Source organism: Manduca sexta, chromosome 28, assembly GCF_014839805.1.
Source record: "Manduca sexta isolate Smith_Timp_Sample1 chromosome 28, JHU_Msex_v1.0, whole genome shotgun sequence".
Taxonomy (NCBI): Eukaryota; Metazoa; Arthropoda; class Insecta; order Lepidoptera; family Sphingidae; genus Manduca; species Manduca sexta.
The window spans coordinates 6836314-6980492 of NC_051142.1; the positions used below are offsets into that span (position 1 = coordinate 6836314).

Here is a 144179-nt window from a genome sequence, read left to right on the forward strand (position 1 = left end):
GTCTTTTTTCATTCGTGTTTTAAAGTTTTTAACACAAATACAGAATACTACGTCACCTTAATTAAACAGTAACGCTAATTCGCACATGGGTCGTAATTTTTTTTTACTGAGTAGTATTTAAAATAAATACAGTTTCACTACCTATGTAATGGTTCATAAAAAAAGTATGATGTGAAATATTAAAATTAAAGAAAAAATGTTGTACAATACTACTTCAAAACCAGACGCAGATATACATAGGGACTATTTGGGCTATAGCCTGGGGCTCCGCGGATTTATAGAGCCCCCAGCCTCTATTAAAGTTTGCAAACAATAAATAAACTTTTAAAAAAACTTTGTAAGAATGAAGTGTAAGTAATTAACACATAAGTATAGCTATTGAACTATTTTACGAATTTTATCGCGGTTTTAATATTTTACTTTTTTCCCGACGTTTCGAAGACTTTGCAGGCAGGAAGGCTGTAAAATAATTTAATTCAAATGTCTAACATTCGCGTAAACTTAAAAAATCATTATAGCTATTGATTTCTTTTGTAATATAGTTGTTTGTGTGTCTTTGTCATATTAAATAATATATTTTACTCTCCTCTTTTTCCTCCTATGTCGTGTACTTACATCGTTTTTTTGATAAGACAGCCATTATTTGACTAAGTAGCCAAGTCCCCCAGATAAGGATTAGCCCAGGGACCATCGCTCCGCCGCGCCCCTGGTTAAAACCATTGTTTTGAAAGTCTAAGGATGGTTAAGTCTAAGGTTAATGCGGCTACATTTAATAAAGTTTAATCTCTACGCACTCAACTTAGCGAAATGGGTAAAGGAGGGCAATACGAAAACGAACCAAAATTCCTCAAGCCTACTAATTCATCGATGTTCCGCTCTCATAGCTCGACGCTTAGTGCCGATGACAACAGTGGTCCATAGATTCACTAAATACAATTTTCACCATATTGTCCTTAATAAACCAAGAAATTAGGCGAAAATACATCTCATCGGCGAAACAGGGCTTATTCGGTTGCATGCGCATACGAAACCCGAATTAACAAACTACCCTCCACTGGATTACATTCGCGATACAAACAAAAAATATAATAAAATAAATTGTGAAACTGTAACTGCATGAATATATGAGTGTTAAATTATTAATTTAATTAGTAAAATAAAACTAAACAAGCGGCTGCATAAGAGCGCTATGGAAATATGAAAGAGCTTTTATTGATAAGTTACGCCGATATATCGGGTATCTAGTCGATTAATTTTGCTAGTTAAGGTGCGAGGGATTGTACAAATTAGATTATCTTTTGTGCGATTACAGACGTCGACACAAACTAATCAGGTCGAACCATTGTGTGGGAGGGACTCTTGGTCCTTTGTGAGGCAAGTTAAACAAATTCGTAGCTAGTCGAGCTTGTTCCGTCAAAGTGTTTGACTTTACCTACCGCTAATAGTTTATTGATTTATACCTATATCATATTGTTAGCAATTGTATCGGGTTATGCTTTACACATGGGAACATTCGTATCGGAACCAGGAAATAGATTGAATGGGGTATTAATAATTAAAACGCTTTAGAATTGTATTGTGGATTGGAAAAGGTTATCTTCTATATGGCAATTATGTTTGTTTATAGCGTATTGTGCGATGGGTGTGTTAGCGGTCTTTGAGCATGTGAAAGGGAAAGGTATAGTTTCCCACCAACAATCTCTTTCAAAACATGAAGCAAAGCTGTTAATACCGAGCTATTTTTCGTGTGATAGTGAGAACTATCGCTGTGTTCGTGCTACCCTGGTTATATTATACTATGAAATGCCTACAGAACGAATTTCGAGAAAATCAGAAATTAGACGTGAATTTGAAACATCCGGAGCAAAATAATTTAATTAAATCGTATTTACTAACAACTATATATAGTATAATTGTATGTAGAAAATAACACATTACGGCATGTTAATGGAAAAGTTATAATAAATGTACAAAGTTGGAACTAGTTCAGGGTCCCTGTAAACACGTACGAGCGGCGCGGTTCCGCGGTTCGGAGAGTGCCGGCCGACCACTTTCCTATATTAAAACATTTTACGAGCTCCGTGCACTTCGCCCGTTAAGTTTTGCGAAACAGGTGCAACACCTGCGCAAGCCGTGCCTCAAAATGTGCCCATACTCCGCCGGCGTGAGAATCTTCCAATTTATGAAAATCTGAAAGTTACACGTCGGAGATTTTGAGTCGATCGTTATATTAAAAATGGCAGTGTTTTTAAACAACTGTTTTGTGATAGAACTGAGGTCATAGCCAAGATACCTTTCTACAATCGTAAATGTTAATGGAAAACAAAAAAATGTACGGGAATGACAAATCTAACGATGAGTCTAACTGATTTACTAATCTATGACTGATATGATAGTCAGAATAGAAATAAAATAAAAAACACGTTTACGTTGAATGAAAATAGATACTTTTAAACACACAAATTATTATTATTTTTTTATTAACTCATAGCCACCAAAACATGATAAAATAAAAATGAAAATAATATTGCATTAGTATGGATGTCTAAATACGTGATGCCAAATATTTAGTGGCCAATGTCAAATATTTGATATATATTTGTTGGCCATCTCCATACATTATTTATATTATATAATCCTTGATGCAAGCAAACCTTTGAGTCAAAGGCAAGCTCTGTGTTACGCGCTGCATATAACGAATAAAGACTTGAACACACAAACATTATTCGTGATCAGAAGGTAGTGTCTTCCCGTATAGGGCAGAATTTACGTCAAAATAAAATACAGATAGAATATGTATCGCCAGAATGGATTTGAATTTGTTGGAAGATATAGACCTTATACAAGCTTATGGGTAGTTTGGAAAATAATTCAGAAAATATAAATAGATATACTCTCCTTATATTAAATTGATTAACGATTCCAAATTAGATTATTTTATTTTTAAAATAAATATGCATATTTTATTTAATATATGTTTTAAGATTAAAATACCCTACCTCCATATTTCTTCTCAGCTTCTTCAGCTTCTTACTACTTTCCACAACTTCCTAAAAATGTTTTTTACCATACTATGATATCTTAGTATTTTTCAACAAACTAAGCATCAGTTTTTCATTAAACAATACAAAAATATTATTATAAAAAAACTCACACCTATATTTAAGTAAATCTATATTGAATTTATAGTGCGTACGGTAACGTTGCGATTTCATTTTAAATTATATTTTGAATATAATTACCTCTATTTATAACATAAATACTATTTTTGTCAAATATATAATAATATCAGCCCTGTATTATATACTTGCCCACTGCTGAGCACGGGCCTCCTCTACTACTGAGAGGGAATAGGCCTTAGTCCACCACGCTGGCCTAGTGCGGATTGGTAGACTTCACACACCTTCGAAATTCCTATAGAGAACTTCTCGGATGTGCAGGTTTCCTCACGATGTTTTCCTTCACCGTTTAAGCGAACGATAAATTCACAAAGAATACACACATGATTTTTTAGAAAAGTCAGAGGTGTGTGCCCTTGGGATTTGAACTTGCGGACATTCGTCGTGGCAGACCGTTCCACACCCAACTAGGCTATCGCCGAAAGATGATTTCAACATAATTTGACGAGCAGTGGTATTATTTTTTCCACAGTGACTCATAACTTCAGTAACGACAAAACACAAGACGTTTTCATTTGGCTCGAACGTCGTACGTATGAGGCCGCCATACAAACCCTCGCATTATGTAAATAACGCACATAAAGACAGCTATTCAATTAGGGAAGATTTCACGCATGCTTCCCGTCCCCGCATGTCAAACTCAAGATTTTCATTAATTAACTCAATAATAAACCATTATCAAAATACAAAACTTAAACAGATGTATGTAGCGTAGAGATAGAATTGTTTAATGTCTGCATAGTTTCAAACATTAAGGGTGTAATAAAATCATATTTCATGTTGTGCGCAAGTCATAACTTTCTTATTCGTGATGAGTTTATTGGGTAAGTAGTTTAATTAGTTGTTTAAATATTTCTGTTCACATAATCTTGATATTAATTAGTTACGTACTTTATGAATTTAATGCTTTCCATCTTTGTAGGTTTTGATTGCAATAGGTACTGAAACATAAACTGTGGAATATGCACGTTGAATCCAATTTACGGAATGTACGTTACTTTTATTGAATGGAAATAAACAAATATGAATGTTGCTTAAATTTTAAATTCTTGCATTAAACAAGTCATTGGCTTATAATTACAATTCGCTGTAGCTTCAGTTATTGCATCTATCATGCATGAGTAAAACGATAAGTTTTTTTGCAGTTTTTCTATAGGGACAAATCAGAAGCATTAAATATGGGTCAATAAAGCTAAAGCTGTTGGTAACATAAATGATTGCAAAATTAAGTTCTGTGAATAAATGTACAGCGTGTATTGCTTTTTATTTCGCCATGACTGATTACGATTATCACCAGGTGCGGTGTTAACCAACTAAGCAATTGGTTGCAGTGTGCACAATCTGGTGACCATTATTAGGTCACAATAAGACTAATGTTTGCAAACGTTATCTGTAAAATAGACTGAACATTAATCCTGTGCACCGGAGCCCCGAGGCAAGTCGGTCATCTTCCTCTCTTGTCGGGGGCCGCCTGGTGCCAAGGGTCCCATTGTATTTTGGCGACATATTACCCTATTGTTCCGCCCCCGAGGTTAGCTGTTCGGTTAACTTCCCTATAAATAAGTCTGGGTGATCGCTAGATGGTAGATTGCGCGGATCCACCCGGATGCCCAGGGAGTCCGCCGTCGCCTGGTCTATCGCCATCAGTGGGCAAGCATTGTTGTGTTCCGGTTGTTTAGAATTGTGAAAGTAATGGATATTGTGAGATTTAGCATCTAATTTATCAAGTCTTTAAAATGTAATAGTTTCTAATGCCTACCTACTTATGTTAGATTTGTAATCTAATTTAATTCAATCATTGTATGGCGGTAAATATCAACAAGTCTTTTATCGAATTTTTATTCGTAGCTTGCTCATAACATTGTATAATCATGTTTAGCACAGTCTATACAAATAATGTAAAGAAACAATTTATGTAGTACCTTGACAATAATAACAAGGGAAGTCTTGGTTAAAACGAACGATTTTCTGTGATAAATATCCTTCGCCGTAAATTCTATACACAAACATTTCTCCCATGTATATTTTGTTTGAAACACGGATCGAATGCAATCTCGAGTTGATAGCTTTTTCAAATATAAGCGACTGTGAGCTAGAGCCAAGACTTCATGCTGGATAAAACTGTCTTTAAAGAAATATCCAGGTACGAATACTTCTTTATATTAAATGGTTAAGTATTATAAATCAGCGTGAGCCCTTATTTATGTAGATAATATGTGTACCTTTTGGTAGTAAATATTTAATCATAGTATTAAATATAAATTGATGCATTGTGCAATATAACATGCATGGTTTTGACAGCAAAATAAGGTGAAGGCATCCGCTTTGAGCATCAAAAATGTAGAAAAAATCTCGATCCTATCTCATCACAATAAACTTTATCTTACCATATAAATGCTATTTTTTTAATTATTAATCTTTAAGCATTTTAATTAATTCTAAAAATTTATTTTATTTATGTCATTTATTAGCCATAATTTTATCGTACAAAACATTAATTTATTAAAATGAATATAATTTTTATTACAGAAACGGGACCAGCGTGATTAATTTTTCAAACGTAATAAGATTAATTATTTTGTAATTAGAAACTACTGTCCCTCGTTTTTATGTAAACACTCACTTAATTATACAAGGACCTTCATTTTAATTTTGTAAGGACTCACTTGAAGAATAAAAGATAACGAAATTAAGACGCCCTAGTCACTCGTAATTATTTACCAAGACAAGCGTGTGTTAATAGAATATTTTTTGGGAAACTGGGAATATAAAAAATTTAACTAAGTATACTATTTTCAAACGCAGTTACTGTGGCAAATTATAAACAAAATGCGCCAATTTAACTACACTTTGTTTATCATGATAAAATTTTTATGGATAAAATAAAATTCACGTATAATAGTTACAAATAAGCTAGCATTATATTATTCATAATAATATATACATATATGGTAGGAAGATCCCGAGTATGTGTGTCGCTATAATATGATTGATGTGCGTTAACTTCGCTTAACGTCTGAAGCGATTCGTTTCGTATTGTACATTGTAAAGACACCACTTGATCAGAAAGGCTTTGTTAAGCCTATAAGAGCGCAATCAGGCAAATCTAATTTCCAAGAAGCTTTTGTTCATCTCGCACAAATTAATAACCACGACGTTGACAAATTATGTATATTTATAATAAAATGCAATATCTATTGGCTATTATAGTCATAATATAAAAATAACTGAAATTCTTCATAGACATGAACCATTGTTCCTGACCTTAAATGATTAATTGTATTCTGGTTTCTAAAAAAAAATTATATTCATGTAAGAACCTGCTTAAGCTGTACAAAAATACCTTTCGTAACGAAGCAAACCCGTCCGAGTATGCCTGATCGATATCACTGCTACTTTTTGTAAAAAGTCCTCTTTAAATATTTGAACAAAAAGTAACTTTAAATAGGAATAAATATTATATCAACTTTCCGTACAATTCCACTGAGTCAACATAAAATAAACCATTATTGTATTTATAATAAAAAAAGTTCTCGAGAATAATAAATATTATTCTTTTAAATATTTCTCTTACTTTCTGTTTTTCTTTTAAATGTTCTTTGATAAATTATTCCGTCATAGGTACTGTACTACACAGATGGAAAAGGGAATTAAAACGCTTTTTATGCTTATACAAATTTCTTGAGTGCTATTTTCTTTGGGATCCATTAAAAGCATTTCGGTGAAATGTCACATTTTTTACCAACTACATTTTGTTTTGTCTATCTGTATTTTGAACATATTGCTGATAACACATTTCATCATTCTTCTATATTTATTAAAGCAGTGTCAAAAAATATAGAATAATATCACTGAATACTATGACACTAATATATTATCACACATAGTTTTTTGTTTAAGTATGTATGGAGTAATATTAATCTATCAAAGAATATTACATTGTCTATTTTATCAAGATTGGAATAAACGGTACACACAAACGTAATGAAATAATTTAATCTTATTAAATCTGCTCACCAATTGATTCTTTTGCTCGAATAAATATCTAGTAGATTAACTTTCAAATATTTACCCATTCAGCATTTTTATCGTGGATATCCTGACTGTTCCGGAAGCAATCGCATGAAAGGCTACGGGATTACAATATCGGCAGGTGAGATGAATACCTTGGGAAGCAATAAGGAACTTTCCCGCATTACAGAGGGTCGCCGGCGCGTGAATTTATCCCGCAGAGTAAACTCACAACTTGATTGTACCTCGAGATCCCGTAGTGTAGGGTTGTTTCGTTTCCACAGATAAACTGTTATTGGTTTCGAGTAAAACTGAGAAAAGTTGGATGTTTTATAGGCCTGAGGCTGTGGCGTGGTGCGGGGAGTGTCGACACGAGCGAGTATTTTTGTACATTCCAATTCTTTAGTTCCAATAAGTTGCGGCTTTATGAGAACTGTAGCAAACATTTACATTGCATGCTAATGAAGTATTGGTTGGGGTTAAATATATTTGAATTTAGGTTGGCTGTAATGTGCCATTCACATTTAAGTAATATAGTAAACAGCTATATAGAAATGTTTGTTTTGCATATAACAACTGATTGATGCGCTTTGCTAGATTAATCGGTTTTTGTTTATAAATAGATGATAATAAATGGGGTGTAGTTTAATCAATGACTAATGAAAAAATTTTAACGTCATGTCCAAGGGTAGAAATTAAATTATGCAATTCAAATAGAAATTTAATTTTTATTTAATTAATTCTTCATGAATATCACAGGTGATCTAAAATTTTTATAGCTTAAAACAAATCTAGAAACACCGAACAACAAAAAATCTTTAAAGCTTTGAAGTGTTTAGGCTGTCCGAGATTAAAATATCCTTCTAATATATGCGTATTATATAATATGTAGGTGTAGGTACTTCTTATCATGTTTATATAAGAAGGTTACTAAAACTCCTTCGCGACTTCGTCCGGGTGATTTTCTATCCGAGAATAAGGGTACTGTCGGGCACTTTTCCAAAAGTAGGCGGTGCCTCCAGGAAAACCATGCACTAACCGTATTTTAAGAAGCTATTTATCCGAAATTTATAATAGATACATACAGAAATAATAATTGAACTTCATATTTCTACAAATCGTTATCTTTATTTATCAATAAACGTTATCGTTACCTTTATTAAGCGGCGATAGCCTAGTTGGGTGTGGAACGGACTGCCAAGTCCGCAGGTTCAAATCCCAAGGCACACACCTCTGACTTTTCTAAAAAAAAACATGTGTGTATTCTTTGTGAATTTATCGTTCGCTCTAACGGTGAAGGAAAACATCGTGAGGAAACCTGCACATCTGAGAAGTTGTACCAATCCGCTCTAGGCCAGCGTGGTGGACTAAGGCCTAATCCCTCTCAGTAGTAGAGGAGGCCCGTGATCAGCAGTGGGCAAGTAATAAATATAAATAATACAGGGCTGATATTATTTATATTTATTATTTTATCTTTATTTTGGTGGTAAATTTTTTTTTATAATGTGAATATTATTTAATAATAATAATAAATCAGTTTATTGTCTTATTACACAAATTATAACATACATATTCTTATACTATAATAAAGACAAAAGGAAGCGGCTCAGCTTGTGCTGACTGGGACAGTAGTTCCGAGCAGCGCTGGTTTTCAGCCTCTCCTAACTTCCTAGGATGTTATGCGGAAAGTGTATAGCGTTGGCCTTCCAAGTGACAATTAACATTTTATGTTTGAGTAAATTAAACTATGTGAAAAAAAAAAACAATATCAAATGACTAAAACTTAAATAAAAAGCAATAATGACTTTAATAAGAACGGATCTCTAGTTTGTGCGTGTGTGTTTGTGTCTGTGTGTATTTCACTAATTTTATACAGAAAATGCAATTAAAAATGTTGATTCCATCTTCTCATAAATTCAACATAAAGGTACTCTTACACATAATTGAACTGAATTAAATCAACATTACTGGATAGTCAATTCAATAAGGAAGATTTAGCTTTAAAATTTTCAAATAGATTTTAAATTTATTTTTAAGGAAATTATTCGTAAATCTTTGCATATTCCCGCCCTTACCTCATGCGGCATAAATGTATTAAACGAATGATCATGGCTGTTGGCTGGTGGGAGGGCTCTAACATTAATTCTACAACTTGGTCTACCACATATTTTGTGTACCAAATTTTATTATATATTAATTTACTTGTAATAAATATAGACATATCTTCACAAACTTTAATATTTATAATATTATTACCCAATAAATATCAGAATAGGTGAAAAATAATTCATAAAATTTAACTAACAAATTCTGCAAGCCGTACGAAACCTTAGAAATATCTGACTGAAAATATCAAATAAGGAAAGTTTGTGATGTTTCCTTTGACTTCCGTTCAATAATGTGGTTATTTCCTATACTTCCTATCCGAAATTTGGGCACAAACATATAACATTTTGATTGATCGCATTTGTTTTTAGATGGACTAACAAACATCTCCTTCTACCTTTAACACAATGTTACTTAATATTTACTGTAAATAAACACGTTTACGATTTAACAGGTCATGGGAGATAATACCAATTAGTGTTGATAACACACAAACACCCAAACTATAACAAACTAATTATTAAATCATAAGCACGAGCAATTTCCAATTGCCAGCAATAACAAACCCGCATCGTAGTCTAGTCCCAGACTAGCTAATTAAGATTGTCAAATGAGCCTAAACAGCGTAATGACAATTGATGATACATTTACAAAATCAATACGAACTAATCTAACGGAGCAGTAATGGTTGCGGATTAGTGTTCGTGTACAAATCCCCAATTTCATGACAATATCGCTCGCTATGTGCCTCGTTTGTCCATAATTTAGGATTGTATCTGCTATACTAAACCGACTAAGGCCCGATTCGTCTGTATAAGCGGAGCGGATCACTTCATGTGTCATGTCTGCAGTGCTTCTAAATCTAGTCGGAAAGATAAATATATTATTATACATCTTAGACCGTATATGAATTGATTGTTAGGAATTTTCGTAAGTCATAAGTTACTTATATGGCAAAAAAACGTTTAAGTTCATTGAAAAAAAAACTGTGTAACTTAAATTAAACGGTACTTAAAGCCGCAATCCATGTTATATTTATGCGTTACGAAACTCCAAAACTCTATTTACTAGTTAATTCATAAATAAACATCAAAAACCGTTTTTGTTATCTCTACATCGAGAGACCAGTGACATCACCCAGATTATTTTATTTCATTTGTCCGAACCCTTAGAGAACAAACAGCAAGCACTGAGCGTGGGTAGCTGTCACACTTCATTATTCAATTTGAATATATCTCGATGGCGACCAAACTAATAGAGGACTGCTCGTCCCAACAACGGGTTGGCAATAGCACGATGCAATATTTTATTGACACTGGACACGACTAGACGTATAATTTAAACCCTGCCCACTTATTTGCGATACGTAAAAGAATGCAGAGCTCGTAGAATTCCCGCATTGATTTACGAAAAGCTTTTGCGGTTTAAATTGTGGGGGTGCGCGTTATTTTAAGGCGTGTAGTTTGTTATTGAATAGGGTTTTGTGTTGTGGAGTAATATATTATATTTATAGAATTAAATTCTTGAATGAACTCAATAGTTCGCTATATTCTTTATATTTATTTAGGTCAGAATATGGAAATCTTTAAATCGGACAGATACACGTTGTGAGTAATAGGGACCATTACTATGTATATAGCATTCGCACATAAAATTTATATTACATTGTAACTGGATCAAATAAACCAGCTATTTAAAATAGGTTTTGTTAGCCCTTACCCAGTTGCAAATTGCCGATGAATTGTTAAAGGAAATTGTTAGACAAATACTAATGGGTCTAGCCACTGTCACAAAGTTTATTTATTTAAATCATCGAAAACTTTGGTTACAATTTACGTTGTGACCCAGATAAAATTGAGCTACATTGTTCTAGTATTTTGTATCGAGAGTTTACTTTTCAGCCTTGAGGGTGCGCGCTTTGTTTAACTATACTAGATTCGGGGAAGGAAAAGTTGAATGTAAATAGTTCTCCCTTAAAACAACGCTTTTGTTAGGGGCTGTCAATCATATTAATAAAATGGGGATACTTGAGAAGCGGTTGGATATTTAGTTACATTTAGATATTTTCCTTACCAGAATACAAAAGGCGTACAAAAGGCTTCGCAGGTACTACCGTAATGTCTATTGCTGTACGAAGTAACATTATAAGCACTATTGTGTACTGATTTGCAGGACTTTGTAACCATTATACTAGACATTAAGAAATTTAACAGTACCCATGTCTCAGTTCGACGTAATTCACACATTTCGCTACAGTTCTTAAACAGTCTTATATGATCCGAACGATATGGTCGTCTCAACTTTCTCGTGTTTATAAAAAAAAAATACTACTCTTTGACTGACTGTGCCCAAGTCGAATTAAATCAATCATACTATGTTTAAGAGAAAGAAAGTAAACACAACACCAGCCCAATGAAATGTTACATTTTGCAATTTGTTACGTCGTAACAGGGCCAACAGTAATTGAGTGTAGCGGTGCACGTCGGCAGCTTGCAATGATATGGCTGGCTAATAACTTGCGGTATCGGTAAGACATGGCAGTAGTGGCTATTGGCCGCGCTAAGTGCTGGTTATCGACTGGCAAATGTCAACTGTGCAGCGCCGGCATCAAGGTAGCTTTCATATAGTGTATAGAGAAGTCACAAGAATCACCATTATTATGCCTATAGTTTTTTTTTAATATTTAATACGGACTATTAATATTCATGTGGATTTACCTTATGGAACACACACATCGTTTACATCATACATTCATCGTTTCACCCCCGAATGTGACTTTTCGGAGTGATGATCTAAAAATGCTCTCAATACTTGTACAATAGACTTTGATATTTTTAGTTTCATTTTCTATTCTTCCCTCTTCGTTTGTATCCTGTTCGAACCGGCCCTGCCTTGGTACTTAATGCTAGATTATACGCCATATAAAGTTATGTTCCAAGATGATGTTGTAGTTCAATACTTTACAATAAGGCCGCTGGTAATAGAGTTTTCACGGTGTAGTCAATAATTGAATAGGCGATATTGGGTTAAAAAGATATTCATTAATATATCTTAGAACTATAACAATGAAACTTTGTTTCAGGCAATTTAGAAGAGAGGGTCACAGTCAAGATACTACACAAAGTGCAATATTGTAAAGCAAACCATTTTAATGAGGGATAAAATGAAAAATAAATGAGACAGTCACACAATGCATACTTCAATTTTTGTTGTACAGGTCAAATGTGGACTCTACAAGGAATGCGGGTGCCTATGGGAAATATGTTTAAATCGAGCTACATCCACGTAACTGCAATCGCATGGCCACTGTCTTGCAGTTAAGCGTGTCTACCGGGGCTGCACTGCCTTTCCGCAATGGACGCATCACTAGCGAGATGGAATTACTAACTAGAGTTATTTGCATAGAAATGTCCTGTAGTTCTGTATTACAAGCTAAAACTTTATTCGTAATTGTCTCTCAGTCTGTTTATTCGTCCGCATGTTGCTTTATTATTAGCAAGTGGATCTATCGTTAATCTCACCTGCCTTTAACTCACCCTAATGTGCAATCAGCGCAACCTAATTTTCAAGCATATAGAAGGGAATTGGCCTAGGTTTTAAGACTGGTCGCCTGATTGACGTCAACCTGACGTTGGTAGTGTTACGCGACCTGGAGTTTGAATCTAGGACCTACTTTATAGAATTTGGCGAGTAACTAAATCAAACTACATCTTTTTAATTTCAACTTTATAGTCCTTAAAGTTCCTTTTACGTGTATCAAGTTGTTTTTATGACGCCTTATTGTTGCGAGTAATATAGTATTAGCATGTCGTTAGGGTCCCTCTATTCTAAACTTTGTTGAGTTTATTTCTACCCTTCATCGAAGTATTTTAGTGACGATAGCCTAGTGGCTATCGCCGCTAAAATACTTCGTTGCACAACCAACTATGGTTGTGGAACGGACTGTCGAGACGAATGTCCGCAGATTCAAATCCCAAGGGCACACACCTCTGACTTTTCTAAAAAAATATGTTTATTCTTTGTGAATTATCGCTTGCTTTAACGGTGAATGAAAACATCGTGAGGAAACCTGCATACCTGAAAAATTCTCTATAGGAATTTTCAAGGGTGTGTGAAGTCTACCAATCCGCACTGGGCCAGCGTGGTGGACTAAGGCCTAATCCTTCTCAGTAGTAGAGGAAGCCCGTGCCCAACAGTGTGACAGTATGTAATACAGGGCTGATATTATATTATGTATATATATATCGAAGTATTTTAGAGAATTGAAAAGTGCTCTAATGCTTTAAAATGTGTATTTATTATGCTGCGCAACAATATGCCACCACTCAAGGAATACACATTAGATATTCAACATAGTAAATGGGCGTAGATTTTCTCTTTGTACGAATGTTTGCCGAAAGATCAATACAGAGTATCAAAGGATTTGTGGAATGTTTATGAATATCATAATTTATGTACGTTCTACGCTGATTCCAGTTGTGTATGAACATTTGAATACGTTGTAACTTCCATGCGAAATATTTTAATGGTTATTTTCAAAAGGCCCTTTTACTTTGGGACGGGTACGGATTCTTAATTTGAAGGCATTTTATGAATATTTGCATTTATAAATAGTCTTGAGTAATAATAATTTATTAAAAGGTACCTCCTTTAACTAATAACAGCGGGCTTGTGCTGAAAGTCGTCCAGGCTTTGTGATGATTGTCGTCCGGTCGACGTTTGTAATAGATTTTCGATTTTATGTATTAGTTAAGGGAATAAATTCTGTCGAACCTCTGTTATTTGAATATCTGCCTGGGATATCCGAGGATATAAGGGAAAATTTAGGTTTTTGGTTTCGTAAAAATAATAGTCAAAACATTTATTCATAATTTGACTTTATTAGATATTGGAAAAACAACAGCTTACAATCTATAAAACAACAATATATATAAGTACTAGAAATAATTAATAAAACTAATTGGCCTACAGTTTATTTGAAATAAAATATTTTCATTTTTGAGTTACAATATAACTACTAAAGTTTAATTGTTATAAAATGAATAATAGAACTGAGCAAATGGAAAATAAATTAAAATTGATAGTTGAGTTTTTTGAATACGCAATTATCGCGGAAAACAAGTAATAATTCTGCGAAGATTTTGAACAAAGATTTGTATAAAACGTAGCAAGTTAATGGAAAGTGCGAGGGACACAATAGATTCTATATGCGTACCGTATAGACACAGGTAAGTGGTAACCCTATTGTCCGGTCTGTTATTATGAAACCATTGTTTAAAACTCGCACAATTGGGAAACATCCACGTCCTGACAGAGGTATTTTAATTAAATTTTATTGGAATAAATTACATAGTTTTAAAACTCGTTCTGCACGCGCCGGACGGTTCCAATCGAAGCTTTGTTTATCTTCTCTTTTGCCAAGATAAATGTCTACTGGCAATTGCATAAACTTCAGCCAAGATTATTTTTGACTGATTGCTTTTTTTTGTATTACGTAGGGCAAGTTGTGTAAAATTGATCTGGATTTTTTCGTAATATTCTTTTCGGCATAAAATTTGTAACAACAACTTGTAGGGATTGTAGAATATTTTCTCTGAGTTTTTTTTAGTAAATCACTATATTAAGGACCTACATATATACTCAGTATCAATGTAATACTCACCGTACATGTGATGCTAACGTTACAATGTATTAAAAAATACAAATTCTATAAAGGTCAAAACTAGATAATATTGTAATAGATAATATTGACTGAGCCATTTATCGTAACTTTACCGCCAGAACTCGATTAAATTTACCAAGTCTAGCTTTATAGGTACTAAATATAGATATTTCATAAGGCAAAAGTTTAATTCATCGCTGGGTGATTCGACATTGCGTTAAAAATGAAACCACGTATTCTTCTTTGTCTCTGCTAACACTGTGCAATTATTTAATAATTTCAGCTATAACCATATTCGTATATTAAATTTATCGAATTGTTAGATTTAGGTTATTGTTTTTTATACGATTAGCATTAATCTCTGTGTTTAATTATAATTTAAAGTTGTGAATACACTGTAAATAAAATTACCGTGATTTTAACATCAAAGAAGATAAACACATATTAAAATTAATATGATAAAACTGTAACAGGCCGATACATATACATTATAGACATTGAAGAAAAACTAATTATGGGGTCTTTATTTGAACAATATAAGTCAAAACTTTTTTTTTTACTTGTCTGTCTGTATGTACACGCATAATGCAAAAACTACTGCAATTGTATACAGTGTTCACCGATGTATTGCTAGACAACTAACTTAAAATAAAGGCTCCATTTTATCCCGTGAAAATATAAAGCGGGACTTTTATCTCGGAAAAACTTTTTCGAGCCGCGAACAAAAGCTAGTATTGTATAAGAACTAAGAAAAATAATAATGTAAAAAGATACAATTGGGTAGGTATCGTTTATCCAGTGCAGTGTTTATTTATAATGTTATATTGTCCATTTTGTCTTTATAATGCATACTTTGTGTATTAACTTATTACGTGTAAATAATTTGTTAAGATTTTTCAAATGTTTCTAAATTCGGACACAAAATGTATTATTACAATACATTACTCGGTATCGTTTTTAATATTCCACGTTCTCGTTACGAAACCTACTCGCGTAATTTTGTTCTTCCAGAAACAATAATTCAATTACAAAAAATGCATATAATATTTTGAAACTTCGTATCATGACTTTCATGCATGCTTCTCAAATAAGCACGAATCACAACGCATTCAGTAAATTCATTGATGTGAACTAGAGTGACGGGCCGTGACACTAACATTAGCTTACAGCCGATAATAAATGCGTATGTAGATGAGAGCACCGCAATGCAGAACAATCGTGGGCAGTGGTGTGGGCGTCAGTCTGATACCGTGTTAACTAAACGTGTAAGTACGGGATTTACGACGTCGCATGCACCGACTGTTAGTTTTATGGCATTTGAACGTGGTGGTCACATTCTTTACAGCTGGGATTATGTGTTTTGAAGTTTACATAAGTATCGAATTCTATTATAATGGGAAAATGCTGCACCCTGTTCACCTTCATGCGAATGGTTCCACGTAGAACCCGATATCTCCATATTGTTTTTCCGAACGCCTTGCTCAGAAATAGATCACTCCAAGAAGTGACGTCAAAAAACTTTAGTAGCGAATTTTGTTAGTGTTTATGATTTGGATTCTTCGAATCCGTTTGGCTTCACGTGCATAATTGTGCAAGAGTTTCGTATAATATGGAATATTATTCACAAGTCACAGGGTGCTGCGGAGAAATGGCTGCATCAAAACGTGGGAAGCACTTTAGTACTTACGGACGAGTTTAGTTCGCATCACATAAACTCACGCCTGTATCTACGAGGTATTAAGCAGAGGCGTAACTAGTACGTCGACACTTCATAGGGCTTTAGCCTGATTTTTTATCAACTAACGAGATATGTATCTTGTTAACTAAGTGCATACTACACTTGGTCAATAATTACAATTGAGTAGAACGCGGCTCAGCCTTTTTGACCTTGTATATACCTTTCTCGGAGTTTAAGTTCTATTGTTCACTTTTCCCCATAAATAGGTTCAGTGACGTGGTCGATTCATGTACCAAATTTCATCCAAATTAACGAATTTACTTCTACAAGTTCCCAAAAGAATTCACAAGTTACGAATTTATAATATTAGTAACAAGTTTAGGAATATTGTGATAAGATGCACAAAACTGTATATACCTAGTAACTATTTATGAACTTGAGTGTGTGGTCTCATACAAAATTCGTAGTTAAGACTTAAGTACTGCAAATTTGCGACCTAAGCTTTAGAAATGCGGGCACCGAGAGTAAGCAAAGTACTTAACCAAGATTATTGTTATTGGACTGCCAATGAACTTTAAACTCTAAGTTCACTATAAATTCTGACATTCCATACTTACTTAATGAAATTAAACTTTGTCCATTCGCGGGTATTCCAGTAAACAAGGACATGTTATCGCGTATTTTGAACACTAAATTCGCATGCAGGTTTTCATCTATATTTCTATGCTTAGAGATGTGAAGAAACTCTGTCTGTTACTTTTTTATGGCTGAAACACTAACCAATATCGGTGAAATTCGGTACGGAGATATTTTAAAACCGTGGGAAGGATATAGGTTCTCTTAACTTGGGAAAATTTATAGTGGGACTTTAACGCGGAAAATTTTTCGCGCGGACAGAGTCGCGAGCAAAAGCTTTTTATATATAATTATGATATCAAATATATGCAACAATGTATTTATTTTGTATTCACTACTTGTGGCTTAAACTAATGCGCAACGCGTGACCATTTTGATTTATTTTTATGGCCAGCATCTAACCTAATCTACATAATTGTTATGACTATGTTACTAATAATTTCGTCATAGTCATTGTGACATCATCATCATGAAGCCACGAGGCGGGAACTCCTTCATCAAGTCAAGATTATTGGCACTGTATACATGAATGATTGAATGCCAACAGCAGCGTCTAAATTAACATATACCGGGAAATAAAGAACTGATTTTTTGTCCGATCAAAAATTGAAATATAGCCAATGACATTTTACAAATAGACGCGTCATACACTAACAAAATTGCACATAAAAACAGCGGAGTATTTACTATAGTCACAGCCCTAGCGGCTCGCATCGATACGGCCCGAGCGAGCCCGAGTGGTTCCGAATGGGCCCGAGCGTCGGCCGCCCCGTCGCCATGACAGTCGAATAAAATGGATTTATTAGTTTAAAAAATAAGTTAAAGAGTGTATACTTATTACTAACGTATAAAATGAAACGTTTTTCATTCACAGTTGGAGTATAATGTGTACATCGTCTAAAAACACAGGAAGGCATTTTATTTATAAAAATACAAAAAGTTAGTAAGCCGACTAGTCGCGACAGTGGTTGGAGGTTGACTAAGTGAATGTCGGGCAGTTACCTTACTTTCGTCTTGCCAGTATTGAGCTCGGATAACGTATCTATGTAATAAAAACATCTTAGAATATAGCAACATTTATTTGCTCATTTATAGAAATATGTGCGAGTGGTTTCTAGGAATACGTATTGACCCGATATGAAACGGAAATGTACTCGTGCCATCAACCCATACTGGATGGGGTGAGTCCAACTAATCCCTCCTTTAATAACACAACGAAGAGGCTGCGCGTCGTTGCTGCCATGCACTTGGACAGCATACGCTAATTAAAATCGCGTCTCTATTCTTGCTTTATAATCACGTCTTAACAAATTAACATATTCGTCACGGAATTACTGTTTGGATTAGCGCAGATGTTTAGCATCGCATAAAATGGCGTTGTTTAATTGTTAAATTATTAATCTCGGGAGCCATTTACGTTATTAGAATTGTAAATCGTCTACTAACTTTTGATTTAACTTACGATTGTTACGTAGAATAAAAATTTGTTACGAAATGTCTATTGCAAATAATAGTGTAACAAAAATGTCAACAATATAATTGCTGATATATAAAATGAAATTTCAATTTACGAGAAAATTACTTAGCTACAAAATATTTGTTTCGTTTCGATTGCTATAAACATAAGGGTATCGTAACATATACTGTAAGCTTCTTATCGTCTATCAAAAAAGTTTATAGCCATCTAAAACTATCGTCCTAAAATAACTACATCATTTTCTCCCCGGAGGGCAGTCACATTATTGAGAAATCTAGGGATAGTAAAGTTTAATAGAGTGGCGATAATAGAATAAAATGTAATCAAAAAGGGCCAGTGAACCTTTTACGGCGCGCTGAGCATTCTTTAAATTTATACGAAATTTGTGAATTAATACAATTTTATCAAATACAATACGTAGAGCATGTGAAATTCAGTGAAGCTTATTGCATGGCAGTACTGAGGTAAACCGGTTCAAAGGAATTAAATATTATATTATAATGTGAGCTGTAGCGTGAATTTCCCAGTTGTTAACCGAGACCACTGTTCATGCGAAACGAAAGGTAAGCTTAAAATTAATTTGTTCGTTTTGGCAGCGCGTGTTTTTTTATTTTTCATTCCTGTTGTTTGCGATTCGTGTATTGGTAAATATTTTAGACTAAATTGGAATTTCCATCCGAAAAACAATTAGCACTCTTTTAAACGGAAACAATTTTTTATTCTATATGGCTTGCAATATAAAAGGATGGATGAATGAATGATGAATTTAATATTTTTTACAGTCGATAAACGTTAAGTTTTTTTTTGCCTTACCGAGTAATAAACACAGATTTATGAGTATCTTATGTTTGAAATTCTTTCGGTATGTGTAGCGTTCATTCCACAAATTTTCATAAAATAACATATTTTTATATTGACTTAGTTTGTTTGTGCAATCTTAAAGTTAATTCTCTCCTGTAAGACAATAAAAATATTTGCCTTCAGTGTCGATACTTCATCAATTGTATCTATGCATAGGATGGGGTTAACGGGTAGGTACATAATTTTCTATTAAAAAATTAACTCCTTTCCATTACAATTTATAATGCGGTACATATATATTTCTAGGTAATAATAATGTTGTATCTACTCTGTGCGGGAATCAGTTCGGAAAATTATTACATTTGGAGTTGACTCTTACGAGTAAGTTTACCTCGTTCAATTGGGTACACTTATTATTAAAACAATTATTGCTGATTATTGGAATCCAGTCGCCGAATTATAAACTATTTGCAATTAGAAATAACCACACACTAAGAGTAAAACACTGCAATGATCAGCTATGGATTGTAGTATTTAAAACGTGTCTCCATGTCATAGGTATTACCCAAAAAACATCAAAATTTTGTGTCGCTTCGTAATAAATATAGCGACGTAGAGCGAGAAACCCAAAACAACAATATTGACCATAATTAATACTAGACATAGAAACTATATTTATTGTTCGTGCATTGCGCAGATTACAGACGCGATTTTTCATTAGTGTCGTTAGCAGACAACCCTCTGTTAATTATCTAATATGCTTTCCACGCGACGTCGCGCCATTGATGGCCTATTTTTGTGTTACGACGTCCCGCTGTTTTAATGTGGCAGCGATTAATTCCACAGATGTAGATTAGGAGTTAATTCCAACTATAATACTCCTCTAATCTCCTATAGCGGTTCATTTAGACAAAGATAATTGACAAATTTGCTTTTTATATCACAAATAAATACATTAATCAAAAACGCAACTCCATACCTATAAATCTAACAAAACGTTAACAACTAAAGCCTTCACAAAAGTATTATCACAAAATATTTAGCGAAGTCCTTTAGGATACGTTTAACCCAAAATACTTTATAGCTGGCATCAGACGCTCCATCACTATAAAGACGTTGATTGGAAACCGAATTATCCGGAAACTGTGACCCGGAAACAATAAAAATTTTATGGGCCTGCGGAAACTGAGAGCGAACGCGGCGCGCTGCAGCCCTCCAGATTATTTAAATTAAAAACCTAGTATGGCTGGTGATCCACAATTGTGCAAGTTTTAAATATTACATTTACGACTGTGTACTTTTAAAAAAATCTATTAATATATTTTTGATGTTCTTTTATGTTTTTATTTATGTTGCCCTAAAACGTCGTGATAAAAGTTAGTATGAAATTCGTATTTAAAAAAACGATACTAAAACGTTTACAGTATTGCTCAAACATGCTAGTAGTGCAAACAACAAAATACCAAAAAGTTATTTCTATTTACTAAATTTAAAAGCTCGCAGAATTCTATGGAAAAGTCTAACCAATGATCACTATTTCTGTTAGTTTTTGTTTATATATCGCAAAGAAAAATAAACACAAAGCAAACTTCAAATACACAAAACAAAACGTACAAAACCGAACAAAAATATTTTATTAGTCTTGTCAATTTCTGTACTTTTATTATATTTTTTGAAGAGTAAGGTCCCTTCACTATATTTTAGATTCATGTCACGCACAAACCCTTAGAGAATACGTGACTTTAAGCAGATATATTTTTCCGAAGTCGTATACTATTTAGATGATCACAAAAAATGGCTCAGAACCTTGGCGTGCCCTCGATTCACTTTCGCTCGGACGGCGCACGGCGGCATGCGACACCTGTCAATGGAACCATTTGATTGAAATCAATATTTGTACGCTATATTGTGACATGAAACAAATTTAATGAAGATGATACATTATTCTTTATTTTTCTTTTATTATTTATTGTATAGTAATCCCAAGTCGGGTCTTTACTATTACTTTACTGAGGTATCTTCTAAATTTATTATGTAATAAAAGATTCAATTGTTTATTAATAAATTGAAATATGCGTTAGGTAGTTAGCTATTTGCTTTGTGTATTACCTTGTTCCATACACTAATATAAACTTATACTATTAATAATAAATCTTTGAAAACAGATATTTGCTATAATAAATCTTTGCATGTTATTTGATATTAATTAGAGGGTTGTATGTATGTTTTAAAACAATTACTTTTTTTCCTGTAAAAAAATAAATGGATTTATAGCGTTTCTTAATGCATTGAGTCCTACAAGAACATTTACGGCTATAGGTCTATATAGAATCCATATGGATACCAAGTCTATTTCAATACACTGAATCACTGATCACGAGAATCGCGGAATAGTACCTATACTAGATATAAGCTAGACTTGTATTGTTGCGTTTTTATCCAAGAATGGTTGCCCTCAAATGTTTTTATTACGATTTAGTAAGTGTTGCGCAGTCGCGTCGGTCTGTTTCGCGAACGTGGTTACGCCTATTGCGCATTATACTTACAATAGGTAATTTTTTCACTTGCATGGTGGTCACATTGCAAGGTTACGTGTGAGTTCCGCGTAAAATATTTTTATTCTGTTAAATTAATGCGCGACCTTAATGTTATCTGTGTAATTACGAACTATGGATGCCGCTACGATATTATAAATGTTTACACACATACATCCATAATAAGTATTTGCTATTCAATATTCTATCTGCACGGATCGCGTTCACCATCAGGTATATTGCAGTTAATTTGTCGTGGTCGTTTAAAAAAACAATTTTAATCCGTTAACACCATAAGCACTAACTAATTATATTTAAAAATAGCTCTGCTGCTGGTACCATTATAATTATCTAATATTTTAATTTTAGCCAACGTTTTTAGCGTTCCGTGCTGATAAAAATATGTAATACAGTATATAAATAAGCATAACATGATGATAGCTAAAAAGTATTTGTTAGGTAAAACGTCGATTTCCGTAAAGGAACTAGCATCGAAATTTGAGACTTCTCTCCGTAGAGCACCAATTGAGTGGCGGAGAGAAGCTGGAGCTCGGAAGTCGAGTACGATTACATTTTAATGAAGCACAACATACAAATAATATCACAAACGTTATTTCATTTTTGTTTATCGTTTTCATCCTATATTCTCGTGTATTGGAGTAAAAATATATAGTAAGTATACCTTACATGTCTTTTAGAAAATTAAGCCAATAATGCAAAATTTTAATATGGAATATGATAAATTATTACAACCAAAAAACATCTAGTTGAATTGAGAACGAAGTCCTTTTTTGAAGTCGGTTAAAAATCACAATGATACAGATATGAACAATGGATATGAAGAAATTATAGTAAAAAAATACGTCACAAAATATATAAAATGTAGCTTTAGATTGTTCACAAACAAGGCAATAAGACAGTAGAGACTTCCAGTCTGGAAGTCTGATAAATAAATCACTCTTATAAACAAAGTATAATCTTGACACTATAAACAAAGTAGTAGGTATCAACGTAAAAGGAAATAGATTTCTTAAATGATATCTATGAGGATGTGGCCCATACAAAACAATCGTGTGACTTTAAACACAATAGCTTTATTACTATACAAAAACATAACAGCCAAATATTCATTATTGCGGTGCATTTTGTGCATAATACAACTGAAGGGTAAAGTTTAAACATTACCTTTTAATTCATAAAATATTGAGCTTTGTTTAAATTAATATAGAGATCACGTTCAAAAAATTAAGTTACTGCTCATATTTCGGCACTATACTTCAAGTAGTTCCGAAGCATGCTTACCTTTGGGAAATGTTGCAATTAGTTGGATATAATTTGGAAAACGAAATCGATATTCGACTTAACTACATTTTATTCTATTAAATTATTAAAGAATTTGTTAGTATGTATGTAGGTATGTATATAATATCTGTACTATATGCTACGTAATATTAAGTAGGTTTAATATTTACAAATTACATTAGTCTTTTTTTTGTTAACGTTTTGTCCGCTATCTTCTTTTGTTGTGTATAACCTATTCATTTTAGTCTCTGCACCACATAAACGTTGACTGGTAGAAAATACCTTCGGCATTAACTCCGCCTTTATACTCGTATATAAAGTGTAATAAATGAAATAAATAAATTTCCAGTAGCTTATAAAAAGTCAGGTTAGTTCATTAGGTTTTCTCTTACTTGCATTACAATGCGATCGAGAGGATTTTAATCAAGGTTACTAGCAATAAGATAGTGTATTGGAATAACGCTGTGGCCAAAATATTGTCTGCCGTAATGTTTTTTGCGTCTTTAAGGACGACATTACCTATTTAAGTTTAAGCTGATTGCAACTTTAACAATGACGTAGGCAGCTGTGATTGTAAAAAAAATGTGTCGAAGTAAAAATAGCCGTCAAAAGTACGAGACTAGTAATTTTTTATACTGCGCTTTATATAGCGTTAAATAACGTTCAGATTATAAATATTGAAAAATGTACTGGTGGTAGGTGTTTCATATGTGAGAGTCCGCTTGGGTAGATACCACCGCAATGTCTAGTTCTATCACCAAGCAGCAGTGTGTCACTGTTGTGTTCCGGTTTGAAGGGCATTGTGGCCAGTGTAACTACTGGACATAATAAGACTTAACATCTCATGTCTCAGGATGGCGAGCGCAGAGGAATACCAAACAATATTTTGTAATTCTAGGTATTTCTACAAATTATGGGCGATCGTATCGCTTACCATCAGGCGATCGGCAACCTTGTATTACCATTTAAAGCAATAAAAAAAAAGTGAAAGAATTTTATAACTAGTGAATCTTCTATTTCAATTATTCATAATATATCAGTTTAAAGGATAGCATTATTTTTACTCGTAAATTAGTAGTCATATTTTTAAACAGGATTGCGTACCTGTAGGATATTAAAGAACAGGGCTCCACTCGGGCAATAAATAGTAAGGATAATACACCGTAAGAAATAACTCTTGCTTATGCCATAATTGTAGAGTTAGATATTGTGGGAAGTAGATATGTATTAATACAGTTTATAGTTTTTATTTTAATGTGTTCCTCTTCGAAATCAACTAATCTATATCTTCTATCTATACTTATAATAAATCTGTAGAGAGGTCAATTCTGTACATGAAATATATTTCCATAATAACTCTCAGGGGGTGATTAGGGATCGATACTGATGCCAAAAATGCAATTAGTAAAATTTTTGTCTGTCTGTCTGTCTGTCTGTCTGTCTGTCTGTATAACCGTTATAGAAACAAAAACTACTCGACGGATTTTAACGAAACTTGGTACAATTATTTGTCATACTCCTGTGCTGGTTATAGTATACTTTTCATCACGCTACAATTAATAGGAGCAGAGCAGTGAAGGGAAATGTTGGGAGAAGTTACTCCATTTTTTAAGCTTCCGTCGCGTGTGCAACCTTAATGGTTACAGTTACACAGAAATCATGTATGACAGAAATGTTCTCCTTAAAGTTATGTAAAAAATATCCCACGACAGCATATGTCTATCTTTTATGGTTGACTCACAATAACACGTGTAACTCCCGATAGCTTAGCAGTTCGAAGCTTTCTCATTATATTTGTCTACTCTTGCGTTTATAACACTCCCAGTCATCCCTAATTAAAAAAGTTAACATTATTAAATATTCCATAAAAAAGAATCATAGAAATCGGTATAGAAACACCAAAGTTATACATGAAATACGCTAATAATAAGCCATCATGCGTGAATACTGAATCATGCTATAAGGATTATTTTTGTATATATATATAAGGTCGCGAACGCACAGGCAGGCGACTTGCTTGGCACCTAGAGGCTAGCGAATCACCTAGCGAGTAGCTTCGTAAAACGAACATTCTCGAACGTTCACGATCGGCTCCATTTTTGAAGTCCAAAATCCACGCGGGCGAAGCTGCGGGCGGAAGCTAGTTCTTGAATAAATGTGTCTTTTAGGGTAGGTATATAAAAAAGGTTACGCAAATTATTTATCCACAATGATTTAACGCGTTTCGGAATACCATATACAAAAAAATTACACACAAATGTAATTGTAAACTTTAACAGAAATACAATAGCTAAATTGCAAAATAAATAGTTTTTAAATATAATTGAAATTAATTCACAAATTAGTAGTTGATGTCACGGCTTAATGACGATAAATTGGCGGGCACTGGACCTACTAGTTTTGCTAATGATTTGTTGTAATAATTGTTCATTATACAACTTCTGCCACTGTTTAACAAACAGGTACGGTGGCTTGTAATAATGACGTTACTTAATATTCGCATATTTGTTTGAAGAGGCGATAATTTTACATTCTCGCCTATATAGTACTTAAAATTGTACTATTTATGTTACCACGTAGAGCTATGCTGAAAAGCGTAGAATTCTCAACTAGTTTCAACTATGAAAACGCGTTCAAATTAAAAAAGAGTTTTTACGGAAACGTACACATAAAATAAAAACATTTTTTAGCGAGACAGTGGTACTAAACCAGTCAAGCGCGCCCATTCATGCTGCAGCGTAGATCTACCACTCCACAACCACTATGGAATGGGTGAATAAGAATTAGCAAAAATAACAGGAGCTTTAGAGTTTGAATGCATGAGAGCTGATTTTTCAGTTGTCAGATAAAAGTTATAATATAAAAGTAAGACAAATTTAGAACTTTATAAATGTATATCTTTTTTAAATTGTTTTACTTTATCTTACGAATAAATTTTATCTGATTGAAAATTGAACTCTAAATGAAACAAAAGTATTTGAATTAAGACTAAAAAATATATATATTCCAAGTACAATTTAGTTATTTCAAGTAGATAAATTTTATGCAGATAAGTTTCTATGGAATGAGGAGATATTTATTATACCTTTAATACGAAATAACTTTTACCTGTAAGTAAAAATCCTAGAAAAAAATAACTTTATCTGTAACTCCATAATAAAGTTCATAAATATTCTATTTTATCTGAACTGAACGCGTTTATATCGTATTTCGAGAATTCATAGTTGTGGTTCAAGGATTATAACATCACAGCCTGCGCTAGTCGAAATTAATGATTTGGGAACTTCTGTTTACCTTAAATATTAAATCGGGAAATTGTATATGTGAGCAAATTATTCGGCAGCCTGGAATATAATAAATCTTTAATTAGAGCATACACCAGTGTCTAGTTACTCAGACAACATTTGAACACGATACACTTGGCAAGTTTAACGTGTATTAATCTATATGAATTTTGAGTAATTTAATTATAATTTATTATGTCAATCGAATGAGGGGAAAACAAATAGTCCATATTGTTAATGAAGAAACTATATATAGTAAAAAATTGTTGAAATTTAAAGCAATGTCGGAAGTGCTGCAAAAATTCGAAAACAATTTACAGTAAAATGAAGGTGTGAATTGAAACGCCAACCGTTGCACTTCCACGAATCTCATTTGCCATCGCTAAGCGTGGCATAGCACGGCGCTTAAGTCATACCTCACATATAGTTCGTATAAACACATTTTGAAGGTCGAGCAGCTTATGAACTTTATCATGCGAACATGTTTTAATAAATATTGCGCTTTACTGTACACTTTAACTTCAAGGAGCCAACTTCCCACTTTGTACTTTTATAGGTATTCCCAGCATTGAAACTACGGAATGCAACAAAAGAAATATCAACCATACACTTTATCTCCGACATGGCCTACCCATTCATAGAGCAATTAGTGTTTTTGTTATTTCCGTTAACACATAACAAATGCTTGTGCAACGAGCTATACCTTTCAAATAATTCACAAAGGCAAAGCACTGTCTTAACTTAGAACTATCAAGTCTTGAGTTCGGGTTTTCCTGTGAGGCTGTATTATTGTCATCTCTGTCACACCAATGCGTGCGTGGAGCTTCAGATGTTCCGTTTCTGTCTAACTTGAGAAGGCTTGCGCGGAAAGAGAATGTGGGTAACGAACGACCTTTTGCCGTTATGGGCAAGCAGTGCGGCCCGTGCGTTCACCGGGAGCGGTTCACTCGGCTGCTGACACACTACATCGCGCCAATCGGCTGAAAAAAAATTACGTAAATATTACAACACTCACGCATTGATTATGAAACGTCTGTAAGAGTCGCTGCAGCACTGTGTCCGACACACGAGTCCAGAACACATGAACACGTAACCCCAGTGTGTATGGTGTGCCAATCGCGTTTTGTTTGAATTGTGCGATCCTGTTGACCCTGGTGATTTTATTTTATTATATTGTTTTGTAACCCTCACCCGTGGTGGTTCACTCTAAGCTTCGTTTCTGTGTTTTGTTGTGATTTATTTGACTGTTTTATTGGATTGTCACTATTGTTGTTGGTAAGTGTCTGTTTTCTTATAATATTATGGCAGAGTATTAGTATAATTTTTGTTTGTCTCTTAATATATTAGGTGGTGATGCCTCATTTTCCCCTCACATTTCATGCAGACGTATGTTATTTGGTTACTAATGCTATTATTTATTATAAATAAGTATATATGCCAATATTTTCAACTACTTTCTTAATGGTAATTAGATGCATGTTATTTGTAAAGGATCGTATTATAAAGCAGTTCAAAATATTTTTGAATGAATCAAAATGTATATTAAACAGTAAATCTTCTTACAAAATTTAGCAGTCTCAGTTATATTTGACACCAAAATACCCAAGTTTTAGCACGTGGGTATTATAGTACCCACCTTCAAAAACTCCCCGTTTTCCATTAGCCATTACTATGTGTCTAGGACATTATTCGCAACTTTAAGCTCTATTACATTAACTTAGCAACTATTAAGATCCAATTATCTCTAACCAAAACTAGGTTCGTCTATACTCTATTGCATGAAACCCTTATTAGATATTAAACGGTTGGCATGACTACACCATATTTAATTTATTAATTAGCTGACCAAATATTTTATGTATTAAGTTGTTTTTCTGTTTGTTTACTTATAGTGTATTTATGATAATCCAAGCATGATTTCGTGGTCTTCATTCGATGAGATCAGCACGTTCTAAAACAATGTTACTTGTTTGTTTCATAACGTTGTTTTTCACTGGAATCTTTTTGTTTTATCGCTTGTAGACCCGTTTTTGTAGTTACATTATACACTCAAAATAATAGTGAATACTTATCATTATATACTGTAAAACAAATACCCCGTTACAACTGTCTGAATATGATAAGCTCAAAAAGTACCGAACCGATTTCTATGAAATTTGGTATGAAGATAATTTGAGACCCTGGGACTTGACTGTTATCAAAATATGTAGCGGGACTTTCTTCCCGGAAAAATACCTTCACGCGGGGCAGTCGTGGTCTAAAGCAAGTAATTTTTAATAATAATAAACTTCAAAATATACATAACATAACATCACGCATTTTATCCCCGAAGGGGTATGCAGAGGCGCAACTAGGGCACCCACTTTTCGCCAAGTATGTTCCGTCCCATGATGTGATAGGGGGCGAGCCTATCGCCATATCGGGCACAAATTCCAGACTCCGGGCTGATACTGAGCAGAAAAACCCAAATATCACTTTGCCCGACCCGGGATTCGAACCCAGGACCTCAGAGCGCTATTGTACCGGACATGCAATACAACTACGCCACCGAGGCAGTCAACTTCAAAATATGTAATGTAATAATTCGTGTTCGTGGTTGTTGATTTAGGAAAATCAGTTTTTTGTCCAAACTATGTACACGCGGAAGGGAACGTGACATTAACTTGTTTATTACACGATAATCAATTATAATCTACAGTCGTTGGGAATAAAAGTTCAAGATAAGTGGCCACGATTATTCGTGAATGTAGAAAGCGACAATTATTTGATGAGGCAAGAGTCGAGCCGACTAACAGCCTCATGGCGATCTGATGTACCAGCCACACCTTAGTTACAATAACCTTCGTTCCGCAACTCTCTGTATAATGGAAACCGCCTAAAAGAAACTCAAGGCTAACTCCTTTACCTTGTTATTAAGGAATTTGATGGACTAGCTCCGTATTTAAATGAATTTACGCCTGCGCCCGTTTTTGCAAAAACGGATAAGTTCGAGTCGAAATTGCTTACCAAGTGTTCTGTAGCCCGACGCTTTTACCGTTTAGGTTTTTGTTACATTTAATATAACAGCAAGATTTTTGTTAAAATTTTAATGGGTTCACTATTACAGTTCAGGAGATAAAGTGTAAGGGCCGGACGAACAGACGTACGCCGCGCTCAGGACTGATTGTCTTCCTTTGAACAGAACCTTAAAAACCAATTACATAGCATATTTAAAGGCGCAAATATACCAAATTAAAATTAATATCGTGTAATACATTTACGCCGGTACGTTGCCCCAGGGTTCGTGGTTTTGCGTGGGTTTAATCTTGAAATGAGCTTAAAAAGCAATATTCAATGTATTCCGGATTAATTAAAACTTTTTACTACATGTCCGCTTGTTATTTTACGTCGCTACGTTACGCCACGGCTATAAATTAAGCTTGTTTTTCCAAATGTTCCGATAAATAAATGTTGTTTGTTCGCCAAGGCCCTTGGATGCAAACATATTAAAAGTGTCTTTTGCTACTTGAAGGTTTTCCTAAAGTTAACTCCTTTTATAAGATTACTATGAAAACATTTTGTCAAACATTTATTTTAATATTAATTAATAACATAAAATTTCTTTAAGATAATATCCTCGAAGCGAAGGCAGGCGTGTAGAATGCAAGCAATGTATCCAGGCATCTAATGTTGCGGACTTATAAGAAAAGGTTACATGCGTTTTCTCACTAATTATACAAAATGCAATATCACTGTTTTCCTTGAGGTGTGTTATAGCCCCAGTTAAGGTAGCCAATGCACATGCATAGCCAGTTTTATGTATGACAAGGACATCCTTGTCATACATAAAACTGGCTATGGAGTGGCATAGACCGACTCTCTCACATAGTAAAGAATATGCGTCAATAAATATGCGTAGACTAGTTTTAATAAATATAAATTTATTTTTCATTAATTAAAAATTATCTTATTTTTTGGTATGTTAGCATTTGTATTATTGTATATTGATATCACAATGAACTTCAATTAATCTTTTTGTTATATTTTATATAATTGAATTAAATGAAACTATGATCAGTGAATAAAAAACTAAGTCATTGCTTAAATAAATACAATAATTATGTTACAGCATCTTGTCATCTTCCTATTTTAGGGGTAGGTAGGGCGGTTCCCACACATCTTACTTTTCACTGTTTTCGACCTTCTCGACTACTCGGCTTACACCGACGTGGTTAATATAAACACCTCGTACTGTAACTTACAGAAAAATAGGCGTTTATTCTCCTCTTTCTTTTATATATAACTAGCTTTTGCCCGCCGCTCCGCCCGCGTTATAAAGTTTTCAGGCTAAAGTTTTCCGTTATAAAAGTAATAGTTTCCCGGGAGCCTATGTTCTTCCCAGGGTCTCAAACTGTCTCCATACCAAATTTCATCTTAATATGTTGGGTAGTTTTTGAGTTTAACACGTTCAGGCAGACAGACGCAGCGGGGGACTTTGTTTTATAATATATTTTTTAGAACTTTTTAAGAGGAACGATCCCGTCATACATCATTGTTGCATAACTTTAACCGTTTACGCAGCGCAGGCAACGCAAGCTCTCAAAACTAATAATTTTCCCCGTATTTGCAACATGTTTCTTTACTGCTCCGCTCCTATTGGTCATAGCGTGATGATATATAGCCTATAGCACTCCACGAACAAAGGGCTATCCAACGCAAAAATAATTTTTCAGTTTGGACCGGTAGTTCCTGAGATTAGCCATTACTGCTCCGCTCCTATTGGGTATAGCGTGATGATATATACCCTATAACACTTCACGAACAAAGAGCTATCCAACGCAAAAATAATTTTTCAGTTTGGACCGGTAGTTCCTGAGATTATCCATTACTGCTCCGCTCCTATTGGGTATAGCGTGATGATATATAGCCCATAGCACTCCACGAACAAAGGGCTATCCAACGCAAAAAGAGTTTTTCAGTTTGGACCGGTAGTTCCTGAGATTAGCCATTACTGCTCCGCTCCTATTGGGTATAGCGTGATGATATATACTCTATAGCATTTCACGAATAAAGAGCTACCCAACGCAAAAAGAATTTTTCAGTTTGGACCGGTAGTTCCTGAGATTAGCCATTACTGCTCCGCTCCTATTGGGTATAGCGTGATGATATATAGCCTATAGCACTCCACGAACAAAGGGCTATCCAACGCAAAAATATTTTTTCAGTTTGGACCGGTAGTTCCTGAGATTAGCCATTACTGCCCCGCTCCTATTGGGTATAGCGTGATGATATATAGCCTATAGCACTCCACGAAGAAAGGGCTATCCAACGCAAAAAGAATTTTTCAGTTTGGACCGGTAGTTCCTGAGATTAGCCATTACTGCCCCGCTCCTATTGGGTATAGCGTGATGATATATAGCCTATAGCACTCCACGAACAAAGGGCTATCCAACGTAAAAAGAATTTTTCGGTTTGGACCGGTAGTTCCTGAGATTAGCGCGTTCAAACAAACAAACAAACAAACAAACAAACAAACTCTTCAGCTTTAGAAATAATAGTATAATAGTATAGATATTATAAACGCAAAAATATCTAATATGTTTGAATGTTTGAGTAGGTAAACTTAGAAACAGCTGAACGGATTTGGATGAAAATTAGCATGTTCTGGATTAACTCGTGGGCTACGTACAGTTTATCTCGGTTAATCGTAGGAAATAATTGATTTTTATCTGATATTTGAATAGATGGCTCTACCGTCGTACAGATGGCGCAATGGAACGACACAGTGATAAGGAGACTTTTTTTAGCGGGAAAGGCTTGAAACGCGGCGAAAGCGTGAGCATATTTTTATGTTTCCAACATTTCAGTAATATCACTCGAAAATAAATCGTATATTGTAGCTTAAGTTGTACCATTTGGGAACAAAGCATTGATCTATAAAGCTGTTATCAGACCGAATCAGACTGCACGCTCGCAGTTGATTTAATTGAGCGCAGAAAATTATTTGTCATGTAGTTGCCTGTATTAAGTCTACATTACGAGATTGCAACCAAAACCTGCCGACTGCGTAAAGTGGAATCAAGAACTGCCCTCAGTAATTTAATAAATACTATCTGTTCATTAGCGCTTTTAATGTTCCTAAATACGCGACGTCAGTTTGTGGCGTATCTGGGAACATAAATGTCAAGTTATGTCTTGTCGTAGTGATTGTAAACAAGTTGAGTACCTCAGAAGTATGAGAGTGCGCTCTTTAAGGTACGGAAATATACTGTGACAAATAGTAATCGAGATGTCGATAAAACGCAAAGGAATATTTAAGAGGGGTCTAAGTATTTTCAGTGGATAAACAGTGTCGATGTATTGTTATGACGTTGCTTACTATCAATTTTAATATTCTCCCACTTTCAAATAAGGTGTAAAGTAAATTGTAAAGATGTTATTCTTTTAATTCTATAAGCAACCTATTTATTTCTTAATTGCGTCCGACAATTATAACCTTAAAGATATATATATATATATATATAACTTTATTGTAGTGAAGTTCTTACTGATTGCACGATATAAAAAGTGGCTTGAATCATATTTTTTTAATGTACACTATAATAAATGACGGGAGTTCGAGCCAGTAATGGCACAAATATCCAATAAATTGATACAAAACCATTTTTTCTTTAATGACACGTTATTGGTTTTCTAGATCCGGCTCGACGCAACCACTTGCTGTCTCATGTTTTTGTGATAATGGGTTTTAAACTCGATCTTGGATATTTTTTATTTGAGCGCAATTAAAATAAATTAGCGATGTTTTCGTGTCGTTTTCTTTTTTGTGGATTAGATTCTTGAATCGTAGTTTTATCATTTGAAGTTTAGATTTTTGTTGTGTTGTTTTTCTTATGCTGTCTGTCTCATTCGGTTTTTAGTCGACGCCCATAATATATTTTTTATACCTGTATAATATGAAAACATTGAACCTCTTAAAATGATCATAACATCCAATATGTGCCGTTTATAATGGCAGACACATACTGCATAGAGGTTGACGACCTATATATATGTATGAGGGTTCGCCCCGGTCAAGACAAAATTGTGTTTATAAAGGTTGTGTGATGTTAGCCTAAAAATACTGAAGGCCCGTTGTGTGGTATGTGATATTATGAGAATATCATACGAGTATTTTAAGAACATTACACTTAAAGGAAAATATGTATGATATTATGTTATGAGGACAAATAATAACTGTGACGCCTTTTATAAGTAGTGTATTTTGTAAAATCGTTTACGCTTACAGAAAACAAAAAGTGTGTATAGGTCATACCTATATCAGTACATCAGACATATCTTAGCGATAGTCTATTGTTTGCATATTCATTTTTACGAAGCCAAGAGGCTACGGCCCGAGATAGGCGAGAGATAGTAACTCGCTCTTCTCATAGTAAATCGCACCGATCATGAATACCAGCAACGTAAAAACAAAATAATACTAGATGGCTATTCAAAACCCTTGCATATTGAAACACAGAATGAAAAGTTTCATCACAGCGTTTATAAATATATCGGACAGACACATAAAAAAGCATATCGTTTACAAAAATAATAATTTAAAAACGATTTTATCCTTTTAAGTATACGTTTCATTCACAAAGACGCGCACCGCCTTTTGAGCGGGGGTCTTGTGGGGTGTCGCGGGGTAAGGGGACAGATCCAAGAACTTTCCTCTACGCTATCCAACGTAGTGTGCGTGTGCACGTATGCTGCTCACGCACACTGAAAGCGATTAGAGATAGCAGTGGGCGCGTCCTCGTGGATGAAATAATCTATTCAAATCCGTTACATACATACGGCTACAGAACACTGCTTGTAGTTGGGTTACAAATACCCTAGCGATACGTTTTGGTCACAACAGCAATCACGCCAAAGCCAAAATAAATTGCAACGAAATGTGCGAATTCCACAGATGTTGGTTATTGCTTCATAATCTAAATGGTTATGGGTTTTACGTGCCTATTCCAAACATTACATGTGACACACGTAGCCCAAAACCGGATTTTAAAATAAGATAAAAATTTACGGTTACACTCATACGCTAATGTTCGGATTGACATTGAGGGAGACGGTGTGGGCAGAACTGTTTTGCTTGCAGAACTTACTAGGATGAGTCATATCATCTGATCCGAGGTCGTTTGGTATCCGCCTTTGTTCAATGCACACGGATTAACAAGAGTTTTGGTTATATAAAGGTTTCGCGATCGAGTAAAGAAATCACGCGCGGTGCGGCTTTGAAGAGAAAAAGTTTGTGAGTGGTGACTCGTCAGTACGCGATGGGATTTATAAATGACTTGCTGCTCGAGAGAACAAAATAAAAAGTGGAGATATTTTTATACTATAAACAACATGTTTTGTTATATTTAAAATCCGTGAAGGTGGTAAACTATGTATTATAATGATTAACAATTTGATATATTGCTTTAATTGAGGTATTGGGTTTTATACGAATTTAATTAGTCGCATATCGAGTTTAATAAAGCCTTACATAAAAAAGCTACGAAAAATCTTTCTTCGAGCTATCTTAATATTCTTTACATTCTTGGGTTACTACCCTACGGCTTATTTCTTAATTACGGTTGCCTTTTAGATTAAAGCCGTTATTCGTATTTTTTCGCGATATCGCGTGTTCATCTAATTTATGAGGTACTAAAGTGCGTAATGCACATTGTAAGTATTTTACGGAGGAAAGTGGAAACAAAGTAAAACCACAAAAATAATACGCCCATCCAATTTTAAAGTGCGTTTCTCTCAAAGTGTCCCGGATAAGTGGATATTTCATGTTACTATGGACCGGGATTAATTTAATTTAGTTTCGCAAGACTTTCTTAATAGGTCTTCTTTAAAACTATTTGTAAGAGTTCTTGGTGAGACCCTTGTGTTCCTTAGCAACCATTTGTATTACTTCCGCAAATAGGTTTGTATAGATTCCTGTTTCATTAACCTTTTGTATTTAATAATATTCCTCCAGACTGTATTTATCTAAAATATTGCACAATATACAGTAAACCCGTAATAGAGAAGTACGAAGAGCAAATACACAAAACTAATGTATTGTGCTAAATTGAAATTGGAATAAACTAAGTTTCGGATTGGCCCAGAACTTGGCACAGCATTTTGTATTTATTCTTTCGGTGGTTGAATAAAATGTACAAAAATATCTTAACACATTTCTGCGGTAGAAATATATTTTAAAAATAATAGTTTAAACGGTTTTTTAGTGAAAATAGCATTACCAAACGAAATAGCAAGAGGTAAATAGCATATCACTAGAGCAGATGTAACTGGTATTTGCGTGAGACAAATGCATGGAACTACATAGAACTGAATCAAAGCATTGAGCTCAGAGAACAGTGTTTTGAGTAAATCGGCGCAGATCGGTGATGGCGATGCTTTGATCAATTTGTAACAGAGAAATAAGAACACATACCTTATTTCCGGATATCCCTTTCCGTAAGATATCTAGTGTAAATCTCTGACACATCGCTGATAAAAAATCAAAGGTTTTTATGCGGGACCTTAAAAAAAGGTTGTTGTTTTGTTTTTTTATTATGATACATATTATAACACATAGTTGTATAACTTTATATGTATAATTAGATCCAAACTCATTTAAAAAAAACTGACTTGTTATAATATAGTTCACAATAAGTGGAAACACCTTTAAGTGACGGGTGCGTAGCATAATGAAATTATTTACAAAGCAAACACCGTTTATTTTATCTTTCGATATAAGTATTTGTGCTTGATCAAAATTCAAAACGGAAATTGTCAACCTCGATACCTACTACTCAATTCTTAATTGCAAATTAGTTCACAGTCTACTATTAATTTTCGTCTATTTTGCCGGATAAAGGTCGATTTCAAAGTTGATGACCGTTTATTGTTTAATTGGAATTACTTTCGAATTTACTTTCATCTAACTAGCTCACTTTGAGCAAGTGCTATCAAACTAAATGCACATATGCGAAAAATGTTACTAATTTTAGAATATTCCGTTTACCGATCTCTATTGGCAGAATTCCAAAATTGTTATGAAACCATATATTTAGAGTTGGGCATTTCGAGAGTGATCTGAAATTTTAGTTAGTGCTGGGACCAGTTCGCTTTACGAATTGCTCATTTTTATATATGTATAGTAAGTCTACTAAATGTAGACTGTAGATAAATAAAAAATATTCTTTATCTTTATAATGAATGTCAAGATTGTTCTAATTACAAAATCAATAACTAATTTTCTTACTGCCATTCCAATGATTTATTTCAACATGCAACACTAAGAAGTTTTAAACCTAAAATAAGATCTAGGTATAATTTATAAAATCACTTGCAAACTACCAGTAAGGCAACTTAAATTTGATTTATGTATATTATTAACCGATCAATATGTTTACATTAAATAAGTTAGCAATTATCGTGTTTTGGAATGGAAATACGTTTACCTTAACCGATTTACGTTAGTCAAGCGGACGAAATATATAACGACTATGCAAAATACTGATATAAAATATTCTCAAATTGGCACAATCTCCAGCAAAGATCAAATATTGTTAGTAACTATTCATCCAAGTAAAATCTTAAGTAAAGAGTAAACTACGGTATACACCTAGCACGACTATGAGGCTTGGTAATAACGCTACACGTCAGGTGCCATGAAAAATAGCTCAGACGTTATGTGTTGTGAATTTTTATGAGACAACTAGCGGACCCGGTTGCGGATTTTATGAATCGTGGGAATTTCCTAAAAATCTTGACTCAGTTGCATCTATTTTCAACTGTATGAAGGTCTATTTTTTTGTAGTTACCTTTATTTTTACCTAGATTTGATGAATATATTTTTTTTTGTCTGTCGTAGGAAACGATGGTGAATCGTGAATATATATTAAAGCAGTGTAATAACTTCGAAATAAGTTTACGTTGCATCAGTTTGAGGTGCATTGGCGGTTAGTAGTTGACTGAAACTTGGTGGGTTAGAGCAAGTATTTACGTTTCTATTTTCGATACTATAATGTTCAGAGAAGTAATTGATATTTGACAGGAATAAGTGAATAAGCCGCACTAAATTAACCGAGTATTATATGGTACATAAATAAAAAGAAAGTATTGACCGACCAGGAATTCATTATTCCTGCATCCATACACATTTTGTAATTTAAATTTGCTCAGTTACTAAAAGCCGATTCCGCGTCAACGAAACAGAATCGCGATTTCTCCCCGCGAACGCGACACGCGACTGAAGTCACGAATGGCTTGGGATCAGTCGGAACCAATTAGTGCGTAGATGGGTCCACCACAATAGAATATTACAGGGAGTCTTTTGCATCATATTTCTTGTCACGTATTGGGTTACCGTTCCTTTGTTACGTGAGCCACTTTCTGTGAATGGAATCGAACGAATGAGTTGTGAGTTGAATATGATTAATTATATCACGCGCACAAATTTTAGTGGCCAGTTTTTCGTGACCAGTACCCGTGTCGTGTGGCACCGTTTTATTTGGAATGTAGTTCGTTCAAGGAGCGATAGAATATAGGCTTATTTTTTTTTACAGACTTTAAGATGTAAATGATAAAGTATTTTTTAAATTATCGGCCGAAACAAAACCTATTCTTTTGTTTTAATAAGTTCGTAAATGAACATTGGTTTATTAATCATCGCAACTTAAAACAATGGGGAATGTCCATAGTTCACAGCATTTCAACTACAGAATGGATTTGAAAATGGATTATTAATCGAGTGCTTCAATATCATGAGTGTCTCAAATATTAAGAAACTAAATAACTCGTAAATAATGTGTAAAATGTAGATCAAGTACATAATTATTCGTGGTCATTATTCTAGCGTGTTAAATGTAAGTTGAGGGTTGGTTGATGTGTTCAAATTGATGAATGAGAATTCCAATGGAATGTCGAATTTTATTAAACTTTATCTTACTACATGGATAGCAAAAGAACGAGCGTTTACTTTTGCTTGGTGACATGTTTCATCAAGATTCAACGTAAATATTATTTATTTAACGTTCATATTATGTAGCTAGTAGTTACCTACACTTCGATATAAAGCTATTATGAAACTGAAATAATTAACTTAGGTAGAGAGTTGAAAACCGATATATTTAGCACCCGAATAAATGACATTGTACCATTGCGAAAAACCCGCCGTAGTGGCTCTTTCCAGCGAGTTATGTTCTTGAGTCAGCTCCTGTAGATGCGGGCTGAAGACCCTTTAGCTACACATCTCGCGTAAGTAGACATTTTGGACCCACCATTAGTTACAGAGTACTCTGTAGTCACTAAACTGTGCAATGACATATAGCTAGTCCACTCCATACAAGTCTACGTTGCATCATAGATCTTTCAAGTATAATGCAGTGCTCTAAATGCACAGGTTCGACCCACTCTCAGACTACTTAGGTTTGAAATATATTTCTTAACATTGTTAATTTGTATGGAGAGCTAGCGTATACCTATTACTCGCGCTAAAGTGGCGTAGCAATCGATTGCTTCATACACAAGCTGGTTGCAATAGATGCATTTAGTACAACCGGTCCATGGAATATTTTTGCTGTACCTGCTATGAATTTAGGTTGCGCAAATTCGTATGCAAATTTCAGATTTATGTTTTTAAATCATTAATGTTTTGATCTATATCAATGGTTTAATTTGACTTTTATTAAATTGCATTGTAGCGGTAGCCCACGTCACATTGTTTTATCAATAGAAACAATTAATCCACCGGATTAGTGCATAGTTGCAAAATGGCAGCCTTGCTGTTATGTGTTTTGTACAATTAGTTATATCCAGACGTCCATGAGTCCAACTTCAGAATTCCCATTTACAGATTGGCTACCACTCTGCCATTTCTGTAGTTATCGGGGTTTGGTCCTCTATCTTTATGTGAAGTCTCTCTGCTTTAAAAATACTTATAAAGATATTTCTGCTATGCCTTCTTACACACTTCTTTATCATATAACTAATGCTGGCCAGCATTACCACCAAAAGTCATTTTAACTTGTATCCATATTACAGTCATACATTACCTTAGTTTATATCATTATAATATAGAGCTCTTGCAAACTTACATGAATATAATACAAACAGTTAAATAACTTTGATATATTAACTCGATCAAAACATGAAGGTTCACTTAAATGAATTAAGAAAATAAAGCCCAAGGTAATTCGTCTATCCGCTGCACTCGATGCAATAATAAACACATAAACCATATTTTTATTACACAAAGATATGAATATATGATACTGGCATAATGTATGTGATTTAATAATAAACACATTAGCATAATAGTAATTAAATGGCAAAATTAAGCAAACCGTACACGTAATGAAATATCAACGTCGAACGTTTACCTGAATGGTAATTAGAGTACGAAATTAAACAGAGCTTGGATTAAAATTTGTGTGCAATGGTGAAGTTGCGAGAAGTTAATCAAAAATTTATAAGTGAGTTAACTGGTTTAATGATTCGAACTCGACGTGATTTGCTATTGATGTAATTCTTTCTGTCTGCCTGACGTCGTCCCGGCTTATTGCCAAGGTCTGCCCTCGTACTACGATTCTTCCACTTCGACAACCTTGAGCATCCTCATCTTTGCTACAATTTGCTCTGGTCTGTGTAAGTATATAAATCTTATAATGGAAGTACCTTTTGCGATGTTCTTCCCACTTTTTGACCCACTCTCATATTATCTAAAATATTACTAATCATCGTACCTAAATTAACCATTGCTCTCTCTCTCATTAGTCGGCCCTTCATTACTGAGGACCGTGATCCCGTCTAAGGTCATTCAGCAATCTTCTCCATGAGGCGCGATCTTCGGCTTGGTGCACTGCAACGCTCATTGGCATATTTAGGGAGTTGGCAACATGGTCCGACCAGCGCTTCAGATTACGCCCTCTTGCAATAACCCAGAATAATCTATAAATTTACAACCTCATGAGTCTATAACAGATAAGGCCATAGGGCATGAGTTTTGCCAGCTTTTATAATTGTACGAATTACAAATTTGAAAAATTGTCCAAGTTAAAATCTCTTTGCGAGTTTTCGTAGGCTCCAACTACATGCAATATCGTTGGCGATGGTCCAAGTTGTCTTGCCAAGGTTCAAAGACACGATTTTTTCGAGGTATAATGCTATCATTCTTCTTAAGATAAGGCAATAAACGCCACTTGAAAGCAAAGCTCATTTATTTGCGGAAGACACTGCAGTTGAACCTCTTTTTAATTTCCTCGCGGGGGTTATTTTCGCATTCCATTAATTTAAAATAGCATTTTGAGATAATTGCCGAGATTGAAGCTAACTGGTTAATTTTCAAATAAAATTGAGGTATTCAGCATAAGTATCAGGAGAATAAAGAAAATCCTTCAAGATTGGTCAAGTGTAGCTAGACAAATAATTAGGCTGAAGGAATTCCACTTCTTAATCGGCCATGTCCGTCACTTCATTGTGGGATCTTAAGATTCATGATCGTATTCATCAAGAAAAGTTCAAAGATGTATACTTAGTCTGGCCATAAATACTGTTACACTTAATTATAAAAAAATATTACATTTGAATTTCGAATCTGTCATTTTTATACGATTGTTCATTGTGTTTTCTCATTTTGGCGCCAATACATTGTAAAATATTTTGCGATATTAAAATGGTGTGGGGTGATAAAGAGAACCGAATCGCTGTGATAGCATTACACAAAGTAGGTATGGAGCCAAATGCAATTTTTAAAACTCTCCATACACTTGGTATTAGTAAAATGTTTGTGTACCGGGCTATTAATAGGTACAATGAGACCTCCTCTGTTTGTGACAGAAAAGATCTGGCCGTCCACGTAGTGTTCGTACGAAAAAGGTGGTCAAAGCAGTAAGGGAAAGAATTCGAAGAAATCCTGTCCGAAAGCAAAAGATTTTATCTCGGGAAATGAAGATAGCACCTAGAACCATGTCGCGTATTTTAAAAGATAACTTAGGACTTGCAGCCTATAAGAGACGCACTGGCCATTTCTTAACTGATAATTTAAAGAAGAATAGGGTGGTAAAATCGAAACAACTACTGAAGCGGTACGCAAAGGGAGGTCACAGAAAAATTTTGTTTACGGATGAGAAAATTTTTACAATTGAGCAACATTTTAACAAACAAAATGACCGTATTTATGCTCAAAGCTCTAAGGAAGCTTCCCAATTAGTCGACAGAGTGCAACGTGGACATTATCCGACTTCAGTGATGGTTTGGTGGGGTGTTAGCTATGAAGGAGTGACTGAGCCATATTTTTGTGAAAAAGGTATCAAAACATCGGCACAAGTGTATCAAGATACCATTCTTGAGAAGGTAGTTAAGCCCCTTAACATCACCATGTTCAATAACCAAGTATGGTCCTTCCAGCAAGACTCGGCGCCGGGTCATAAAGCTCGGTCCACGCAGTCTTGGTTGGAATCGAACGTTTCGGACTTCATCAGAGCTGAAGACTGGCCGTCGTCTAGTCCCGATCTTAATCCGCTGGATTATGATTTGTGGTCAGTTTTAGAGAGTACAGCTTGCTCTAAACGCCATGATAATTTGAGTCCCTAAAACAATCTATACGATTGGCAGTGAAGAATTTTCCCATGGAAAGAGTGCGTGCTTCTATTGATAACTGGCCTCATCGTTTAAAGGACTGTATTGCAGCCAATGGAGACCACTTCGAATAAGCTTTTTATATTTTTAATTGTTTTATATTTATGTATTAAACTGACACACTGTAAAAGTAATAAATGTTATTTGCAGTTAACAATTTTCTTTTTTCTTTATTACAATATTTATGGCAAGACTAGGTAGTTTACTTAATGTAATGTAAATTGACCCTAATTCTACATATTATACCTATATATATATATATATATATATACCTTTTGTAACAGTCCATGACTAGTCACCGTATGCTATAACGGACACAGGACGCATTTGTCGAACACTCGTCTTCAGACACTGTGGAATTATCGATGTAGACGCATGATAAGGAAGCTTTCCGCATGCCCATAACATGTGAATTCTTCTATCAGCCTTAGGGTCAATAATATTTTTATCTTAACCAAAATATATTAAAACAATTTTAAACCGAACAGTGGTTGATGGTAACTAATCTTTGGCGTGAAAGTTGAATGTAACGTTAAACCTGTTAAATAGTTTGCCTTTAGCAGTATTAACTCCAATTCTTATTGATTTAATAGTTAACTTACCAAGTAAGCCAGCGTTTTGTTCTAGTTATATTGAAAAATATAGGAGTATAATCCTCTGTCATTTTTAAACTCTAATAAAAGTTAAGGCACGCGTCGGGGCGGCAGTAAAAATGTAGAGAAGCAAACACTTCCTCTTTTCTTGACAGAATCTGTGGAATCTTTTTGTTTTGTTTGTGACGGCTATTCCCACGAGGACATCAATCCGTCGGTTTGGCGTAAAACTTGGCTCGGTCTAAACATTAACTGAATTTACTTTTACAAATAGAAGTGTCAATACCGTGGATCTTGTTTTATAAGTTGTTTTGAAACCCGAACACGTTTTAATCTGTAATATCTTGTGATAGATGTATTTAAAGTGATTTTATTTCAGAATTTGCAGACTGTATTGAACAGGAATATAAGAAGCGGTTTGCTAGACGAGAATAGAACTTGCCCACGAATTAGGTACCTATAATAACAAATATATTTTCTGCTAAATCTAGATAACCACCAACAGCAAACCAGTAGGCATTCGACGTTGGTATATATATATATATATATAGCGAAGACCTTAGATAGAACAGATTTTAATATGACGTAAGAGAAGAACTTTACAGTAGCGCTCGCAAAGGAGTCTACATTTCGATTTGTCTTGCAGTTCCATATGGTACATTGTACAATACTGCTAGCTCCTTTTATAAGATAATGAGTTTGTAATGGCATTATTTCCCCAAAAATAACTTTTTGAGGTATGTAAACGACACAATTACGGACAAATTTAATACGACGCATCTCTTCGTGGGAAAGTATCACTTGTGTTTCACAGATTTCTAATGCAAATATCAATAGTTGTTGAACAAATACTTTCTAACCTGTTCACTTTCACCTTCATTGACGATACGGAAGCCCTAAGATAATAGCAAAATGAAGGTATAATTAAATGAATAGTCAGCAAAGCGTGCGAAATGATAAGGCTAGGGACAGTCTGTCATGTGACGTGTAACAATATACGGAACGAGGTATAATATTGTATTCATTCGAGCAAAACCAACGGTATCATTACAACATAATAATATTTTTGCAAAATGACAACATGAGGCAATTAAATGTGTGAATTTTTAACAAAATGGCGGCGTGAGTCGGCTTGTCGGGTCGCAGCGCGGCGCTGCGGCGGGTCGGACGTCGTCGGTCGGGGTGCGGAATGTGACCGCGCTGGAATGTCACGCTGACGGCTGGCGCGCTCTGCTCATGGCACGGCGGAAAGGCCTGGCGCGGCGCGGCACGAAGCGGTGCAGCGCGGTGACGGCGACGCGATCTGCCCCGATGTGGTGCAACCTACGCGATTGCCGTTTCATTGCACACGACTATGGCGTTCATGAATCATTCACGCGTAGGTACACGGATAAATGTTTTTTTTTCCTGCCAGTTAATATCATTCGAGAATCAATGCGGCCTGAGGAATATCGGATGGTCTATGAATTTTACCTATTTTATTTATATCTATTCTCCTCGTGCGATAACGTACCTTCGGCTTGTAGGCTAGACGTTGGTCTGACCTGACTTTTGTCTCATCTTTATTACATGAATACCGGCCAACCATGTTTTCGCGTATCTTAAATATATTCAGACAAAACCACGCCTAGTGTCTGTTGAATATTAAATAATCCTAAATCACAAGCATTTATTAATACCGTTTGATTCATTATATAACTTCAACATAAATGTAGAGACTAGATGGAGACTTCAATAATTATATTATGTACTTAATACTTGTATTGAAAGAAGAAATTTTAATTAAGATCGCAATTGTTAAGTATTTGAGATGCCCCACGGTTAGAGCATCGGCCCAGTGCACTCCTACATTTCTTCATTTTAAAACTAAAGTAGCCATATCTCGGAAAACGAGCTAGAAAAATGGTGCTTACATTTTCGCTACATATTACTTCCTCGCCGCTTGCGACGACAGCTTCGCATGACGCCGAGATATATGAAAATGTCTTACTAGTTACTAAAACGAACAACAAATAAAAATGAAAAGATGCCGGATTTTTTATATAATGTAGATCAGTCATTTTCTACGGTAATTTTTTCATATGAAGGCAATAAAAAAAACGAAATATAAATAATAAAATGTAGGTATACATCCTTATTATAATTTTCTTCTATAATTACACATCGACACACGCACACATACATGCATTTTACTTTCATCTATTGAATTATCTTTAACAATTTAATTTATTTATATTTCATTCATTTCTTACTTACAATCTCTAAAAAATCAATTAAAGTTTGGGAAGAGCGTATAATGAATTGTTTAAATATAGTACGAGTATTTCAGTTTTATCCAATTTCTTGTGGAAATTGTATTCTTTGAACCTAACCCCAATAACCCCATTCCCCCGCAAATTCATGGAAGTGTAACTTCCTTGTATTTTTTAGTTGGAAAATATCCACTGTTGGCCATGCAGTTGTATTGTTTCGTAGTTGTCACAAGAGCCGTTTTGTTTCATGTGCAAGTCTTTGCAAGTTTTATATGCTTTAAATGAGGTCCTACAATTTGTTTTGCAATACGCGCCCAATTGCTAATACTGCGTTTTAAATAGGTCTGAACTTAGGTACATCTCATAATTTAATTAAATATTATCTAATATAACAATTTGCTTCCTCGCCACCAACACTAAATATGATAAGACTTTTGTGCAATTTTATGTACACCTTTAATACAACTTAATCGAAATAAATTGCAATAAAAAATATTTCATAACGAATGCTTCGGTATTTATTATTATTTTATTAAATTATCGGAATTTCGCAATTTCTATTCTCAAAAAACCTATTTTCTAAAGGGCTCAATTCGTCTAAACTCTAAAATGTATTCACAAATACGTTTAATTGACAACCAACTAATGACGCCAGTTACCTTGTTATAAATATTTTTAGAGCGCGTAATTCATTTATAATAAAATTTTCAAGAAATATTAAAACTCGTTAATATTGCTATTAATACATTTGTTTACCAGTTTTAATCAATATTTTTCATAGGTTGTATAATGTTATGCTGACAGACAAAGGGCGTCTCTCGCATTTAAAACGTCTCGCAATTATTCAACAATTTTAGGCGTCTCTCGATTAAGGCAACCATACATCGATATTAAGACATATTAGGTTTTTAACATGTATTGTATCGATCGTCAAATTGCAAGTCTCATACGAACGGCGTAATTTAAATGTCTAACGCAATACTGATATGAATAATATCATCTATTCACGAGAGGTATCAAATTGTCAATTTGATAGTAATGAAAGTTTCATCAATAAAACAAAGTGACGTAAATTTCATGTCGCCTCAATTTCATTTATAAGTTGTAAAGGTCACGTGCTATTCGACATTGCGTGTGTACTTTGACTTTTGAGTTATACTCGAAGTCAAGTTATTAAGTCCATATTATCAGTTTGTTTAAGCTGCCTCGGTGGTGTAGTATTACGGTACGACTGTACTGAGGTCTCGGGTTTGATCCTCGGGTTGGGCAAAGTGGTAAGTTTTTCTATTTAGTATCACCCCGAGTCTGGAATTTGTGACTGATATGGCGATAGACTCGCAACCTATCACATCATGGGGATCAACTACTGAGAGAGTTTAGGCCTTAGTCTACCATGTTAGCATAGAGCAGACTTCACATATCTTTAAAATTCTTAGATGATATGTAGGTCTTTTCACGATGTTATTCATCACATTTAAAGCAAACAATTATTGATAAACGATAGTCACATAACTTCGAAAACTCAAAGATGTATGGAATTTGAACCTGCGGACCGTCTCGGCAGTCCGTTCCATTCCCAACTAGACTATCGTGCACTTCATTTGCTATAAAGTATGCATGAAGAAAAATATGTTGCTTGAATGTCATTCATATTGTGTTAGGCGCCTTTGAATCTAAAAGTGACGTATGTCCATTTAACCATACTAATGGGCTATAGTCGGGAAGATTAGAAAAACAGAGTTCTCTTCTGGGATGGTACTTGCTCCGTAATAAAAATTGACTGCGCTGAGTTTGTGGTGACATGGCGTCAGTATTTAAATATAGAGATTATTCTCTTAATTTTTAATTGCAGTGTACTCTATAATAATTGATGTTAGCTTTTAGAGTTTACAATATTGAATTAATAACAAGTCAACTTCGTGCCGAAATTATAATTGACGAGGGTTGATTAACCCAGTCCCGGGCTCACCATGGTGGTTACAAGTAAAGTGACAATCATTTTTAATGTCTGTTCGTATCGGTGATGATATGTAAAGTAATGTGTATTGTGAACTGAGCGTCGGGTTAAAAGCAATTACGTAGTTTCTTGTCCGTTTATCTTTAAAAAAGTTGTACCTTCAAAGAGAAGGAATAAAACCCATTTTATTATAATTATTATTCTATTAGCATATGAAGCTTGATCACAAATACAGTCCATATCTTCTTTGTACCGACACATGAATAATACAATTATTATGGTGTCGATAGTTTTCTTATTTTCTAGGAATTGTTCACCTTTGTCCTCTAAGGAAATGTACACGGTTCCGAAAGGTTTCCACTCATAGTTTCGGTGTAACAATTAGCCACGCTACAGTAAGGGAAAAGCAAAGGAAAAGTCAATTGGCAACGCAGTGCAACAGAGCGGTAACTTGCGAAAATAATTGGACAGAAGGCAGGTGATTCTGAACGGAATTTCCTCTTCTATTGTCAATCGGTTCCTATTAGATTTTAGTAATAGATCGAGACAATCACAAAGAATACAGCGAATTCTTGATTAAAGTAATACACCTTATCAAACGTCATCAATCGATATTGGCATTTTACTTACTTAACTTTTTACTTAATTAACCTTTGCCATTTCAAAAGGGTATTTTTCATCAAATAAATCTCGTGTCTGTAATGGAGAAAATAATACAAAAATATAGAAATTAAAGAAGCTATGGAGATGTTAACCTTTTGAGTGATTCACTAAAAATTGTAATTAGATGATAACGAAATGTTTCCAAGAAATACTATTATAGCTGATTTTATTTATATTTACTTAAGCTTCTGAGTAATTGTGTGGTTCAAGTATCTCGCCCACACTGAATCTATAACGCGATCCAGTATTAACACAATGACATCGAGAGCTTCAAAGTAAGCAAATTTCGTGTAAACATTGACAGCGCGAGTACACCCATAAAATAAATACATTTTAACATCTTAAATACAAGGAATATCCTTTTGTATAAGCCAAAGCTATTGTGTTTTTTGTATGTACCTATAAATTAATCACTTTTCTTGTATATTTAGTTACCAGGAGCGTAACGTTGGAAATATTTTGATTTAATGAAAAATATGAACTTGCTATTAAAAGCAATTTGACAATATAGCCGTGATTGCCGTTTACATATTTCTGCTCAACGTGACGCCAACGATCCGTGTTTTACTCATAAATCTGTTCAGTTGGGCGGAAGATCGGTTCCCAATTTGTTAAATGTTGCGATACAGTAAAAGGTTTTATTCACGTGGGCACAAAATTCCGGAAAATATCTAGCGTAGCCGTTGTGTACGGTAGGAAATGATTTGATGTTATCATTGTGTTTTTTTTTTTATTTGAAGGAGACTAAATGATAACTTGTTTATTTAAATTGTTATTTATATTAAATATTTAGAAGATTAATGATATTGTTAATTCATTCATGCAAAACAAGCGTCACGCTTCGTTTAATTTAATTATTAAAATTAAACAATAACAAAAAATATCGTTTTCAATGTTTTTATTGGAACCACATTCAATATGAATATCAGATGAATTTTATCCAACTCCTTACTAATATTATAAATGGAGTTAATGTAAATGTTTGAATATTTGTATGATCGTCAAAAGTAAAGAAATAACAATGAATTTGTATGAAATTTGGCACACAGGTAGATCATAGCCTGGATTAATACATATATTTTTTATCCCGGTAATTTGCTTCCATGGAAAAAAAAGGATTTTATTAAACTTATTTTTTAAATTGATGTCGCTGGCGTCTTATAGTATTTTAGAAACTATTTTTAGCGCGAAAGGTTTCAACGAGGGAGAAGCCGCAAGCAACACCTAGTAACATATAACTTACAATAGTTTTCTTATAATAAATAATATACTAATTTAGAATACAGCTTTCATATAGAGAAGTTACATTTTTACGGTTAATAATGCCACTGTATACAAATGAACTTTTTCACGTAGGCAAATGGATCTTTCTTAACTTTTACAGTTAAACTACCAGATCTAAAACGACCCAGTACCCCGAGCAATGTGAAACATTTAGCGTTGACAAACAAGTTTAGATCACGACTAAGCTGGTATGTGAGCGGCTAGGCGTGGTGTCGAGGCCAGCTGGTCGCGAATCGAAAGTCTAAGTAGCCATTGCACGGTATTAATAGTTCATTACGCACTTTTGCGTGCTAGATACTCGTAGACAGGTTATTTTCTGACCAAATTGTGATCTTGTACATAAGAAGCTGAACAAATTTTAAATTTAAACTCGCCTTTAATCTTTTGTTTCCATATCAATCGTTCTTTCTTCATTGAAATAAATTTCACAGGGTTTACTTTAAGATAAAGAACAAAGGAATATTTCGATTGAAGTTAATGTGTAGAGCGTTTTGAGATTTTCATTTCTTCAGCTACTTAAGTGGTTTTGTACACATTAAATGATCTCGAGTTATATAAAAATAGTATACTAGAACATAAAAAAATTTCACCAGCTTTAAAAATAGTGGAAAGATATTTTGATAAATCGAGAGCTGTGTGCTCGCCGAGGGAGAAACGGAAGCTTTTCATTGGATACTTCCGTATTTTTCAAGAATTCTGTGTAATTGAGCCATTACTCCACAATAACATGAAGAAATTATTACTGTTCGACGATCAGATTTAGAGATACGTACATTCTCTAAATCTTGTTTAGTTTTTTTTTATAACCTAACTCGGCATGCTGATAAGCATAGTTTACTGTAAATATAATGTTGACAAACGAGAGACGTAACTTCTTACACTGGTCGCCAAAAATATGCTGGCCTAATTGCTATTGCTCGGCTTGTACTCAGTAAAAGGAGGTTTTTGCCGTACAGTACGTATTGTATATTCGCTATTTAATATGATAAATGGTAAATATGTGGGATATTTAAGTGATAAAATAGCGAACATATGTATCATTTAATTGTTAATCCGCACACACCTCACAAACTTTATACGTCCGAATTCCACATGGCAATTTTTAATAATTGTATACATCGTTTTACATGCTCTCTACTTACAACCAATAAAAGTCTAGGCTCTTCCAGTATATTTGTTACTATATTGCACTGGAAAAAACATTTGTAATAACAATAAAATGAAAGAAGTTAATATTATAAGGTACAAACGACTGTTATTGCTTTCGTCGATCTCCTACAGAGAAGCTTAGATGAACTCAATTGGATTTATAAAGCAATAAAATAAAATAAGCGGTTATTGTAGAGAATAAGCACTACAATGAATATAGTAAAATCAATATAGACTATGTGACATCTATATATGATAAAATTGTAGATTTTCTGTGTCTATTTACATGTACAATAAATATTTTTGCAAAAAAAATAAGTAATAAGAAATAAAATCGATTTTTTTTTTTTAAGTATATGTCACAATTACGAGAAATGATGTACCCTACTGATTTATAGAGTTGTCAATGTGCATTGTATACACTGAAGTATTTAATACATAGTATATTTTTAGATATGTGCCTCCATTAGGTCCCGTAAGCGACGTGTCATCTCTCGCATTTGCAGCATTCTATGCGTAAAACAATTTTCGTGCAGAAGTCCACTAATTAAGTCGAATTCACATTTTATTTTATTCCTGTAATTACATAACATACATACATACACGATTTCACATAACTCTATTGTACTTAATGTCAAAATTGATATAGGTACTTAGATCCTTAGACAGCACTTTGAAATAAACTTTAAACATGACCCATGCGTGCATGATATCCATGAAAGCATAATTTAGCTCGAAAATTTCGTAGATAACATATTTTTTATGTCCGGGATAGCACATTGCATTAACTCAATGAAAAAACAGTTTCGTGAGATGATTATAAGTGAAATACAGACCTGTTATTTACAACCGTACTAAACAAATATTATCGAATATTCTGGGCTGTTACTACTTTTTTACGACATGAGTAAATATCTAGCCTACTGATAACTGAAACAGTAGCAATACCACCCGAAACTTCGAATTACGAAGCACTGCATAGGACAAAGCATTGAATTCATTTGATCGGTCATATCTTAGGTTATTTAAAAGTGACTTTAGCTGATCAACATCGAACGCGATCAGCCGTTGATGCAGTTTTAACCATTGACATAAACGAGTTTAAAATGTGCAGTCCATAAACAGTGTGGGTATAGTACAAAGTACTAAAAAGCAAGATCATTTTGAACCTTTCTCGTACAGTAAGAAAGAATATATTTTATGTAGCATGTTTCATTATCACACTACGTGGAGGTAAAAATTCCTGCATTAATAAGACAAGACATAACAAGGACAATCCAGCGCGGTGAGGTCGCATGATCTTGTTGGAGGTTTTTATTAGTCACGGAGCTTTTATTATTGGACTACACAGTGTTGAGATTTGCTTTGTCTGCTTCATAAATATGCGCGGTTACTCGTGTATGTTTTAATATTTGCTAGATGGCAAAGGAATTTAATAAACTATTAATGAATATTTTTTATTACTCACCTCTATTTAATATCTTTATGAAATACTCTAAGACGTTAGTTTCTCTTGTTTTATATTAAGGTATTCATTTATGAATGTCGTAATTATGTAAAATATACCGTATTTGTAAAGTTTAAGGTTTAGTAAAAACAACGCGCCTGTCCAAATTGTTATGGTTAATAAAGAACCGCGTGTTACCTTAATTTTATATGAAAGTTAGCAAGTTAAACGGTTTTTGCGCGAGTAACTCCCCAGAAACTTGGCTAGAAATATTTTCGCCGTTGTTAGAGAAATGGCAAAAGATTTATAACGATTTTGGCCGTCGACAGCAAGTTACCGAGGCGGATATAAAAGTTTCTCATGCGCCGCTATAACTCTAAACTTACCTAATATTCAAGTTTAAATAAATTGCCGAGATAATGTTCTTTACAGATTTCATTACGGTAATCATGAGCGGCCCGGAATTATTATGGGAAAACTCATTGAAACTTAATCTTTCTATCCACGTTTAATACAAAGGGCGGTATAATCACTTGGATTTTTGCGTTTTCTTTAATTTGTCCGTCCGTGATAATGGGTTAGACTGGGGCTAAAGGGACCAAGCCGTCTGTAATGTGAGGAAATATATCTTATTATCGTGATTATTTAGGTCATTTAATTATTTTATATTACCGTTACATATGATCAGACTACGTGAAATCTTTATAAAAAAAAAATTCATGAAGATACTTATGAAATTATGATGATATACTTGTACTAGTTGAATACAATTTGCGCAAACTTGTTTTCTGTGAATTCAACATAATTATTGTATTTGTCAAAAGTAACTCAATGTGATGCATTATTTTGAAATATATCTGTTTTGAAATCTTACCTTATTTATGAAGCAATATTATGCATGTTGAAACACAGTAATGCCGGGCACGCTTTATTATAATTACGTATTTTAATTTTTAAAGCAAAATTCACTTAAACATTATTTATTGCATAATAACTATATAACGGCAGGCTTGGTGAATTGTCGTTATCGTCTTCCATAGCTTGTTACTACTAAGTATCGTGGGCGTATGTGGGGATATGCCGGATCACAATAGCTGATGTCAGATTTTAGTAGTTGTAGTTTTTGTCCCAAAACAAATATCATTCCAACAACACAAACTACTACGGAACGCGAGACACTCTCCACGCACCCACAGCACTGGTCTCCAATAATATTATTCGATCACTTGATCTAAAACCAACTGAATTACTAATTTTTTCATAGGCTTGTCATTCTCTTTTCTAGCTTTCCGGCCTTCTTAATGTCGTCTGACATCCTCATTGCGCTGTGTAGCGAAGATTCTGTCGAATGCCATAAGATGGCGTTGGCGTTCCATTTAAAATCAACTCGATGACGACACGGCCATCCTGCTTGCACACGTCCACGTGTGTTAACCTGTCGACAAAACCAACACCAAGTACCCTTGTTGCATAACACTCGGTCATACCTGACCATGATATCTCTACTAAATATCACAAACATAGTAATAAAAACAAACTATGCAACCTTATAAACTCTAACGTACATTTCTTCTATCGAACCCATTAACTAGATACCTCAATCCTCTTTCACTCATCACAACATTGTAACGCGAAGAGCCATGTACCATCGTTATCTCTTATAACAATTCACTCTGATCATTAATAAACTTGCCAGTATTTTTAATTCTTAAAATACCCGAGTAAAACTTCTATCGCCACGGCCTCTCTCAGCCGAAGAGTCATCACCAACTCTCTCTCTGACGCGTCTTTACGATCCACGTAAAACGCACGTGTGCATCCCTCTCAGACTACACACGGGACGGTCTCTGCAGACCACGACCTCCACTAGAGATGTACGCCCACCGCACACCCACGGACTACTTGGGTTACCCCAAGAGACACCGACTTCCAACGGGCTACGACTACGTAACATCCACTAGCAGGTCGACTATCTACGGCCGATAGAGTTCCCACTCGTGTTCACACTTGTAATTAACATAACGTTACTCATCACTATTGAGAATCTCATGAATTTCTAATTCGTCTGGTACATGTCCCTCTGGCATCTTACGTAATCGATCATAAGAATTTTTCTATTTACGTTTAAAATTCAAAGCTTGCAACGTGTAACGAAATAATCACCACGCAAAACTTCAGTCACCTTAAACGGACTTTTAAATTTTGGGTCTAATTTAGTCTGATTTCGCTCCTCGTTTTCTAATAAAACGAAATCACCTTCAGAAAACTTCGTATAAGCAGGTACTGTCTAAACTATTTTATAGAGCTGACAACAGCGAGCGTCTAAAAGTTCTTTCACGCGCTTACGAATAACCCTACGTTAATCAAACGACATTCTATATTGTCGCTATTGTACCCTACGGTTGGGATGTATTACCTTAATTTTAAACTTACCTATAGTCACGCGAATTGTCGGCATACCGGTTATAAAACACTGCATAACTTTTTAAAATTTTTATCAAAGTTTCGATTTTTCAGTACCTATGAGACTCGTATCAACTACACTAGAATTAATTGTCTATTTGGCAATGTTACACATTGAATTTAAAACTTTAACTTTATGTAAAGTAAAATCGGTCGCAGTCATGTTTATAGAAAAGGCTAAATTTAAAATCTCCCGACCAATCATTATGCCACTTTGTAACTAATCATCTTGTAAAACGTGAAATAAGATTTCATTAGGATGATCGTTAATCATTATGTAATACAATGTTTGTTCTGTGCATAATAATCACGACTGTCCGATACCAGTCATACCAATATCACATTACTAAATCGTTTACCTGAAAATTTAGCACTAAAACTCTCTTTAATCAAAGAGCACTCAGCACCAGAACTATGATAAAAACAGTGCAACTGACCATTATACTCTAAGGTCCCATAGGAGGTTGAATTGCACACAGGTCCACCCGTCGCTGTGTACGCACCTCGCTCTTGCCGCCTCCGTCTGCTTTACTACCACCGCTCGTACAGCGCATGGCAATGTGTCCTGGTTTGCCACACTTGTAGCAAACTAGGGGCTTCGCTACCGGCTGCTGTGCTACTTGACTAGTCACCGTCGCTTACTGTAAAGTCTTCCTTTACCATCAGTCGGTTTGTCACTATGCAGTTTTATGAGGGTACCAGCTAAGGTTTCCGTCGGAACAAATCGGTTCGTAAAAAGTTCCTTGAACTCACTCCAAGCTATGCACTCCGTGATATACAATTTACGATAGCCATTTTGACGCTGCCCCTTTCAAGGCCTTGCTAATCATAACGATAAGTTGGCCTCCTTGCATCGGATTATCAGCAAAACATAAGTCCACTGTTGCGCACCAAGATCTCGCGTCCGTTTCCGTCTTATTCGGGTCAAACTCCGGCAAATTAACTGCATTGGTCGTCTTTTGCGTTTGTAATGCCTCAATCAATGCTCGCATGTTTGCATTTTGTTGTTCAAATATAGCACGCCAACGATCACTTTCCGAATTATTATTTTGACCCGACATTGATCCCACTTCTGATAACGGCAGGCTTGGTGAATTGTCGTTATCGTCTTCCATAGCTTGTTACTACTAAGTATCGTGGGCGTATGTGGGGATATGCCGGATCACAATAGCTGATGTCAGATTTTAGTAGTTGTAGTTTTTGTCCCAAAACAATTATAATTCCAACAACACAAACTACTACGGAACGCGAGACAGTCTCCACGCACCCACAGCACTGGTCTCCAATAATATTATTCGATCACTTGATCTAAAACCAACTGAATTACTAATTTTTCATAGGCTTGTCATTCTCTTTTCTAGCTTTCCGGCCTTCTTAATGTCGTCTGACATCCTCATTGCGCTGTGTAGCGAAGATTCTGTCGAATGCCATAAGATGGCGTTGGCGTTCCATTTAAAAATCAACTCGATGACGACATATACATAATAAGGTTATGAAAGTAGCATTTTTACAAGTGCCAGTAAACAAATGTTTATTTTATTTGTGTTGCTTAATATTACTGTATTCGCATACGCATATTCTAAAAATAGTGAGTTTGTTTTATGCAAATCTCTTTTTCGTTGTAGCGGATATTGTGTGTTGCATGTATTTATTGTTTTTTTTCGTGCTTTTATGTTAGCTGGCATTAAGGTCTGCATGTGCGCACTCTTTGCGCCTACGTATTATAGTATTAAATATTCATTTATTTATATTGACGAGAAAAATTATGGCGGTATGTTGTGTGTTTGTTATTAATAAACGTTTATTATTACGCTCTACATTAAATATTTCTTTAATAATAATATCTACAGTATTTTTGTACATTTTTAAATGGCGACACAAAGAATTTTTACTTTTTTCTTACACTTAACATATGAACATCGATCAATCTTAGGCATTGAAACAGTGCGACATAAAGTGCATGTAATATAATACGTTATAGTCTGTAGGCATTTGCCGTGACTCAGGCATGCGTGACAAATTGCAACATATACTGACATCTCTATGTTAAGCTTTAGTGCATCGGCTAGATCTCAGATTCTAGATATACATCTAGGGTTGTCAATCAAAATGTCACAGTTTCCCGAAACTAGAAATGAAATGAAATGATATATTTGAATCTGTAAAATGTTATACATTATTTAGATTCCGTCAATATAAACTCTACCACCAGTTCGGAAAGCAGTTTTCACCAGAGAAGAACGGGCAAGAAACTCTGAAGTCTAGAAGTCATGTATACAGGCTAATTTTGACACCACATTACTAAATTAAAGCGCACACTTATCTTCTTGCAAATAACATTCCAATAAGTTACTCGAAACGCAGATGTTAAATAAAAGAATCTAAGAACAAAATAATCCGTAATCTCCTCTCAGTAGTAGATGAGGCCCGAGCCCAACAGTGGGACAGTACATAATACAGGGCTGGTATTATTATAAGAACGAAATAAAAATCAATAAAAAGTAATTTTAATTTGACACGACTTAATGCCATTAGTACTACTCTAATTGAATTCGTCAAACATGCAACATAACGCTTTCAGTCAAAAATACATTCGTGTCTACGCCATATTCACACAAAACTAGAAAATGATTAAAAAAATTGGAAAAGTAAAAACGGGATTTTTTCTGGAAACATTCGTTAATCATGGGTGATTTTTGGCACAATGTTAGCAGAGATAAAGACAAGTATTTGGTTTCATTTATTAACGCCGCGTCATAATAACTCTGTATAATGCACTATTACAGACTAGATCAATTTATTTATTATTTTGAAACAGTGAGCTATGTATTTGGTTCTGAGTGAAAATATATATCTATAGATTATATATTAGTCCTAACATCACATTATTAGACAAACCATGTGACGTAAGCATTAGAGGACATTTAGAAATATAAACATATTATTATCTTTTTATACTAGTTACACATGAATAAATATGAATATAGCCAAATAATATAAACCAACATAGTATGATACTTTCAAAAATATTTAAAAAATCTTGTGTAAATAAGACAATGGAGTTCAAAATAAATAAAAGTGAAATTCGCTTAAATTATAATTATTTAAGAAATTAATGTTTGTAAAACCAAAGAATAGAGTTTTCATTGTCAGCTAATTTCTTTTGAACACCCTGTATATTAATACTATATGTTTTTTCATCGTAAGTCCTCGATGACCATGAAGTTTTTTCAGTTCTATTTTTATGAGAAACGTGAGTGGGAGAGTTATTTGCATTGATCATGCAGCTAGTCGCATTCCAATGACGCAGAGGTTCCGCTTTACTTATAAGTCCACCGGTATTAGATTTTATGTTAATGACTAACGATTTCGTATTATCGAAATAAAACTATGTTTCGGATTTTATCGCGGTTTTTTATGTTATAATTGTCTCCCAACAAATCAAAGACGTTGCAACCTTCATGGCGACGGAGACGACCGAACCGTAGGTCGTCCGAAAAGTCAAACTTACAATACCTACCTGAGTTTCGAATGATCTGTCTTCACCTCAGCCCGCCCCGTGACCACGAAGGCTGCAGTCTTCAAAACGTTGGAAGAAAATGATAATATAAAAAACTGCGATTAAATCCAAAAAAAATTGTTTATTTCGGTGTAACATTCGTCTAAACATAAGAAATTATTTCGTATTATTTATAACAATTGCTAATGAATTACCATCTCCACACGATATTAGAACGGAGAACAGAAAAAACAGAGAAAGAACTCGTCAGCGCACAAAGTCGATGCGAGGATTAGCAAAGTTTTTAGACAGACTTGTGACAGGCGTGTGGTGCCCACCAAGTTAGTTAATTACTTATTCGGAAATGCAGGAATTTCAAAGTTATTTCGATCGAAATCTTCGAATGGTGATGAAGCATGAATCAGCTTCAAGTTTTGTTAGTTGCCATCTGATGAATGTTGTTCCAGTGCACAATGCTGTTATCCCTAATTGGGACAGGTTGGGAAACGTTAATTTGATAACCGGCAGCGCTAACGTTTACATAATTTGCGGTCGTCGTAGTAGCAAAACACTGGAATTGTTGTCGCGACCGGGTTTTGGCAAACAACTGAATCTTCCGCAAATTTCATTATTTAGTTGCAACATGGGTGTAATAAATGTAACGCAATTATGATTTTTTGCAAGATTATTTTAGCGTGTACTTGTTCTTAGGGTTTTGGGGTGACATTTTTATTTTATTGTCAATTCCATTGTCAAAATAACTTAAGTATAGATAATGATCATTAATTTATAACAAATAATTAGTAACATTTAATGAAGAACAAGGAAAATTGCATCCCTCGATGGTCGACAAAATTATATTGATCTGTTATAATAGATGTACACTGACTCACTAAGATACGTCAGAAGGAGTCAATATCGTGGTTTTCTCCGTACATTGCACAGTGGTCGCCATCTAAACATTTAAGAATTAGTATCTGGTAAAACAATTCAAGTATTCATACTAACGTGACGTCACCATTAAATCGTAGTGATAACTATATTTGTTAACGGCATCGTGCGCACATGAAATATAAACCAGTTTACGATTCTATTTTATAAACACACTTTGAGACTAATTTTACATTTAAAAACATCGTGTCCTCATAAAAAATTGTACCTTCACATTTTAGATGGCATTTGTAGTATGTGACAAATAACTGGAATGCGTATGAGTTTATCTCAAGTATAGGAAGGTTAACAAGTGGCATTTAGGTGCTCTTCCGCAGGTGAAGATTTCGTACAGTGTCATGTTTGTATAAACCGGTCCTGGAACATGGCGACCATTTTGAATTTTTTGTATCTTCCAACAGGTCAAAAGCGTCGTCGCTTATTGAATAAACATGACATATTGGGGATGCATTTATTAATTCGACAATACAATCATAAATATTCGCAACATAGGATTATGTGGCTCCACCAAAATGTTGCTAATTAAAGCGCGAACTGGCAATTTAATTACTATACGTTTTAACGCTTTACCACATATTGTGTTGTGACTTTGTTACTATGTGGTGAAGCGCTACCAACGTAACACATCGTTTTTAAAAATATGTTGTACTTGTAATCTTGCACTAAACCACAACAAAATATTTAGATATTAAATGATGATTTCAAAAACCCAGCAAAATATCGGTGTGAACGATCGTTAATAACTTTAAAACAGTTGTTATTCGCCAAAGGAGCCACGATGATGCTTGAAGCGAAAACAACTGAGTAAAAAAGATAATATCGAGGGCTGAAGTAATCTATATTCTACCATAAAAACTTGTCAATCAAAAGACATCAACGAGTAGGTACTACGTCATTTCAACTTAGTTTTCTTTTAAAATTGGAAAACACGTTTCCGTGATAACAATCAGTTTGAAAGTATATATTTGACCGTTTATTTTTGTTAATGTGGTTTATAACGTACTATATGGTTTTGTGAATACAATTTTTATTGTATTATTTAATTAATATAAATTTTAAATACATAGTTTTACCTTTGTTACACAATACCTGCTTCATACGAAATTGGTTTCAAATATAATGGTATAAATAAATGAAATCAAAATTTAATTTAAAAAAATGAAAGCAATAAAGTTGATGGCAATGAAATTTTACGAAAACAAGTGCGTGCAGCGGTGACAGCTGCCATTTGTTGTAGCGAACATTCGTTGTCAGCTGTCACTAGGTATAATATCTTCTGACGCATTATTTACTAGAGATTTACATTGTAAATTTGTGTATTTATATTTTTATTTATTCAATTCAATTCAATACTTATCTTTAGAAAAACAAAGAGTTATGGTAAGGCTATAACATATTCTGTTATACACATAAGATTTTATAGCTTTTGCTGAAAACCTAGTGATTGCAAAATGCCACAAATTCCCTTCATTATACATAGAGTAATCATTTAAATTGATGTGCACACATCAGAACATAAAAAATATTAAGGAACACGACGAAGGCCGCGGCACTAGCCGGGGCGAGTGAAAGTGATTCAACGCCGATTGGTGGGGGCTGGAGGGGGGATGGTACGGGGCACGAGGGGGGTACAAGGTTGCGAACCGGCTGCACCGGCTCAGACGTGCCAAACAACGATTGAGTAATAGGTAATAACAGTTGCGTTAACTTAATGACGATTCGGTGATGTATGTCATTGTGTTGTCGAGACGCGTCTATTTCAGTTTTACAGTAACCGTAACAAGGTTAATTGCGGAAATGCCATTAAACCCTCGGTATTTGTCGAAGTGGCACATAAAACAATGTTGTGACGTTTTCACGATGCGTGGAAACAATAAGGTGTACAGTTAATAGGCTATATAATTTCTTACATATCCATCATTCTTTACACGTGGCTTGGTTATGCCCTATAGTTTTCTCAGATTCCATGTACAATTTACATTCTGACTATAAATATTATAATCGCAAATGCATAGGTTTTGAAATGTGTATTTATGTATGAAACTGCAATACATTGCTTTTGGGGCTGATGTCTTAGTGTTACATAAAATTATGACTCAAAATACATGTTTTATAGCAAAAAATTACACGAATTACAACGCTGGTTTCCCCCTGTCCAAACTGGTCTATTCTTGTAATCAAGACTAATAAAACTTTGCTGAACCATAAATAAAACCATTATAATAATAATAATATCAGCGCTATTTTATATGCTGTCCCACTTTTAGGCACGGGCCTCCTCTACTACTAATAGACATTTGGTTTTAGTCTACCACGCTAGCTTAGGCAAGATTGGGAGACTTCACACACCCTCAAAATTCCTATAGAGAACTTCTCAGATGTGCAGGTTTCCTCACGATGTTTTCCTTCACCGTTAAAGCGAACGATAAATTCACAAAGAATACACACATGATTTTTTAGAAAAGTCAGAGGTGTGTGCCCTTGGGATTTGAACCTGCGGACATTCGTCTCGGCAGTCCGTTCCACACCCAACTAGGCTATCGCCGCTTGTAAGACCTCCATTAGTGAGGCTCATTAAATGACCACAGTCTATACAAAGATATGTATTATATTTAAGTATTGCATTACACGTTCTTATAACCTCCATCTACCATTCAATTGTGTGTTTACGCAATGCATGGTAGATTTGTTGCATGTTGAACAAAACTTATGTGTAAATGTATTACAAAATTTATTTCACGGCTTCTGCGCCCTAAAATTATAAGACAAAGCTACGTTCAATACTAACAAACGATAGCGTAAATAGTTATTACATCTAGCGTATCGCAAGCTCCATTCACAAATGGTCTACTCCACACAAAAAGACGACACAATGGCAACCCACAAATACTTATGGATCAACGCGATTACGGTCCAAACCTCTCTAAAAAGGGAGAGTACTTAGTAGTAAATTAATAAGGTTATTACTACCACCTACTCATATCTTAAAATAGATTTGAGGTCATTGCGTCATTCGACACAGAATAATGAATAATGTCATAGGTGGTTAATCCTAAAACGTGACTGTCTAAGCTTGTTCGAGACAAAGATTTAACTTCGTGATGTTGAATTTTATGTTTTGCGAGAATGAAAAGTATTATTCAGATCGGATGACGTCACAAACATTATACACCTTACTTTAACAAATATGTAATTGTAAAGGGAAACTAAAGTGTTACCAAAATGGATTAATGAGAGAGAATAATTCATAATAATGAATATTGAACACTGTTTAGTACGCAATTCTTTTTACAACCCAATATGAAATAAAACGCAAATTTAATTACGCGTGTTTGTAACAGGTATGCTTGCAGGTAGCAATTACTAGTGGTTACTCTTGAAATGAGGTTACTTCCGCGGAACACTTTTAATAAAACACACTATCCGGAAGAATGACTACTCCAAACTTGGCCAGTGTTCATATCGACACTTGCATTGGAAAGTATGTGTGCCAAACTGTGTAAAATATACCAGTATAATATCCAACCTACGCTGCGAAAACATAAGGTTTTAATTCAAATGTATATTTTCCTGACAAGTAAAAGCATCAATCAGCTTAATCATACATTTGAGTAACCAGATAATGATGAGACGGTTGTACCAATTTTCTTCAGTTGTGAAATATGATTTCCATTACCTACTTAAAACTATAAGTGAATTTATTACGCTCCAATTGCGTATGTGTAGTGTGTACGTACTCAGTGCGCTAGAGACAGGGAAATGATTTTCGTAACGTTTGAAAATCGAATAGACGCAATCGAATACATTTGAACTACGATAATGGTGCTCAAGTAAATCAAAATGTATGAGAACCTTTCATGCAAGATCTTTTATCGATTTTTCGATTTCTTGCAAACACTAATCAATTATCAATGTTTATTAATCACACTTAATTGATAGTATTACTTATTTAAATTCATTATAGTTATGAAAAAATGAATTGTAAATTGATCGCAGCTTACTTTACGTTTTAAACTGCAACTGGGCGAGATACATTTAAATAATTTCCAAGAATATTAATGTATGTAAATATATATTTTATCATATTGTTTTCACTATAAATCGCAAATTTATTCAAACATATTGTATATAGAATAACATTTGACATTAACCTATTAATTTATCAAGAGTCCATCGCGGACGTTCTCAGAAAGTATTCAAATATATACTCGTAAGTGAATACAGTAAATATACTCATACGAAGGCCAGTGGAGTGAAGGAACGTAAAACGAATACTAATCTGATCCACAGCGGGAAAGCCACCGGAGTTAACGAACCCTGACACTGCATAGGATTAATGATACTCTCTATATTTTTATTCGCATTATACGTTTTCTTTTAGGTAAATGTGAATTGCTTTTATCTTAAGTAAAATGTATTAACTACATATAGAGCAATAAAACGTGAATTCGTTATTAGAAACGGAATATCTCGTGCTTGTTTGAAGTTTATTGTTTACTACGAAATATCAGTTCAATAGAAATAGAGTCTATGAAATGAGTGTGCGTTAAGTGTATAATGTGTAATCATACAATGTGTAATTGTGTGTGTGTGAGTCTATAATATTTCATGGCTTTAAGTTATGTTATAATTGTTCGATTGCATCGTATACAACGTATCTGTCTTCGGTCTGGTGAGCGTGCGAATGTTCCGCGCCGGCTCTACGTAGATTATAAATTACAAGCACATAGCGCGACTCAATTAGAGCACAACAATCTCTTTGGTCTATTTCTGATGTATTTCTCAGTGATTTCGATAGACCTTTTTCATTGCATACTTCAGTGGCTATCATGTCATAATATTATTTTCGCGCCTCCGCAACGAGATTAAACGCAAACGAAATCATTTATTTTGTGATCTATCATACCGTTTACACTTGATACACGTAAAATAAATGATGTTGTCTCAGTAATAATTGAAGTATCGTCTACGGCGCAGTGATTGAAAACGTAATCGTATTACAGTTGATCGAAAATTTTGATCGCAGCTTTTTATGGTTTTTGTTACAATTTTATTACTTAAAATTGTATTGTTCATTGCCTTAGCGATTGAATAAGTACGTTTTAACTTATTATATTTTCACTCTAAAAAAACAAGTATTTGTTGATAAAATGATAGACAAACTACAATAACATTGACACCCAAATCTATTTGGTGCTTCAATGGCAACAATATTTACACGAAAGGTCACATAGGTGTTAAATATTTATTGTTTTAAGTTTATTACTGAATCGTGATTTTACGAGTTTAATATCTATAAGTGTCAAATAAACCTTCATTGAGTTTTAACACGATAGCGTTATAGTTGACGGTCAAATACCGACGTGTCCTCTGTGACCATGACGTCGTTAGCTACTAACCATGCAAGCTGCTGGCAAATTTATGTCAGGGATGTTTTACCAATACCTTTACTAATACTCTCGGCAGAGATGTGCGCTGTTTATAATGAGTCCCTAACAATAGCATGCAGACCTTTTATTTAGTTTGTTAGTACATAAATAGATTTATTTTGAAATCCAAATATATTTTGGGTATTGAATATATGTAATAGTAGTAAATTCGTTGACTGATTATTTCTTATATTGTTAGGGAGACTATTCTAGCAATGGAATAATATCTTTCTCCATCTACCTGACTAATCTTTCCACATAATGGTGGAGTTAGCCTTCTTCGCATTTTTCTTCCACTTCGCCCTATTCATGACGTCGTCATAGGAAACATTGTATGCTACCATGTCGCGTTGCAACATATTTGCCCATGTAGTTTTTGGTGTCATTCCAGATCTTTTTCCGGGAATGGACAGTTCCAATACCTAGTTACCAATGTACCTCGGTCGGTTTTCTTGCAGCATGTCCGCGATAATTCGTACTCCGAGACTTCCGCGCACTCGTTTTGCAAGCAATGAAATAATATATGCAAAGATAAAATAAACGCCAGTTTTGATTAAACTATGTCAGCTATGGACTGTGATGCGCATAATATTTACATTACAATATCACCCCAAGTCTTTGTATAAGGGACATCTTATTAAACAACAGAATACTACACTAAGATCGACGCCCACAACGGAGTGTGACCGAAGCGTGTCGGGTCAACGGGTTAGATATTCACAATAAAATAAATATCGAAATAGTTGCTTAGTATTTATTTATAGTAGAAGTATAATATTCATAAGAAATTAAATGTGATTATTCAAGTGCATGCAATTGACTGTATTAACACGTGATTACCAAATTCTAGGTTTACCTAATCATACAGCAATTGGTTGTCTTAATATTATACTATTAATAAATAATACTTCTTACTACTTAATATTACATTATTTTATTTAAATTGTTGTAGAACGTGTTCGCGAGTATATATTAAATATATATAAATTCGCATAATAAAACCTGCGTTTACTTCGGTACTAAAAGAGTTTTCTTCCTTGTTCCTCAGTAGTTCGCTGCAAACCGAGCTTCATGGCTCTTTTGGGTGCCTTCGAAATAATTGCTGCCACTTTTATTCTAGCTCAAGTAGTTTCAGTGCTTGCCCCACTCACCTCGTGATACTAAAAGCCAGACTAAGATAGCCAATTTTATTTTGAAATGTAATTTTATCAATATTTTCTGTATTCATTTAATTTGTGAGAAATAAAAACCTATTATTTTTTATTAAATCACAAAATTTATTGTGTTACTTTTAATGTTTTGCGGAAGGTTATTTCCGTTAGTCAAATTGATTGCGTACTTGATATTTGCAATAAAACGGTATATAGTAATCATAATTTTCTCGACTTATATAACAACACATAAAATGCAAGTCAATTAAAATAGATAATTAACGTTGAGCAACAAACGTGCTGCGGACAAATTGCTCGTGACCTTTTTATGACCACTTCTGTTCTTTAATGAAATTACATTTTAAATATGTATTAATGAACGGACAGTATATGAGGCCGACACACACGCGGTGCCGACAAACTAGAGGCGGCCGTGAGAACATTTCGTAAGGTTTACAATAGAGGCAATTTAAATCTACCTCAGGCACGCTCGGACTTGCGTTATTTGCATGTTTTTTGAATAGCTATTGAAACGTGCCGGGTAAGTGTGTGCCAGACTCAACCCTAAGTATATTAGAATCACTATTTCATTTCTTGCGTGCGAATTCAATGGAGATGTTGCTAATGTTTGGATTAAGAAATGTCTTTGCAGTTTCTTTATGTTTTTGGCAATTATTGAATTATGAGTTGGTATAACATTTAAAACATTCCATACAATTATTATGAATACATAAAACCACCGAAGTTTATACTGAAGTTTGATGCTTATTGACATTTATGAATTTATGTTATTACTTTTTTACCTAGTTATAATAATGTGTTGCTGTGTTCACATTTTTGAGGATAAAGAATAAAGAAGAATATTAATGTTTAAATAAATTATATAATCATTATAACTTAAAATATTCGAACCAACACCAACGCAATAGCAGTTTAGTTAACGATAGCTAAGTGCGAAATAATAATCTCAGCTAGGCGACCTCTAGCCAACAAGTAAACAACTATTGATTGACCTAACCCGAAAACGAATATAGAAATCTTTCCTGTAACTATTTATGTTTAGAAACTTTACCATTCTCGTTCTATTGGTGATAATTTTAGCGACTTTTCCTATAAATATCCCTCAATGTTTGCAACAAAAAGAAATTTCGATATGTGACTATTTCTTTAGTATAATTATGGTCCGATTAGGGGTGTAGTTAGTAAATACTGAAAGTGACGATAAGTGTTTCAAAATGTTGCTCAATACAGCAACGGATAACTTATAAAATACAAATGATTACCACTAACACTAATCTTTAATGGAGTAGTAACAGTAATGTAGTAACAGGAACTTTATATTGAATACAAACAATGGAACTAGATAAAAATTCTACAGCGGGCATATAAGGCAGAATACGTCTACTGTTCGATATACTATATGCTATACAAACACTACCTGTCCCATATAATATCTCACTGACGAGAGCAGCAAACCATCATAATCAGTCTTGAAAGTCACATTTCATCAACCTCGGCTTACTCGAAACTCGAAAGAAAACTGGCAATTCGAAAAGCAATCAACTGCTATTAGAAAAATAATCTAAGTGTGTGTAGTGTTTGCGTGAAATTGTCCGGCGAGGCAGAACGCGCCGCTTTCACGACACACCGCCGCGCCGCGCGCCACGCCGCGTCGTACCAGCACTGTACGTGACGCGGCGTGACGTCACTACACACGTTTCACTACCTCCCATTCTTGTGTTTTTAAACAGAAATGATAACTGCACTTCGTCTTCACACAGGTGTTTTTAATGGCCAGCGTTGCATTTTTGTTTATATATCTACCATAAATATTTCTTATGTTTACACGAATGTTAGATATCGAAATAATACTAGTTTTCGGATGTTATCGTGGTTTTGTTTATTTCAATCAGCATCGTCGTTTTATATACTAATAAATCACAATATAAACAGATCGGGGAGAGGGAGATCTCTATTGTAGACATTGATCAAAATAACAAAAAAAAAATATATTTGTAATCATAAATTATTTTATGACGTATATTATACGTAGGTATTTAACAATTACGACACTTTTGTATTAGTATAATTATTTATTATTTAGTATACATAGTGTTTTTGTAAATGAAAAAATAATACCTATTACTTATTTAAAAATGAAACTAAAGAAGAAAAATTTAATCTCAAATTGAATTGTTACGTGTAGAGACTGAATCGTCTATTCAGATCCATGTTTCCAAATATTTCAAAATCAGTGTTATCGAAGCGAGATCACTCGAGGGAAGAATAGGCAGTGCACGTAATGATAAACAAAAAATCACACGTACGCAACGCCGGATGTTACGGATTGCCAATCTTACTAAGCTTTCTACACACTTGTTCGGCGAAACCAAATAAAGCTGTCTGTATAAATTGAATATTAATATCGATCGTACATCATAAATTAGTATTAGAAGTAGCTACCAACTTTCTCTACGACGAGCCTAAATTCTTTCGTTATTTATGTAACATGGTGTTAACTGATAATATTACAGTGATTCTCGTTTTGTTTGTGTTTTAGTATCACGTGATATAACTTCGCAATGTCGTCTCATTTCACAAGACTATTAGATTACATCTGGGTCATTAGCAACATCATAGTTGATAAATCTATTCTGTTTACGTTTTTTAAACTATATATGCATGGTTTTATTTAGAATATATATTTTTTTTAAATATTATTATCTTTACTTAATTGGACTCAACTCAATTATAATTTTGTAATGAAGGTTATAACATTAAAGAATAAAATGTCTGTAACCTCATATGTACAATTTTCTTCAATTACTTATACTCGTGCTTTTTAAATGAAATCATCCATAATAAATTCTTACGTTTACGCGAATGTTAGATATTAAAATAAAACTATTTCTCAGATTTTACCGTCGCTATTTTTTTGCTGTTGACGGTCCGATCTACGCAGAATGAGATCACAGTCTCATGAAGTCTGGCAGCCCGTCATTTGGGTTCAGATTTAATTATAATTAAATCATACAATAATTAATCTCAAAACAGCCCCGCCTATTTCGTAATCAATTTCAAATTGCCAATAAATTATTCGTGATTCGCCTACGACTTCGATACAGATCATACGTATAACAATTTTAACGATCGTCATATAGATTTGATACATCGACATTGTAATGACAACTGATATGAGTCAAGTGTGCGGTCCGCCGAGTCGGATCAAGTTTAGAGCCTGTCACATAAAGTTTGTATTGAGCGTGTCGAACTCGCTCGAGGACAATGTTCTAATAATCTTTAACAGCATTGCCTCCCTCGATGGCTCGCACTTCACCAACTAATCTGTGAAGTTTTACTGCTACCTCACACCTCGTGTGGGGCCCGCAGTTGATTGAGCATACTGTTGTAGGTTTATTGATAAGCATTGTTAAGAATACCGCTATGATATTTGTGTTTTATCTCAAGCCAGTGAAGTATGATTGGAATCTGTGACTTCAAAATTTTAGCTGACTTTGAGGAATTTATCGTTGTTTCATGTTTACAGAACAATTCAGATTCGGATAGCAAAACGTAACTCCGCAATTTTATTCGCAATCTGTCTTGCTTCGTTTTAGCAAATTGCAAAAATACCAGTTCCACAAAAGTTATGTAAGGTTTCGAAGTTAATAAACAGAATAAAACCTGCTCCAAAATTCTCATTAATTATTCATTTCACTGTAAATTTAATAAAAAATCATTCCCATCCTATTCCAAAACTTTATTTGTTTGACGTTGATGTGTGTTTCGAAAATTAATTCAAGCGTGTTGTATTAATTTTGCAAAACTAATACGTTTCCAAAGCTATTAATTTAGGATCTATTGAATAATGTGAAAATATATTAAACGAAAACTCTGTTTGTTTCAGATGTGACAGTGCTCGTACAACTTGGGACAGACATAATCGATGACTGTGCCAATCTCTTCACTGCCGAATATGGAATTATCTAAACCTCGAACAACTTTCGACTATTTTTGTTAAAATTTACAACCTTAGTGTGTTTTGAACATTCGTATCAATGTTACGGTGAAAATAAATCAAACGCAAAATGGGACGGCATCGTTGGAGGATCACGATCGCAGTCCTTCTATTTGTTCTAAAGGACGTACAATGTCAAGGTACGTATTTTATATTGGGTCCTTTGTGTTTGCTCCCGCGAGAGTAACTTCCCTACAAGTTTCAAGGTCTTGCAAATTCGGCCTTGTTTTGATAAATAACTAAGGACGTTTCCGTGTATACATAATGTAATTATAACTCTGATTGACACGTTGGGGAGTACGAGTACACGAGTAAGGTACTTGCTATAAGAGATCCTTAAGATACTGAAGTCAAAGTCAAAGACAGATTTTATTTAAAAAATGTATGAATTATATTGTAGTAATTATTTTAACACTCGATCGCTACAAATTTTAAATAACGTCAGCTAATAATGTGTTATAAATTGTTCATTTAAAATCTTACATCGAATTTTATTCTCAAAAACTTTAAGACGTATAAAACATGCGTACTTGAGTAAATTGTTCCAATATTACACTATTTTTATCATAAAAAATGTTATCGCGTTTTAGAAAGTAATTATGGCTGAAGGAATAATTTAATTTCCTATTTAATAAAAATACACTTTTCTAGCTTTACTCCTGATAAATACAGTAAAATACTTTTTAGTCTTGGCAAATTAATACAGCTGTTAGTGATTCTAAAGTAAATTATTTAACATTGCTTGGATTCCAACTAGGAAACAGCTGTCGGGTACAGCCACTCCGATAATTCAGGAATATCTTATTATTGAGAAATTGTCGATCTTCTTTTACACTATAACAATGTCATTTTACATACTAAAAAGCTGCTATAAATTTACTTTTAATATTATTTGTATACTGTAGTGAGAGACTAAGTAAAAAGGTATAATTATAATTGACATTATCGACTTTTTCGGAGTTTTTAAACATCTTTCAATAGTAAATTGTATATAACATCAATACCACTAGATGGCGTTACAAATTAGTTTGTTAAACACAGTTGCATATTATAATGAGTTAATTTATTAACGTCATGTTTTCATTGTCAGTAGGTTAAAATTTATAGGGCGGAAAATGCAATTTGCATAATTGAGTAATTAGACCGTGAATAACCACACAATCAACATCTTTAAACATACCATCATTTTGTTTGAGCACATTATCATTTTGAGTACAAAATGTAAAAACCTATGTTTCTAAAAAAACTGTTTTTCTTTCGTAATAGATTTAAAAAGTTAGTCCCTTTTAATTTATGGAAGCAAAGCACTCAAAGAAAATGTTTGGATCAAATTAATACGTATCTCTTTTTTCTCAGGCTATAATTCACGTCAAAATTAAAACTACATTACTATATCGTTAACCTTGATTCGCCAAATTTAACTCACAAAAATGGCATAGACGCGGACAAATTAAAAATTTACACACAAAAATTGCCTACAAGATGACACATAAAGAAGACGAATATGGGTTGTGACCTTGCACTATAAGGTTTTATAACGATTGTCTAGATACAGCGACAATAAAGACAAACACGGCCGATATAAAAGCGTGTTTGCGCGCCGTGGGCGGACAATGCAGGCTTCGCCCACGTGCCTACGCCCGCTCTATTTATTTATTATTCAAGAGCAGTTACACCGCTTGTGATCACCACCGCTCTCAGCTTGTACGTAAAAGTGCTTAGATAAATCGCGTACGCATTTCTGCTGGCTAATGTCGAAGCTACAACACTCTCCAGTTACATGACACCGTTCTATTGAATTGTGCTTGAGAGTTGAGACATCCTTTATGAAATGATGGTTCGAATAACATTGTACACGCCTACACTCGGACGTGTATAAAGGATATCTAATAATATAGGTACACACAACTCGGCTGGGTCTCGTATTATTAATATTCATTGCTCAAAAGGTTATTTTATGTTAGGATTAGGCACAAATGACAGCAATGGAAGGTATATGTAGGTAATAATGTTATAATATACAATAATATAATTTTTACCTCTTCTATCAATCAAACTATAATATATATTCAAATCGGCACGTATGCTTTTCTATCGTTGGACGCCTCTCTTCATCAAGAAGCGTTATTTGTGAAACAACTCTTTATGGTGATGCCTACAGCGCACCACGTCGATGTGCGGTGACGCCGCGCCGTGCCAAGTGTTAATCCACTTACATAAACGAGCCAGTCGCAAATGTGCCCATTACAAATTCGATCTCATGCTTCTTGAGTCTCATTAAAATAATACATTTGAACGCACAGCCACTCAAACATGTTCAAACAAAATTCAAAGGTTAACTGATTAATATTTATCAACTCATACCATTTCCGCGGGTGTAAACTCAATACCGTAAGTATTACGCGTGCCGTGTTCGCGGCCTTATATTTTGACGGCAATATTCCAATTAGCACAGGGTTACGATGCGTATGTATCCTGTAAATTAGATCTGCTGGTAATCAATTAAATTAAATTATGGCAGTGTTTGATTGACGGTTATTTTGAAGGGTTAAAGTTTCATCAAAATTAATTTGAACGTATGTAACTTTCAATGTGGTATTATCGGTAAATTGTTTCGCAACTATTAAAATGTGTTAATTGATATTGAAACATATATACATATAATTGTAATTTATTGTCCTTTTAGTCTCAACCAACATTATATGTTTAAACGTACTTAATGTTCAGTGTTTTATTCCACTTGACGTTGCGCCAGTATGATATGTAGATAGATAGTACAGCTCAACTTTCAGATCTTTGCAAGAAATATTAATAACTTCAATATTTAGCAATAAATGTGTTCCACATTAATTTTATGGTATTTTTTTATTTTTATATAATATGATTAATAACGTTCTTTGTCGTTTTAGTATTTCCACCAATTAATGTATATTTTGGCAATGGCTTAATAAAATGTTTTAACTTGTAATTGAGACGTTAACTATTAATGTAAGCATTAGGGCTTGGTGAAAGTTTCTTCCCGTTGACTAATTGTTAACGCCTTTATGAAGGACGTTTATATTGATTATAATATATAGGTGGTTACTCTTATACGCCATTTGATTTGTAGAGTAACAAGTCATACAATAAACAAATTCTTAATGATTTCTTATGTTTATACGAATGTTAGATGACGAAATGAACATATTTTTTCGGATTTTATCGCGGCTGTTAGCCCATTCCATATAGATCGGACCATAAAAACGTAGACTATATACTTTCCAAGGTCTCAAACAATGTTCATACCAACTTTTATCAAAATCGCTTCAGTGGCTCAACCGTGAAAGCGTAACAGATATACTTTGGCATTCATGATATCTCTATGTATGAAATCCTTATATCTGGCACGCTGTAGTTATAAATTCATTGATACTTTACATAATCTTCTTCGCATTTAAATAACTCTATTAGCGTTATATATAAATCATTGGTAGAAATCTATGCTAAAACGGAGTATATTTTTTGCTGGTAAGTTGAATTATCGTAATTGATTACCATTATTCTAATAAAAACGGCCAATTCTGTCGTAACAATATTTTCAAAACTATAATCGGAGACAGGCATCTACACCATAAAAAAGACCCACCATTGAGAAGAAGAACTGGGCCTTTAGAGTTAAAGATTTTTTATACGTGTACATCAAAGTGAATCCATTGCACCTGATGGTAAGTGGAGTGGGCTTCAATAGAATGTCGACTGACGAGAGATGATTACCTCTCGACAGTCGACACTATTATGCCGGCCTGTTGGAAACGGATATACTCAAGCTGATCCTGAAACGCGACACATTTACGTGAGCCACTATGGCGGGTTTCAACACCTTGGGGGTCGCTCTCCAGGCGGATATAAAATATGTCCTACCATCAATAATAATAACAATTTAACTCTAAGAGGCAGCTAAGACCCAGTATGTTAATTCGATTAATTAATTCAATTCAATCTAAGACTAATCGATAATATCAAGCTTTTCATTAAAACTGGTTGAGAATTTTGATACTTGTAAAGCGTGTGATTGAGTTGGCTCAGTACATATCCTGTTCAAACATTTGGTTAGGTGACTACGTGAGGGTCCACTCTAATTACAGATTGGTATCTCAGCGAGGACTACGGTTCGGATAGTTTACCAAACGCTATGAAGAGATTTTAGTTTCATATGTCTAGAATATTCAAATTGTAGTGTTATGTAGAGGGTAAATGTGACTTCGTGGACAGAAACAAAGTTCATTAATATTAGTAATTAACACTTTCAATAGATTATAATCGTAACCAAGTGTAATCTGAATCGGAATTGTCGGCTTAATGTGCATACATACATGATACATACACTTTAACCAAAACAAATTTACCCACATCTGCTATGACCGTCCATGATGTCTTTATACGCAAACCTTGGAAAATACAATCTTAAAACCCTCAAAGAATGGATCAACTTGTAACTAATTATCGATTACTCAAGCGCCCTCTCCAAAGCCCAAATACGTTGTCATCTGGCTAAGAAGAATTAATATAATATTTAGTAAAAATTCCCGCAATTGTACAAAAATACTTCGTTTGAAAGAAATTTTGATAAGGAAATAGAAACAAACTTTTTTTGTTTATTTATACCAACATAGAAGTAAAGTATATTTTTTTATGGCAGTATCTTAAAAACATAAAATCGTAAAGCTAGACTATAGCGTAAAAGAATTACTAGCTTTTACTTAAAACGTAGTACATAAACTATTTACAAAATACCTTTAAAACAGAATTTGTCTATATTGTTGAGTAAATTAGTAGAGCTCACAACGTACGACAGGAAGCAAAGATCGTGCAAGGGACAGGGGAGCGCCCAGAAAATATGAACCAAATACGTGAATGAACTCCGTATGGTGCTTTTGCAGAATCTATTTTCCAATATCCAATACCGCATAGTACGTAGGAGGGGAAAGATAAATGCTATATAAAACGTGATCCTTTTCCGAATTTATTTAGGTTGGTAGCATTTATTAGGTGGCGCCCCTCTTCCGTTCGGACCGAATCGATATTTTTTTTTATTTTAGATGCCCGGAAACTCTGTTTACGGCACATTAGGTTCAATATAGAATGTCATGTTTGAAATTTCTGAGGATGGTTTTATATATATAAAGAGCAATTAATATGATGTTAATATTGATACTTTACCATTCTCATCAAAGGTTCATCAGTTTCGTTTTAATCGAGGTGATAATTTATTCATTCAATTTTCGAATGGGAATTTGCGTAGTAATAAGATTAATCTAACCTACCATGTGAAAGGTCACACGGTCGATTAAATATTTATTACAACTCTATGCCGAAATAATAAAGAAAAAAATGCCTAAACTAAAGTTTTACTTATTCAACTCTAGAATTAATATTTGCAAATAAATACTAATGTCTATTTATTAAAATCTATAATAAAATAATAATTTCATTAGAAGTCCTTCAAGAACGCAAAAAATCGGTCCAACAGCGCGCAGTATTGGCACTGGGGACATAAGTTTGCAAAACACTGATCCCGTGTCGAACTCCTGTGAGCGCCGCTTCAGGCATCACGTTAATCCACTTTTAAAAGTAATCTGGGGATATTGATCGAAGAAAGACTCTTGCAAAAATGTTTTAAACCTAATATAGAAAAATATGTTTTAAAAGCGATCCTAAACTTTACCTTTAGTAATACGGTAGTTACAATACCCTGCTATTTGGACATATTAACATCAGTTACAGTTCAAACGCATCAGTTGAGTGTAAGTTAGTTGAAGGAATTTCCTTTTAAAACTTTGGCTTCACAATCGAGTAGAGTTCATGTGGAAGCGGGACCGTGTCATCCGTTTGACTAACAACTTACCGACAACATCGGCGCTCCGATGACGGGATGTATGGACATGAAAATGTTAAATTTGCGCAATGAGAATATGTTCCTGACAGCGTAAGCTGCCGTTGCCAGGTTGCATTTTTTTGCCATTTTTTATAACATCTTTCTTTTTTATACGTGCCATTTAGTCTAGATAAGTCCTTCGTATGCAAAAACCTTAGGTAGGTAAATCGTCTTATTATTGTATTCTGCTTTATTATAACTAATAAAATACAAGGCATGTGATATTTAACGTGTGATGGCTCGATATGAAAAACAATTCTCGTGAATCCATTTATAGTAGCAAGTATTGAGTGTCGCTAATGTTTAAAGGCAGTGCTAGTCAGTGGAGTGAGACAAAGGACTCGTCTTTCAGTTATAAATTATACCATCGAAGTATAGGATGCTCAAATTTGATTACTAAATAATGTTATTTCCTGCAAGATTTCCTATGTAGGTACGTAATTTATTGCACATCCATAGATTACTGAGTCGCAAATTCCTCTAATCTAACGCTTGTAGGTAAAGTTTCAGTAATTAATAGAAACTAGATTAAGCCCGATGTGTAACACAAGTTCGTAACGTAACACCGGTTCGGTTAAATGTAATTAGTACCTAGAAGGTAAGCTAACTATCTCGAAATCTCTCGTGTCTCAGCGAGCAAAATCAACCGTAATTTCTAAGAACGAACACACTAACAATTTTACCCATAATTTTTTTATTTAGTTAGAAAGTTATATTCTTGTGTCTTTGTTACTTATAAGTAATAACATATTAATATTTCTTATGAGTATTTATCTTTTTAATTATTGCTGTTAAATTTAGAACTGCTAATACTATTTTTAAATGTAAGTCCAATAGATAAGTTGTATTATGTAAATCTAGATACAAACAAGTTTTGTTAAAAAAAATAATAATGATTGCCTCAAAACTATTTTAAACTAGCTTTTGCTTGCGACTTCGCTCGCGTGATAAAGTCTTACGAGATAACAATAACGCTATATATTTCCTCGGGATAAAAAGTAGTATAATATGTCCTCCAGTGGCGAAGGGTAAAATTTTTCAAAAACTAAACCGTGGCAAAAAAAATTACCTTAGTGTTCACTATCTATATCGGGGCCAATTTCACAGAAAACAAAATCTAAGAGAATCCTAAATGAACCTAAAACGGAAGCCGGTAGGAATCGGGTTGTATGCACGCTTCGCCACTGATGTCCTTTCCAAATTTTATAGAAACCCGTTCGCTAGTTTTTAAGTTTATCACGTTCAGACAGACAGACGCGGCGGGGGATTTTATGTTATATAAGCATTATCGCCTGTTTTTCTGCGGGCTGTTATAAATTTATCGGACTTAAAATAGAATTATGTATATCGTGCAAATGTTAGACTAACAAGTTTTATAACAAAGCACAACTAGTTTTTAGAATATTAAGGATTAAAAGAGATTAACAAGTTTTCCCTAAAAAATATTCACATTAAATTTATTCAACAAACTAGTAAAATTATTTATACAACAAAAATCATTTTCTGTTCTATTTTTCCTTCTAACTTGTACGTGTCAGGAGTGTTCTTAAAAGCACCTCCTTTTTGTCCTGCATCGTCGCGTCAACATACTGCGCTACTCGAGCGAGCGTCACGCTAAGACCGGAATTATAAAACTCTGACATTACTAGCACTTTATTACGTAAATTTAAAAATAGTATTTTCATGTTAGCAAAATTACAAAAATTATGTACATTGCACTTTATGAATGGCAAAATACCTACCGATGATAATCGTCGTGGTAGAGATCTCTGGTCGCTACAATTATGCCGTTGTATATAATCACTATAATCCCAATCTTAGTTTCACTAATACAGATGTTACTGATAGAATATGAAAAATTTAAGATGTTTGGGCGAATCAGTCCATGTTGGCCTAAATCCTCTCGGAACCTAGGAAAATGTAAAGGGCCGTATATGTATATTGTATAATACAAGGCATTATTATTATATAAACATAATTTAGGCATACATTTTGAATAAGGAAAATACGTGGACCTTTTATTTCGGCTAGGGTATTTCACGGACGGAGCCGCGAGCAACACCAAGTTTCTATTATTTCTTCATAGCCCAAAAATGCGTCGTAAATGTGGGTTTTGTTTTAAATTCTCATATCGTCTTTATCTTTAACTTAATATTATAATATAGTTTGCAGTAATAGGTAAGGTTACCATTTATAACCATTTGGTGTTCCAACAAAGAGGGTAATAAAATGACTAGCCAACATCACTCATATTATATACGATGGAAGTATTATAAGCACAATGCTACAAAAAAATATGTATTTTATATGTACATTTTTATGAGAACATTACAAAAGACTTATAATTTATTTTTGTAGTACTTTGCTTTCACAATGGTTCGACCCTTTTGTCTCAATATAATGGAGGTTGTGGTTGCTCTCTAAATACTTTGAATAAATCACAAAATAGCATAAACGAACTACGAATAAAAGTTTGCAACAAATATTTTAATATTGACTTATTAATAAGCCACATCAGGCGAGTTCGTATTTTAACTTTAGTATTGAACTGTCTTAAAAATATGAAGTTTTATTTAATATCCGTTTTGTAAGTGGTCCCCTTGCCTCACCAACACCTTTTGATACATGAGCCATTAGCACTTAACGGAACACATATGATAGTATTACGTAGGTTGATATAAAAGAGCATTAGTTTCAGTAAACAAACACTTTATTAAATGAGAAGCCGGCGAGAACAGATTTATTAAGATTTCGTACATAATTTTTCCATTTTACGTATACCGAGGTTCAGGAGTACCCCTGTATCATAAAGAGCTTTTAAGCCCCTCGCGCACACATCACGAGCAGGTGGGCTGAAGCACGTGCCTGCTTAATTACCCCGCGATTTATGTCGTGTCCTCCGCCCTTTATATTAATTACGACTTTTTGTACTAATGAACATTGTTTTTTTAGACTCACCAGTCATTTTAATAAGACTTTATGTTTGCCCAAAGTCTTACCGTAGTACGTAATTCCGAGGGTCCTATTGTGTTTTGTATGTTCCGCGCCGTGCTTCATTATTTGCGTGTAATTAGGTCTGTTGTTTACTCATTTATATCCGACGTCATTATGTTACAAAGTTGTATGGGTTTGAAAGTTACACTAAAGTGTTTGTAACTCGGTATACTGTTTCGTAACTTGCGGCGGCATTGTAAAATACATTTTATGGTAGTGTTATAAATTTAAATAAAACTAAATCGACGCCTAAATAAAAAATTACAAATATTTAAAATAAAAATCAATTTAAAGCATTACACTTACAGAGCAAACGAAATCTTTTTGATATAGCATTATGTTATGTTTGCATACATAACTGATAATTTACGTTTGACGATAATACTCATCTGAACGAGCACGGAGTCGTTAGTAGCGACAGTTTCCCACGTGAAACAGGTACACGCAAATATTATTTAGTATTCTGTGCCGGCACATACGGTAGTTCATTACCGGAATTGTGGTTGCCTGAGGTGTTTGCCTTACTAACACGAGACGGCATAAATATTGGGCCGCTTGTCTTGACTTGCCCTTCAGCCAGACTTTTAGTTGGATTACGGTACAGTAAGGGTATGATAATGGGATAAGTTTCGGTGAGTATATAAATATCCCCTTTATCCAAGAACAATAAGGTTCATTAGTAACATATTGTTTTTCCTTATAATACTATTTTGTTAAACAATAACGCTTTCTGTACTAAGAACAAATTACCTAAAACCGGAGGGTATTATATTGGTGAAATTTTTCCAAGATTTATTTGCGAAAATATTGAAATAGAAAATGTAATAGAACAATATTTATTTATAAACCCACAAATATTCCACCTAGTAGGCGTATCAAGTGACAAGGTGCCACTGCCCACACACAACGTCTAAAGCTAAAATCAACAGAGGGCCTCAAACATTGACACGGGCCGATAAAGCGACAAAACTCGACCAACCCCGGGGGAAATTTCAGTTCCTCTCCACAACAAACTAAATCAGAAAAATATATTAAACCAGACATTCCCTCACTGTTTCCCTTAATCAGATGAACAGTAATCAATAGCAATTATTTTTCAAGCTTTCACAAAAGGAAAAATAAACCCGAATTTAAATATTCGTCTTTCTGAATACGAGTTTTGTGAATGTAGCTAAGTATATGGTTTTTAGACTATATTAGATTGTACGGATTTAATAAAAAATATTAGACATTTGTTTTATTTACTTTGTTATTAATGTATTTAATTATGTGTTTTAAAATCTTCTAAGGGATGATAATTCAATCATCAAATAAGTATAATGTACTCATGGGACTAAATAAGATAATTAATTTCAATTTTTAATTAAAAATTACATTTCCATGAATAGTAATTATGATATTTTACTTTTTTACATAACTGTGTCTTCCTTAATAAGTACCATTGTCTGTCTGAAAATAAATTTAATAATAATTAAAAGTTTTATCTATGGCTTACAAGCTTAATGGGCTAGACTAGTGGATACACATGTATTAATATTTACATCGATGTATACAGACATTTTCATACGAATTTAAGCTACGCAAACAATTTCAATGGCTCGTGACACAAAAGGCAAAACGAATGATTTGTGGCTATTGCGGTCAAGAGTCGTGGTGACAAATCCCGGATGCTAGGTCTGCTTAAATTAATCATAGTTTAAATTTGTATTCTTATGTGTATAGTGATAAAATCTTCGTCAAAATGAACATTTTGATTTAATCCTTTTTTCGTATCTGCCTGCGAAGAGAGACTTCTCAAATACGACAGTTCACATGTTAATGTTTCAAAACTAAGTAATTTAAGTGTGCCGGTAGTTTATGAACGAGCCAATTTATCGATTTTCTATTACGCTCAACGATGCTTCAACGGAGGCCCTGATGAGAACCGCCGCCATTCTTAATTAGGGATATGATCCGCAAGAAAGTAATTTTCCCGAGATTATCCTTCCGAAAGATATGGAGGCCAAAACCGAGAGCGTAATAATTTGCTGAAACTGACATAAAATGTGATTAGGGTGCATCATTTTCGTTGTTACGATAAAGTTTTTCATATAGATAACATATTTGCGATTGTTGGGCATTCTGGTGCACAATATAGGATACCTATTCGGCTTCTTTAATAGAAGAGTTATGATGATAAAATAGGCTCCAAGTTACGAATAAAAATAATTTTTTTTTTGGTTAATTGGTTGAGATTACATGTTACAAAATTGATACTTATTTCTTTTTGTTTTAATTTCGATCGAATATACAGAAATAAAATGAATAATCCCCATATTGCGAGAGTTTCAAACGTGATGAATGAAATCGTTCGTAAAAGCGTACCTTATGCAATAAGTTAAGCTTTGAAGTTACTAATTAAAAATTTTCAAGTAACGCTAAGCATCTTGTGATCTGCACAAGAATATATTCAAAGAAAAAACAAATTTTAAAATATTAAATTTAAAAAATCTTTGGTAACGTTCAAGTAGATAATTCTTGCTCTAATGTCTTGTATAAATTAGTTTGGTATTTGCGCTTAGGACGAAATATATTTGACTGACAAAACCGATGATAGCAGAGTTGGGAAGTAAGCGGACTGCCGAGAAAGCAAAACATAAGGGCACGCACATTTGACTTTTTATAAAAAGTTGTGTGTATTGTTTGGGGATTATCGCTTGTTTTAACGGTGAATGTGATAGTAAAACATCGTGAAGAAACCTGCACACCCAAAAAGTTGTCCATAAGTATTTAGAAAGGGACATGACGTGTACCAACCTGCACAAGGACAGCATGGTCACTAAGGCCTAAACCCTCTCATTAGTAGAGGAGGCAGGTGGTTAGCAGTTATTATTATTATTGACAAAGTAAACATTTTACACATAGCCCGTCGCTTTATATTCCAAATGCAAGCTTAAGATTTTCTTTACCGACAAAATTGCATTGGAAGCCAATGGAAACGAAAATTCGCTCGAAACGTGAACATACAAAATACATTTGGATATTGTTTTCTTCCACGAATGTCGAAATGTTTTGAAACTGTCTAAGGTTGTTTTGGTTCATCTGATTATGCAGCCAGTGATATTATAAAATTTTAATTTGATGCTTGAAAAAGTTAAGAAAACAAAAAGAGAAACCCAACAAAATCTGAACTACATTCATTTCCTGTTTTAATTCATAATTAAATTAGTAATGTTTAAATGTGAAAGAACTTTGGTTATAGCAAGAATCAAAGAATTCAATAATTCAAACCCAAAGGAAATTATTGAATGGTTTGTGGTTAAGAGAAAGGATACATAAAATAAAAAACGCGTCGTATAATGTAGTTACTTATACGAAGCGTTTGAGCTCATCGGCATTCAAGGGAAACATCGCGTGCATTCCGCACATTACTTCGAGATTACTGCAATACAAAATTATGCATTGCTGTACAAACTACAATTTTGTGCATTGATCATTATAAAATAATTATTAAAACGGTATGCATTAAGGTATTGGGAATTTAGTATAGTAAAGTATAATGTCTCATTTCGTATGTTTTTTTTTTCGTATATTAACATGTAATTTTTTCTTATTATTTATTGCGATTATATATGTAAATGAGTATAATAATAATATATAATAATAATCTTAAAGGGGCCTCTACGTGTTGAATCCATGTATGTCCTTACGCAAGCCTTCCACCTTTATGCATATCCATATTTATAAGATACAACATAATGTATAATATAATAACTTGACCAATGACCATTCCCTCTCGCGGAACAAAGCCTACCATCACTACTAACTATGACAAATAGCAACACAATGCACATACCAGCAGAAATTTCATAACTTCGCACGCATCACCTAAACTCTTTGTTACACAGCAAGATCCATAAGATTTTCTCATATTAAATGTACCATGGGTACCTACAACTGGCTTAAGCCAGTTGGAGCGAATTAATTAGAGGTAGGGTTTTCTAGGCCGCTAAATCCGAGATATCAACCGCAATGTCGACATTATATAAACTGATTCCTCCGTAATAAAAAAGGACGAAATTTGTTATGTAAAATTATATGTATTTATCAATACTTGTGCAAATACAATCAGTTTATATTATTTTATTTATTAATGTAAACGTAATCTGTAGGGACAGTTCTGTAGTGTATAGGCGCGCCATCCGTCAGAATTAGCCCAATTATTGTGAAATCTATAGGGAGTAAATTACCCGGAAATTCGAGAAATTTACTTGCGTATAATATAATCGATAAACGCCGTCCCCCAATTTCTTGACGGAAGTTATTATATTTCCTATACAAAAAATATTTTAAGACCTTTTTACCTAAGTTTTCATATACAGAGGGACTTTCAACTTTATATCGAAAATAATAAAGTTTGTTTCTTTCTTTTCAGATGAAAATGAATTTGACTACCCATTAGTAGAAAGAAGTTTTGCTCAAGTTCAACCGCCTTTGTTTTCAAATAGTCGCCCAACGACATTTTTCGACCATGGAGACAGCTTTAGAATCGCGCAACAAACGCAGCAACCACTTTACAATCAGGGCCAAGTCAGGCTCCCCAGCCCAAATTATAATCAGAATCCTTCTCCCTTCCAATTGCCGACTGGCAGGAGTCAATCTGGCACGCAATATTATATAAACCAACCTGAATTTCCACCTCAAAGACAAAGGTTCAGACCGGCCTTGCCTTACAATTATCAATTCCATCCTGCCTCGACAAAAAGGCCTGATGTGTCTCAAATTCATTCTGTTGCTTATCAAAACGACCCGTCAAAGCCAGAGACATTTTTGGGTCAAATAACTTTAAATAATCCTGACATCGACTACTTACAAAATAGTAGATTTAAAAATATACCTTTTGATGGCAGTAATAGTTTAAAGAGTAACGGTCAAAGCGGGCACATTGTTCGTAATGAAGATGTAGAAAATGAAAATCAAGATTTATTTGACCATCACAAAGTTACTACCTACAATCCCACGAGACTTCCAAACTCACAAAGACTGAATAATAAGCCTTCGAGATTTTCTCATTTTGATCCGCCAAGCTTAGAAGCCAAAAAGAACACTGGTAACTCTCCATTTAACGCAAGAAATAATGCCAAACCCGCAAAACCGAGTGCCAACTTATACCAAACTACTTCTACTGAATATAAGGCACTATTAGATTTAGAACCGTTACTCGAAGACGACATTAGTGACATTAGCTCATTTAGAGAATTAATGAAAAATACTCAAGGTTCGTTTGATGTTCAAGTCATAAAATCAAATAATACTGAGGATCCTGAAGCTGACGATAGTAAACCAGACGCTAGCTCCATGAATGCAGACAATTTACTAAAAGAAAATCCGGCTTTATTATCTACTACTAAATCCCCAACAACTGCCTCTACAACAACTACCACAACTACCAGGAATACACATATAGACGATGATAATGATGACAACGAAGACGTGGAGGAATATGAATACTATGATGAAGCTGACCATACTGAAGTCAAACATACTACACAGCAATCACATCCAACAGAACATGTTTCAGATATTTACGACGAATACGACCCAACAGAGGAACCGGAGAAGACTGTGGAAGAAACGAAAACAAATGCCAGTAAGTCTTTTGACGTTTTAGTTATGAAACCTGTAAGTACCATGGTAAAAGATGATAACTTTAAACATTTTGTAGATACTACTGTAATCGACCAAACAGATCCAGTGGCAAAGCAGGAATTTACAAGTCCAAATACATATATTCCAATTGCCGAAGACGTCAGTTCAGTAGAATCACCTTCCATCTTAGGACAAGAAGTAGTTTCTGTAGTTACAACGAAAAGTGTGGTTAATGGAACTATATCAATACCTGACGTGACCTATGCTCCTAGCACGCCAAAAATTACAACGAAATCCGAACACTTATCTTCAGTGGAGATCAGTGAACTAAACGATACCTCTATACCAGTCACAACGGAAAATTGGATTGTAGTCGCATCAGTTCAAACAAGCAGGAGCGTTTCAGGTGCCCGATTTTTACCTTTCCCTACAGTAGAACAGGAAGAAAAGAAACAAGTTTTAACTGACGAAAAAGAAGACGACGACGAAGAAAATGTAACTAAAGATCCAAGACTTGAGTCTAGTAGCGCTAGTTCGTCCTCTACTGAAAATATTAATGACAAATTAGACAGCATTCAATCGGAATTGTCTATTGGCGTTCTATCAGGTGCATTAGACAATGAAAATAAAAACATTGAACTAATAACAGAGTCTACATCAGAACAAACAACATCAACAACTAGTACAACTACAACAACTACTACAACCACAACTACAACAACTACTACACCAGCGCCACCGAATGTGTTTACTTTAAAGAGCACTCAACAACCGTCAACTACTGTTAGATCTGCGCCGGAACCTTTACCAGTAATGGTAAAAAAATTCACCCCCCGCGTGATGACATCTACTACTGTTAAACCAAAGAAAAAATTAGTAACTGTAATGGATGAATTACCATCAGGACTATTGCCAACAGGATACAAACCAAGACTTTCATTCAAAGACAAACGCACAAGTACAACGACAACTACTACAACAACGACAACTACTACTCCTGCAACAATCACAACAACAAAAGCTAGCCCACGCAATATTCCTATCATTAATAGTACACAAGCACGTTCTTCAGGTATAAGTGCCAAAAACAAAGTTATAATATTAGATGATAAATCATTATTACCCAAGGAATACAGACCGAAAGAACACAAGCCCCCAGAAGACCTATTCAAAAAGACACCAAAAGACGATATTAGTAAATTTTTACCTCCTGGTTATAAGCCTCCAGTAACAGAAACACCCGAGAAGAAAGAAACAACAAAAATTGTTTTGGAAAAAGCAGAAAAAGTTGATATTTCAGCATTTTTACCGAAAGGCTTTAGCCTAAATACAACAACTACAACGGAAAAACCGAAGACTGAAACAAAATTGCCCGCAAACGTTATGCCTTTCGATATTAAATCATTGTTGCCACCAGGTTTTAAACTAAATGCAACTGAAAATGAAAGCAAAGAAGACCCGCTTGCCAAAAAAATCGTAGATATCTCCAGCTTCTTACCGCCAGACTATAAATTAGAGAAAACCGAAGAACCAGCTCCTACCACTAAAGCACCTGGAGGAACAAAAGTCGTATTTCCTTCAAGACCCGGTGGCAAAGTAAACAGGAAAACAACGACACCAAAGTTCTTAGGGCCGCCACCTGTTACGCCAAAAATACAAAAGGGTTGGCCTACAAGGTAAAAATAAATTATGTTAAAAAAAACTTAGAATTTTTATATCACATTTATTTAGTAAGTAATGTAAAAAAATGTAAATGTTTCAAATATTCTTATAACATTACAGAGCTTCGACTGAATTTACTGGTTGGCCGTCTCCATCAACTACACCTTTCTCGATCGAAAAATTATTGGAAGCCCAACGAAATGCAACTGCGACTAGTCCTCTACCAGATTTTGTCACTGAAGCTACGACTCGACGCACTACGACTACAACGACCACGACACCCGCTCCCCCTCCCTCGACCACTCCTGGAATTTGCCGTAAGGAGTGCGACATCGCAGCCACTATCAAAATCGTTTCAGGTAAATAATTTTCGACATTTTTCTTTTTTAGGTGAATTAAAGAATATGAAATATTTACCAGCTGGTATTAAACTTTTAAAATTAATTATCTTAACGTATAACATTTTTTTTTCTATTTAGGAGTCAGTTGGATACCAGAATTGCTAGATCACCACACTGTGGAATGGCAAAGGTTGGCAGAAGAAGTTAAAGCTGAGGTAAGTCCAATATGAAGTTGATAATGTAGAAAAAACATTTTTTTTCGTAACGTATGTATATTAAAATTTGTTTAATATTTTACTTAAAGTTCACGATATATGTTATTTATATTTCTATTTCAGCTTAATTCTGTATATTCAAAATCAAACTATCTCAAGAAATGGTATAAAGACATTCGCATTGATGGCTTCAGCCAAGGATCAGTTCTCGTTGACTACTTTATTGAACTGAATAATGTAGATGAAAGAGTCGATACTTTAGATCTCAAAAAGATGTTCCACAAATCTCTTCATGGTGCCAGACCGGGTTCGTTTGTAGAAACAGTAACTGAAGTCGCTAATGAAGATTTACCACCCGCCTTCGATCCTGATGTGATGCTAGGCGATCAACCAGATGAAGAAAGAATGAAAAAAAGCAATGAAAAGATGACTAAAACGATAGATAAATCGGCAGGAAAATTGGAAATTGGTAAATTCGTGATGGATCCCGCTTACACGGAATTTATCGGTGCGTAATCGTTTTTTATTTTCATAAATTCTTATAACTACCTGCTTACATACATAATTATCTTACAGTTTTACCAAAACGTGAAGAGCCGACTGCTGTGATCCCAGAAGAAGAATCTCTCTTACCTCAATGGGGTATCGCTGTAATTGTCATCGCTCTGGCATCTCTTCTTTTTGTAGTCATATTTGGTGTTACAGTGGTATGTATTTTGCGAATAACGTAACTACGCAATACATAGCAGTTACTAATAAACTCTTTCGTAAATTGTAGCTAGTTAACAGACAGAAGAGTGCGAAAGCGAAAGCTCCCATACCACTGAGCGAAGATATGCTCCGAGAATTAGATAAGAGCCACATGGGAGGCTTTGATGACATGCATCAGCTGAAGGAACGAGATCTACCTTATCTTCCTTCGGGAAAGGTAAAAAATGAATATGTATTGTAGATAGAATCTTCATGGTTTCTCTAATATGTTACTCAAAACACAAGAGTGAGAACACGACAAAATATATACAAGCGTATTTATGTGAAATGTCCGTCTTTGGTCTAATTAAATACGCTGTTGACAATAATATATTAAGCCATTTTACACAGTAATGTAGTACTAGTAGTAGTAGTAATGGAGGACCGAACAGCGTGGCGCGCTTTAGGGGAGGCCTATGTTCAGGAGTGGACAGCTGTAGGCTGATGATGATTATGATGATGATGATCCAGTAATGTCATAATAAAGGACGACAGTGTTAACAAACCATAACATCACAAATATTAAATCCTAGACAAACTTCATGTTTCATAAATACTTATTACTGAGGTAAATATCTGCAGAAATATGTACGATGGTTCTTGTCTGGGGCTGTCGTTTGTTATGTATTTCATATTGTTGAAGCGTATGTCAACTGCCTTCATCGAGCAGCTGGCATATCCAAACCCTGGTGATTCCTGGCGGTCGGAGTGGACACCGCAGCTACAGAAGTACATGCAGCATTACACACCTGATTCTGGCCGAGGGTCACAAATATACGGGCCAGTTGGAAACGGCTATGGGTAAGAACCATTATAATTGCGTTTTGTTGAAGGGTCATATTCAAATTTCATCTCACCTTTAAGTAGAATCTCAAGTAAACTTTTATTGTATAGAAAAATTTAATAAATAAAGCTTAAGGTGTCATTGAAGATCTTGTTTTTAGTTGAGTCGGCGTTGTTTAATAAACAAAATTTAATTGTCAAAATCTATCTACTCTATTTATAAAATAGCGAAGATTTTAAGATTTACACACTTTAGAGCAAAACTGACTTGCGTCTACTAATACAGCCCTGAAGAAACAAAAAAGAAAAGTATTAAAATTGTTGTAAATTAAATGATTTATACATATAGAAGATATAGTCTTATAATCATAAAGTTTTAAATTATTAAATTTTTTTTTGTCAGATACGGTGGGTCCCAAATCTACGGGCAGACGGGTGGTGGCGGGTCGCAAGTGTACGGGTACACGGGCGAGTACCCACGCGCGCACTACCCGCGCCGCCGCTCCGACTACGATAGCAACTTCTAGAGCCTTCTAGAAACTTCGCTGACAGACTTAACACATTCTTGACAATATCTTCTTTGTAACCTCGAAACTAGTGATTACTCCGATAGGTCGTTTCATTCATTCTGTACACATTCGTCATCACTGGACATCAGTAACAGGTTGTGAAATAACTTCATTATCAAATCACATGAATAGATTCGTATACAATACGACTTCATATACTGCATGATAATTTTAGCAGCTTTTAGTCCGGCTTATTTAGGACTCGTAACAGTGCCAACTCAAGAGGTTCATTTGCTTTATATATTTTATACGATAAGAAACATTATTATGTAAAAATAGTTTAAAAAATGTCTGCCAAAATAACTACTTACGACTGATTGTGAGATGTAAATATGTAGATTAAGGACTCGCCAACATTGTAATCGAAGATTAGAGGTGAGGCTGCGAAACATTTCTGTAGATAATATGTCTATGCATACCTATATTTGCTCAGAACCTGTAGTGGAACGTCAGCGTACCGCACGCAAGCGTGTAACGCCTCATTGTGCCAAATGTACGTGTGTCCACCGTTAACGAGTACGTGTGTAAATAAAAACTATGGTCCCATCGTATGGAAGCATCGATATTATTTTAGGTCGGTAAAAGTTTTGTACCGCATCGTGTGCATAAGCGGCTCTCAGCAGTCAGCCGGCACTAGGCGGCGGCTGGTGAATGCCGATGGGCTATCGATTCAAATATTATCACATGAGCCCTCTTTTGAAGCTCATTTTCATGAGAATAAGATTTTATACGAACGTTTGTTATCACGGTATCTAAATCACATTTCGATTCGCGATTTTTATGGAATCGTATTATTAGGAATTTTATATTGATGATAGTCAATTTTGAATATTGCGAAATTCATCGGACGAGTTCGTAAACACGTTACAATCTAATTTTAATATGATAGCAGTTAACTATGTAATAACAATGTTAATTAATGTTCAATTTAAGGGCTCTGATGTTTTCTTGAATGTCTTGATTGAACAATTTCGTCATAGATGTTGATCGTATTGTAAATTTCTGAAGTAATTAATATTGCGATTATATTATGTACCTACCAATTAAATTAAGATTAGTGATTGCATGGAATATTTGTGTATATAAAATCAATTTTTGTACATGTAGATTTTAATTTAATTATTGATGTAGTTAGTGACAAATTAAACCAATAAGATCCAGAATATAGATATATATAATGTAACAAAAATGTCTTTTATTTTATTTAGAATCTTATTCTAATAACTATATTTAAGTCGTAGTGTTCAAGTGAATAACGGGTACTTTGAAATAACTATGAAAAACTAATCCGAGAACTCATTATGATTAGTGGCAGCGACAACTTCGAGTATACATAACTATGTATACTCGAAGTTCTCTTTCTATAAAGAGACTTCATGAAAAGTAAGTTTATTTAAGTAATTAATACGCAAATTACACCATCACGCATTTATCCCCGAAGGGTAATGCAGAGGTTCAACCAGGGCACCCACTTTTCGCCGAGTGTGTTCCCAGGATGTGATAGGGGGCCAGCCTATCGCCATATCGGGTACAAATTCCAGACTCCGGGCTGATACTGAGCAGAAAAATCCAAATATCACTTTAAATTGCAAATTTTAATACGCAAATTTAATTGCAAACAATATATATTTTTTGAAGACACGTAAATAAGATATGTAATCCGTTAAAGATTTCATCTACTATGGTAATGAAGATGTAAATAAAACTTCTGCGTTAATGAGAATTTTATATTCAAAATGAAAAAGGTTTGTAACATTTGGATCCACCATTGTTATCAGCCCATTACTGTCCATTGGTCGTATGTCTCTCCCAAGCTACGCCACAGAGCCCAGTCTGCTACCTTATGCCTCCAGTCAATGCCGCCCCTGTTGTGTAAATCGTCCCGCCATCTGGCCAGAGGGCATCACACGTTACCTTTGCAAAGACGCGGTTTCCACTCTAGAACACGCTTACTCCAGCTTTTACCTGTTCTGCGACATATGTGGCCAGCCCTTTACCACATCAAATTCATTCATTATTTCTAAACAAGTACTTTAAATATATAATTCTTATATTATACCGTAACCATAAATTATAAAAGAACCATCAATATTAAGTTATTAATTAAGAATTCCCAAAATACAAGTTACGGGACTGTGCCGGTAATGAGATAATTTTTTTTTATATGTGCTCCAATTATCCAATTATACAGTATTTTTAAGTGGCGAGTATACCCATTCATCACACCTACAATATACAAAATTGAGGTGACTTGAGAGAGCAAAGTATGGTTTGTTTACGTTGATGTTCATAGATACGTGACTTGCACGAAATGAGAAACACCCATAATGTAGTGAACTGGCAATATAAGGGGTTACCAGTCAGTTTGGTCAACTGTTAAGTGTTAGGCGGATACTGTGTTAGTCCGGAGTGGGATGCAGATCCATTTAGATCCAATTAGTTTAAGCAAAGTTTAAAGAACACGTGCAATAGTTAAGTATAGTATGGGCAAACATTATCTTTAAATCCATATTACGCGTTTGTAATTCTATGAATCATAAAATTTTATAAGCGGTGCGTTTTATCCATGTAATCACCATAACTTTTTAATGCAGGAAGAAATGGCATCAACTACTAAACCATGATTCAAAAGGACGATCCTATTATGCATAAACAATAAAGATAGTGTCTACTTCCCAGTTAATGGTGGCACACAGTGAGTAAGTAGACACTGTGTACACGATTTCCTCGGTTGCATAGTTTTAATTGTACACGATACGAGTTCGACTACGGCGCTGAGGTTCCGAGTTCGAATCCTTTGTCGGGCCAAAAAATAATTGTAACTAGGTTTTCCATCCTAAAATTTACTCAGTCACAGCTCAGAGTCAGAAAGTTGTCGATGTGATACCCCTCAGAAAACACGTAAAGCCGTTGGTCCCTGAACCCTCTACGGTCTTGTCGGACCACCGTCTCACCAGACTGTGAGAGTGAAGGAACAGGAGCAGCATGTCCCACATCAGAGACGAAGGGTTCATAATTCTTTCTTAATTTATGTAAAATCTAATTATCATTAAAACGATTTCCAGACATCATTTATGCATATTATTAGAACTTATAGGATGGACACATCTTCATCTTCAATTTTCCGAAAGGGAAGCCGATAGGCTCACATCTTCATCTTCAATTTTCGGAAAATTTCATCCTTCGCCTTTAGCCCACATACTTGTGAACTATAATATCTCCTGCGTACCTGGCTAAACTTCGTTTTTGGACACGCTTTAATCAAATAAATAAAAAACAAATCTTATATTAGCGTATTTCAAAAATCTATTCAGTAATTTTAGATCTAGTGCCTTTTGTATACAAATTTTATTTATTTTGTTAGACGTTTGAATTTAGCTTACTGTTCCCAGCGTTTGTAAAAGCTTTATTCCGTGCCCAACTCGCATTAATATAAATTCTCTCTTTTCGATTTGTACATCCCATTCCGACTTATAGCTGGGACCCGGAATTACTCGCCGCACATTACCATCGAAATAAAACCGACTGTTACGTTTACTTAAGGAAACTCAAATAAAGCTGCTTTGACGACGCCGCTCTCGGTATTTTTTACTCATATTGTGTGCGCTTCGTTCTAGTCTACACTGGGCGATGTTAGTTTAGAAATGGGTGAAAATAGAAAATACGAAAACATTCTGTAAAATAACTCGTTAGGACCGGTGCATACATGGTGGAGGGCAGCGTAAAGAATAACAATGTAATGCAATTTATTGTTGTAATAATGGATTTTGAATATTTTTTCTATTAAGACAATTTCGATAATAGTTTGACAGTAAAAACATCTCTGCTCTGCACTCTGTCATATATGCCCCGGCCCTTAATAACCTCTAAAAAAAACAATTTATATTGTCCTTGTCTATACTTATAATAAATCTGTAGAGAGGTCAATTCTGTACATGCAATATATTTCCAAAATAACTATTAGGGGGTGATTAGGGATCGATACCGATGACAAAAATGCATTTAGTAAAATTTTTGTCTGTCTGTCTGTATAACCGTTATAGAAACAAAAACTACTCGACGGATGTTAACGAAACTTGGTACAATTATTTTTCATACTCCTGAGCTGGTTATAGTATACTTTTCATCACGCTACAATTAATAGGAGCAGAGCAGTAAAGGGAAATGTTGGGAAAACGGGAGAAGTTACTCCATTTTTTTAAGCTTCCATCGCGTGTGCAACCTTAATGGTTAAAGCTACACAGAAATCATGTATGACGAAAATGTTCTCCTTAAAATTATATAAAAAATATCCCACGACAGCATATGTCTATCTTTTATGGCTGACTCACAATAACACGTGTAACCCGATAGCTTAGCAATTCGAAGCTTTCTCATTATATTTGTCTACTCTTACGTTTATAACACTCTCAGTCATCCCTAATTAAAAAATTAACATTATTAATTAAATATTCCATAAAAAAGAATCATAGAAATCGGTATAAAAAACACCAAAGTTATAAGTACATGAAATACGCTAATAATAAGCCATCACGCGTGAATACTGAATCATGCTATATGCTTCCTTCGATTTCACCAGGATCCCATCACCAGACCCTGACCGGACAATCGGACCACCTGCATACCACCATACATTAAAAAAAACATCCCGACAAATTCAGCACCTCCTCCATTTTTGAAGTCCGAAATCCACGCGGGCGAAGCTGCGGGCGGAAGCTAGTTATTAATAAATTAAAGATGTGTTTATTTCGTGAACAATGCCACGTATTATAAGTGCCCTTATATAAAATTTTACCGTCTGTAACGTGGAAATTTGTAATAATAATATCAGCCCTGTATTATATACTTGCCCACTGCTGAGCACGGGCCTCCTCTACTACTGAGAGGGATTACGGTGGTTCTCTCCGTTCGGGGAAATCGTGAATCGGAACAATTTAAAAATACTTTCCATGTGAATATTCGAACAATTATTTTTTATAGTAATCTTTGCACCCCACGCCTTATTAACCAGGTAATTTTAGAACATTAAAGTACGTAGTAACTGATATAAAAATTATAATATGCCCATTTTCTCACTACCCTCAGCGGTCCAAAACGTACCTTACCCTAATAATTTTTAAATATCTTCAAAAAACATTGTTCATAAATCTTGAATAAAATATATTTCACTGACAAGATTTTAGTGGCAGTTTTTAGGTATAAATCATATAAGATGTTCGTTTAATTATTCTTGCACTGATTTTTAAACTTTTACCACAATTTTTTTCTCATTATACTCAGCTGACTTTGTCACTGCGATTACTAAGTTCTATTTATTTTCTATAATCTGTGACCCGACCTATACCCTGGCGGCGGATCAGTCGCGCCGACAGCGCCGGCGAGAACGGACGTAACTGTAGTGTCGAATAAATTATAGACCATTATTACGTGAGTTTTTAAGATTACCACGATCGGCTGCTCTTTACCATCCACGCAATAACCAGGTAAATACAGTACTATGTTACTCTATTATTTGATTATTTTATTCCTTTCGTGAATGTACATAACGCCAATAATATAAACAAGGCTTTTTACTTATTGTTAATTAATTAAAAATCAAAATGATGCCAAATCTCATTCCACTCAATCTCATTACCAGGATTTCCTCTCAGATTTATTTCAGGCGGTAATGAGAGTGTATAGATGGTTATGAGACAAAAATGCACGAAAAATTTTGCTGTTATTTAACCTTTTTTGACGTTCTAATAAATATCCAAATATATTTTATAGTTAATAATTATAACTTTAATAAAAGTAACTTTAATAATTACAGACTTTCACAACCTCAGAATTAATAAAATTGTTCTTTTTCAGTAAAAAATACTAGACAGGCAATGGCAAAACCAAAAAAAGTTATGACTAAGGAAGAAAAAATGGAGCAGGCTAGACTTCACAAAAGACAAGTTTATGCTGAAATAAAAAAAGATCCTGAAAAGTATGCTCTACAGAAAGAAAAGGATAGGCAACGATATCTCAAGAGAAAAGAACAAAAAAAAATCAAATTAGTTTGAGACATGACGCCACGACAGAAGGAAAATCAAAGAAAACAGTGGAGGGAGAATTCACGACGTTACTATGAAACAAAGAAGAAAAGTAGAACCATTCAAGAACTAATAATTGAAGATTTGGATTCTTTATCGAGAAATACAGAAAGTCCATCAACGACTGTAGATCCATTAGCTGGCCCCTCAAACCTTACTCTGGATACCAATAATGAAACAAATAACCCCAACACCTGTAATAAATGTCACAAGAAAAAAATATATATTAACAAATTACGTTATCGAAATAAAAGAAAAATTGGAATATTAAACGCCCAAATAGAGAATCTACAGAGAGATAAGAATAACCTTAGAAGAATCCTGTTAAAATTATTACAGATCAATAGAAAACAAAAGAAAGAAATAAAAACACCTATACAAATAAAAATAGAAAATATTAATAAATACGTAGACGGACAAAAACTTGAAGAAGTGAAGAAAGAACTGGCTTTTGGAGAAATTTTAAATTCAAGTTTAAAGGATCATTACAAACAAATTAACAAAAAAGGAAAACGTTTATTTAGTGATGCCATACTAAAGCAAAGAAAGCGGCTCAAGAAATATAATATTTTAGGGAAAGTAAAACCATTTACAATTAAAAATAAAAAGGAGGCATCTATTACATCTGATAAGAGAACTGACAATTTGAAAGTACTGATAGAACATTTCCTGGAAGAGGATGTTAATAGTAGAATTTTGCCAGATAAAAAGGAATACATTACAAGAAAAGGTGTAAGAAAACAAAAAGATACTTGAACGATAATCTACTTCATTTGCATAAGAAATTTTTAGCGAACCATAATCAAAACGTAAGCTACTCGACGTTCTGTAAATACTGTCCGTTTTGGGTATTACGCCCAAATAACACCGATAGAAATACCTGCTCTTGCAAAAAACACGTAAATATGGATTTGATACTAAAAAGTCTTCAAAGATACAAAATTTTAAAGGAAGCTAACGGAATGTCTCTTCTTCTTAGTTTATGCTGTAATATCAATGAAGAGAATTGTATGAATAGATCATGTGAATGCTGCAAGGATAGAGTTTTAAATTATGGAGAATTTGAAAATGACAAGACGATAAAATATTATCAATGGTGTACTACAGTTGAGAAATATATGTCTAAAGGTCAAGAAAAGAAGAAAGTCGTATCCAAAAAAGTACAGTTACAAGATTTACCTTTGAATGTTATAAAAAAGCTAGAAGATTCTATTCCCGCCTATTGTGCTCATTGCAACAACGTCATGCGACAATACAATACCATCAAAATGTTAAAATCAACCCTAAGTCTTGCAGAAGCGGTTATACATGTTGATTTTAGCGAAAATTACAGCTTGAAATACAATGAAGAAATACAAAGTGTCCATTTTGGTGGCAGCCGCAGTCAGATAACTTTACATACATCTGTTATTTACTTGTTAGATCCAGAATTGGGAACACATAAAACACAAAGCTACTGTACTCTTAGCGAGTGTAATAGGCATGATGCGGCGGCAATTTGGGCTCACCTTATTCCACTTATAGAGTATATATTAAACATCTCACCCATGTTAGACGGTTTACATTTTATCTCGGACAGTCCATCTAGTCAATACCGGAATAAACATATGTTTTATGCCATCAGCCAGTTATACCGAGACTTTCCTCAGATTAAAACAGTAACTTGGAACTACTTGGAAGCCGGCCATGGCAAGGGCGCTCCAGATGGAGTAGGTGCGACTTTAAAAAGAACAGCTGATCAAATTGTTGCCTTTGGTTCTGATATTGCAACATTCGATGAATTTGTAAAAGCTATTAAAACGCCGATCAAAAATATTAAAATTAATATTGTGACTGAAGCAGAGATACTCACAAGGACTTTTCCCATCGAAATCAAATCTTTTAAGGGAACAATGTCGGTACACCAAGTATTATGGTCTGCAGGATGCCCTCGCATGTATTTTAGAGAGTTAAGTTGCATTATCTGCTCCAACGATACCATATGTCGTCATGGGTATCATATTGGCTGTCTCGATACACCTGGTATGATAGATACAAATTCACAAAACGATAATGTTTATCTCGAGCAGTTCATTGAAGAAAATACATCGGCTGGTGCACTTCAAGAAACGATTAACTTCAGTAATATATTAAGTCCTGTTGCTAGTAAATCAGATGTTTCAACAAAACCAAAATCCAATGTGACAGATATTAATGACATAGAAAATATTGGGATTAATTCTACTGCTGTGCTTGAAAATGAATCTCGAGTGCAAATATTATCAAATATAAGATTACCTGATTGGTCAAACACTAGTTTTTATGGACGAAAAAGTAAATTAGCAAAATTTCAGCAAAATTTTGAAGAGTTTGTGTCCGACAAACCCAGTGGTAGTAAATACTTTGAAAAACCTCGTTCATTTAGTAACATCAAATTTAATATTGTGAGTGACAGCGATGACGATGATGATTTCAAAATTTTCTAAAAAGGCTTTCTATACTTACTACTATAATTTTTGTTGAACGTCTACTAATCTAACCGTCTCAACATCTACTAATGTTAGTGAGTTACAATTCAAATTAGTTGTTTATTGAAAGAATAGTTAAATCGGAAAAACTATTGTTTTACTGTTGATTACTTATTATTAAAATTGCGTCGGTGTTGTTTTCAAATAGATTGAAATGGATGTAGAACATTACAGTCATAAGAAACTTCATAATATAAAAGACTGATTTGTTTGTGATAATATTATTAATATACTAAGACATTTGTGATGATAAGCATTTATGTAGTACCTATACGATCTTAAAGTCTGATTCTATGTTTCTAATAGTTGATTATATAATATGTAAGTCAATGAGAATAAACACTAGTCAAGTTAATTTGATAAAAAAAAGTTTAAGTATGTTAGTATTTTTGGTATGTTTTTTTATTTTTAGGGCTAATTTCTATGAATAAATACAATAGTACTCACTTAATGCTATTTTATTTAGTTATAAAGTGTAGAATATACATTTTCATCAGATTTTCTCATTACCGGCGGCTTATTTCACTACCGTCATTGGTACATTCATTACCGTAAACAGTCATTCTCATTGCCGTTTTAAACACAAATTTCAATCTCAATTATCTCAAAAACTATGAACACCATTCTTGTAGAAACCATTTTTTTATATTCTTGCATACCTAGATTTCGTGAATAAAGCAAAATAATGCATATCTATGATATTCTCTCACGATTTGAAAAAAATGCTCAATTTCCCCGAATTTTGAGAATGACCGATTAGGCCTTAGTCCACCACGCTAGTGCGGATTGGTAGACTTCACACACCTTCGAAATTCCTATAGAGAACTTCTGAGATGTGCAGGTTTCCTCACGATGTTTTTCCTTCACCGTTAAAGCGAACGATAAATTCACAAAGAATACACATATAATTTTTAGAAAAGTCAGAGGTGTGTGCCCTTGGGATTTGAACCTGCGGACATTCGTCTTGGCAATAAAGATAAAGCATCTCTGCAAATGTATCATAAAATAAATTATTAAGCATCAAGCATCAATAAGTATCTCAAACAGCATGTTTGAGATATTTATTAGAAATGAAATAAAAGTCATACGAGACTGTAATTACGATAGAACATAATATTATACAAAAGCTGTAATCAATTTCACAAATCAAATAATGAGCGTACGAAATGTAAACTCTATTTATATGGAATATTCAAACACAAATTAGAAGAACTAATGAAGTGAATAAATTAAAAGCAAATTTAAGAGGAGAGCGAACTGAGTCTAGTTACATAATATGCCTACGTATTAAATTATTTTGTTTTAAGATTGGCTCTTTATATTACTTTGATCGCTGACATGTATAATTACATTATATTTTATTGATAAAAAAGTTTTATAATTTAGAAAAAACATTGGTATTGCATTAGCTAATAAATAATTTTCCTGGAACACAATAACAAACAAGGTCACAAAGTAAAATAAAATTAAAATGTATACTGAGATTACGTCATTAATAGACAATTGCTTAGATCAATAATCCAAGGACAAGTGTAACTCTAAGGCCAAGTAACGCCCTATAAACATTCTTTTAAGTGTCATATTTCCGTAAATTATCATCAATAAGTTCCATAGGACTATGGAACAAGGAATGAACTTTACGAATACACTCTAGTTCGCTCCAATCTGCAACGAATACCTTAATCTGGTCTGTTATTGAGTGTTACGTAAGTCTTTAATCCCTCCAATAATTTAGTCGTCGCCGCTCTAATAAAACGCCGTGTCGGAAATCGGATCTCTGGAGCCAAAGGTCGATCAAATGATGACGTCACTTCATTAGCATTGCTAATGCCCGTCTCCTCAAATAGTTACTAACGAATAACTTTTGAATTAGTTGAATTGTGAATAGCGAATGATGTAAAACTATTTGTATGTCATCATTTTGTTATTTCAACGTAAATGTCTTTAGAAATCTTTTAAGACGTTTTTTACGGTGGCTTCAGAAACAATAATTGCTATGAACAAAAACTACTATTAGGTTTTACTATTATCTTGTTGCTTGTTTCCATAAGGAGCGCAGTATACCACTCCATAGCATGTGGACTTGTTGACAAAAACTCACTATTTATCACCTTCTTACTGATTGTGTTGAAACTAAACTTATGAGAGATGAATTCCCAATAACTCTTTTAAATACGATACTATTCCAAAATATGCAGGCTGATCCCTGGTGTGATGTTTCTATATACTTATCTTTTAGAATCACTAATATTACAATGTAATTATTTCTGTATAATAGGACTGATGTAGTCAATAAGCGACACAAAGTCTTTACGAAAAAAAAATAAGGAAAGAAACCTCTATCATCGGCGCAGCGAGACAAATGTTTCCTTCACGTTCCTCTTCGTTATTGACAGAACTTAATTAAAACAAAAATAGAATATATGAATTCGGAAGCGATGTATCCTTATACGACAAATAAAATCTGTAAAAAAGATTTATTACATGTTCTCTTGCGTGGATTCATTTAATAATTCAGTACATATACCCCACCGAGCTAACAAACTGAGTAGGTTCCGCCACGTTTTCAAGGTACATTACATAAAACAAGTAATAACTTTAGCGTCAAAAATATTTTTGACACGTCTCCATTAATCTTACTCGGGTACACGTGTAACCTGCATTGTCAACTCTCTGAAGGCCTCTATATACGGGTCATGAAAACTTGCCAATGTAACTCGAAGTATCGACTTTAAGTGCTAAGTAATTTGATAGGTTTATTTGTCAATAGTGTTGACCCAGAAATGTATGAGGTGTAATTTGTAACCCTTGATAAATACTAATAATAAAATATAAAAACATATTTTCGTGGGTGTAGGATAACACGGACTGTATCTATATATACTATGTATACACATACGGTCCTCTATTGGGGATTTGCAAATGAAAATGTAGGTAAGAAAGACGACGTACCAACTGGGGCAGTTGACGAGAGTATATATATATATGTATGCACTGAGCTGGGCTCGCAGCTCCATGCCTGGAATTTCCTTATATCGCGTTCTTCCTGGGCTTACATTCCACATTCATTCATTTAGCAGTTCGAACTAGCTAGCTAGGTTAACGTCTTGAAAGCTATAAAGGACATAGACACAAATCGTACTTGTCATAGTTATGTCCGGAGTCGAATCGAATACGCAACAGAATGGTTGAGATTTGCACACCACGACCACGACGACGGTCGTGGCGCGGGACGTTGGGCACGAAGCACTCGCCCCAGATCGCATATAACTCCGCAAATACCCACGATTTTAGCGAGCGAAAATTATAAAACAAAATCATCTACCCTGCAACAGAAAATATAACAAAATGTAAACAATATTCCACAGCGGGGCGGTTATTTATAACTGTATTGGGCATAGTGGATAGTGTTGGCTATAAACACAACAGCAGCACCTGCTATTTATTGCAACTATTATGTTTATGTCAGATAATGATATATTTAGTAATACATTTGGTATTACTAATTACTTATAAATAAAAGCGGCGATAGCCTAGGTGGGTGTGGACCGGACTGCCAAGACGAATGTCCGCAGGTACAAATCCCAAGGGCACACACCTCTGACTTTTCTAAAATCATGTGTGTATTCTTTGTGAATTTATCGTTCGCTTTAACGGTGAAGGAAAACATCGTGAGGGAATTTCGAAGGTGTGTGAAGTCTACCAATCCGCACTAGGCCAGCGTGGTGGACTAGGGCCTAAACCCTCTCAGTAGTAGAGGAGACCCGTGCTCAGCAGTGGGCAAGTATATAATACAGGGCTGATATTATTATTATTATTACACACCACTTACTATTTTACGGCACATAAAATACTTTAATTAAAATTAAAATTTATTTGTATCAGATTAATGATCCTCGTATTATAATTTTCGCCTGCAATTAAATATTCACTACAAATTTTATTGTGAGTCTTTGGTGAGCATGGCGACCACCGATCCATCAACAATGAAAGAATATAATATAAAATATTGCGAAAACAAAATTGATTTATTATTATTGAAATTAACGTTTATATCGCTTACCTAATTATAACGCAGTAAGAAAAATGTCTTTAATCTAATATTCACTGACTGTATAATTATTATTGTTATTATTTTTTACTATTGTTTCCTTATTTATGCAGATAAGAACATCAATTATGAATTAATTTATAATACAATAAAAAATAGGAATATCCGAAGTAATTTTGATACACTGTCCTCTGTTGTAAACAGAGACAAATAAGTTGTAAATTACTGACACGACGCGGCGTGCGCTCGCGATTGCTTTACTAAACTCCCATCATGCATTTCACACATAGGCAATTAGTTTTGCCGAGTGCGAACATTATTAAGAGATAAAAAATCGTAATCAAAATCTAAATCTATTACTTGTAATATATATTAAATTATAGAGAACCGTAAGCAAAACCTAATCTAGTAGGTATCTATTGTAAAGTCACATCTAAATACTACTACTGTCTCACAGAAAACTAAGATGAGGTGAAATCTTGCTGTTGCATTTCATATATTGAACGACATTTCCAAAAGCCCAATGAGCCTGTCCCTTATGATCCTTATTGAAAATACATTAAATGCCAATAGTGTATCCAAGAACATTCTGGAACTCAATATGTGGGTAATGGGCAATGCAGACCACCTAACACCTAGTGCTGCATAACAAAAAAATACGTGATACAAACCGAAAAAATTAATCTTAAACGCGATAAAAAATAAAATCGCCAGATTTCAGCAGACTAGGCACGCAAATAAAGCTTACCGCCCCAAGTAATCCTAAAACCAAAAGATTACAGTACTTAGAGGTGCGATATAAAAAATTATACAACATTTTTAACGGAAATCCTTTCTAAAAATGTATTTCATTAAAAATTTATGTTTTAAAGGGTTCGTAATTTTGTCGATCAGTTTAAATTAATCTAAAAGATTATCATGGAATATAAATTGCACCATTTGAATTGAATTTCTATCATGCCGCAACTGCTTTTAAACCCGTTTCAAAATTCCAAAGCTAAAAGCAAGATTAACTTGACGCAGTCGAGTACTCTGAACCACAAAGTAGAGTATCGGAAAAAAATAAAAACTGTTATTTGGCTTCAACTAAAGTACGGATTTTAAGAGAGCCAATCTACCGGGCCAGGTAACTTGTGTTACTCCTGATTTTTCGAGTAAGCAATGTTCGATTGGAGAGGTAAACGAATAATGTTGCTCAATGGATTTTGCAGGATATCCTGCGAAGATGCAAGTTTTATTTATTTTACTTAATTGTTAATTGAAGTAAAGGTATTTCAGCTCAAGATAAATGAAGTCATTATTATACGTACCTATTCATGGATGAAAATTGATTATATATAAATTAGTTATTTTTTTTTTATGTTGACTTTATAATAACCATAAAAGAAAATTAATTATGAAACGTATATACCATATATTAAAGAATTAGTCTCTTAAATCCTAAATAATACATAGTCGTAGTCGCAGTCAGTACATAATGCGATCACCCGTAATCCCAATACCTAATCCATGACTTAAGATATCAATGAACATCTGCCGAATGTATGGATTGTAAGCATCTAGGAGGGTAAATAAGATAAATCGGGCACGAGCACGCGCCTCGGTAATTACGCTAAGCCATCCACACCATTGCGCTGGATCCTATAATGGAATGATAATACTCGCTCCCACCGTGATCTGGATACTAATGCCGATGTACAAGTATCGTCGTTCTGCTAATTATTGCCAATAAGGCGCTATTTACAGCACGCGCAATTTTACCCTGTTTAGCGTGTGTAATCGAAATTATCGTGGTCACTAGAACTGTGTTACGTAATATTTCACACTCCGATTATATTTTTAATCATGTAAATTATGTAAATTAATTAAATTATCGCCTCGTTGGATTAAGTGCAACACTTATTGATTGTGAATTAAAGTCTTAGGTTTAATTTCCGTGTTGGGTAATATTTTGTGTTCTTGTTTTTTACACAATTTGCCCGAGAAAGCCCCAGATATCTTTGACGTCAGCCCACCGCTCAGCCGGAAAAACTAAGTTCAATTATCTCTGAAACATAGCATGTTAAAATAGGGTAAAGGGTAGAGAAGGGTTATTTTTGAAAAAAAAACTGCTGTTCCGATCCAATCCGAGACATAATGTAGGAGCAGGTAGACCTTTTAATAAATCCTCGCGTTGTTGATTACTGATCCAACCGATTATGTGTATCAACTTTCAATAAAATTAAAAATAAAGAGCATGTTAATATGCGTTCTGAGTGTAAAGCTCCGTAGCTGTTACTACAAACGACTTAGCTTAGTTGGGATTTATCTCGTAAATGATTTAACAAAAACGCATCATTTCTCTCCACGCTGTAGACCAGGGGTGGCCAACCGGTCGATCGCGATCGACTCGTCGATCGTGACATCAAGTCCAGTCGATCGTGGCAAGGCAAAAATATAAATACGTAGAACAGACCGCGCAACATACCTAATCACTAACTGCTGCACGCATCGTTTTGTATAATTTTTTAATCAAAATAATAATAAATTGTGTACTGAACAATGTTGTTTCATATAATATTTCAAGATGTATGTAGCTTGGTAGATCGCGCAGAGTATCATGAGTGAAAAGTAGATCTTGGGTCTTACCAAGTTGGTCACCCCTGCTGTAGACTGTAACTCTTCACTTACAAATCTAATGTGCTCTCTTTCCTTTAATAATGCAAGTTTTGTATTATAGACTAAAACACTGCTCCATACAAGGCTCCTCAGCTACTGAAAGCATCATTCTTAAAACTTACTGTAGGAACTTTAAAAAAATGACCATATTTCGTATAATTTGGCATCTATGTTCTATGTTGAAGGGCTCCTTTTTACGCACTTATTATTAATACTTACTATTTAGTAACTTTTAATAACAATGACGTACTGACGGATGAATAATATAGCAAAACTTATGTATCTGAAATAATTACAGCTGATTTTATTACGAAGCTATGGACCCTAATAAAGTTATAAATTACAATTTTTTTTTTTAACAAATTGCTACTGATAGAACTCATTAGACTTGCTATATAATAATTGTAATAAAATTGTTACTGAGGAAACAGATAAACAGTTTAATATTTTCAAAACTGCTTGCATAAAATAATCTGTTGAAAGTTTGACTTTAATTCTTTGCTGATTCCAAATAATAAACAATAGACAAAACGCTTACAACGTGATTTGTAACTTAAATCATTAGAACAAAGAAAATATTTAAGTTCATACTTTGGTCTTAATTATTAATTACTAGATATTCCTTGCGGCTTTGTCTGAATTAAAAACCTTTCCCGCTAAAAAAAGTTCTTAAAAAACTGTATAATAGCACTATCTATTTAAAAAAAAACAATTATTTCCTATGTGAGCAAGTTACTGGAACAAAAAGCAGCATTCGTCAACATCTTATCCAGGGCACAGTCTATATGTGAGCAAAATTTCATCGAAATTCGTTCAGCTGCTTTTGAACATGAACTCAACAAACATCCTAACATTTTTACAATCTTTTGCATTAAGGACATAAGTAAGAAGTTAGATTATATCATAATATGTAAGTAAGTAATGGGTGTTGTACACGACTTATTGGCGGTATATCCATTGCCAAAAAACATATTATTACCATTTTGCTCGCAGGTTCGCCCGCGTGAAGAAGTTTTGCGGGATAAAAGTCCCGCTATATATTTTTCCAGGATACAAACTAGCCTATAACCTTCCCAGGATCTGAAACTATCTCCATAAATAAATAATCAGTTTAGTAGATTTTGAGAAAATCGATAACATTCAGACAGACAGAAAAGGGGACTTTGTTTTATAATATGTATAGGTATTGTAATTTGTATAGATATGTATAATCACATACTATTATCACATTACCCATCTTTTAAATGATATTTGATAAAAATTTAATAATATTGTTGTAAAAAGGAAAGAATCGGTTTGTTATTTAGGTTTGATTTTAGAACGAAATTTTTCCTTTCTAGAGCATATAAAAAACGTCGGGGAAAAATCAAAACGTAACTTTTACGCCTTGACAAGGATATCGACCTCTACGTGGGGACTGTCTTTCACTACGCTCAAAATCATTTATGGAGCGACTTACTTAGCTTGCATTACATACGGATCACCTGTATGGGCCGATAGGGCAACTATCGGTGCTGTGCGCAGGAAACTGCTCCAGAGTCAACGATTGGCGTTGATATTCTTGTGCAAGGCGTATAGAACTGTTAGTACGGAAGCTTTGCCTGTCCTCGCGGGTGTACTCCCTGTCGATTTGGAGGTACAGCGTCGCGCCGCTATGTATTACTCAACCAGAGAGGATATGGATAAAAAGTTTCTTACGTCTCGCGAGCTCTTAAGAATCGATAGACTATTTAAACCGCACACGTACACAATGAATTATTAAATGAATGGCAATGTAGGTGGGACTCGCCTTCGAAAGGGCGTCATTTATATAAATACTTTCCGTACGTTCGCGATCGCCTAATTAAAACTTGGCTAGAAATAGATTACTGTGTATCGCAATTCCTTACCGGCCATGGTAATTTTAAGGGTAAACTATTCTCATTTAGGCTGGTTGATTCTCCTGCGTGCCCATGCTCTACACCTGGTTACGAGGTTGAACAATCTGCTCATCACGTACTTTGGGAATGTGGTCTCTGGCATGAAGAGCGCAACATCATGTTAAACAGTATGCAAATAACATCTGGGGTTGTATACTACATGGACCTTGTTGAGACTAGACGGAATTTCCGTGCTTTCCGGCGTTTTTGCCATGCCTATTGTAATCAAATCTAACAGCTCATGTGATAGGCCCCTTTCATTTAATTTTATCCGTGGTGATTTATAACTAGCTTATCTAGTTGTAAACGTCCCTATCCTTGAGGTTAAATCGCCTCCTTACATCATGATTTTGTCACCCGCATTGCTCTGGAGGGAAGTGGACAATTAATATTTCCAACTCCTCCCTATCTTTCTATTTGATTAATTTCGTTGCGGGATAATGACATATTAGTTTACCCTGAGACTCGCCGAGCTTCACTGCTCGGTGTCATAAAATGCGTGCCACTGCTGATCCTGGCTTACAGGAGTTGTAGTGGTGGGTGTGAGGGCAGGAAAGTCTCGTACCCATCTTTTAAAGTCACAGAAGTAATTTAACGGATTACATCATTTTTAACGTTGATTTTGTGAAATCTGCCGACAATCTAGCGGAATCACTAATTTATCTACAATCTCTTTCACTATAAATCCAGTTTGCTTTTTTAATTTAAAAGGATCTAAGAGAAATGTCTCGACTACATTGCCTGCTTTATTTTTTATTCAACGCAATTATTCTTTAGTTATAGCGCGATTAGAACATCTTTTCTTGCGAGGCCTTTCTTTGGCTAATATATATTTTTTATTTGTTCGTTCGCACATGTTCCGAGTGCGACAGGCTAACGTTGAATTATTCACAAGCGGCGGATTTAGGTGAAATTAATTGTACAGTAACGGCCGTCCAACCGCAACATACATTTTCCATCAAAGGGATTTGTCGAGGAATGCCCGGGCGGCCAAATACTCTGCCTAAATGAACAATTGGAACACTAAACTCTTTATGTGCGTGTTTAATTTTTAACCAAAATACTAATGATTTATTGATTGTTTTAACAGTGTTAAAATTAATTGAAAACAAACCAAGTATTAAATTAATTTTGTCGTAAACAAACATTAATCCGCTGCAGGTTTCCATTTACTGTAAATCACAAAGGAATGATGATTGCACAGCACACGAACAGTGACTGTTATTAACGGATGAATAATGAAAAATATGAACGGGTGTGAACAATGACAATTGCAACCAAGACCCCACCGAGCCACTAATGCAAAACAGTTTTGATTAAAAATTACTTCTGCAGTGTGAACAATTCTCTTTTCAACTTTTGGAATAAGTACTGAAAATAATTGCTAATAACAGCCGTTGTGTTATTGTTAATTATATAAAAAATATATAATATAGTTTGAGGATTATTTCCATTTAATAATTGTTTTTCCAACATTTCAACGCATGCTGTGACAACTAAAGGTAATTAATGGATTTAAAATATTGTTCGTGATTTGGAAGGTTTAATTAATAAACAAAAATAAATATATTTATACTGTATGCAATTTTTTGCGGTATATATAGGAACGTTAATTCTTTTCTTCAATTAAATTCACTGTAATAGCTGTAATTGATAGAATGTGTTTACCTGCAGACTGCAGACGATTTACGCTTAAAAAGCACTGTAAAAAGTATTTTATTTTCTAACTATATCTACCAATGTGAGTTAGAAAAATGTATAATTAAACTCCATCAAACTAATTAGCCTAAATCATTAATACACTAAAACAAAATCAGGCTTCATTAAAGCAGTCAATCTAAATACCTATTCGTTCAAACCAAACATCAAACTGAATTGTTAAAAACGAAAAGCTAATTATCCACTCGCTAGAAAACGCGATTGTATTCGAACTGTTATTCATAAAGCTTCGCTGATACAAAGAGAACAAAAAGGCTGTTTTCAGTACAAAACAATAAGTAGGTAACCGCGTGCGCGGGACAGCCGGCCGGAAAATTGTTCAGGAAAGCGATTAAAGTGTGGAAATTGTTTCACAACAATGCCGGTCCGTCTGCAACACTGCCGTTAAGGACGCCATTAAATCTTTTATCTTGTTGTACAACATAAACCCGACACCCGTGTGGAAACACCACTCACAACACCCAGTTTACATCGCAAACAGTTCGATGCTAATTATTTGTAGAACTTTGTTATAAACGGTAGAGCAGCGCGGTAGTCAACTTTGTCTACAGAATAAATTGGCCGACTAGATCTGAATCCTATTATAATATATTAGTATAGTATTACCAGCTCTATATTATTATAACTCCTTTGCTTCTGAAATGTATGAAGCTGGCCTAACTTCACATAGCTTTGTATTTTTTAGGTTGTATTGTCGCAAATTAAACTGTCGTAAAATAATTTTGCTAAGTATTTATTATAATTCATTATTACATAATTATTTACACAGACATACTTATCTTCGCTATTTTTTATGGAATGCTGTAAAACAAGACATTTTCCATAATTCCGGAAACCCTAAACTACAGTGTACTTCAACAAAAAAAACTACCCAATAAACACAGGCAGAAAATAAATACAAAAAACTCACTTGTTTTCTAAAAACTCAAAAATAATATGTAAAGATACTTTAAATTGAATGTCAGAAAATACCTTCCTACACAAAGTCAAGTCGTTAATAAACACAGTTCCGTTATACAAACAGTGTAGTCTGAAATTGTTCTCGCCTGCGTGATTCCAGACGAGATGCACAAGTGTTCGCTTTACACTGAGCAATTCGCTGCCCACTGATTTTCATTATGAGTAAACTGTACCGAACAATCGTATTCTCGTTCACAATAATTTTTGTATAAAGCTGCCTCCATTTACAAAATAAAATATATTTTTCCTTCCTTTTTTGCTACAGTGTCAAGCTTTTAATTCTTGTTTCTTGAAAAGCTCAATGATATCTTCAATTTTACAAATCCTGAAGGAAGAATTAGTAATATCTAACGGTTTTTCATAAATTTTTAAGTATTAATATTACAGCACACAATTATTATAAAATATTTTAGGCATAATTTAAATTCCCAGTAATAAAGATAAAAAATATCTTATTACTTAGTATATAAAAATCCCAATTGAATGAGTAATTTGTATGCGACCCATTAGCGATTTTAACACCTTTAACTTCGAAAATAATACTTTCACGCAACCTTTAACCTTCAGTGAATTCTTTAAATTAATCATTAGTTTTGCTCACAATAATTTCCTCTTGATAAATTTCCAAGTTTCTAGGCTTTAATTTTCCAATATTTGATAATTATTAAAATTAGTAAATGAGTTATATTATATTAAATAATGCTGCGCTTTATTCAAAGGGATGCTTCTTCTGGCAACAGTAATATTTCCCCAAAAAATTAAATTCTATGAACAAAATCATAACATAGCGTAGTATTTCGTATATAAAATGGCCCCATAAGACCCCTTATTCAGAAATATGGCTAATACATTTGTATTGCTTATTAAAGAAACTCAATTTGCATAGTTAGGGAAACACGAAAAGGATCGACATCAATTCCAGCAAAGAGAAAAGTTATGTTTTACGCTCTCACAGCTATCCAATCTGAAGAGTTATTTCACATAACTTCAGCCGAATAGCGTACTTAGGTTTTAAGGACATTTCAGTGTATACTAAAATACTGGGTGCTCATGGGTCCTCGCACGTACTTTCCAGAATCTTGATATAAAAGTCTTATCGAAAGCCATGCTTGAAAGCCTCGATGGGTTAGTTGTATTGCGTACACGGCACGAGACTACCCATCAGAGATTCCGGGTTCAAATCCCGGGTCGGGCCAAAAACACAGTGACTTCTTTTTCCATCTTAAAAATTTGTTAGCCCCTGCTCCTGTTAGTCCTCGGCTTGATAAATTTCCGATCATGTCGGATTGCTGTCTCACCGGACTATGAGAGTGAAGGAATGGAGAGGGCACTTGCGTATTGTGCACACAATTGTGCACTATAAGTCATGCATACCTGACTTATGTCCATTTAGATTGCCGCCATGGCGGAAAGATGACTAGGAGGGATTTATATTTTTTGCACACATACACATCACGCATTTATCCCTGAAGGGATATGCAGAGGCGTGACCAGGGCACCCACTCTTTGCCAAGTGTGTTTCGTCCCATGATGTGTCAGGCACAAATTCTAGATTCAGGGCTGATACTGAGCAGAAAAACCTTAACATCAAATTAAAATTCAAACCCGGAATCTCAGAGCGCTGTCGTACCGCGCATGCAGTACAATTACGCCACCGAGGGAGTCACATGTATTTTTATTTTATTTAAAAGTCCATGTACTTTGCGGTAATAAAAAGCAGCCATAATATTAATCGAAGACACGCTTTACTTTTAACAAACACCTAAACACCGTCGGAAAATTTTAGATTTATATTAATAAACTCTTTGATAGGGAGAGAAGAGAAAGCTTCTTAAAACAAAAACTAATTTATTCGCAGGTATATGGAGCATACTAAATCAAAAAGGTCATCTCTCCAACAATAGACTCGTCGTATGTAGAGTCTCATACATTTGATATAATAAATCAAAAACTTTGGATATTTGCCTCTTATTCGATCCAGAGCGAAAAGGTTCGGCGGTGAATATCAAATTTTGCTTAAGAGAGAACTAATACAACTCAAATTCAAATATATTATGTGTAGTGTTTTTGTGTAATAATACTCAACACAAAACGGTAATAACTGATACAAAAATCTTAAACATTAAACAAAAAATGTTCGCGAGATTTTATATAATAGTTAGTAAATTGTCCTCATATATCCGCAGGCGTTTTCCCGGAATATACCTATATATAATCTAAAGCAGTAATTTTTTGCCTGGTATATCCTAACTCCCAAACTCAACATCTTTATAATATTAGTATATCAGCGTAGATATAATTTTATCATCTCTCTGCTCTTATTTCGTTTCAATATAGACGTAGATTCGAGGCACAATGTATGACTTTGTTTTTACGATCCGAAATCTGCTTGACATCAGGTCAAAACGAGGTAAGAAAATTCAAACAAAGCATTGTCACACTTAAAGATGGATCTCGGGCCCCCTGATCTCATATATGCTACTATTATAAAACTGAAAAAGGGATACCTATCGCCGAAGGGTTAGGCAGAAGCGCAACCGGTGAAAAAAGTGATATAGTCCAGTGAAAAGTTTTTATAAGACGAAGCTAAATTCCCGTTATATCATCTGTTACTAAGTTGAGCATTTTCACCAACTGCAAATTAAAAATAGGTACATATTTAAAACATCTAAATACCTCAAAAGCAAAACAATAAATTCATATAGCATACATTGTATATCAGTATCGAAACTAACTTTTTGCAATTGAAGTCGATGGTGTCTGAGATATCCCATTGCATTAAATCAGCGTGACACAGAAGAACACCACTAATAATGTAATTAATAAAGAAGGCGCGTATCCTACGTTTGGTAGTGTATACAATACAGAGCTGTTATTATTATTATATTAAAACACAATCGTTTCAAACCCTGTGATAAAAGCCGAAGCTCCCGAATCTATTGATTGAACCATCCTCCACAAAAGTGCTGGCCAAACCGCTTTAATGTGATATGGTGGTTTATAGGCAGATCCCGTTAAAACAATTTTAAAGGCGAAGCACGTACTAAAATAAATCACTTTTATAGGCCTCAATTTTATAGCGCAAATGAGATCAATGGAATACACAAAGTGGTTCACGTTGCGAAAAAACCGCAAAGTCGGTTTCCATTATTTCAAATGTTAGTTGACGTTCACCGTTCGCGTATTTGTACACGGGCTCAAGTTTGTTGAAAAATGTAAATATAAAAACGCGTGTGATGTCGTTTGTGAGATTAAAGGGCGCGGCCGGTGATTAATCACGATGTGGCGAGAAGGGACGGAATGTGTTCGTTATAGGACCACCTTAATGTTTTACCGTTCCTGTCGGCTGATTTCGTCATAAAAACAATGAAACGAATGTTTCAACACTCATATAAATCCCGAACAATTAATGTATCTGTTTCGGCCTTAGTAGCAGGTTTGTGATGAAATTGCATTTCTCCTAATATGCGTTGGGCCTCTACAATCTTTTTGGTTGATCTATGTTGTATCTACGCCTATAAGTTTAACTACACCCACTAGAAAAAAACATTGGTAAACGGAATTTTACTGTCGCCTTTGCTCAGGCCGCATGAGGCAATTCCTGGAATAAAAGGTCTACTATATGGTATGTGACCGAAGAAAGCTTGGTTCCTAATAAGGCCCACCATCAATGTTTGAAGTTTTTTTATTGTAATACATGCTACGGTTTTTGTTAGTTTTTTTTATTATTAAATTTTATAATATATGTAGATATGTTGCAATTTGATAAAAAAAAAATCTTATACTTTTGCATGAGATGATGTTTAATTTGGTGGGCATCCAAGGGTTCCTCTACCTTATTCTGAAATAAAAATAGCTTTTCAATATCTTAACATACCACTATTATGCTAATGCATTCGAATATTACTTTATTTATACTACCTATATAACTATTTGGTTTATTTGTCAACGTGAGGTTATAAACTATCTGGTATGTATAGAACGTATTTCATTTCTAATCTAAGGCGAAAGGAAAAGGCACCGAACAGCCATTTATCAGTTGTCAACTCACATGTTTGTATTGCATGAACCCCCGGACTACCGTTAACCCACTGAAAAGATCTGCAGCTAAAAGAAATGTGTCAAACCGATAGCAAACGTTTCAATTGTGTCCGGATGTCTCACACATTAAAGATGTATTATTCTTCGTTCAATAAATTCAACCTAAATGTATTTAAAAAAAAGAGTAGACATTGCATTACAAGAAAAAATGATTCTGAGTCAGTCTTAATAATGACAAATAAGTCGCAAAGTTACAAATAGATACAGTTAAGTGTGTATTGAAATTATTCATAGTTCTGTAATGGTGCTATTATTTATAATCAAGCGAGGCGCGTCATTTCAACATATAAAAAATATATCATATGTTTTGTATTTGGAATACGATCGGCGCTATCAAGATCACCCAATCACCAACAGACGCCTCTCACAACCCTCTCAAAATAGTAAGAGCGTGAGCGTTCTCAGTTTCCAACCACATCCTTATTATATTTGCAAACGTAACACTAAAAATATCCGCACAAAAAGCGTCTTACAAACAATAAACTACAGTAATATCGTACCAAACAAATAGACTTACCGTAAACAGTGTAAAATATAATAAATGCGAGCTCGCACCGGTTAGGAAATAAAGTTATAACAAAATACAAACAAAGTTAAAGTAAATAAAATTAAAATGGAGTAGTAGGCAAAAAGTGAGTGCGGGCCGGATAAAGCGACGCGTGCGAGGGTAACGAGGCCCGATTATTAGCCCGGATTTGTCAAGTCGGGTTTGTTTTGTTGCCATCCGACCTTCGGTTTTCGTCATCACGCGAATGGGGTCACGTATTACACCAATTGGGATTTGTTTGCTTTTTTTGTAATAAAACGCGTGTGTAGTATTTTCTCCTGTCCTTATTGCGCGCGTCGGCGCACCGTTATTTTTACACGTGTTACAAAAGGCAATTGGTATAGTTTTGGCCGATTATGTGGACGTTTACTTAGACACTTATATTCAGATCCTGATCAAATAATGTTCAAAAAACTTTCGCAAAGTATGATCCGACTTGAGCATGAAACCCACAACCTTAATCAAGGCAATCCCTGCCACTATACTGCGCTGAGCCTTCTTTATTCTGATCATGGTACAGTTCAGTTTTAATCAAATATAAAATATACGAAATAACAATGCTCGTCAGTCATCCATTTATAAGGAGCCTAAATTTAGACGTACTTTATCTTTCTTTATCTTTATCGCTATAAATTTCAGAGTGTTTAGGGTAGCTTACTACCTATCTGTACATATGAAAGTTAATAGTACCATACATCATTGTAATCTAGGTAGCGGAGCCTTCGTAATACAGGTATCCGCCGGGGCATGCTTAAATAACAATTTATAGCCACGAACTTGGAAGTCGAATAGCGTTGTTAGTCAAAAAGTCAGTTATTCATTAGAGTTTATAAGAATCGTTATACAACTATTTTATATTATCAAAAATAATCTTTAGTCTCGGATCTAAAAACATTGATATTTTAATACGATTTCATACACAAAGTCGTGTAGAGGACATCGGTTTAACCATAAACTATATACATTTTAGAATTTTAGTGTAATAAAACCAATAGCTGTTTTAGATTTATTGATCTGAATATTGTTGTTTCTTTTCCTCTTTATCTACGTGTAAGGTTGTTACCGGAGGATGTTTAAATCAAACGAGTGTTGGCTAAATACTACTGGTTATTGGCATACACAATTATTTTATATAAGATATCGAACATACATAATAGTTTTCATTATACGAGGAAGGTACATACTAAATACATCTCATACGCAACAACAAATTGGGCATCCTGCCAGAGCTGAGCATAGTATGGAGATTTTATTCAAGGAAAAATGAATTACCTGGGGCTAAACACGACAACGTACGGAGAGAACGGAACACGGGCTCGTTAGAAATAATTAAACAGAAATATTACAGTGTTAGTATAAAGCAAAACGTTACTAAACTTACTTTTGATATTTACGCGTACACGTGGGTACAAAAGTAAATATATAATTATCTAATATGTCCAATGTCATTCATAGGACCTGAAATTAATTAACTAACTAAACTGAGTCAGAGTTTTTATATATTAAAAAAATATACTGTAGTAGTTTTGAATACGTATAACTCACACATATCTAAATATGAGCTTATGGCAAACTTACGTGCTTATTTATTAGATTTTAATTATTTAACTATTTTTGGCGTATCTATAGATTTTTCTAAAGAGGGGCAACTAGAGGGATAAAAAAATCTTCACCGAATTCAACAAAAGGCCTGCACCAGGCAAGGCCCCTGTAAGCGCAAGGCTTTCTCTAGGGTAGGCGAAGACGTTTCTAAGCTAGGTGCTGCCCACCCTGGCCCCCTCCCCACTCCTACCTTCGCCCATGCTAATTATTGACGTATTTTTAACAGTATCCAATTAAATTATTAGGCCTCGTTCAATTATCGTACGTCATTTAAAACCTTTTATAAACAACTTAATCCTTTTTTTTATTCAAAACACACTAAATAAACGAGCTCTGTTTATCAAGACGGATTAAGCAACAATTACCCTATTTAAATATAAAAAAAAGAAATTAGCTCTGGGCTTATAAAGTTTCTAGCTGCCCTCTCATCCACGAATGCAGTAGGGAAATCATTCCGGGCGTCGAAAAAATTACGAATTCTTGCCAAGGAAAGGCATTTCCTTAGAGGGTACTCGGGCGTATTATACTGCGGTCACGGCGGCTAGGATCATTCGTGTAAACCAGCGCTGTATGGCCGTATTTTGCTGGCAAAAAGAAACTTTAAACACAGCGCTGGCTATTTGTTGCATGTAAGCCTCGTAAGACTGGATACACTTCGACGTCTTCTTTAGTATCGTGGATGAAAGGAAAAATAAAATGTCGCAGCAATATCTGTCTTGATTACGGGAATATCTTTTAAAATATATGCTTATTCGTCTTTTGCTGTATAGAGTGTAGTCTGTAGAATCTATGGCTTGTTAAACATAACAAGAAAACATTGAGAACAGAATTTTAAAGTAAATTAACAATAGGCACCAACCAATGCCGAAAGTAATAAACAACGCGCCAATCTAATTAATATTGCCATTCACAAAATCCCTAACACTAAACTTAATTACGTTGTTTGCGCTCGAAGATGGTTAACCTCGATGAGCTCAATGTTTTGTTCCTAAAAGAGAAGAAAACTGGAAGGTGATTGAGAAACTTTGTCATTACCTAAGATAATGAACTGTGTTGTGCAGGAATGATCCAGGCTACAACTGATCAGAATTAAAATATAATTAATTTCAAATTATTGTAAATGTAAAAAGAGAAAGAAAATTTATCATGTATGTATCATGAAGACTCAAATATTATCTTGGCCTAGTTGCCTACAGGTATACATTTCCAGTTGACACTGGTCTTATCACAAAATTAATTTTATACTTACAAGTTAATTATGTACCTATATAGAAGTACAGAAATATGCATATTTAATTATACGTTTGTTATATGTAAAGAAGTAGTGTATATAATAGTGCCGAAATAAGATAAACAGAAATAAAGTCGAATAAATTAGTCAGTTTAGTTGCCGTTTACGTGTAAATTTGATGATTTAATATTGGATTTGTATTCTTACGTAAAAAATACCATTTTATTTTCTAATGATGTGATTAAATAAAGTATTTTTGTTACAAAAAAAACATATGTTTTTCGTTAGTTTAAACACAATTTAATTATTGTAACAGGTTTGTAAAGGCTTCACGATACAAGTTCTAAACTTAGTGCGCATCTTAGAGGCCGCACATATATGGCGGAGCGCAGAGTAACAATGTTATGAAATTCATAGTTTTGTTAATAGATTTTTAATATTATTTAAATAAACACAATGTCAATAATATTTGACAGCAAAATTCCCTGCGCTGCGCCCCGCCATATATGCACCGGCCCTAAATCAGTTTTATTAACTGACATTATAAACAAGTGGTATGATTTGTAAAATAAATAAATTCTGACCATTTGTGAGTTGGATCATTTTTGCACATAGTTTCACGATCCAACCCCATTATCTTCTCGCCTTATTTTGCCATCCAATCTAATAAAACGCTACATTTCAAGGCTTTTCAAATTATCATTTGTAATTTATGCGGTAATTAATACAGGATTTTTAAGGGATTAATTTTATATCCGCTTGCGATGTTATTTTCGTTCGACGAAATTAATTAGTCGTTGTACTGACTGGAATAACAAATTTAAAATATTTCAGCATCCAATAATTCCCTCACTATACCAACAGATCTCAAATTTTAATAAATCACGGTACCTCTAATACCAAGTTAGAAACTCTATTTTCCACTAGTTGATTCGTTATTTATCTATATACATAATATTAAATTTAAAATCCTTTAGATATATTATCTATACCTACCTAATTAAAGTAGTAAGTATAAAGTATGTTTTGTGTCGACAAATAATATATTTTCACTTTTTAACTTCTAACACCATAATATATCGCTCATATTATGTTCATCTTTTATAAGAGATGCAAGGGACATAAAATCTTATGTACATGTAAACTTACATTTATTTTATATTGTAATATCTGTTGATGGTCCTATATAAATAAAATATAATAACCAGATGTCTAGAAAAAAATATATGCGAAATCAAAGTCCCCAATGTTATCTATCAAATCAGACTTTGCTCATGCTTTGCTAGTCTAGGATATATTTTACACAATTCCAGTATAATTCAAGTCATTCACAGATAAGATTTGAATTCTCTAAAAATATATATACGAATAGGAGTAACCTTATACAAAAAAATAATTTAGAGTGTCGTGTTTAAAATACTAATAACAAATTAAGGATGTTCTGTGAGAAAATATATCTTGTGATATTCGGAGCTCACATGGCAGGGTCATCAGTCGTAGACAAGTGATGCTAACGAGGCTTTAAACACGGTTCGTTAGACAAGGATGAGTACGTACCTACTGAGTGCCACGCTACGGACGCGTTAGGGTTGTCACATAACTGAAAATTATTTTATACTGGATTTTTACCTAAATTTACTGTTGTGTCAACATAACTACTTGATTTTATTGGAATACAATCTAGGCAATCTAAATTTTATATAGGTATGTAACGTGATATTTAATATACACCTAATTTATATTATAAGGGTTGCGCGCACTTAAACAATACAATATGTACCCAGTTGATAAGGTTTATTTGATATTTTTAAGCACTTATCATATTACCTACGTAAAGTGACGATATCAAAGCTATATGACTTCACACCAATATTTAGACAAAAAAAAATGTTTATTACTACACGTTCAAACTTTTACATATTTAACATTCCTTATTCAATAATAAAACATACATAACACTGGATCACTATACTATGAGCCTAAAACAAACACCATACAATAATTGTAGCTATAAAATGAATACATATATAACAATTTTATTATAACTAATCATACTTATTTGACAACCCTAAAATAGCGAGATTGAGTTTAGCATACGAGGGTTGGATGATAAATGCAGAGGGTAAACGATTAAAGGTCTGTTTTGTTGGTGATACGAGGTGCTCTCGGTTTGCCTTGTAACCTAAACAAACAACTAAATGACTAAAACCCCGCGCTGTCTTTTTAGGACAATATAACATCACTAATATGATATACTTTGTCTTGCAGTTCAATTTGATCAGAAGTGTATAAAGTATCGGTAGAGACCTTAAGAATTAACTTTGTCCAAAAACCAATTATCACTTCAATTATCTAATTGCCAACGTGAGCTGCGAACCCAGACGGCTGAATGAAGTATATCTTTTGTTCGAGTCTGTCTAATCAATTTGCTTGGGATTGATTTTGCGTGGATTTTTGCTCCGAGATTCACATATCAAGCCACAAAATAGATAACTTTGCCTGAATTTGAGTTCGAATTATTCCTTTGTAGATACTGATGTGGTACAAACATTTATCTGTTCAATATACTAATGTATTATAAAATCAATGAATGTAACCAATAATAAGAAATAAATCTTCCATTAGAAATAACAATTAAAACATTCATATATTCACCAGGAACGCTTTTTTGTAATCGCTTTGCTCGAGACTCCGCACGAAATGCCTTTAGAATAGGTAGTTTCCAAGGCTTAAATGTAACCATTACGCCTGGCATATCATTATTGGGAAGATGGTACTTAGGAAATCTGAATATCATGTCTGAAACGTCGTTGGTAAAAGCAGGAAATTGTTATGTGGGCCTGGACTAGACTCCTAAAGCTTACGGTAATAATACATCGAAATATCAAAATTTATAAGTATTTTATCACTTAGAAATATTGTGTTGCCCTAAAATGGCATGTAACTATACTGGACTGAGTCATAAGAAATACAAGCAATAGTATGATATGTTCAGTAGTCAAAATTTAACTGTTGAATTTAATATATTTGTAACACGTATTTATCATACATAAATTTTATTTTTCTGCACTCCTTTCTCTATATGAATTTTAATCATGCCAAATCACAAATTTTTCCGTGCGCGCAATCTGCTTAAAAAGGGGTAGATACATTTTTCTTTCTTCACGTATTATATAAATATTTTGTACACTATAAAGCTAAATAATTTTACGTCAAATGCAATCGTTAAATCGAGCTATTGTGTCATCAGTATAGAATGGAACGTTCAAATTATATGTTTGATCATTTTAAATGTCCATAACCATTTACAACAAATAAAACCGCTGGAAATTCCCAATAAATTAGATTGTAGATAATAATAAAGTTGCGGACGGCATACACGTTCAAACGTTATATAGTTACGTAACAGGGAAATGGTATTACTTGCAAAATTCGCTGTGGAATACAGTCACTTTTCACTTAGTGGCGGTTTGGCCCAATGGATGTGTGGATATGAAATGAGCTCGCAGATAAAATCAATTTTTATTTTATTTTCAACAAAGAGTATAAATTCAACCGCTGATTGCGTTTTGGTTACAATTCGCTTTAGATATTCAATGTTCGTAACGAACCATTTTGCGGTACGTGTTTTAGTTCATTACTGATGCTTCTACTTTCTATTCGACTAAATATCTTTAGATAATTTTGATTAAATATTTTGATATATGTTTTAGGAACACCCTTCGACATACATTGAATATTAATAGAATATAATAACACTACAATAAATAAAATACAAAAAATGATACTTAGGAATGCCCTGCCGGTTCGATTACGATGACTAAAGTATGTTGAAGCTAGAAACAGCTCATGACACTCACAGCTAAAAAAGAATACAATGGAAGCAAAACGATAGCAGTAACGAGTAATCTTTATAATTAAATTTGAAGACACTTTTATCCGAGCTGACACAAACTTTCTGATGAAGTTAAATAACACGTTTCCAAATTAAATGGAGCATTCAGCTAAAGTGGGACGAATTGGAACAAACGGGCATTATTCTCTTCATGCTTATCGCTTCTAATAAAATGTTAGATCGTTTTACAAATTAGAATTAATTGGGCATGAATAAGTAGATACTGAGAGACAGAATTGACTTACGCAAATTACTTTAAGGAAGCATTTTAAAGAATATGGTTATAAATTGAGGTTTCCTTTCATTTAGTAATAGCAAATAAATTAAATTACTTTAAAAGACTTTCAATAAGGAAATTTAATTGTGATTTAGCTCCGCGACTGTTTCAATCAATTGCTAAATGCATGATTCATCAATTAATAAATGATAAATCGTCTAGTACTTTAAAAAACGTTACACATAATTTTAATTTGAAGTAAAGCGATGACAAATCAGTACCAGATGAAATTGACTGGCGATTGTGGTGTTGCATGGCAATATGCGGTGGAGAAATCTCTCCGCGACATGGATATTAGTAAACAATTGGGTAAATTCTGAGAATATCAGCAAATAATAAATTAACAAAAATATGCTGGTGGTAAGGATATATTTTACGTTCCGGATAACGGCCACCGTTGATAAGGTGTTAAAACCCGCAATAGTGACCCCACGTAAGTGAGTCGCGTTCCGAGATAAGCCTGTGCATATCCAGTTCCAATAGGCCGGCATAATTGTGTCGACTATGGAGGTATAATCATCTCTCACCAGTCGACACACTATGGACCCCACTCCACATACCATCAGGGGCCTTATTCTGTATCTCACACGTTATTTTGACAGTGCGTAACAAGCACGCAACACAACGCGTCATGTTTAGGACTATAGAGATTTGGCTTACAGAATACCATTCCACGCACATTTCTCGAAGATAACATGACACGGCCGCGTTACGCGCTTACACTATCATACAGAACAAGGGCCCAGGGGCCTTATTCTCTATCCCGCACGTTATTTTGACAGTGCGTAACAAGCACGCAACACAACGCGTCATGTTTAGGACTATAGAGATTTGGCTTACAGAATACCATTCCACGCACATTTCTCGAAGATAACATGACACGGCCGCGTTACGCGTTTACACTATCATACAGAACAAGGGCCCTGGTGTAGTAGTCACTTTGCCGCGATCGTATAAAAAAATATATAATTCGTCGTATTTCATACGTCGCGTATAAAATAATAAATTGTAGCAAAATCTCAAGACCAATTTCCATTTCCACTTTCATAGTGCTAAGTTTGTTGGCCATGTATGTTTTTAAAACTTCACTAAATAATATCGTTTATAGTTTTTATTCCACGAAAGAAGTAAAGCGTCTTATAAATGATAAACTTTTGAATAAAATATTTATATCTTTTTCTATCCCGTCCAATTTTCATATATTAAATAAACAATATTCTATTCAGCTTTTGTGGCGGTACAATATTTATTCGTTATTATGTTAAGAAAGGTTCTTCAAATTTGTAAGCATTCAGAGTTCGTTGTTACTTTGTTTGAGCTATATTTAGACTACATTAATATGTTTGTATTTTTGTGTACCTTTATTTTGATAAAAATAAGCCTTGTTTCTAGAGGTTAACATGACTTGTACACTGCATGAGTTAGGTTATGACCTAACGAAAGAATGAATGTATGAATTACTTAGGTTTAAAATAAGGCCGAAAATCTGAATTGGAAACATCGACTAAACCTAGCATATTATTCGAGTTACGCGTAGGTTTAAAATTAAATTGAAATAAAAGGATTCTAAATGTGCCGTGTATTTGATGCAATAACATTTATACAAATCTTACTAAATACTTCGTAATTAATAAATATTCACAGGAAAAATAGCGATAAAGTTAATTAAAACTTATTATCCCTCAAGAACGTACCCCTAGAAAGACTATTTAAACGGATTTCAACAGCATAATTTTTTTTAATCATTTTAAAATAAAGGAATACATATCAGAAAAATGTTGGCAGATAAATTATCATAAAATGTGTACTCCATTAGAGAAGGCAATTTTTATAAGCAGTAGAAAGGCACAGGTTACAAAAATGTAGGAACAAAACATTATTTAAATTAGTTAATTTTTTTCCTACGTATAAATGGGAACGTGACTCGTTTCAGAAACAATTTGTAAACAACATAGCGTTCGCATAATTTGATGACTTATCTTGGCTTTAACAACGAAAATATTCAAAGAAAACAAAATTATATTCCGTTACATTCCGAAAGTCGTTTTTCTTTCGAAAACTTCGCTTTTGTGAGCACCTTTTCTTTTAGTATGTAATTCAACATTTTCTGGAGTGAAAGTAAACGCTCGAAGTTCCTTGGGTATTATCGCTAAGTCGTGTGTTACTAAAAATTTCCGAGGACCAACACTTTCATATTATTATCTGAGCTTTAGGGCTATCCCTAGCAAATTATTTCTCGTCTACTAAGGCTTTATTCGTGTCTCAGATCCGAGTTTCGCTTTATTTATTTCCGGCACACTTCTCTCGAATGAATCGTGGAGAGAAAAACAGTTCTCAGAGCTTAGTCTAATCCTGTTCGTGTGGCGCAACATGAGCTCACTTACTGAGAGATTTGCCAAAATTACTGGCCCGTGAATATCGCCTTGTGTACTCTAAACAGACATGACGTATTCTTTGTAACATCTGCATATCAAATTAAGTTTCGCTACGGCAATTTTGCTAACTTCGAGGACGAAATTATTAACAGAAGAACATAAAATTACTTAAAGTAAAGTGGTAAATTTACTAAAGTAAATGTGCTGATTTCAGACTAAAGAATAAGTTACCTCGACATATGCCCGCATACTACGCCGCAAGCCTTACTGAGATAGTCTCATGATCGTTACCAGCATTTTACCGAACGGAGATAACAATAAGTTAAATTTATTAACTAAGGAATCAATAACCGGTTTCTTACTACCTAAGACATTTCAATTTCAATACACGTTCATGTTTTAAAGACATATTTTAGTACCTAAGCGTAAGTAAGAGCTAAACCTAAATCTCCTGTGGAAATAGCAACAAGAGAGTTAGAAAATGACACAAATCTCGGAGTAAAAATATATTTGGATATAAAAAACATAACCCTCCATGTATTAAGATAAGGCACGGTCTACCCTGAGCTCATCGAGCGGACGTAAATCACATATATGTAAAAAAATTACACCCGTTCGTTTGAGCTTAGGTAAAATACGTAGGTAAAAATGTAATATCAAAAGCGTATATATTTATCTATACCTATAAACCGTACCGCGATAGTACAAAAGGATATATAAGTAAAGGTTTCATAAGCCGACAATCGCGTGATGATGAAGGCGCACGCAAGTACATACTCTACTACAAGAAACGAATAAATCCGCCTACAGTTTGCCATTTCACTCCTTCCCTTGTTTACAGCAATGCATACACTATGTCAAAAAGTAATACAATCGTTTTACAAGATTTTGTAGATGCGGGGACATTGTACACAATTAATTTTACGCGCGTCTTCAAGCGTGTAGCCGTCGTTGCAACTACAACTTAACTTCGTGGCCATCCGCCTGATGGCGCTAGCACGTGACCTCTTATTGGTCAGCGGCCGAAGGATAGGACAGGAATGGCCAATCTTCAATCAATTTTGAAATGTTAACATTCTTCGCTCTTCACAGATATACCCACATATCACCATCACGCAAATTTAATCAATACATTATTAATAAAGAAACACCATTTTGATGTCTTTTTGTCTGTATATTACTTAAAAACTTGGAAGCGGCGATAGCCTAGTTGGGTGTGGAGCGAACTACTGAGACGAATGTCCGCAGGTTCAAATCCCAAGGGCACACACCTCTGATTTTTCTAAAATCATGTGTGTATTCTTTGTGAATTTATCGTTCGCTTTAACGGTGAAGTAAAACATCGTGAGGAAACCTACACATCTGAGAAGTTCTCTATAGGAATTTCGCAGATGTGAAGTCTACCACTCCGCACTAGGCCAGCGTGGTGGACTAAGGCCTAATCTCTCTCAGAAGTAGAAGAAGCCCGTGCTCAGCAGTGGGCAAGTATATAATATGGGGCTGATATTATTATTACTTAAAAACGCCTGAACGAATTTTGATATGGGTTTTATTGTTACTCAAAACTCTAAATTAATTTTCAGCAAACCTATAGCGTGACAACTGAATAATAATTAAGGTGTTCGATAAATACAAATTAAATTCATACCTCCGCACTTAAAAAATAGCTGCTTTGCTATTGTACACCGAACTAACAATTTACTTAATAAGCATAACAAAATGTTACATTTATATTAATTTAATAATAAAAACATAAAGCAAACATCTTGGATAAAATAAAATAGGAAACACAACAGAAAAGTAAACCTCTGATAGATATATTTTTATCCTTTTATGAAATGGCCACTTATAATATCGGGCGGAAGTCGGGAAATAAATCGAAACAATGATTTTTCTCAGACGTGCCATTATTTTATTGTTATATAGGACCTTGTATTGACTTGAATCAAATTTGTGTTTTTTTACCATTTAGACCTGCTAAGTTGATAGGCTAGCTGGTGGTTCTCTCGTAGGTAAGAATCCGTCTATCAGTAGCGAAGAATGACATTCTGAAAGAGACCCGACACAACATATCGGTACTACTAATATACATAAATGTGGTCTATCTATATGGTATATCTATATCTACATGGTAATCGATCCAATGAAAATTATCTTTTACATAAGTTACGATAGGGAAGACGACAAGAATCGGATTATATGGGATGCTACTACCATCTATGTAGGTATCTGCATAGTCGGCATCTAATACTTTGCATGTCTTTATCCACGTTTAGGTACTCCTGTGGTTTATTTTAAAAGTCAGTGGATTTCATGTATGGACCAGTCGTGCAGTACTTTGTAATTCATGGTTGTTAAAACACGTTTCCCAACTTAATCGGTACTCAAAACAATGTTTACAAAAAAATAAGTACTTATTGAAGTCTTTTAATTTTTCTTTACTCTTACAAAGTACTATCCAACGTTATCCTTAAAAAACTCCATAGCAGAAATATTCTTTATTTGGCAACAAACGCGATATAACAGGTTCAGAAGAGTGGATGGTCAAAACAAAAACAGTGTGTAGTGCGCACTCGCTCTCAAGCGAGGCTGATTGATGACCGGCCGCTCAGTTTTTTCGATGACATTATCTACGCGATGAAATCGTAAAAAGTTTAATGGTCCGAATAGACTTTTTCCATTACATTTTATTTCATTAAAGTTTCTTGGAATCGATGTGATTAATCAATTTCGCAAACATTTTACTTTAAATAATACGAAATCGTTTATTTTTAAAAGATCCGGACAATCTATGTAACATTGATTTCGTTTTAAATATTTAAATTTAAATCTAACCCAATATGTATCTCCTAATATTACAAATATGAAATTAAAAATGTAAATAGAAATGGGTAATATAATTTATTTGATTTGCGGTTTTACTAGATCATATTGGTGCAATAAAACCAGATTTCTACCAGCAATAAAAAAAATGTGATGTAACTTTAAGTTTAATTACATTTAAAATTGTCTTCCCTTTTTCAAATTGTCTCTATTTATTTAGTTCAAATTGCCTTCCTATTTGGAATTGTATGTTAGTAACAGACCCACCTCCCATTGCATTTGACAGTCATTTTCATGCTAAAATGTTATCCTGTGTCCGGTAAATGGAAAACCGAGCTGCTATTACGAAGCTGCGGATTTACAAGCGGACCAAAGCCGCGCTTTATACGCCTCGGAAGCCAAGCTGTGTTTAAAGCCGTCGGCAAACAACCGTTCCGATACCACCCTGCCTGCCTTTTGTCAATCACGCCTTCCCGGATAAGGTTTTAAAATCGTTTTTGCGGTAACGTCACTCTTTTGATTTTTCTCATTCCTATTTATATGATTTGGACAGTTGTGGAAGACAGAAAGGGATTGAATTCGAATGTCAAAGTTCATTGTCAACAGTTAAATATACAAAGAATTTAAGTGAAGTGAGATTTTTTAGTGTCTAATAATTAGGCAACACTTAGTTTGGGTTTAAACGTTTAATATCGCTATAAATAAGGAATAAAATACTGCGTCGCATAACAATGATCAAAAGCCTAATTGTCTTTGTCAAATTACATAATTAGTAAATTAAAATCCGGACACTGAATGAACAATACTTTCGTATAATTCAGGTCGTATTATGCAATTTGCACGAATCGATAACAATTAATATTATGATACATTACATATTTTTTCACAGATTCATCTAGTTAAATGTTTACACATTTGACCATGCCATTAGGCACTTAATGATGTTATATCGCTGCTATAATCAATTTCCATAACGAGGTCTCTCCTTCCAAATTATGGAAGGGGCACGAACCGTACTCATGCTTATCACCATCTAAATAAAAAATACGAAATTTCAGCAATTATTCAACCCACGTTGTCGTTCGCTAATTGCAAATTGGCAAGCTATTGATTAGGGCTTTACGCCTTTCAAAAACGTCAGCATTTTACAAAGGCCCCAATTAACCTTTAGGTGTCAAATGCTTCTCATTTTGAAATTTAATGTTTGGTACAGTGCTTATGATATTCATTTCGTTATGAGTTCTAATATCCCGCATTATAGTAAAGATTATGTGTTGCTCTCGGCTGCGTTCGCGTAGTCTGTCCTAGAATGAAAAACTCATTAAATATCGACTGTTCCGGTATGAGAATCAGCACCAGCTCAGTGGTATTTCACATTTATAATATAGGTGAATTACTAAATCTGCACTTGATATAAAGTATGCGTCCAATGCATATGGTATCGTGTGCGCGGCAAACATCACTGACACTGACAAATTGCTGTTGACGACGACGTCGCTAAAGCTCGGTTAGCGAGTCAGTCGCAGCTTGCAGCGTGCTTCGCGTCGTGTCACTGCGTGTCGACATTACCCGCTTACGACATGACGCCTGTCACTTGTCACGCCGCAACCAATCAAAACTTCAACCACTCAACATGGCCGCCAGCGCTGTGACGTCACTCATCACTCATCAATCGTCACTAATCCCTACAGTTTCCATCCATTTTTAATCACGCGATCCAGGTTTGACGTTGAAATATTAATAGCGAAGTTACTTTGCAAAGACAAAGTGGATGTCAAGCAAAAGGGAAATTTTAATTTCACAAATACATAAATTATGTATCGTTTCATTCAAGTAATGGACGTCCATAAAGGTTCGAATGAATTGTAACGAGCAAAAATAAAAAATGCCATCAGTTGATATTTTTCGTTGAAGGCTTTGATCGTTTCCTATTAAAATTGATTTGGAAACATAAATTTGCTTTTGTAGGTTTAATTAAAACTTTTAAAACGCTTTTATCAACACATTTGTGTTTTCGTACCACATATATTATTGTGTTATGTTATTCATAGCGGCATTGCCATACACATGGTTACAAAAAGTAATTTAAATTTACCCACAACCACAACGCGAAAGGCGCGTGCCAAAAGTAGCAACATATTAAAAATAACAAAGGTGAGTTATTAAAAATATTTTTCGGTCTGACGTACTTACACTTATTTTTAATTAATTTTAGTATCTAGTAGTATGGTTAATAAATACGTAATATGAGAATATTGATGAAGCAATTTGAATTACGTATATTAGTGAATAGAATATTCCAACTATCTGCACTTCGAAAGCATTGAGCCGTCAGTCCCGAGGATCTCACATGCCAAGTAATAAAGCCGTGTCATAAACCCTATGATAATGAGCAGCGAGCATCTCAGCCTTCCTCGATCGGCTCATTCAAGTTAATTAGCTATTTCCTATTTACGTACTAATACGAGGTATTCTTAGAAAAACAATATGCAAACAAAAATATTTAAAAATATATTTACATTCATGTATCCGATTATTTATAACATAATTTATCACTTATTAAAGACTCATGTTGCTATTTTTAATTACTTTAAAACAATTATAGGTGTAAAAAATAACAACCAGACTTAGGTTACATAATTACTTTACCCTTTTCATCTTTGATGTTTGGCAGACAAGGTAAAGCTTTGACTATTGTGTAATTGGCTGTTAAGGATACGATGGTTGCCGTAGCAGGTAAATTAGGGATGGGTGAACCCATGAAAGGCCCAGTTTGTGTCTGACAGGCTTTCAGTGGAGAGCGGTTTGCGTGCGGCCTTGTTCTCCGCCTGGGGCATCGCGGCTTACAAATTACCAATGCACATTGTACAAACTATGGTCAAAATGTTACCACGTACCGAACAATTAACAATAAGCATTATTCATAGTAGGGGACCAAAACGAAAACGTATAGGTATGTGATTTGTATATTTATTTATTCACGGTTTGTAAAAATGTACAATAAATTATATTTAATCAATATATAAAATATTATATTTGTTGATTTAGAATTTAATTTCAAATTGCTTGCCTTTTTAGAATATAATGCCATTAAATGAATTATCGGTTTTGAATAAAAACCAGACAACTGCGAGTTGGAGTCGTACAGCAATGGTTCTGTACAAACTTATAGATCAGGTATAAATGTACAGATCACAGTTTTCACGTACTGTAAGACATTCCTTCTTGCCAAACTTCATGATTCTAGGACAACGGACAGTATCTTATAGGTTTGGATACCCCTGCATAATTTTAAAATATGCGACGTAAACCGGTATATCTTTTAATCACATTGATTTACAAGTTTGATTTTTTCACAGCTGAAGGACCCGAATTTTTTAAATAAATTTCAATTAGAGGTAGAGGAATCCTACGTATTCCAGAGAAAAACGGTCTTGAATACGAATAACAAAGTGGTCCTATAAGAATTATTTTTGAGGTACGGAACCCTAATAATGTGTAAAATGGATCGAAAATTTTAATTTCACATCTAATGAGTCATAAATGGCTTGGTTTACTACAATATATTCGATAAAGCACCAGCGAATTGTAATGTGAGGTAAAAGTTATGAAAATAATTAAAGGCATCAATTGCAGTTTCTTATCTTTGCTTCTTGATTCTAGATATTGTATTCTTCAAAGATTTTCTCTGCAAACATTTTACCGGAGGCATTTTAATACAAACAATTTTAAGGCATTATGAAACAGCAACTACGTCGAGATAAATTGAAATAAAGTCTTTATACTTTGTTTTCATTTCATCCACAATCATTTTCCCTCTTAGCCCGATCATTGAGAATGCTTTCGGGCACAAAGTTTATCGTAGACAACAATTTACAATGAAAATAAAAGAAACTGACATGAAATACGAATACTTTATGAGCTTGAAGAAACAATTTTCATCGCATAATTGTATTTTGTGTCACGATTTATACCTGAGAATAATACAAGCTAGTTAATTAAAACTTTGAGAACACTCTCGGGAATGTGCAAATCTTCACATATTGTTTTAAACTCGGTGCTCATTTAAATTTGAAACGAATTACATTAAATATAGAATTTATATTTGGCGGATTCATATAAACCATTTAAATCGGATTGATGTGAATGTTTCATAATCACTGACATTGGCAAGGGTTAAGCGACAATATCATAATCTCAACGAAGCTGGACCGTTGACGATGCCTTCCATTATCTTAACAGCCAATCTAGGAGTTTAATTAAATTTTCCGCGCTGTGGTCGCAATAATGTTTTTAAAAATGGACACTCCTTTTAATTTCTCTACTTTATTTAGAATGTAATGCATATTTTCTACCTCAGTAGCGAAAACTATTTATAGCATTCCTTATACCTGCCTCCCCAGGGCTAGATAAAGTCTTAAAGATTATTTTAAATCTATCTGTTAAAAGGTCTTCCTTAGACCATCTAGCCATCAACGTCGGAACGAAACATTTTCCATTTGTCCATTTGTGGTGGAATGGATGCAGTTTTCTGATATTTCTCCAGCGGAAAGTAAGTACAAAGAAATTTGTCTTTTTCTACCAGTAGTAACATAATAATTTTCCCTAGTTATTACTAGGAGTAAAATACTATGAAATACCTGATTCTGATTTTAAATCTCGTCTAATTTCCAAGAGGGTTAACCAGAGAGAATAGTTAATATAGCAAATACAATACAAGTCTAAGCAAATGTTTACTCGACTAGGTCGAAGCAAAGAAGGGTAATTAAATATCATTGAAATCGACTCCAGGGTCTTACCATCCACAGTAAATACACATCCATTTTACCGATAAGCCGTTTACAAAATGATCAGATAATATTATGATTAACAAAATGCATTGTTTGTTTGTTCGTTGGAAAATGGCCGATTTAATTAAAGTAAACATTGCGCCGCACAAAATTTTCCACGAAATAAATTATATTGTCTTTTTAAGGTAATTAAAATACTGTTACAATATTTTATAGGTAAAACAGGTACCTTAAATATAGAGTATGCAACAATGTTTCATGTTATCTAGTTATTTTGAATTTAGATTTTTCTATACATCTATACAACATAGGGGTGGGTAATATAGTTGAAGAAGTAAGAAGTTCATTGTTTATTGATACCGTTGTAGCATATATAATTTTTCGTTGAATACATTAACCCGCGTAATATTTTTAACACTACCATCCAGTTATAATATACATAATGGCACTCAAGACCAAATAATCAATGCGCTATTTTACTGGTCTCAGTTCAACTTGATGACGATTAATATGCAAAGAATACGTGTAACTAATAATTATCGTCATTTTCCGATCACGACAGCTTACTGAACAACGACAGTCGTGCTGAAGAGAATCCTTTGAATCGACCAATGGAATACCTAACATTCCCAACATACACAGCACCTTAATCCGTGCAGTGGCTTTTAAACTTGCCATCCCAGTGTGCTTTGTTAAAGGGATCGAATGTTAGGTCACAAGGAGGGTCGCACCCTTGTCAAATATTTTCTATCTATCACATACATGAATACACCTTCAAAGATTCCATCTCCGTATTAAGCCAATGAGCGCCGCGTGATTTATCTTTTTAAATGTGTATCGTTTCAGGGCCGAATCGTGTTCGCACATAATTTAAACGTTGTTACCGAGTATTTATTTTCCATGTAAAGGAGATTTATAAAAATAAAGTACAATGAAATTGGGTTTCTAAAAAATGAGAATTTAGAAGCGCTTATGCGTAACATTTTAAAAAAAAAATTGTTGAAATATTCTTCCGACGCTGCTCTTAATACTAAAAAATATTATACAAGGGCATTACACTAAATCAGCCAGTGTGATATCGGCAGGTCCGGGTGTATAATAGCACAGTGTAATGACTGCGAAACTTGGAAATATGGCGTTAGATGACCACCATCGTATAAATTTTGAAAAAGCCCGCCTGCGAGGCCTTTGTGCTCGCAAATGGTGACATAGCAATGGATAATTTAGTGTCGGAACAATAATTCGACGACCGCCATTAATCCAGCCCATTCGGAAGGCGTCGGCTGTCGTACCGTTCTGTCGTAAACAGGGGCAATAAAGGCTAATGTGTCCGCGGAACGTTTTTAATATCGCTAATAATTTATTGTGCTTGGAAGGGATTTCGCCAGTGGGAATTAAGTATATCGATCTGAATCAGGAAATAGATACGTCAGTAGCTACGGAATGTAGGTACCCAAACGTGGAACTCTTTCCACAAGGCACTCTTACCTAGATGGAATAAAAGGACTTTGTATTTATAGGCAGATACATTTGTGCAATTGGCTTCACGTATCAATGTCATACAAAATATGTTAGGGTGAATTTTCTCAGACTTTCGGTCTAAATTGGAGTTTTGTAGCTCTTATTGAATCAGACGTCCACGGATCCCTTGGTCATCATGGTTGAAGTAGTCTATTCTGACTGAATTAAGTACGTTTATTGTAATTGTACTCAATCATTTCGCCATAACATGATCAAATTAAGGAACCGATTAAAAACTTTACAAATATGGGGTTGAGACTGATTAATATTAGTTGAGGATTCAAAATGACCTTTAAATCTAAACTTAATATAACTTTGTTGATATTCATAAACTGGATGTCCCTTTTGTGTGTCAGAAATAATTTAATCCGGGTGCCTGACACCTGGCTCATATCACACGAGTGAAAAGTTGTTCGCGCAGCTCTTTCATTTTAGATCGCAAATGTATAAAATAACGTCATTGCTATTCTATTTATATATATAGCTTGTAAAGTCGTATTTCATAATGTTTGGATTAAATTTTTTATATTACCTACTAGAAAATGTAAGTCGATGTTGCTACCGATATTTTACAAAATATACAAATTGAAAACTGTTTTGTGTCGGCATTATCATTTCCGAAATTACAAAGTGAGGGAATACGTAATAAGTCGAGGAAAAAGAAAATATTTTAATAAGTATTCAAAAAAGATTGGCACGAAATCTCTAAAATCTAAATTGAATTTTATCTGACGTAATTCGTTCATTTTTAACAAACATTAATCCAAATAAATTGTATTCTAAAATTTGTTTGCAACAACACGATAAAGTGATTATTTTCATCAAAAACAAACAAATTTCCATAGATATCAAAGGCGTGTTGCGAATGCCCGAACCTGGGGGTAACAGTGATCGATCGTGTCGAATTACTCCACAGGGATTATTAAAACTTTATTAAAAATATTTCTCCAAAAATATCCCTCCTAGTGTAAATATACGTTAATTACTTTGAAATAGGGTATATCTTTGATGTATACCAATCTCTCTACACGTGTCGGAGAGGTGGTTAGGAAAATTATACATTAAGTAATTTCAACGTAATTTCTTAGTTTTTAATGACGACTCTTAAATGTCCAAGATCAGTTTAAAAAAATGTTTAGGAAGAAAGTAAGTAAATCACCTCCTAAACGATAACCTACATCTAATTAAGCATCTGACTCAATTATCTTACACTCTATAATCACTTGTCGCACTTTTCTAGCGATTTATTTTTTGTAAGCGAATCCTAATAATACGTATGACATTTATTTAGTAATGTAGTTTAAATTAACATTTATTCCGAAAATGTTACATCTCTTTGTGACTATAATACTATTTGCCGTAATGTATTTTTATAAATGAATGTAAAGAATTCATAAAAGCTGCTTTTTGGCGAAAAATAAATTCTGTTTACTCATTATTCAAATTGAAATTGTAAGTACAAACATTCACAGTGTGGAGTGAAAATTGGACGTCCTCCGCTTCACACTTATTAACAAACCAGTTTCTGTTGACGCAGTATTAAAACGTGCATTTTTCAGCAAATAGCTAACGGATAGTGAATTCTTATTAAATAAAATGATAAAACGTCTGCTTTCCATTTTGTTGCTGGAGAATTTCGTCTGTCAAGTATTTATTGTGTTCATTTAATTCTGTTATTTTTAAAATGTAGATTAGGAATACTGAATAAAATATGAATGTAGATTTACCATCAATCTGCTAAATATTTGACAAGGGTCTTAATAAGAGTTACAAAGTTATCATAAAAACCGGACAAGTGCGAATTGGACTCGCGTATCGAGGGTTCCTTACAAACTTCGTAGGTTTACATTAAGAAACCATCTCACATTATTTCTCCAACTAAAACACAAACTAGGTTAAAGGACACACTTAACTTTGCCGTTCGATCCCTAGACGCGGTTATTGCACCAACCGCAAATAATTATAAATAGTTAATAATAACTGTAAATAATTATAGTTTGAAATAGTAAAGAGGCTTTTTTGTTATTAACAGTTGCATATTTATGGTTTTCACATTTTTCCTTTACATATTCTGTAAAACATTGTTTCTTACCAAATGATTCTAGGTTAAGGAGAACTAACTACCTTATAAGTGTAGATTCCTTTGTGAAATCAAAAAATAAGAGACATAAACGGTCATTTATTTACACTGCGTTGATTTTATTCAAGTGAAAGATAGCGTAGAGTCATTATTTCGTGAGTATTTCATATAAATTTAAATTTAACACCTCAAACGTTCACCGCAACACGATAGACAGACGAAGAACAATATGGTTCTATAAGGGTTCCTTTTGAGGTACGGAACCCTTAATCTCCTTCTTTAATACCTTCTTAGCCACTAAAATCACTGTCGTATATTAAAAAAACGTTAAAGAAATTATACTGACACAAATAAATACACGCAAATAATAATTTTCCAAGTTACATCGCCGCGCCGCGACGCGCCACGGCCGTGCAAACTGCACAGAGCTATAGTCTACGTTTACAATATTCGTTTCAAGGTCCCTTGTTTAACGTACACATGAATTTCACGTTCCTCACTAACAACAACAGATTATTTCGACGCTGAATTTGTAATGAATTCGCTCAAGGAACATTGATTAAACTTAGAATTAACCAATATTATTGTTGCCGTATCAGCGGTGCGACAGTGCAAGCAATTTATTTGAAATTCAGTTTTAAAGAATTTTTTATGCTCGCTTCAAGTTTTTAAAAATACGTCTGAATACATTTCATAATAACATTCACTCACCAACAATCCAGCAAAAAAAACAACTTATTAAAAAATTAAATGTTAAATGAAAAAATGTCACATTTCGCATTCCGCTCTTTTTTCAAGAGAGAACACGGAGAGAACGCTTGTATAGAATATTTATCACGGCGTTTGTCCCCTGTAATCCAACATTCCGGGCTCGAAGCGCACTCAGGGAAAAAGTTTTTAAGCAAAAAATGTAGTACAAATTGCCACGTTCTAGAGTAGTTATTACCCCATTAGAGTGAGTGAGTGCGCTGCTTCGGGCAAAGTGGCGGAGATTGAAGGAATAAATCTCGCAAACTATATCATACAGTGCACCGCGTCCCGGACACTGCACTAAATCGAGCTTCAATTGGCTAATACGATCGTTACACATAAATCTTGCCATTGTATTTTCTACGTCAAATGTACAAAAAATAATATATAACGCGTAAAATATTATAAACTTAAGTAACCTAATGTCTTTATCCAAAATAGTAAGTAGTGGTGCATCTAGTGCCTCCACAATTAATTCTATCCATAAATGTAGGCGGGAGTAAAGTGTGCGAGCCAAAACTCATATCCAGCTAAAGTTCAAAACCAGATCTAACGTATTAAAGTATTTCATTTTAAAGAATAAAAATAACTATTCTAAAAATATGTGTGAATTATTGATAATGTGCGTATATTGTAATATTTAATATGGATACATATATCTTGACGACTGTGTAACAACCCCACAAGCTCCTTTCGATCACGAGTCCCATTATATTTCGGGCGTTGGATACTTATTTGAACCTCGACCACACTCATGCGAGCAGCTAAACCCGAATAACAATTCAAAACTTTATAAGAATCTACTCGAAAAGTAACGAGGGTAGCAAGACGATGGCAATTTTTAACTTACAAGTATGATAAAAAGCCTTAACTTAAATTGGGGTCTCCGAGGCTGTGTAACTTCACCGGCCCTTAAAGACAAAAATAAATGCGCTAATGCACCTTATTCTCCGCTAGGATTTGCTCGCGGCTTCCTCCGACTCAACACTTTTCCTGGAATAAAAATACCACTAGATACTGTTCTGGGATAAAATTAATATTCTATCCCCCTTATTCATAAACGTTTTTTATCTAAGGACGAAGTAAAGCTGTGATAACAAGCTTGTTTCTCAGTGCCCAACGCCACTGAGAAACAGACATAGGGCCGTTGTGATTGGCTATTATTGTTGTATCTCAATATTAGCCAATCACAACGGCCCTATGTCTACGCACTGTGAAGACTGCCATGCCGTCAGCACTGAGAAACAGACTTGTTATCACAGCTTTACTTGGTCGTTCGATAAAAAACGTCTATGAATAAGGGGGTATATGTTATTAATACGCATCATAGTACATTGTTGTGCTCCATTTGATCGACACCTGGTCAAAAATTGCACTTTAACCACACAAAAACATTTATAATAAACAATTAATTTAAATTTTGAATCACAATAATATTGAAATGATATGGAAACTCTTCTACTGGGGTTCGTTATTTTATGAAACTTTTCAGTTTACTTCGCAAAGTCGGCAATGAACGGAAATCACCTTAGTTCAATATTATCTATACCCCAATTTAACCGCAGTTTATCGAGTTTCCCGAGGGAGCCATAAATTACAGAGTAATTATGTTTACATTAGGCAAGATGCCTTCCATTGTAAGATGGAACAAACATTTCAGGAGAATTTTACTTTTTATATTTTTAAACATAAACAAAGGTAAGGATGGTTGTTAACTGATGTTTTATTTTAATTAACTTAACTATCCAAAGGTAATTTAGTATTAAAAGCCATAAACGTTATACAATGACCCTATTTATTCAAATATATGCTAAAATAATAAATACAGAGAGATAAGAGAACCTAAAGAGAAGATAAATTCAGTGTAGTCACGAGAAGAACTGGCATTGTCTAGTGTAAGTTGTGCCTTATTCATCTCACACAATAAGTCACCCGTATCTCAGCTTTAGTGTGCTGTGAACAAAGACTTATCAACTCACACGAAACGTACGGTCCACATTTTACATAATAGATGTTTATTTTAAACGTTATTTGTAATCAAATTATATTCATTTCTACTATACAGCAAAATAAAGTACGAAAATCAAAATATTACTGTATTATAAATTTTTTTACGTTTTAAATATTGATATAGAATAATACATACTTGATCATAATCAGTATTAAACCATACATTTTTACGTTCATTTGAACGTGCCACTAGGAATATCACCGCCCTCGTCTTTCTTTATATTCTTTCTATGTTTTACACACAATTTTCTAAAAAAATTGCAACGTTGAAGTTTTCTATGTAATTAATAATGGCCATAAAGAGTTGTAATAATTAAATTAATAGATAGATAAATAGCTTTGCCTCTAACTGAGATGTAAAACAATATATTGTAACGTTACCCTTGTCGCTAGAACTTTGCCAGTTGTAAATCCATGAGCGCTGACTTGCTTCAAACAAAACATCATAAATAGTAGAGTTTTTTGAGTTTTTGAACCAAATTCTCTACAAATTAGTCCATCGTAACAAGTGGTTTTCCATATAAAATACCATTCATTGTATATAAATACGGATAGTAATTAACCATAATAAGGATGTTACGTAAGTGCATTTCTGTGGAGAGCGCAAACCACCGCTCGCAGTAAATACTTTTCTAGTTCCTACAGTTTATTCCTGTTCTTATCGCTATTGTACTAACTAAATGGAAGTAAATTGTTAAAGTTGGTGCAGTTGTTAAAAAGCTTTTCCGTCTTTCAGTTATTAACGTTTTCCTTCCTCTAGTTATTAAAAGGATTCCCCCATTCTTCCACGTTCACTGCCCCCACACACCATATAGCTGAGTATGGTCGACGAACACCTTAGGCACTTTAGCTACATCAAAAGAGCTCAACCACAGAGGCCATTGGAGATCAAAGCGACCGTACAACGCTTCTTTCATCAACTTTATTGGTTTGCGTGCGTGGCCGTAGTGATATATTAGTGTAATTTATTACTTCGCGTGCCTTGGAAGCTGGGTCTGGCAGTCACAAGTTTGTTGGTAGTTTTGTATATCCTCATTTCGTGGAACTTAAGGGCCAATATCTTGAAAATTATCAGGGATTAATACCTAATAACGATAGATCGAAGACTAAAGTATGAAGCTGGGTAGAGTCCTTTACCTAAATATGTCCCAATAACTTCTTCATCACTACATACAATGAAGGATTTACTATTAACTGGGAAACAAATGACGATATAAAAAGCGAATATAACATACATAATATTAGCACAACCTCTCCTGTTCCACGATCATAACCCTGTTAGAAAATATAGTTTCCTAGTTTTCACCAGCGTGGCGCGAGCGTCCGATGTTTTCATTCAATTTAGTACAGCGACACGTCAAGGTCCTTGATTGGCGTTTGGCAAATGTTTCGCGTTTTTATCGTGTGATTTTTCTTTTATATTTCACAACTAACGTGCTCTGTGACATTTTTGCCAAAAGAAATTACTGTCTATGAAGCTTGTGTTGCGTTGGGATGAAAATATTTGTAACTACTACAAACTGTCATTTTTTACTTTTGTAAAGTAAAAATTCTGTTAACGATGTTTGTAATATTACTTATATATACATTGCGTTACTATATTCAAACACATTCTCATATATACCTCTGTTAAGATAGTGCTAAAATATAAACAAATTATTTTCAATAAAACTCCCGATTTTATCTTTTTTTTTTTATAAATTTGCAGTTTAGTATGAATATGGTGTGTGTAGGTGTATTTCAGACTAATAGTGTAATTCATGTAATTTGATCAAGTGCATGTAGCATTAGGGCATGTATATCAAAATATTTTTTTTATTTATTTCGCTCGAAAATTACACTATTATTTTAAATTAAGTGGTACAGTAATTTATTGTAAAATGATAATTTTTACTAGACAAATATATGGTTTCATTTAATAACGCCATGTCAACATGAGTAACCATATCAACATACGATATGATAAAATCCTTTCCTGTTATGGACGATATTAACTCCTCTCATATTTAAAATACACGAACATATTTTATGAGTAATCAAAATGATATTTTACTATATATTTGTGAATAATAACCAACTTGACGTGCATTACACGTACATTTTCGGAATATCTGGCAGCTAGACATCCAGTTAATTCGATCAAGTGCATGTCCATAGTGTTTATTGCATGTTTTGTAACAAACATGTGCATTAAATAGGTCACTAAGCTAACAAATAGGTCACTCGACTAATCTTCATGTATTAACTGTAAGTATGTACCTATATAATGACTCAAAGTCCATACTACAACTAGTAGATAATCTGTAAACATGTAATACTAATTAATAGAAAACGATACAATAAATAATAGCTGTTAAATGTAGGAAGCCTAATATACAGTTACCGGATGAAAGCGGTAAAATTATACTTACCATCCAAATATGCAGATCGACGGAAATTCCATTTAACATTTCTCCCACGATTTTTTATCGCAAAACGTTTCTCGATCCATCGGAGCATTAAGTGGAAACCGGCATTATTGTTCGCTTCGCCAAACCTCTTGACGGAATCATCGACGGTTTGATATGATCGTCAAATATTGAATGGAGACATGTGCCAGTGACGTCACTCGCTTTCTAGCCGCCATACGTGAGTACGACCAAAAATCACACAAAACAATTGTTGTTTTATTTTTCTTTGACGTCCCATATGTTGTTAGGTATTTTATAATCAAATTATTTATGTATGTCTGTGTTCAAAATGTAAGTGATAATAGTTATTAACTAGTTTATAGTTTCATAGTTCATAGTAGTGTTAAGTTTCTAAGCGATAGATATCTAATAAACTCATTCACGTTGACCGCTCGTCTCATTATATTCATTATTTTTTCACCACGACAGAGACACTATTTATCCAAATTTAATATCGCAGCAATAACGCCGTCTTTTCTAACTGCAGCCATATACATTAGCTAACCCTGGACTACGACTCATCGGAACGAGGCATTAATCACTATGACTAACGACAGGTTTCTCGCCATACGTAAGGTTGTGTGACTTTACGTATATGTGTATTAATACATTGGTGGGGATAGGTGCAACCAAATTCGACTTTTTGATGCTAGAACGATACATTCATTGCCTCCCGGACCACTTTACAATGTAGAGCTGATGCACAAGAACGCACACGATTGGAAAACTATTTGAATAGCAGTCATCCTGCAAACGTCAATCTGTTCATCGTACTGCGACGTTTGAAGAACAAAGTGATTGTTTATTCGAGTCCGAAAATCTCGTCACAAAACTTCTAAACACTTTTCACTAGGCTGGTTTCTTTAATTTATTACATTAAGTGTGCTCTATTTATAAATTGCAAATAGAATCGTAAGTGAACGATGAGTGCTCATAGCGGAATCTAATTCCGCGAGATGGATACGAAGCGAAGGGGAGCCGAGCCCGCCCAGAGGCCACAATTAGTCTATTCCACGTAATTGTGCCAATATTTCTTCAACAACAGGCAATAAACAAAGTACACAGGCCGCTTTGTTACCGTTTCCGTGATTGTTTTGCCGAAAAGCAGTATTAGCGTTTTATTACTTTGGCCACTTTTGAAAACACTTTTGTTCGTTTACATTAATAAACGAATAAATGTCGTTCAATCGTTCTAAAATAGGATTTCTAGCTAATATAACGCTGAAAATCTCATTAAGCTCCAAGCGGTATAAAGTCATTCACTGGTCGTATTCGATTTGCATAGTTAGAAATCTCTGTAGGATACTATGAAAATTTTCCAATAACCCATCTGCATTTAAAAAAACATAAAAAACCTATCAATCTCGGCAGACAATACCTGCATGTGTGTTGGTGTGCGATTTTGTCATAGAAAGATAAAAAGGCAGCCCAATGTCGATACGCATTCTAAAGCGAAGTGTTGGAGCGTGGCTGGAGATTGCAGCGGCCGCTTTTCATTGGAGCCAGCGAAGCGCGAAAACGCTGCAGATAGCGGAACCGAACAGCAGCGCGTCCTGCATCCACGATACAACCAATTCCCAAATACCAAATACGAAAAGAGTCATAAAGCAAGCGCTGTGCGCGTACGGATGTTTGGAACGGACCCATGACCTAACCTCCAACATTGGCTCTGTAAAATCGTAATGGTCTATTTTTAAAAGTATTCGTGCGGGGTATTCGGGATATTGTGTGTATAAATCAGCCAACCGAAATATTAGTTTGGTAAAAATATTATTATACCAATTATAATTAATTACATTACTTTAAAATATGCTTAAGGTAAGATATAAAATATCACCTCCTAGTAGTTGATATTCTATGAATGTATTCACATCAGAGACAAATTTAGAAATTATTTTCACTATACTTTTTAATGCACTATGTATTAAGATGAATTATAGGATTTTAGACACTACCCAAATACACAATTTATCGTCATCGCTGCATGCCCTATTAATAAAGTACTGTAAGCAACGTAAAACAAACAAGTAACAAAATTGTGTATATTATATATTAAATAAGGAGCGAACTAGTTTGTGAAGAGGCGTGGCCTACGTGACGTCACAGTAGTTGTGGAAGGGAAGAGGGAGAGCTCGAGCGAGCGCCTGCGCCAGTGCGGACTCACTTTGCCGTTGGCATTCGGACGAGACAGTCGTTGCAATATAGTGTTGAATTTCTGCTAGTAATAATAATTTAATGACAATTTGTAATTCGTTAAAGATTAAGGTTACACTTGTAATAGTTTGTATTTTTTGTTAAATAAAATCGGTTTAAATTCCTAAGTATTATATATAATCTTTTTTTTATATAGGCACGACAAAGTGAACCCACAACACCTGATAGTGAGTGGAATGGCGCTCAATAGAATGTCAACTGACGAGAGATGATTATCCCTCGGCAGTTGACACAATCATGCCGACTTGTAACCAGAAATACAGAAACGCGACACACTTACGTGGGCCACTATGGCGGGTTTTAACATCTTGTGTACGGTCTTCACTATCCGGGTGGATATTAAATATATCCTATTACCAGCAAAAAAACTAAAGATCCACTAATTATAATATTAATTATTAAAATCAAGCTTGGCCCCGTTGAAGTGCTTAAATTACACCTTTGCTCCGTAATATCTCACCGAAAATGTAAAATATATTATGAGCTAAGCAAACTAGTCAAACTGGGAGGTCGTTAATTTTAACTTAAGTTTAGCTTTCACCAGCACAAAGCCTTAACTAAGGATCAGCGTCCATTTAAGATTACACCTATTTTATTTTAGACATATATTTCATAAACTCGATGTTGTGACTTTGGTTTTAAAGAAACATTTACCGATTTGAGCCGAATACACCAAAACCTTAATCAAATAGTAGGGTAAGTACTGAAATAAAAAAAAAAATATTCAACCTAAATATCTATAATAATAGTTACATTTACTGAACAGTTGCCATTAAACATCATTCGATATAGGCTGATATAATTTCAGAAGTGTTCCGCGGTAACATGCATTCCGTTAACGAATCGAATTAATCACCCGTTACTACCTGACCTCACGGACATGAATTTTTTAATCTTTCTATTAAAAACTCTATGCTTTTGAAAGTCAAAGTAAAAATTTAATAGTCAAGTCATAACATAAGTAAAAAAATACACACCACATTTCTATTCAACATAGGTTTGCAATGTTTGGTCTCGTTTCCTTTGACGTCAAATTTCAATATACACGGTAAGATAAAACCATGAATTTACAGACATTAGAAAGGCGGTAAGTTACTTTAGCCGTAAACAGGAATAATGCAAATCACTAAAACAAAAGACGTGTATCATTTACATTGATCCGAAACTTATCGCAAGAATTTTAGTGAAGCCTTGACGGGAACTAGAAAACGCTCTCAGCACTCCATCAGGTTTGTTTGGATGGATGGCATTGATTAATATGGCCAAGCAGGATAGTAGACAAGCGCTACCGCTGATTATAATCGAGTGACTGTCAATTGGGTTGCGATTTCATGACGAGAATTTATGGTTAGGGCTGGGTATCAGCAGTAAATTATTTACCGTCTGTCGATTCCCGACCCTTGTGATTAATGCTCGAGCGTAAATAGGCTACAGTGATACAATGACGTACGTAATTTGCGATACTGTGTTATTAAAATTTTAATTTCGGCTCACGACGTCTTCGGTATCATAACATCAGGGTTTTATGGTGCTATAAAATAGATGTATTAAACATTAAGATGCGGTCATAAACATTAAGTTTAATTTTATTATGTTTTGTAGTTAATCTTTTAGAATAAATTACATTATTATTAACTTTTGCCCACACCTGTTAAAAATTGTTTATTGCAAAATAAATATTCTCAATGTTTGATATATAATAGAAAGATTTGTATGTTAACGCATTATTGTTATTTATTATTTTATGACTTATAAACTATGTCTATACGTATATCTTTTTATTTGGTAGGCATACGGTATAGAAAATCTCAGAAACGACTGAATAAACAATAACATTATTATTGAAATTCCAAGTTCCTAATAACCACGACATTAGATATTATGTCTTGTTATGACGTTAGAACTACGTGTACTATGTTCGCTTTTTATTTTTACAAAATTCTACCTACACACATGATATCATGCAGGTAGAGTATCAACCTTTGGCCTTTTTACGGTTAGACAGTGTTGATATCGGACCCCACTTTTTACCAACTATCTTCAGTCTGTTGTAATAAGGTTCAGCATCTAGCTATTCAATGAGTATAATTGTAGTCTTCAAGCTAATACTAAGGGAAAACCCAATATTACTTTACTCAAACCTGCGAACACAAACATTTTCCACGAACAATTTGCAAAGCGAATACAGATCTTTTTACAATAGTAAAATTCTCTGTATTCTGTCGGATGCAGTTAGGGAACTAGCTAGTTTCTCGGTTCACTATCGCGCGGAAGTTCGGCGAGAGTGACAGCGCTGCGGCGAGCCGCGACGCCTCACCCAGGACGTTTTAATTAGCACCACTAACGCGTATAGCACCCACTATTCATGCAGGATGCTTGGGAACTTGTTTGTAGTTATTATGTAATAAAAAGGCTTGGGAGTCTAGATGTTGGAGTCCGAATAATGTTTTATTTACACCAAGTCCTGTTATAAAATAATATTTCTATGGGTTATTTAAATCTACGTCACCTTACGACGTAGATTTGTTAGTATTTTCATGGCTATCTCTCAGTCCTCGGCTTTGCAATTATATAAGCATCGACTAAAATTATTGGCTGAAAGTTCTATGAATATTGATTAAGCCCAAGGAGTTCTAAAAGTAAAACTGACGTAGACACTACGATTTTATCTTAATTATGTTTTGTTTTAACTCTCGTATTAGAAATTAGATCAAGCAGTTACCGCTGCCTAAAAGTTAAACTATAAAAAGTACGTGATTCGTTTCTATACGAGTATAAAGTTAAAAATTAAAGTTTGCGAAAGCAATTCTGAAAAATCTGACGCGCCTCCGTTCACTGGCACAACAGAGTTTCGTCACAGATTAAAAAAGTTCAAAAGTGTTTTAGACTATTTTCTTCCTTTGTGATTTTCCAAGATCTTACTAACGCTAAGAATTGTTGATAAAAAGAGTACACAAAAATATATTACGTCGTCGCCGGTTCATTTCCGCGTCCTAGCCCCGGGCCATTAAACTTGTTTGTAGACATACGAGTGACAAAAATGTATTTTAAGAATTCTGCACTCGCGCTAGTACATGTTTTGAAATAAAGGTTTATAAGAATGAGAATATAACCTGACAGTCTATACTGTAGCGAAAGATGTTGTTTGCTATTATTTACAAAATTGTATACAGATTTCTTGGTAAAATGAAAAATACCTTTTAAAAACTACATATTTCCAGTTTTATCTGAAAAATTATGTTTCAGTACAAATCAAGGGTTTTAAAACTGCAAATCCTCAATATTTTAGATTTTCAATAACTTTTCATAGAACTGATTGAATCAAGCATAGATATGTTATTGAGTACGAAGAAAACGACACGATCTTTCGCAGAGAAACCGTATTGCATCATATTTTCATATCTTCATAAAACTCAACCCTTTCGATATGACAAGTACATCGCAGATTTTAACACATTTACTATAGTCTAAAAGCAATAATGTCAGTCATTTAACATTTTCATAAGGCAGTTTAAATGCATGTCGAGCACTATAAACGGTATATCTCACGCGCCTGTTCCGCTTCGGTGCACGCTAACTGCCCGTTAAAATGTAA

The 144179-nt window shown here is 34.3% G+C and overlaps 1 protein-coding gene across 2 annotated transcripts; it reads left to right on the forward strand.

The window, feature by feature from the left end:
- The first annotated feature begins 27569 nt into the window (after window positions 1-27569).
- On the forward strand, window positions 27570-89213 carry LOC115441842 (mucin-5AC). Of its 2 annotated transcripts, XM_030166756.2 has the most exons (11): window positions 27570-27945; window positions 69058-69308; window positions 82491-83705; window positions 83781-85380; window positions 85487-85725; window positions 85846-85922; window positions 86046-86430; window positions 86499-86629; window positions 86701-86850; window positions 87316-87473; window positions 87859-89213. In XM_030166756.2, the coding sequence occupies exons 2-11, from the start codon at window positions 69239-69241 to the stop codon at window positions 87980-87982; spliced, it is 4149 nt and encodes a 1382-aa protein (XP_030022616.1). In that variant the 5' UTR covers window positions 27570-27945; window positions 69058-69238; the 3' UTR covers window positions 87983-89213. The 2 variants fall into 2 exon arrangements, with proteins under 2 accessions (XP_030022616.1, XP_030022615.1); XM_030166755.2 differs by having other exon boundaries at window positions 82491-85380.
- The last annotated feature ends 54966 nt before the right edge of the window (window positions 89214-144179 follow it).

What these genes read in the sequence shown, in the direction of transcription:
- LOC115441842 (XM_030166755.2), top strand. Translation starts at nt 69,239, where the DNA reads ATGGGACGGCATCGTTGGAGGATCACGATCGCAGTCCTTCTATTTGTT. An exon ending in CAAAAGGGTTGGCCTACAAG is followed by an intron (nt 85,381 to 85,486) that starts GTAAAAATAAAT and finishes ATAACATTACAG; the next exon opens with AGCTTCGACTGAATTTACTG. An exon ending in CCAGTTGGAAACGGCTATGG is followed by an intron (nt 87,474 to 87,858) that starts GTAAGAACCATT and finishes TTTTTTTGTCAG; the next exon opens with ATACGGTGGGTCCCAAATCT.